Source organism: Aptenodytes patagonicus, chromosome 10 (genome assembly GCF_965638725.1).
Source record: "Aptenodytes patagonicus chromosome 10, bAptPat1.pri.cur, whole genome shotgun sequence".
In the NCBI taxonomy this organism is placed as follows: Eukaryota; Metazoa; Chordata; class Aves; order Sphenisciformes; family Spheniscidae; genus Aptenodytes; species Aptenodytes patagonicus.
The window spans coordinates 7,862,622-8,006,800 of record NC_134958.1 but is presented as its reverse complement, the minus strand read 5'-3'; the positions used below and the strand labels follow the sequence as shown (position 1 = coordinate 8,006,800).

At 44.5% G+C, this 144,179-nt stretch overlaps 1 protein-coding gene across 5 annotated transcripts; it reads right to left on the bottom strand.

Annotated features, from left to right (window-relative positions):
* Positions 1-55,523: 55,523 nt before the first annotated feature.
* On the bottom strand, positions 55,524-121,812 carry SV2B (synaptic vesicle glycoprotein 2B). 5 transcript variants are annotated; one of them, XM_076347963.1, is made up of 15 exons: positions 121,621-121,812; positions 115,833-116,005; positions 90,335-90,527; positions 84,127-85,012; positions 72,707-72,887; positions 71,922-72,073; positions 69,318-69,451; positions 68,465-68,554; positions 66,165-66,275; positions 64,943-65,031; positions 64,011-64,175; positions 61,269-61,402; positions 60,385-60,585; positions 57,916-58,075; positions 55,524-57,009 (listed from the first exon to the last, which is right to left on the bottom strand). In XM_076347963.1, the coding sequence occupies exons 4-15, from the start codon at positions 84,638-84,640 to the stop codon at positions 56,826-56,828; spliced, it is 2,115 nt and encodes a 704-aa protein (XP_076204078.1). In that variant the 5' UTR covers positions 84,641-85,012; positions 90,335-90,527; positions 115,833-116,005; positions 121,621-121,812; the 3' UTR covers positions 55,524-56,825. The 5 variants fall into 5 exon arrangements, with proteins under 5 accessions (XP_076204078.1, XP_076204079.1, XP_076204080.1 ...); XM_076347964.1 differs by having other exon boundaries at positions 90,335-90,503; XM_076347965.1 differs by lacking the exon at positions 115,833-116,005 and adding an exon at positions 95,744-95,848 and having other exon boundaries at positions 90,335-90,503.
* Between the last annotated feature and the right edge of the window lie 22,367 nt (positions 121,813-144,179).

The window sequence follows — 144,179 nt, the reverse complement described above, 5'->3', positions numbered from 1 at the left end:
GAGAGAAATCTCTGCTACCGGTAAAAAGAGGGAGTATGTTTTTAGCCGGCAGGATTGCACAGAAAAGCTTGAATTCAATGTTAGGGCTTAGGAAGCAGAAGGTGCATTAAAAATAAGTTAAAATATCATGCTTTCTTGGAATCTGACTCATGCTTTGGGGATTGAAAATTCTGGAAATGGTTAATTAGTAAAAACACTTGGGACATTCTCAGCTAGAACATCTTCTGTGCCAGGATCACAAAGGGCTAGGATATAATCTACATGCACAACAGCAATGGGAATTGCGCACCCTGCTGTATTTTAATATCCAGCAAGACATTGCTTTGGCATGTTTAGATACCTCCATAGCTCTGCACGTTTGCACCACAATGGAATTTACTTTCTTTCAAACCAAGCTAAACAGTACCTGTGGAAGGCACAACACATTCCAGTACAATTTGTTAATATATTATAGGTCATGATTTTTTTTTTTTTGAGCAAATGAGTACCCTCAATAATCAGTGCTATTGCATTTAGTTAGATTTGGTTCCTGCTTATAGAGGAATAACACAGAGGTGCTGAGCACTGGATCATCAGATCTCAGGTTTCCTGCACCAGAATGTACCTCCTCACCAGAGGACTGTCCGTCTGTTATTGAAAGTGAAGGTTAAAGATCCAAAGATGTACACCAAATCTTATTTCTATTTTCTTATAGAATCATAGAATCATTAAGGTTGGAAAAGACCTCTAAGATCATCAAGTCCAACCGTCAACCCAACACCACCATGCCCACTAAACCATGTCCCTAAGCGCCTCATCTACACGTCTTTTAAATACCTCCAGGGATGGGGACTCAACCACTTCCCTGGGCAGCCTCTTCCAATGTTTCACCACTCTTTCAGTAAAGAAATTTTTCCTCACGTCCAATCTAAACCTCCCCTGGCACAACTTGAGGCCATTTCCTCTCGTCCTGTCGCTTGTTACTTGGGAGAAGAGACTGACCCCCCCCCTCGCTACAACCTCCTTTCAGGGAGTTGTAGAGAGCGATGAGGTCTCCCCTCAGCCTCCTTTTCTCCAGGCTAAACAACCCCAGTTCCCTCAGCCGCTCCTCATCAGACTTGTTCTCCAGACCCCTCACCAGCCTCGTTGCCCTTCTCTGGACAGGCGAGGTCACACGATCTGTGTGAATAATTAAGAATCTGTAAATCCAAGAGACTCGTATAAGAGGCTGAGTAACTATCAAAGCTTTGGATCAATCCCAAATGTAACCAAACCAATAAAGAATGGGTAAAAGAATTCTACTCAATGCTATATAATATCAGTTTAAGACTTAACTGGATCAAGGGAAATAGGAAAAAAAATCCTTGACAGTTCATTCCAGAGCTACCCTTACAAAACATGAGTCCTGTCATTTATTTGCCTTGTCCTTGATAAATACACACAAAAAAAGGGAAGATTTTACAGCAGAAAATATCAGCAATGTCTTAAGGGAGTCAGGCAAAATTGGTTTGTCTATTTACAAATCAATACATAAAATCCTCCATGAAGCTGGTACTTATTTGACTTTGATGCCTGAGCATTACTGTGGGCGTAAAGAGTTGTTCTCTGTAATGTGTAATGGCATGGAGCAATGAAGCTGGCGTGCTGCATTGGCTTTCTGGGTTTCTATGTGTATGCTCATGTCAGCGCAAGCCACGCGGCTTCGTCAGGGTCATGGGCTGTGGAGGTGTGCTGAGCAGCACACCATGCAGGGAATCCCACATGGATGGGACGTCCCACTCAGGGACGTCCTGAGACCTTCCTCGCCTGTCCAAATGCTCCTGGCATTTAGTCCCCCTTTCCTATCAGACAAGTCCATTGCAATATTTCCATCAGAAATTCCCAGAGGGGAAGAGTTTTCCTCCGTATGTTTTCATTGCCTTGTACGAGGGCGTAATTAGACACAAAGCCCCATGTCAGAGCATGAGGTTAAAGTCCCGTCATGTGCCCTCTATGGGAAAGGCAGCCCTTCCTGCCCCTTCGTACTGCTCTGATCGCTGCGTTGAATGAAACAGAAGAGCTCAGGCCCTTGTGGCATCAGCATTCCCCGGAATATTGGCAGGCTTTTGTATGATGTTGTTTTCTCCACTGCTGGGAAGAGCCAGCATGTATTCCCTAGGGGCTGGGAATAAGCGGAAAAGGCTGTGCAGGCTCAACTGGGACAAATGAGGTGGTATCAAGAAGTTTCCACCAAAACACAGGGAAGATATATATATGTAAACTCTACTTCCACTTCCTTCAGGGAAGGCCAAGATCTGGTCCTGGGGAAAGGGAAGCTTTTATATCCGTGCAAGACTTTAACTGGGAAAAGGAGCCCAGAAAGCCCAAGGGCATTCCTTGTATAATTATCAGGAATCTGAAATGTTGCCCAGAAAAAGAGCGAGAGAAGGTGCAGAGGGAGAAACGATACCTTTCATTACATTAGCCAAGCAGACCAGTTGCAGTACAACAGAGGAACAGATAAAACACAGCTGGCTCTCAGGCACACGAGCCCTTCTGTAGGGCTGAGACAAAGATGGCAAACTAGATAAACACAGTCACTAAACACAGCCAAGACCCCAAGCATCAATTTGAATGCTACAATTATGAAAATATTGCCCTTAACAATTTGAAAATGTCACTTGCAGGACGTAGGATCAACCCTAAGAAATCAGTGAGAGAAAAACTGATTGGGTAGAAATTCCATAAAATGGGGGTCAACACCTTTTCTATTTTCTCCATCAGGATTTAAAGGACATAAAGTCTGGGATATAAAGGCCAACAGCAAGAAAGAAGATTTTTTTTTCCTCAGCCAGCGGTAAACAACACACATCTTTCAGAAAATGAGACATGTCCCAAGGAATTTGAGATGGATCATTGCCTTTTATGAAACATTAGAAGTGTCTGGAAGTTAACACTGAAAATTAGAATGCAGAGAATAGACAGACCACAGAAAAACATCATTATGTGCAACGTATTGACTTTCCTTTCACAGTGGGGATAACAACGTTATTGTTTAGGTAAGCAAATGGGAATTCAAATGGGAGACCAATCCACCTTGGATCTTCTTTTTTTTGAACAAGATGAAATTTGCTGCAATGTCCTGTATTACTGTATTATGCATTACTGCCTGGAGGAAAGTTTCTCCCTAAAAAAGCAGATGAAAATATTTTGAGAGAGATCACAAAGGAGCTTAGAGCAATGAGCAAACACCAAATAGGCAACGTAAGCATGATTAATTTGTTTCTGCCTGCTCCCCCATTCAGACAGGGATGAGCTGGGGAAAACATGGTTTATTTGCAAAAGAAACAGATTCCTATCATGAAGAGAACGGGGACAAAACTGCTTTGAATTCTTTGTTGCCTTTTGTGCAACAAATTCTCCCAACACAAAGATGAAAAACTTAAAACTCCCACATGCTAGAATGCTATCACATTACTGTTGCCAGCAACAGTGGTCTCTGTCCAGATGCCTTTGTTCTCTATATCTCCCTTCCCCTCTTCGTGTGCTCTTTATTTATGATCTTCTACCTGTTGGTTAACAAATTACTGTGTTACATGAATGGGGAAGACTGGATCTCTGATAAAGGACTTGCGATGAGCAGAGATGATGCTGGTGGTTTGTTCTGCAAGGTACCTCCTAGACAATTTGTGCCACAACATGTACAGCCCCAGGAGGACAGCCTTTTTGAGTCTTAGATGTTGCTGTTGCATGATGCCTGGGTTGGTGGCTACGTGAGACATAGTCTGAAGGTGAAGGCAGTTTAGGAGGCATGTCACCACTCTGCCCTGATGGCATAGTGGAGGGGGTGGTGAATGGTGGTGTGAGATCAGGAACCGACAGCCGTGGTACAACTTCTCAACCTGGTTTTGCTGCTGAATTGGAAGTGTGAATAACCAAGCCCTGAATCCAGGAGCGGGATCTCGGTGGTTTCAGGTCACCTACTTTCCGAGGCCGCCCACCCCTGTTCTCATGATGAAGAAGTTGTGGTGTCTAAGTTGGACACATCTTGTGTACAGTCTGACTGTTGCAGGAGTTGGCCTGAATCTGGCCCTCAGTTTTGCTGTGCTGCTGTTCCTGAGCGAGCCGTGGGGATGATGCTGCTTTTTCTGCCAGCCCTCACTGCCCAGCAGGGCCGTGGGCTTCTAGGGCAGCAGCAGCCCCGTCTCTCTGCTCCTCGTGGGGGACCTGACCTCAGGTGGCTCCCAGCACATGTCCTCCCTGCTGCCACCTCCCAGTCTCTCACTGTCTCCTTTGTGCTAATCTATCCCGGAGGTTTATCAGATGGTTTGCGGTAACCTGGCATTTGTACTGACAGTGAGCCCTGAAAATATGCAAGAGAGTGCCTTGGATTTCATAGGGATTCAGTGTCATTTTGTTCTCTTTTAGAGCTTTGTTACTTTTTTTGTGCCTGAGAATAAGTCCTGTTTGTTCTGGTGATATGTCCAGCAAGGGCAGCTCCCAGATAAGTGGGAAAATATGCAAACAACAAAGATTTGGAGGACAGCAAGAGATTTTTCTCAAGGTTTGTGTGCTCTTATGAAGTGCTGAAGACCAGTAAAAACTTTATTTTAAACTATAGTTAATCTGTATGATGTGAGATAAAAAGAGATCAAATGCACTAGCCACAGGACCCTAGGGCATAGTGACTTTTTTACTTCAAACCACAATATAACCAGCTTTAAAGAAAGCAGAAACACTGAAAACAGTTTTCTGGGGATGAAGTGCATTGCATACTGCTCAGCTGTGGTTTAGAGGTTTGCTCCCTTTTCCTTCCCCCATCCATTGCTAAGTTGTGTCTTCCCTCCTGGTAGTTAGCAATAAACTAACACCTCAGGGATGGAGAGAATGATTGAAAAACCATGAAAACCTTTGAAAGCCTTGACTCACTGCCAGCAAACCACCTTCCACTGCAGTTGAATATCTGCTTGCATTTGAATATTTGATGGAATCTGGTTGAACTCAAATGAAACTGTTGCTGGGAGAGGAATAATGCTACGGCGCTCTGTAGTAATGATCCGAAGTAGTGCCATTTGCAGTGATGGCACTGTGTTACTGCGTATCGCTGCCGCATTGTTAATGAGACCACTGAAACACACAGAGCCTATTAATGACAGGGGAAAAGCCTGCAGGGAGCTGAGCACCCGTGGTTTTCAGAGGCCCTCGACTCCCATCCTCTGTGCCAGCTGTAGAAGTTTCCACTCAGCCTCCAACATGCAGGGATTGCCACCCCCTCACATCTCCCAGCTGAAAAGCTCATGGGAGGCCTCCCTAACCCATTCCAGTGTGCAAAGACTGGGATTACAAAAAGCCTGGTACTTCTTCAAGGGGCGTACCAACGGGGAGGTGTAAAGGCAGGATCTCCTCTCTCATCTGACGGCTTCTGAAGTGACTTTGCCTGCAAGCCACTAATCCCTTTGCAGCTAAACAGTTTCATTCTCCTATACTGCAACAGTTTTCCCTCCTGCTCTCTCACTGTCATACAGCTAGCAAAGCCAAAGACAGATCAGTTATAGACTTCCTTGCAAAAAAAAAGCCCAAACAAAAAGAAAAACTCACCTGGCTGAGTGGAAGATGCTAAGATTAAACCTGGAGCTAAAACTCCAGGTCATCTCTGAACCCCTGTAATGGTTGAAGATGTGCATCGTTCATTTCTAAGCTGGGTGAGATGCTACAGAGGTCATGGAACCAGAGGAAAGCACAACTGGAAAGGTGACAAATGCTACCAAAATTCTTCCTCAAAGAAAGAGGAGCCAAAGGAGAAGGGTAATCACATCTTTTGAGCGGCTGGCTTCACGCCAAGTGAAAAAGAGATGTTAGGCTGTCACTGCTTCCTCCAGCACTGCTGAAGGGGTATTGGCAGGGAGAAGAGAGCAGACATCTCCTCAAAAGCTCACCTTGATCTTCTGAGTAATTGCATTTCCATTAAGTGGTGCTTCCTGCCCCCCCCCCCCCCAACTCACAGGTGTTCCCATCTGTGTTTGCTGTCTGAGCACTCCATACCACCTCAGAGCGGGTGCTTGTGGAGGCCCTTTCAAAGAGCTGTTGCCAGGCTGAACGGAAAATGTCTTGGTTTTCCCATTTCTCCTCCCCACCTCCATTCAGCGTTCGGTGCCACTAGTTAAACTGATGAGCAGCAGCTGGGATGGGGGGCTGTTTCCATTTGGTTTTCATTAATGGCACTGTAAATAGTTGTAGTGGGTTTTCCATTCTAGCTTTCCCCGGATGCAGGAGAGGATGAAACCACCACAGCAACAGCCCAGAGGGAGATGTTCTTCTCTCACATGGCGGAGAGCTTGTGCCGTACCTGCAGAAGGAAATGTGTCCGTGAGTAGGTCACTTATGGATCTACTCCTTTACAGGCTTCCCTGTGTCGTCTTCTGAGTTATCAGGCTCTGCCCCTCACCTGGCCCAGGGTCCGAGATGAGACAGGTCCTGGTCTGAGCCGGTCTGGCTATTTGGGCACTGATTTCCAACAGCTGAGACTCTGCCATCAGATCCGAAGAATGACATTTCTGCCAGCAGTGGCCATTTAAACCCAAATTATTTATTCAGGGGCTTTATTAATTTAAAGAAGAAATCATTAGTGGACCAGATTCTGAGAAATAGCATTCACTCTGGACTTGTAATACTGATTGCAGCCTCGTGCTGGCCCATGGGGCGTTCATTCAAGCTTGGCCCTCAAAAAGGGTCACCAAGCCCCTGTCCCAGGGTATTTCTATTTGCTTTCAATTGCAAATGAACGTTGTATAAGAACTTAATCTCCAGTTTTGCTTGTAGAAATTGATTTATCACTTAATAACACCCTTGCTGTGATGGGGCGAGAGGAGGCAGAGCCTGAGCAATAGCTCTATTGTGCTGTCAGTATAAATTAGAGTTAAAGATGTTACTCTTTAACCACAAGCTTTGGGGTTTCTGGGTTTTTAACAAGTGCAATTTTCAGCTGACAAAAGGCTTTTTGCACAACAGTCTTTCCTGTTTAGGGTTTCGTCCCACACAGTTTTTGCAGCCTTGCTGCCCTCTGAATCTCCTGCAGGCAGCAGCATGCAGGGGAGAGGGGATCAAACTACAGGAAATATAGAGTCTGCTTTCTGCTCTGTAAATTGCAGTGTTTGTCTATTGGTGATAATTATAGGGAAAAGGCTCATCGATTTACACTCCACTTTCTGAAAAACTGAGGTTTCATTAGACCCAGGGAAAGGAAAAAAATAAACTAAGAAATCTGTTCTACTTTATCTGTTATTAGAGAGGAGAGAGCTGACTTCAGGTGTCTGTGAGAGTCACATGAAGCTCCAAGACAGAGTTAAGTCTGAAGAAGGAGCTTTACTTCTAAAGTACAGACTGTCTTATTTTTACTAGGATCTCACCCCAAGCTGGGTAGCTGAAATCTGAATTAAGAGTGCATCAGCTCTGTAGAGGTGGATGGCCTTGTCCTGAAACAAGGATTCAGATGGAGCCAGGAGCAAGAGCAGGATGTGGGGACCATTCCTGGGTTTCATAATTTGGACGTAGCCTAAATGTGCTGTAGATTTCTTCCTCTATAAGTAGACTAAAAAGGTGATACAGTTAGTAATATTGAAATGCCAGATATGGATAGAAAGAATGGTATCAGATCTATCTAAAGCTGACAGCTCTTGATCTCCTGCCTGGCTGCAGATAGAAGAATCCTGCTGTAGCTATTGGTGCAGTTTGGTCATCCAAGGGAACAAGGAGTGCCACATTGGCAGACTGGTGTTTTTATGCAGAGGAGCTGAATTAATATGAGTGGCGGGCTACGAATAAAGGCGGCCAAGTCTAGCTCAGGGATTTTCCACAGCTGGAGACTCCTGTCTCTTCTTATCCTGCAGCTTGTTGTTAACTTCAGTTTTGTCTTTTACATTCAGCTTCTGAGAAGCTCACATGAACTGTAGACTCAATAATCCCTGATTTCACCCAGCCCAGGACTCGAGGGTAGCATCAACCAGCCTGTAATTTCCTTTGGCATAAACAGGAAAAAAACCCCCATACTCCATAAAGTAATATAAACCAGGGCTTATGGGGTTAACTTACTATGGCATAAAGACTCATAGAGGGAAGGAAGATTTATTTGTAAGTTATATAATACCTAATATATATTGCTAGAATGTATATTGGGAGCATTTAATACATTCTACAACAGCTGAGAAATTTCTGTTCAGCTCACGAATTCATCACCACAGTGAGTGATAATAAGCCTTTTGCTGTAGGATGCAGCTCCTGGTGAAGGAGGGACTAGAAATCCACACTCTTCCTGATATTAAGGTTAGACTGAGAATGGGAAGAATAAGTTAACCCTTGCCATTTTTGCTAAGTATGCCTATAATGAACAATACTAAAATTAGAAAGGTAAAAGCATTTTAAAAAGAAAACAAAACACAGAGCTGATGTACTTTATTACTATTAATCAAAGAAGAAGTAGTACAAAGCAAAACTTTTCCAACATTTTGTTAAACCTTTCGTGGTCACAGTCTCTTTGGTCTGGCAGAACAGAGCAACAAAATTTTTGGAAAATCTTCCAAAACAATTTCTTCTAGAAAACAAATGATTGAATTTACATATTCTTTTACAATTATTTCACAGTACTTTTGGGATACCTTATTTCAATAGTCAGCTAATTCATTTGTAGTAACATAATTTTTTATTCTTATTGTGATTCAAGTCACAGTGATCTTACAAATGTTTTCTCAAAACTTTTGCACTCAGTACACATTCTAATCAACAAATTAACATTTAACAAACATTCAAGGTCTTTTATACAAATAACAAATAAAAACACTTTTTCTGTGTCAAAAGCAAATGTTTTATATAGTGGGAGGTAGAAATAAAGTCCCCAGAGAGACAGTCTCTCAGCAGCACCATTTCTTGCTGTTATGACCACTAATTACCAAAATCCTTCATGTGGCCACACCTCTCTCTCCCTTCTCATTTTTCAAAGAAAATGAAAATCTGTTCTTTTAAAGATGGCTTTACTGGTCTCTATGATCTTCCCCCCCCTCTGTTTGTTCTTGAATGGAAAACACTATTTGTTAATAAAAAAGATTTTTTTATTTTATCAGAGGTACAGATTTGTATGTCGATGACCAATTTGGTCATTTCCTGAACAAGGAAACACTGATCATATTCAAATTTTTTTGCCTTATAAGTGAAAGAGATCTTTTCTTTTCTGAAGTTCTCCATTGCCTTAAAAACACTTTACAGAATAATGGAGTATTTCCCTCCTTGCACTAATAGGACAGTCATTTCAAATACATGAAGTTGAAGGAGAAGCTCTAATCTTTTATGAGCTGTGAAGAATGCACCAACTTCAAATATTCAGTCAAAAATATAGTTAAGCCATGTTCTAAGTAATAGTAATGATCTCTTACATTTTCCCAGATGCTTTCATCCTTGCAAATAATATATTTCAGAACTCACAAACCTCCTCCTCTCTCCCTTTCTTAAAAGGAAAAAAAAGCCCCCAAAACTTGCTTTGATGAGATAATTTGCTCATTATTTATTTATTTATCTATCTATTTATTAATTTTTATTTTAATTTAACTTACTAATTATTTACCAATGAGATAATTTTAGTAAAGAATGCATGGCTGGGTCGTGTATGTATACTCATGAACGTATGTCCGGGCTAGAGTTTCTTTCTCTGACTATTGAAGTGCATCAGTCTCTTAACTGCACTTGACAACTTTGCAGAACAGTTTTAGCCCAGCAACTGGAGGCCACTTTATCCAACTAAAATTCAAAATGTGTTTCTAACCCTCCACATTTTGCAAAAGTATGCAAACCCCCTCCAAACCAGCAACAATTTTTTCTACTCTCAGTGCAGGAGGCCTCCCTTTTTACTCCCTTTTTTTAAATTAACACATCTTTAGGGACAGGGTTGTGAGTGCTCGCTGAAGAAACTTGACTGGGCAGGACTTGCAAACAGAAGCCCTGAAAGGCGTAGGTGGGCAGCAAGGCGAGCGTCATTGCATCCGCACTTCGTGTTGGTAGCCAGCCCACACGCCGGTGGCATCTGTTCATCTCTTCATTTGAGCTTGTCTCTCCCTGCAGTCCCTGGGAGAATGATGCCTTAATGCAGGCAGACCAAGAAAATCAATATAAAGTATGCCCCCTTCTATTTTATTTATTTCTTTGCTTTTATCTTTTTTAAGGGAAGAAAAAAAAAATGTCTTGCTTGTTCATCCCTTATGAGGGATTTTAAGATAATCTTTCATCAGCTTTCCTTACCGCCACGAGAAAAAAAAATATCTCTCTCTCGCATTCTTACTTCAGGCAACTGAAGCATGAAATGGGAAATCTCATCCACAGTGGAGAGCAAATGTGTCACCTTATTTATTAATTTCATGATCAGCTGAAGACTTTGATTCATTGGACAAACCCAGAGTGCTTTTGAATAAAAGCAAGAATAAGGACTAGGTCTGGAGAAGGTTGCTGAGTATCTCCTTTTGATTATTTACACAGAGATGCAATGACAAATGTAGTTTAAAATCAAAAAGGAAAAAAAACCACTACAAAACCAGAAGCCCATATGTCCTTTTCCCTCCTGTGGGAAGTTTGAAGGGGTCTCCCTTTTTCTCTGTCAAGTCTTTCATTATGGCCTTGGTCACATCACGTGCCTCAACCTGCAGGTTGTGGAGTGCTGTGCCTCGGATTTGTGTAACCCTCTGTCTGATTTAGCTAAACTGGTCTCCTAGCACAGTGAGTTGAGAGCCTGGAGTCCTGGCTTCAAGGTGTCATTGAAGTAAAATGAGCAGAATTTAAAATATTTGTGAAGTGCTCACATAGTGCTTTGGGCTCTCAGGCACTGTGAAAATGTCTGGTATTTCCTTTGCAAATGGGGTTCGCATGTATTTGAACATTTAAAATCTTGCAAGAAAAGGAGAAGTCACCACAACCAGTTACAGGGGACAGACTAGCAACTGACTGCTGTGTCAGAACCAAATGTCTCTTACATTACCTTTAATAACTTTCACAAAAATATCCTTAGTCTTACTGGGATTTGAAAAGCCCTTTTTTACACAGTATCTACCTATCATGGCTAAAAAATAGCTGTGTACTACTGTTGTGACATATCACCCACCTAAGTAAATTCCCCATTTTCCTGGGAAACACTAGACTAAGAATTTTTGGCATCTAATTCTAAACTCTGTAGTTTGACACCATTATCACAGCACCTAATTGTACCTGATGGCTCCGGAAAAGATGTTGGTGGTCTAACTGGCAGTGGCAAAACGTACTGAGGTCCTGGTGAAACCACAGACCTGTGAGAAAGAAAAGAGAATTAGCAGGTAGAAGTTTGTGTAGATGTTGTGGTTTAACCCCAGCTGGCAACTAAGCCCCACACAGCCACTCGCTCAGTCCCCCTGGTGGGATGGGGGAGAGAATCGGAAGGGTAAAAGTGAGAAAACTCATGGGTTGAGGTAAAGACAGTTTAACAGGTAAAGCAAAAGCCGCACACGCAAGCAAAGCAAAACAAGGGATTCATTCACTCCTTCCCACGGGCAGGCAGGTGTTCAGCCATCCCCAGGAGAGCAGGGCTCCATCACACGTAACGGTGACTTGGGAAGACAAACGCCATCACTCCGAACGTCCCCCTCTTCCTTCTTCTTCCCCCAGCTTTATGTGCTGAGCATGACGCCATATGGTGTGGGATATCCCTTGGGTCAGTTGGGGTCAGCTGTCCTGGCTGTGTCCCCTCCCAACTCCTTGTGCCCCCCCAGCCTGCTCGCTGGTGGGGTGGGGTGAGGAGCAGAGAAGGCCTTGACTCTGTGTCAGCACTGCTCAGCAGTGACGGAAACATCCCTGGGTTATCAACACTGTTTCCAGCACAAATCCAAAATACAGCCCCATACTAGCTACTGTGAAGAAAATTAACTCCATCCCAGCCAAAACCAGCACAGTAGAATAGAAAGGATTACTGAAGCACAAAATTCAGATACCCTATTTTCATGAAGACATCTCCAGTGAGACCTCTGAGCAATAGCCAAAGGTGCCTGGTAACATATCTATTAGAAAGCTGACGTCATATTTATTTTGCTGTATTTGGGAAACAAAACATGTAAGCACTATCTTTCAAAAATCTACATTTTCCTCTTTTCTAGAGCAACCATAAGGCATCTTGCACACTGAACCAGCTTCATATAAATGACTCCAAATTTGCAAAAATAGTAATATGTGTGAGAGGATAGCGAAGGAGCTCCCTGTGCAACACTATAGCCTGAGGTCTCAAATATAAAATCGGGAGAATAGTAAAAGTAGAGAGACTGTATCAGGCATGGACATTGGCTCAGGTGGATGCCTTGTCCCAGTATGATGTTCCTGCTTCAAGAAGGACACTGAAAAATTAAAGAGGGTTTGGAAAAGATGTGAAGATTGAGCAAGCTGATAATTGTTTAAAAACAAAAGGCATCTAATCTGTTTAGCGTATTGTTGATGAGCCTAACAGGCAACACATCATCATCTCTAATAGCTGCAGATGGAAGAAAAACTCAGAATTGAGGGCTTTTCAGAGTTGCAGGCTAGAGGAGAACAAAATCCAACAGCTGAAGCTGGATCTGTCTGCCCTCTGACTAAGAGATGGTTGTTAAACAACGTGGCCACTAGCAACATTTCCCCAGGGTTGTTAGTGGATTATCCAGTGTTTGCTATGTTTTAATTAAGAGTGGACATGTTTTCCAAACCTCTGATCTTCATCCAGATGTTAATCCAGAGATGTTTTCTGGTCTGTTTTATACAGGGGAGTTGGCTGAGATGATCTCGGCAGTCCCTTCCGGCATTATAATCCATAAGCCTCGTCAATAATTCATGCCATCACTCCAGACTTCATGACGGAATCACGTAGGCAAAGGACGCAATGAAGAGGAACAAATCTAGCCCTGATCTTTGTTCAAAGCTCTCCTTTTAAGTGGAAATGCGTATAATGGTTGGCTCACCCAGCCCTCCCTCCTTGACCCACCATTTAATCAATTAGGGGGGAAACACAGGCTGACATTACAGATGTGCACATATGCAAATCAACCTGGTTTATGCCTATAAGGCAATTAGGCTCATAGGTATAAAACAATTATGTTTTAAAGTTTGCTTCTTTCCTGAAAGAGTAGCCTGAGGCATTTAAAAAAGCATGTTTAGAATCTGAAAGCCATTGTTTTTTGTGATGTTTAATGGATGTGGGGCCAGAGGGTTAACTGAGCTGTTAGTCGGCTTTTCAGTAGGCATCAAAAAGAGCATGAATGAGTCCCAGTTTGACAGCTTGTAGATAAACTGTAGATGGGAGACATAATTTATATGTATTTTAAAAATTCAGCAACAACAGCAAATAATTCAAGGGACTCTAGCCAGCTGGTCTTCCTTCTAAAACTGGATATGGAAAGCAGGGAGTCTTTGCACAGTGATGATGACATGCAGAAGCCTTCTATATAAATTCACACATTTATCAAGCCTTTGTGGAATAATAAGCTACAATCTAGCCAGCCTGGGGCAGCCTGCTGTAATTGTTATGATTTGTTTTCCAGATACAGTACAAATTCCTTGGTAATCTTTCCTGAATTTTAATAAGGGGAAGGGAAGACTTAATTAAAGAATCCTTTGTGCTGCTCTACAGCGACTGCCATCCGCGAGTGCTTCAGTTCTGGGTCTTATCTCCATTGTGCAGCCCACAGCTTTGCCTTTGTAGACGATGGTGGTAACTTAGGCTCAAGGAGTGAAATAACTGAGCAGTGTGGTTTTTGGGGAGCGTGTACCACTCTGGCATCTTCAGTGGCTGCTGCGGAGAGGCGAGGACCAGAGCCTTTTGATCTGCTCTGCTGCTTAATAGCATTTATTCCAAGATAAATTAGGGAATACCCAGTTTACATGCGAAAGAAGCATGAACCTTTATTTTTTTAAGGGGTAAGTACAACATAATTGACTTCCATCAAGTGTAATCTCTGGTGTCAATAGGTCCTTTTGTACATTGAGCTAAATGGGCTTTTATTTTTACAACAATGAAATAGGGAAATGTATCTTCCCAGGGACTCATTGGGCACACCCCAGAAGCTGGTAGAAAAGAAGCGAGCTTCTCAACTGCAGCTCTATACAGGCAAAGTTTGTGATTTATTTGGAAATAAATCCTCCCTTCCCACGGTTTTGGGAATAAGCAACTTTTATAACAGGAGTTTGTAATTAAGGCTGGCTGCCCCAGTTTACAAGACCCTGAAAAGCCAGATAAAATGATGGTTTTCTTCACAAATGTGACCTGGAAACTGGCTTGGGTTTCAGAGCAGATTGTGTCTGACAACTGGCAACAAGAACTCTAGAAACAAACTCTCCTTGACTTGATGGAGTGAGAGCACACCCCAGGGGCATCTTATCAAGCCCTTGCTCCCTCCTTTTCCCCTATTAGAGGTTCTCTGAGCTCATGACAGGTTTTTGGGCATCTTGGTGCACTGACATGAAAGTGTCTTAATGTGAGGTATGCAGGTAGCAGGCAATGATACATAAGGGTGAGATTTATTCCATTGCGTGTTGTACATCGCGTACACTCCGCTTCTGTTGCGGTAGGGGAGTCAGTTAAGTAGCTCTGACAATGTCATTGGTAATTTATAGACAACCCTATAGCTAGGTGCTTGGGATGGAGCTCTGTCTCAGAATACAGATAGATGTTGGGATCCAATTCTAATTTACGCCAGGAGTCTCCATCGGGGCAAGACCTGCCTGTCCACAACCACTCATGGGATCAGGTCTTTGGTCCTGAAAATAATCTTTACCAAAGGGTGTCCTTCAGCTTCTGAGATATTTCCCCTTAAGAGATAAAAAGTTTTACAGGTCTGTCCCACTCCGGCAGTTGAGTCCACGTTGTCATCTGCTGGTTAAAGACAAAATCTTCACTTTTCTGCCTGTGTTTACAGCTAGGATACTTCAGATTTTCCATGTATTCAGATCAGTCTTTTGAAGTACAGAGGGAGTAGAGTCAATAGCTACAAATAACTCCAGGGCAGGGCCGGTTGGTGCAGATAGCGCCACCTTTCCAATGAGATACAGGACAGATTTCAAACTTTCTTTTCTAAGGGAAAGAGCTAAACAAAGCTCAGCTAAGAGGGCTCTGCTGATTTCAGCAGCCTGGCGAGAAAGGGCACCCATCAGTCATATGTGCAAATCACAAGGCAGATGAGCTTTTACAGATAAAAATAAATAGCTGAAACTCCACCTAGTTACATACAGAAAACTGTGAAACGGTTTGCTTCGATCATCAACCTTAACATACATTGCTAAAGGTATTACTTTGCTTCCTTAAAATAATTTTACTGGGAAAAATGCAAGTATATGTATTTTTAGACACCTTTTGCTGTAAGAAATTAAAAGTTTGGCCAACATCTCATCCTCCCTGTTCTCTTTAAGGATGCCTCGTACAGTTTGGAAAACTTTGCTATTCTTCTCTCTTTGTTATCTCCCCTACACCTCTCTCTCCTATCCATCTACGCTACGTGCCTGATGGGCTGAGGAGCTGCTATTGCCCCCACTGCTGCTGTCTATATGCGAATCCTCAGCACTTAAACTGCACTTGCACTGTGAGGCCTTTCCTTCCATGTTGATTACCCCTAGGAGTAGCCAGGACACTAATTATTAATCAGTTAATTTGGTGACTGGAGAGCCAAAAATGTAATCTCTAGATAACATCTGTCCGACTTAAACCTGTCCTTAATACGTGCGTGTCGGAGAAGTGTCTTGGGACTTTCTGTCTTCTGTTACTCCTTGATACCACAGCACAGGGCTCCCCAAGGGAGTGGAGAAAAGCAACAGCAGACCTGATAGCCAGGGTTTCATTCTTTCCTTTCTGAACAGAGACTGCACATGTGGCGTGATGTTATTGCTTTAGCTGATGGATGGATGAAAGCCTGAACTGTGGACAGAGGGGTTAATTTGTTAAAAGAAAAAAGAATTTCCTTTCCCTTTTTTCTCTCCTCTTTTTATCCTTTTGCATCAAAACCTAATCAAGCAAACAATTTTTTTCTACACCTAGAAACATTCAGCTTGTATTTTATTTTTATTGTACATTTGTGTCCTTCCAGCTCTGTTAGGGTAGATCAAAACAATATGGGAGCATATGTTCCTGTCAGATTTAACGTGCAGACCTTCTTAAATCCCCCAAAAGCCTTTTCAGATGTAGACCTACATTTAAGTAAGCAATTAATTATTGCATAGCTCTTCCAATGAAAACACGATTTGTTTGCAATTTAAACTGCAATTTCAGCTCTTTTGAAGTTTCCTGTCTGTTCATTTCCAAGCTAAGGATTTTGCAAATTTGATCTCAGACAGTACCTGTCAAATCATTGAAAGGCATTGGGGAGCCTCCATGTATCAGGAAGAATCTCCACTTCTTTACTCAGCCCCGTGGAGTTCAGGGACCAGGCAAATTCAGTCACACATCTGTATATGCAAACCACTGAACTAAAACCTCTCTCTAAAAAACTTAAACCGCAGTATCTCACCTAAAAGGACACAGCCTTCCTATAAAACCAGGAGGAGAACATTTAATTAATCCTATGACACTATGAAATGTCAGGCAAGAAGGTGTGCTTGGGGAGGGAGAGGATTTGGGAGTGAAGTGTTGGTTGTCCTGGTTCACGAGTCAGGGACAAAACTCTGGAGTGATTTTCTAGACAGAGGAGGTATCTGCTATTCAGCTGTCATGTTGTCAACTGTTCCTGGAGACCCAGCACCCTGACAGGGCAGGGAAATACTATCCGCCAGAGCTGGGGGCGAAATATGTCTTTCTGCTGGAAAACTACAGGCGGTACGATAGCTTGTCATGTAGTAAATCGTCTTCACTGTGCAATGCATCACCTGCTCCTAACTCAGTGGAAGGCACTAAAGCCCAAGTGCAGAAAGCCCCATAAATACACAGAGAAAAATCAGAGGATTAACGCGGTGCTTGTTGTGTTGGTTTTTGAAGGAGGGCATATAATTCATCACTTGGGGACAATCATGAGAGGTATATTTAAATTACTCAGAGAGCACAGAGCATATAAATAATAATGAACAGAATAAAATGCAAATGGCCTGGAAGGAATCAATAGTCATGAATGAAATCAGCCCTCAGATCCTAATTGAAATGAAAATGAGATGCATATTTAATATGTGCTTAATAGAATATACATAATATGAGCATCCTGAGCTAATGAACAAGACCTTTCCATCACGCAGATACATACAGGCAGGCACCCCTCCTAGGAAGCAAATGCCAATAGATTTGCCCACCCTCACCATACTTTTATCTATAGCTATGTATGTATACATATACATCTAGTGTAATGGAAACAATGAACTTTTAACCTGTGCTAGATCTCAACCACACGCATTCATGAAAAGACCAGCTGTTGTTTCTGAATATCCATGAAGCTGTGAGAGGTATTTTGCATACTGCTCCAATATTAATCGGAAGCTTTTGTTTGCGTTGGAAATAGCATGTGCCAAGGCTTTATTCTGCTTCATATTTTAGGCCACTTTGCAGTAACTGATTGGGTGCTCACGTCCTAGTTGATCTGGCTGGTTTCTTGGCAGCCCTTCATTGGACATCACTGACCTATGCAGAGGAGTGGGAGCAGTTACCCTTTGAATCTAATTACAAAGAATTTAATTATTTCCTGACACAGGCCTGAGCTGTGGATCTCATGTTATCTCAGCAGAAAGTGGATGTGCACTTTTGTGGGTATGACTAGCCCTGACATGTTAAATACTGGCACACTTGCTTGAAGTAAGAAAAGATCTGCCGTTTTAAAACAGAATTCTGGTGTTCTGAGTCTTGGAAGAATGAGCAGCAGAGACAGGAACATCGCTGTCACGTGCAGGAGTGCCTTCGTTAGGGCTGCAGACATTGACAGCTGTTAACACAGTACTGGTGGGACAGGAGCACAAGATGCTCCGTGGCCCTGGGACCCAAGAAGTCACAGCAGCGGGGTAGGTGTGAGCCATCGTGGCTGGGAAGTCCTGCTCATACAGGACCACCACGCTGAGGTCCCACCACCCTCTTGTTGGAGAACACAAGTTCAACATGCCCAGCTTGCCGCTGAAATGCTGATTAGCCTTTATCATGCTGGTTACCTCACCCAGCAAAGCAGGATTAGACATATTCTGCTCCTGGGCTAAACCCCCAAAGCCCAAGAGTCCGAATTGCAATTCAGCCATGGCTCATCTTCGAGGTGTATCTCTCAGCTTCTCTGCCTCCGTTTCCTCATCTCCACCCCACATCTGTCCTAAGGGCTGACTGTTTAACATTGCTATGGGTTTTGAAAGTGTTCTGTGCTAAATCCTATCTTAAAGTACCTAACGGTTAAACAGATTGAGTTTATTTTATTGCTTTGCAAAGCAAATGTCATCTGTATTGAATTTATTGCCTCATCTGCTAACAAAATGCTCCTCTTTTTGATCCCCGCCCCCCCCATTTCTGTGGAGGCAGGGTCGTTGGGGAGGGAGCCAAACACAATAATTTAAGGGCTAAAATTCTCTTTCTTGCTTTGGTATCCAACAGTAATGCTACTGCCTCATCACTACTGAGCCAGGACCCCAACTGGATATCAGACTGATGAGGTCTTTATCCCAGACCCATTACTGGAAGGAGACACATTCTTCTGAATCTGCACCCATTTTACGACTGCATGGAGGCACTCACTGAAAGGGAAAAAAGAGAGAAGGTTTAATTATTTCTTACGTTGTGTGTATTATAAGCACAGAAAGCTGAAGTAAAATCATCCTTCCCTTAACACACCACAATGGCTCTTCTGACATAGTGGAAGGCTTTGTTAAGGGCCACTCAGAGTTAAGCTGTTATAGAAATCTCAGTGGGTTGTCCTCATGAGAAAAATGGGTCACAGTTGTCAGTGGTGTAAACGACATCATTGGTTTAGCCATTATCTTGAGGATCAGTGTAGCCAGAAATCTTCCCAAATCTGTTGACAAGTCAGGGTGCAGCTTGTGCTGTTACCCCTTGCTGACAGTTTAACACAGGAGAATAATTGCAGTGAGTGACCACAGTGGTCCTGGCTGTGCTGCCAGGGTGGGATTGCTCTTGTCCAACATGCTAAGTCACTTTTTCTGGTCTCAGTTGAGGCACCTCCATTCTCAGAAGCGAACACAGCCATTTGGGAGGAACTTTGGCCAAAAGCTATTCTTGCAGCCAGCTGAGTAATTTTTCCAGTTATATTCCTTTCTTTTCCAGCAGATGGTTGTTCGTAGCTGTTCCTTTGTAAATTTGCTCCTTATTTACTGACTCCAGGCAGCGGGAAGCCGAGAAAATGGGAACCACTGACCTGATGGATCTGTCCTCGTCACCTGGTCCGCATCCTGTCACCCTGCTTGCCCAGAACTGGTGTGCTGGGTTCCAGCCCATCCTCCCACGGACCCTATGGCCTCTGCATCTTCAGGAGGGTGGCTTTGAGTCATATGCACTAAGCTTGTAAGAACTTGAATCTGTTCTAGGCTACCACTGCCAGGTACAGCAGATGCTATCTATTAGATTTTACTTTCCCAGAAATTCCTCTCATTCATAAAACATTCAGGATTGTGGACCCCTATTTTGTCCAGTCCTCCTCCCCGGTTTTGGCAGTGAAAATGTGTATGAATGACTATAGAGCCGGTCTTCTTCTCTAATATCTTGTTTGGCCAGAGCAGTATTTGCTAATCCATGAGCCTCCAGTCCTGGGGAGTCTTCAAGGCATCGGGAAGTGATTTTCCAGATGAGAGGAAGAAAGAGAAAAGAAAAAAAGAGGTTTTCAGCTATATACACAAATTCCCATGGATGCAAACAAACGAAATGGTGAAGAATGAATCCAATTAAAGAGCATTCAAAGTGCAGCCTTATTTTAGGCTTTTATAAGTGAAAACGCATGTAGCTACACTGCATCAGAGTGTCCTTGGAATTTGTTTCTTTCTATTTCTTTTTCAAATCCTTCAGTTAAAAAGGTCAGGGCACCCTGAAATAAGAGCTGAAAAGAAATGCCTCTTGCTGTCCTCCTCAGGGAGCAGCACTCCATGGCGGGTGCCTGTCCCTGGGCAGATGAAGGCAGCAGCAAAGTGGCTCTTGGCACATCCCTTAGTACAGGGATGAGGCAGAGGAGAATGACATGGATTGGTCTGGAGCATGTGTTATTGCTACTGGCCCTGGCAGGGGCAAGCATGAGCACAGGCTGAGCACTGGCAGCTCGTAGTGTCACAGCTTGCAAGGAGGCTACATTCCTGACATCCTTGTCTGGTGGGGGGACACACGGTGACAAAGCTGAGACTGGGCCTGAAAACCTGAACCCACACCTCATCTACCAAACACCCACTGCTGCCAATGCTAGAAGATACCAAGAGTGGATTAAGGGATGTGAGAATGGCTTTGCATAAAATAAATTGACTATTTAGCTGATCTTTCCCTCCTTTTTAGAATATCAAATATTCATATGTGATATACATTAATAAGATATATCTATTTCTACATCTACTCATGCTATTTAGAGTAGGAGTCATTCACCTAGGACTCACAGGCTGATGGAAGGGGGATGCTGGGAGTTTTAGGGAAAACTCTTACAACAAAAACCGATCTGGAGTCAGTAAAACATTCAGGATCATTGTCACCCCCTTCCCCACCAAGTTGTCCTCATCTTCTACTACTAGACTTTGTAGGAGGATTATCAACTTCTCTCTTCCCTGCACCAGTGTCACCCTAATCTTTTGGAAGACTTTGTTGCATTGGTAGTATCAAGATCAGTTTAGCACTTGTTGTGTTGGTTTCGGATTTTTTCTAAGCAGAAAAGATATTATTTTAAAAAGTGAAATTAGCAGATGGGAAGCTAATTTAATAAGCTGATAATATCTGCTAATTTTAATTAGAAGACTGCACATAGAGCTGTCTACTTGAAATACAACCCAACACAACTGAAATATTTCAAAATTGCCAGCTCTGAGGTTTTTTTCCAAGTAGGAACTTGAGAGTACTTTGATTTCTTTAAAAATGCATTGGAGAAGATAATGTTTCATTTACAAAGACATTCTTTGAAGAAGACTGACTCAGGCACGCAGAGACATGGAAAATGACAAAGATAAAAACAACTGAGTTCATAAACAGTGAAGACCATCAAATGAAAGAAGCAAATAAAATCTGCAAAGAAACAGCCCGGTTTTGCCATCTAAACCTTTTTTACTTTTCTATAAGCCATGGGCAGAATGCTGCTGTAATTCACAATACAGAGCTTATTTTAATATTCTGTGCTCTCTACACAAATATTGCACGGCTGGGAGAACTCTGCTTTATCTCAATATTGTCAATGTGTTTCTATTATAAAAATAGCATACAGAAACCAGACTGACTGGAACTGAATACAGAATTAATGGAGAGAAAAAACCAAAGATCCACAAATGTCTGATAAAAATCAGGGTGTACCTTCCAGAGAGAAGATTATGTAGACCCCCAGAACATAAGAGAGTATTCTGGTTTTACATGTACCTACTTCCTAACTCTGTTTCCACTGGAGGAAATAATAAATTATTTTAAAAATTCCATTTTCATCCATGCAGCAGTCTCAGAGACTTAGTAATGGATAGGAAATGTTGGCTGATTGATAGTAATGTGGTTAAGAAGCACATTACTTTATAATCATTTTACCTGGGTTCAGATTAAGATTTTAAGTCCCAGAAGAAATGATTTCTCACTCTTTTCTTTGTCAGAGATGGAGTACTTAAAGCAATTCAGAGTGGAGATAATCTTCACTGTATTTTACATAGGGAAAAGGCTGAGGTAGGACATGTCATAGGGAAGCGTTGGATAAAGTTGCCTCTATTTTTTTGTGTATGTGGGGAAAGAGAAAGGAGCCCACCTCCAGATGTGTTTGAGTTACGGGGAAGACTGATTTTATCAAGAGGAAATGGGAAGAAGGGGAATTTTCCCTGTTTCTAAATAAAAACATCCAGATTTTTTTTCCTACCACCTAATACATGTGACGTAGTCGATGTGAAATGAGTTATTGTTCTTCAGCTGCTTCAGCGTGCACGTGTCTGCTCCACCAGCTCTTTCTTAGCTTGATTTCATTGCAAAGCCCGTGAAGACTGTATTTTCTCTCTCTGCTACAGCTGCTGTAACCAATGCAGGTTTCATGTAATACTTTGCTGTTTTCCCTCAAGAGTAAAAATTAGAGTTGGCTCCTTCTGTGAGCAGTAGCTGATCTTCACATGAGCTAGAGGCAAACCTCAGGGTTCATTCCACATATACTCTTCCGTGCGTGTGTCTAGTTCGACTGCAACATGCAAAAAAGTGTCATCTACACCTGTCATCACTACAGCACTATCACTTACCCAGGGAAAAAGGCTTGCAGATGAAAATGATCCTGGGAATAATTGCAAACCCAAGATGAAAAAGTCTGAGTGGCCTCCTTTTAAATACCACAGAAACATATTGGCAAACCTTTACAATTAGACTGTAAGATAAATATCCATCCACTCGTGGTTAAATTTCAAATGAACATGATCTAACTAATCAATTGTTGTTTGTTTAGCATGCTTTAACTACTCAAGTAAATCTAAATTAATGGCATGAGGAATTGGATTCATTTAAGACCTTGTATTTCCTTTCCTTGTGCTCTGCTGCTCACTGCTGCTTAAATGGGAGCAGCCAAAGCATTTTTTTCTGTGGGCCACACATATTATACACTGATCACCAGAATCTGGGTCCCAGCCACCCTTTTTAGCATTATTCCTCCACAAGCTCAACATCTTATATGTGGCATACCTCATGATTAAACCTGCCAGATAACTCTGAGCTCCAGGACGATCCAAATCTGAGAAGACTTCTAGCAAAGAAAAATCAGGTGTACTGAAGAGAAACTAGCCAGGGTTATTCCCACTAGTGGGAGAGGGAAGAGGACAGTTTGAAGTTAAGAACGACTCTGGAGGCCTTGGCATGTGGTATAAGTATCTTCTGGAATAAAAGCACACAGCTGAGCCTTCATGCTGTAGCTCAGTATGCGATGTCTCCTCCTGCCTCTGCTGTAATTTAGGGAGTGAGACATTGCTTATTGGGGATTGCACAGGAGCCCAGGTATGCATGGGATGGATCTTCTAGGTGTTGAAGTCAATGGTGCTTTGTACCTCAGGGCCTGCAATCCCTTCTTTAGTACTCAGTCAAGTCTGCTGTCTTGCAGGTCTCCTCCCTTCTGCCAACATATACTCTTCATCTCTGTCTTGTCCCACGTGCTGTGATGGGTCTACACATGCAGAGTGCCTATCTAGTACTCTGTCCTTTTCTGGGGTATGGTTCTGCAACATTCTTGACAACACAGCATGCCTATAGCACCTTTCTTTGCTGTGCAGCAGGTAATGTGTGCAAGTCCTTGTCTCAGGAACCTGGATTCCCATGGTCAAAGCAGGTTTGCATTGCAGGAATTTAAAACATTCTTTTAACTTCCCCCTTTCTGGAAAGCCAAGGCTTGGGGGAGTTTTTCCACTTACAGTTTGCTAAAGGATGGTTTTAGGAGAGAATCACTCCACTTTGGCGGCTCTTGTTTAAACTGAAGTGGTCTTACAGGTCAGCCCTTTCCTGTCAATCCTTGTCTGCCACTCTCATAGATAAGATCTTAAAGCCCTTCTTCCACCAGTGGACTCCTCTCTTTACTGACTCTGCAGTCCTTGACACGCTTCTCATCCGACAGCTTCTCCGAACAACAACAGGGAGCCCTCCACAATCTGCTTTGTACAGCTGCTCTGTCCCCTTTCTAAGCCAAAAGCACACAGACTCCAGGTATTTAGCTTTACTCCAGTCCACAGAGAAGGGGAACGCATCTCCTTGCTCATTTTTCTGCTGCTGCTCTAACTAACCTTGTGTAACACCGGTCTGGGCCAGCCAAGGGTGGCAATTCAGACCCAATACAAGATAGAAGAGGCGGATATTAGAAATAGGAAAGTCTTGAGTATTACTATCATTAGTATTATTTAAAGCTTTAAGTATCCCTAGAAAATCAGGAGTAAAGACATGCACAGCATTTATCTGAACCTTAATCAAACAGGTGTATAAGCTGTCCAGCTCTTTCCTGCTATTCCTCTCTTCTTGAAGCTCTCCAGCAGGTTTCAGCTGAGTCTGGAGTCATCTTCACTGCCACCCCTAGGAAAATCACTTGGTGCACTGACATGGCCAAGCCTAGCATGGCCCACAAACTGCATCCAACCTCTGCTGCAGGAGGGGAAACAGCTACCCAGAGAAGCCAACTCTTTAAATACTCAGCAGCGTCTCTTCCAGAGCCGCGACTGCAAAAATGAACTTCTCTCTCCCTTGACTCTTTGCTGCCTAATGCTTATGGACAGTAGCTGCTGGGAATTGGGCTCCTTTCTGTTCTCCTGGAGGTGAGGACAGAGAGGAGAGCTCCTCCACAACAAACAGCACCACCTGGCCATCATTTAAACCAGGTCTGGGGCTTCTGGTGAGCCTGTAATTCAGTTATTCAATTAGTAATCAAGAACGACTGCACTCTTCTTTCATCCTATCGTAAGGAAGGCTGGTGCCTCCTGTTGCAGATCTATTTATAGCTTCCCTACACCCCCCTGCTCTCTCTCACAGGCAAATGGAGGAACAGAAAGCTGGAGTTGGGGGCTGCTGCATGAAGAAAGGTAGTTATTTAGGTAGGGGCTGGGGTTTTGATAATACTGTGCCACTACTCATAGTATTTCTGAGAGCATCTCTGGAGGCTGTCTGTTTTCTCTCAACAGGGCTTTCTGATAGAATAGACCTTTTTATGGAAACAGAATAGTTTTCACCTAAAATATTGAGGTTTTTGCAAAGCAAAGTTGGATCCAAAAGGGAGGAGAAGTGTTACTTCCACCAGAATATTTCTGGGAGAGAACAATCACCTTCTGGACTCTCTCAATAGTTCTGTACACTCCAGGTTTTGGTTAAAATTGCTCAGCAATAATGCAAATTTTCTTTTTCCTTAGCCTAGCTGGGCATGTGAGGGGGCAAAGTGCATGAGGATGGACAGGCAGGAGAGCAGGGCAAGGTAAGGGTTTTCTGGGCCAGAAGCAAGCTATATTGTTAGAACAGCTGATTGTCTAACTCTGGCAGCACAACTGCTGACTCTGTTTTAGATTATTGTTCCTTACCTTCCACGAGCGCTAATCGGCTATAAATAAACCCACAAAACCTTACTGCCAGGGAAAGCTAATGCCTGTTGCATTTACTGCTGTTTAGGACTTTCTTTTCATGGCAGATGAAATCACTGGAGTGTTTGCTGTAATTTGGTGTATAGTAGCTTAAATCAGAGCGTTGCTTGAACGAACTCCCAGCACTCCCTTAGTTGTTGGATCAATGGATCCACTAGAGTGGATTCGCAAGAGGCCAAAGGAATTAGGTGCCCACACTGACTTTTTTGGCCATTGGGCTGCCTAGGTTTACTTTACAAATGCAAACCTTGAAAAAGTACACCCTGTTTTCAGCATTAAACCTATTGAACAGCCTTCTGAACTAGTGGAATTGTTTTTTCCTTGGATTCTTACTTGAAATCTTCCTTTGGCTTCTGGTCTGTGCTGCAGGCAAGAGGTGCCAGTGTTGAAAACACCTGAAAAGCAACTAAAGGCAGCAGCTGCTGAGGGCCTGTTTCTTTATTGCCCTCCACTGAAAAGGTTCATGGAAAACTATTCGCTTTTCCTGAGCTGCTAAAGAAAATGTTAGACGAACTATGGTTCTGTGCAGAGGTGTGTGCTTGCCCTAACCTATTGTATCCATTTGATATTTGCAAATTTATTGACAAATTATTTCTTATCTGCTTTTCACAGTTGCTAGATTCATGGGATGAGAGAGTCTTTATTTCTTCGCAGGGCAGAACTGTAGTCAACTAGAATAGAAAATGTTACTTTCTGATAGATTTTTATTTTCCCTTTTAGCTGTCCTATAGAATGTTATACTGAGGTGCACTGAAAAAAAAAAAAAAAATTCCACACCAGAGATATCATTTTTCTATTAACCTTCTCACCCCAAACTTTTTCAGAGACCTTGGTTTTTTTTTTTTCCTGTGGATTTCTATAGAATTCTTCCATAAGAGCTGAAGAAGTTAGCAGAGATCAGCCATTCTTGTAAGAATTTCCTAATACTCATATAACTGTTCATGACTTTTAAATATACTATCATGTTAGAGATGAGGTCTTGCGAGGCTCAGTGGATTACCTTACAGAGCCCTTTGTTACCAGGCTTTGGTTAGACTCCAGCCCTGTGCATTGCTGGTATAAGCTTCTAGAAAAGGCTCCCAGGAGCTGGGTATCGCACATGGTTCTCTATGGAAAGTTGGTGTTTAACAAGAACTGGAATGGTAAATGAAATAGAGCACTGGGGACTGGGTATTCACCGGCCCACACGGAGTGAGTCTGCAGCATTTCTCAGCCAGGTTCGTCAGCAAATGAGTCTGCCTGTAAAACGCTGTCGCTGGTACGAGCAGGGATGTGGAGACAGGCACTATTAATCAAACTTTCTGAAACCTGAAAAAAAATCCATTTCATATGCAGCAAGGGCTGAAGACGGCCCTGCGGAGGAGTTCGTCCCTGTTCCAAAGGGAGACTTCCCACATTTTGATTGCATGAATACTTAGAAGAACAATATGCGGAGCACTGCCATCAGAGTCTCATTTGCAATCAAACACAGCCTAATGCGACCCTGCTCCTTAGGTTTTTTGTGTTTTTCTTTTTTTCTTCCCTGATATTTTTTTCTCTCACTTTTCCTTTGTTGTTTATTGTGTCCTTTCAGGCATTAATTTCATCACTGCTAAATACAATTACCTACTGACTGAGATGCAATGGCAGTCAGGCCAGGATTTACACTTCCAGTTTAATAAAACCAGTGAGAATGATTTGTTAAACCAATGCAAGAAAAATGCAGGAGGGGAATTGCAAAGATCCCTGAATTCGTGGGCATGATTGCATAGGATGGAAGTAATAGCTTTGTGGGGTTTTTTTATATGAACAGTGTTCTCATGATCCTCACACAATGACAGTTGTCCTATAGTGCTGTTTTATAATGTCCTTTTTAGCATCAGTGCCTCTTACTCCCATTAGGATGACCTCATACCAGGAATGTCCTTCCTTCACTGCTCTCTCTGCCCAGTACATTTCACTAGCCTTTTTCTTTGTCAAGGCGTTTTCTTCTAAAATTTGGGGTTGATTCAAAGAAGGCTTTTATAGATATTCAGGTCAATGGGCAATTGTGTACAGTACAATTTAAAGTGATCTCATACAAGATATAAATTCAGGATTATAGGTTAAAGGCTTACTGTGCTTTTTTTTTTTTTCCTCCAGGTCTATCTCCTTTCTGCTTTTCTCTTGCAAAACTTTAAGGCCTCTGGTAGATTCTTGTGACAGGCAAGTAAAATTTGTTGCAGTAATCAGGTGTTTGGTGTTTAGTGTCTAGGATTTAGGATTTTATCCTGAAATCTGGAAAACTGCTTAATTTCAAGATAGCTCGTAGCTACATCTAAATCTAATGATGGAAGATGGCTTTTGGAAAAGGGCCAAGGTAGCAATGACTCCCTTGAACTCTGGCTATGAATGTGAGCAGCCTGACTTATTTCTGTTCAGAAGGTACCCAACAAAATTATTAATCTTACTGCAGTAGTTTAGGTATCAATGCTTGTATCACTGTTTTGTGTTAACTATTGTATTAGAAAATCAGGGATACAGAACTATCCCTAATTGTTAATGGTTGCTGTGGAGTAACAGGAATTTCTTACCATTTGGACTAGAGCATAATTTTACCAAAGTAGATATATTTGACTTCACACTGCTTTCCTTCTCCCTCGTGCATTATTACTGGTGCTCTGTTGTACTCATTCTTCAAGGGAAAAGGATTCACCAAAGAAAACAGTTTTCATTCTTGTCCACATGTTATTGTGTTGTAATGATGTTATTTTTCTCTAAAATTTATCCATCATTTGTCTAGTTCATGTGGGGCTTTGGGGACAAGCACAGGGGAAAAAAGGATGCTCTGAAGACTTTTCAGTCTTCCTTAGTCATAACAAAGAGCAGATCTGTATGCAGAGGTTGTAAGGAGATGTGTAAAAGCAATAAAGATTTGGCAGATAGAGGTCTTCCAGGTTTTCTTATGTCTATACTTTTTTTAACTTATTCTATTTAAGTATATGCCACACACAATCCCATGGCAACTCCGTATACACACATGTGCAGACATACACAGGCGCTGTTACCAAGGCATCAGCAACACACAGACATTCTGTTGCTATGGTGACAGCAAATGTTATATGCTTTTTAAATGTGGGTGTATATATATGCACATAGATATTTGTTTGTGTGTACACATCTGTTCTGGCTTTAGGCCTGAATTCAACATGGCAGTTGAACGCATACTGAAGTTGCAGTAACTTAAGACCACGGAGTTAAGCTGAATGCGGTGAAAGTTAAGCACATGCTGAAACTTGCTTTTTGATGGGAACCTTATTATCCTAGTAAATCTGGGAGCTCAAGGACAGTCAGAAAGCCAGGAGCAGCCAGGTAGGGCAAACTGGTGCAAATTGTCACCCTCCATCACCACTTCCCATGCACTGCTGGTGCTGTATGCAAATAGGGCCAAATCCTGCAGTCTTAGAGCTGAGTAGTTTTGCTGTGCCCTTCTTCGAGGAGTCTCACAAGTCAATGGGGTTTTCCTTGGCCATCTCTGAATGATACACAACAGACAGGGTAAACACTTTTGTATTTTGCCCACAATCCAGAAAGCTTGTTGAATTATCATAGAATTATTAAGGTTGGAAAAGACCTCCAAGATCATCGAGTCCAACTGTCAACCCAACACCACCACATCCACTAAACCATGTCCCTGAGTGCTGCATCTACATGTCTTCTAAATACCTCCAGGGATGGGGACTCCACCACTTCCCTGGGCAGCCTGTTCCAATGTTTATCCACTCTTTCAGTAAAGAAATTTTTCCTCACATCCAATCTAAACCTCCCCTGGCGCAACTTGAGGCCATTTCCTCTTGTCCTATCGCTTGTTACTTGGGAGAAGAGACCGACCCCCACCTTGCTACAACCTCCTTTCAGGCAGTTGTAGAGAGCGATGAGGTCTCCCCTCATCGCTTATTATTATGTTTTCATCCAAATAGATACAAACATTGCCCTTCATCCATAACCCCCAAAGCTTTTTTCAAATAATTAAGCCAGCTTACTGTTGGTAGCTGTCACATTTGCCTACACAAGGCCAAGTCTTTCCAAATTTATTAGGTGAACATAAAAAAATAGCTTTCATAACCAAAGGTACCATTAGCCCTCCATCTGTTTCCTCTCTTATCCCAGGTTGTTGTCCACACCAGATTCCTATGCGAGGCTGGTCTCCATTACAGCAAGAACCTCACTCTCACCAGAGGATGTCTACTCCCTCTCACCCCATGCAGATATAATGGTGACTGTAATGCAAAGAGTGCAGCAATTACCCATGCAAGTGTCAGAAGCCCTGTCCACAGATTTATTCACTCTCTCTGCTTTTAATTTTGTCCTTGTTCTGCATCCTATAAAGGTCCCTGTCATGCTGCCAGGCCTTCAGTGCCTGTTATTTTATTTACTGTTGAGAAATGCAAATATGTGTAAATGCATAAATAGCTAATGCAAGAAATAGTGCTTCTGTGACATAAATCTGAGTCTTTCATGGCCCTTGTATCAAATGAATGGTCCAATGGGCCAGGCAGCTCCATTCAAGCCTCCCAGGACCTGGTGACATTTAAATAAAACTTAGCTTTCAGGGTTAGAGGAGAAGAGGGGAGGGAGAACCAAAAGTGTTATGAAAATATAAACTACACTGCTATTGATTTACAACAGCCTGGGCCACATTAGACAGCTGACGTGTCTGTTCCAAGACCTTGTCTTGTTACTTTTGCATTTATGTAAACTTATTTCAGTTAAGAAGAGAGCAAGAAAGGAAAAATCAATTGAAACAGAGGACGGAGATTTAATTTAGCTGGGGGGAAATCAGATGAAGGAAGGAAAATGATGGAGATAAAAGTAACCCCTGTCCCAATGCAGAGAGAGAGGAGCTGACTGTCTGATGTTCATTAGAATTAATTAACAGTGTTCTGCTCCTCTGGGGCCCGGGGGGGCTGAGGAGGGTGGGATTTGCTGCTGTTTTAAGAATGAATTAGAAACACAGACCAAAGGAAAAGGGAGCCAGGGATTCTCGCTCTTTTCTTTCTAAAAAGACAATGGGTTAGAAGAACTGGATTCAGATGGACAGAAGCAAGGCTGTTTAACCACAGCCCTTCCTCACCACAGCAGCGGTGGAAAAGTCAGTGACTGATGGGGTTATTGTAATTCACAGGTAAGAGAGCAGAAGAGATCACCGAATGTAACAGGGATGACAAAGAACTCTTGCAGGCCTGGATGAATCTGCAGCCAGGCAAAGGAAGATGGCTTCTAGACAGTGTACCTGGGAAAGTGAGGTTTGTGTGATCCACGCTATGTATGCCTATGGCTCCCTAAAAACATGATGTCTGCTGGCTGATTTGAACCAGATATGTGAATACTCTGAAAGATGCTAAGTTCCCAGAAGGAAATAGGCCAGCAAGTAGAAAAGCATCTGTATTTATGTTCAGGCTGATACTAGGGCTGAACCCTCATTCCTTATTAGACACTAGAGAATCAACATAAAACAGAGCTATTATTAGCATCCCAGCAATGGGAAAAGCTGCAATCCAGACTCTCAAAACCAGGATAATCCAAACACCAGACACAAAAGGGAGGAAAGAGGTTTCATAAATTCATGTGGGTTTTTTTTTTTCTTCATCTATCACCAAGAAGTCCTGCTAGGAAGCCTGTTCGTGCCAGCCCTGAAAATACTGTTGCCTGCACTCACCGTGTGCTGGAGGAGGAAAGGCGGCCAGTCCGAGAGTCTGAGCTAACCAACGAACCTGCTTCCAAGAACGCGGTAGGCAGATGAGTACGGAAGGCCACAGACTTTGTTTGTTTGTTTTGGATTGAAAAAGAAGGTTCATTTTAAGCTTCATCAGGATTTTTTTGAGGGATGGAAGAAATCAGCCTTTACCAAATGCAGGGGAAAAGTGACTTTTCAAAACCTGGAGGGGATCAGGGCTTAAACAAACAAACAGTCACTGAAATTAAACCATGCAAATGTACTTGACAGATTCCCTGTTCAGAAAATGATGCCCAAGAACAAATAGTTCTTTGGTGGTTGAAATGTTACAGGATATTGGCAGCCTAAAGAAATGAAAATAACCCTCTGAATAAGACCTTCTGCATAGCCCGAGCTGCCATGCTCCTGCCCTGTGGTCAGGATGTGTGAGCGCTATCGAGATAGTGATGACTGAATGATTTACAAAGTCCCTTTTTCAAAGGATGCCTTCATAGGTACATCTGTAAAGCTGATCCCAACCAACCATGGCATCAGTCACTGAAGACTCTTCCCATGTGATGTGTTTTCATTACAGAAAAGCAGAGTGTGGGCCGCTGAAATCTTCATTTACTGACTCCCCCGTCTGTTAGAGAGGGGTCAAATGTGAACAAGATATGTGCAGTGTTCAATCCGGTGTTCAAGAAAACCTAAAAGCAGGTGAAGTATGGGAATGGGGACAAAGGAGAAGGTCATGTTGGTGCTTCAGTCTCTACCTAGAGCCATCCTTTCAAACCTGCTGCAACCTCAAGCCTGAATAGTTGCCTCTCCTGGGTGGGCAGGCTGATTTCAACAGTTTGGGAAGGTATGATGTTGTTGGGGAAAAAATACATTACCATTTTCTGAACAGGGAATCTGTCAAGTACGCTTGCATGGTTTAATTTCAGTGACTGTTTGTTTGTTTGTTTAAGCCCTGATCCCCTCCAGGTTTTGAAAAGTCACTTTTCCCCTGCATTTGGTAAAGGCTGATTTCTTCCATCCCTCAAAAAATCCTGATGAAGCTTAAAATGAACCTTCATTAGAATCATTTGCCCAATGGAACAGTATACACAAGAAACACCTTAGCTGGACTTGAGAAGTGGGGAAAGGAGCAAGAAGCCTCTTGGACTGCACTTTGACAATCTGAAAATTTGCCAGGCATTTCAACTATCAAGCTACCCCAAAACACAGAAGCAGGATGAAGCATGAATGTAGAGCAAGATCTGAACTTGATGGGTCAATCTCTCTTCACTGATTCTATCGCACTAAATTCAGTCTGTAGTTCAGAGAAGTGGCACAGAGCTGAAAATTGAAGCTCAGCTATGGAAATTGAGTCTCAGGAAGGCAAGAAAGCAGCCAGGCACAGAGGGAAAAGAAAATAATTTCTTAAATATCTTCCCCTTTGATTTCTCCAGCTAAAGCCAGTGTTTGCCAAGAGATAATCCATGCATAGCTTTCCTCCTGTGCTTAGGAAAGTAATCCCCTGGGGGCCAGATTTTGAAACCCCAGCACCCAGCAGCCAAGTATGAACTATATTGCTGAGCAATTTCTTTCATGACTAATCCTGCTGGCTGTTCTGGTAGCAGGGGGAGTCCTTCCCTCCTTGGAGGAAAGGAAACTCAGTCTGGGCCATGGTTTGCGCACATAAATGATCTTGAGGGCAGCAGTCAGTGCATGATCATTTGGCGCCACTGAGATGTCCACCTACCAGGATGAGATGCTCAGCTGTCAGTAGAGTTGAAGAGGGAATGGATAGAAGATAATTGCTCTCCCACCCCATGTGTTGCACAGAAAGCCCAGCCAAATTGCAGAGCTCTACAAAGGGCCTTTAACCTCCAGGGCTGCTACCTATCTTGGAACTGCTGTGGTTCTCCAGGAGCCAAGGCCGTAGCTCTGTGCGGTCCTTGGAGCCAGTTCAGGTCTCAGTGTGAGGAGTTCTGCTTTGTCCTATGAAGACATAAAAATTCGGTCATAAACTTTTCTGCATTTGAAAATATTCAGATGAGAAACTCTGAATTCCTCCTTTTGCAGGAGCATTGGGATTACCTCACTTCCCAGCCTGGGAAAGTTCTTGCAGGCATTCTAGAGATTATCAGTAGTAGTTAATACAGTGTCTATGCATTGTATTTTAAAACATCTTGCTTGAAGCGTTCTGCAAAGAACCGATATTACAATAATAAGCAACAATTTAGAAATGATCACCAAAGTGGAAAACCAACGTAGATAAAAACTAAAGAGCCAAAGGGCATCATTAGAAGGAGGGGGGAGGCTTCCTTTAGAATGCAGCCATGAGACAGAAAATGCCTATTCACAGCTAACTTTAACCTGATCCTTTGAGGAAAATGTACATTAGAATTTAACGTTACAGTTTCTGTGTTAGAATTCAAAAAAACAAACACAGCCATGAGCTTCTGGTGGTTTTGAGATCTCGTTCACCCTAGTTCTCTCCTCTTAGATCTTATACATGTTTAACAGGTTGTAAAGGAAAGCACAGCTACCTCAACTGCAGCAGAGGTCAAAAATGGTTTCTGCTCTTGCTTAAGTGAATGATTAGGATTTTCATGGACTTGGGACTACAGTAAAATTACTACCAGCCACAGTTTTACTGGGTATGACCACATAGCCCAATAGCAGTGACACAAGGAGAGAAGCAGGATAGCTTTAAAGTATGAGAGACACAATTTACCATGCTGCTTAGGTTACCGTGACTGTACAGATTCTTACAGCAATCAAGGTTTTCCATTAAAAACTGTTTTTTAAGAGAACATTTGTTTTCACTGCAGGGAAAAATGTTAAAGACATTTCTATGTTTTCCTTCCAAGTCTCGGCATGTTCTGAAAAAATAATTGGAGTCCCAAAAGAGAATATTTTGATCTTCAGCTGGAAAATACTGGCCATTGACTGCCAAAATTTCAGCTTAATACAGAACAGGAAAAAAGAATTAAAATATCTTTGCAAGAAAATCAACATCTAACTATTAAAAAATCTTTCTCACAAAAGAGACAAAAATGTTTTTTTTTTCCTCTTTGGTGAAGTCTTTTCCTCTTCCTCTGGGTTATCTTTACCAGGTCACTGGTACAAGCTGTGTTCCTTTTCTCCTATTCCTCGACTGCTCCAGAGCATCCCTTCCCAATGCTGCTGTTTCCCTAGAAATGCTCACCCCTGCAAGTTTAACTCCTGCGCACAGGAGCTGGAGCCCCTCGATGCAGCACGAGCCTGGCAAAGCCCTGGGCACCGCTGATCTGGAGTGGTGCTCTGTCATTCTGTCAGCTGAGCAATCCTCCCACCAGCACTGAATGCTTTCTAAGGCAGTTCTTACATCAGTTTCTACGTGAAAGGTGTCCTACACTACGCTATTTGCAGAGTTCAAGGACAAAAGAAATCATTAGATATTCTTGTCAGACTTCTGATGTCAGACATCTCTAAATTTCATCCAGTTAAGCTGAACTGAATGTGCAAACTGCTGTTCGGCTAACGCAAAACTTCTGATGGAGCATCCAGTCTTGTTTTAAAGACCATGGAAGATGGAACATCTGTGACACTAAGTTATTTGGCTGCTTAATGACTCTTCCTGTTTAAAAATTTGCATTTTGTGTTCAAATTGATTTTTTTTTTGGCATTTTGGCATTTGTTCTTTTTAATATTTTCTCCAGAACCACACACACACGAATCTAGTAGTTGTCTGCATTGTTAAACTTTCTTTCGGTCCTGATACATTTTAAAGTAATTCCTGAGCTCTGCCAGCTGTGGATTTTTCCCTGCTGTCTTTTCATTCTCGCATCAGTTCTCCACAGTTCTTGATGTGATAGTTGTCCAGATCTCTTAATTTCCATGTGTAACACATTGTGTGTATATATAATATATATATCTATTATATATGTTCAGTTTTTAGCAGCTGGTGCTGAAGCAGTATGCCAGTTAAACCAAGATGTCCTTAGCCCTTAGCCTAGGCTGTTGAGTGGTAGCTCTGGCCCCATCTATTTGAGACAGCAATTTTAGGACCCTATTTGCATCTACTGAGTTGTATCTGGTACTTCTGGGGATTAACGCTGGTTGTTTAGTAAATGCTGTAGAGAATTTCAAAGTCATTGCAAAGCCTTTTCTGGAGGTAACCAGGACTGATCCTCTGTGAGCCAGCAAAGGCATTTCTGAGTGCAGCGAGGACCGTCTCTCCTCCCTTCATCCAAATGGCTGAGCACATTTCTGCCTTTAACGGCTTGATGTGGGAGACAGACGGGCTGGCAGGCAGAGCCAGACCTGTCACGTGGCGCTGGAGAAGGCTGACCAACAAGCCACAGGTTCCCCAATGCCACATTGTCAAAAGCAATGTTCCCATTTAGTCACTCGCACTCAGTGTCTTTCAAGCCTCATTGAACTCCAACAGGGGTAAAAAAGTCTTTGCAACGAATGTTACCTTCATCTCCAGGACGGAGATGTTTAGAGGATGTCATTGCCATCACTCTGACTGGAGGTAAGGCTGAAATAACTGCTGTCAATCCTATGATGAAAACAGGACAAAGGAATGCTGTTAACAATGGGCGGCCGTCAACACTTCCAAAACTCTCCTCTGAAATAAGGCCACTGGGCTGTCTCTAAATCTTGCGCTGGGTGTGCATCTTGCTGTGAGCTGCGGGTCTCTTGGTGTTAGGGGCTGTCCAGAGCAGTGAGCGATACAGCAGCCGCCAGGACCCCAGCCGAGGGTGACAGCTGTAGAGGCATCATTGCTTCCTACCTCCCACTGCTCCACGCGAGCTACTGCTCCTAGCTACAGCCGGCTTTTTATTTTAGTTTAGTTTATATGTGACATAATTTCCCCATAAAGGAGGGCTGATTGTAAATCCAGATGGAAATGGAACAATTTGCATGAAATGCACTTTAATTAATTAGCTAAATGTTTGCAAAGTGCTTTGAAGATGTAAAACACCATACAAGTGTTAAACGGTAATAATAATAAAATAACAATAATTAATTTCCCCAGGAAGCATGTGTACAGCGCGTGCCCAGAATATTCCTATCCAAGAACATTAAAAAAAAAAAAAAAAATCCCACTTTACCTCTGACATTTTATTGAGGACTGAGCACTGCAATAAAATAAATTAATTCATTTATTCATCCATGGAGACTTGAGTTTGGATCTAGTTTAAAGTGAAAATAATGGCCACAGTGCCCATCAGTCAGTGTGACAGAACAGAAGTATAATTCAGAGCAGTTAAGCAAGACAGGGCTGTTTAACGATGAGGCATCTGATAAGGGGATCAAGTATCACTGCCTTACAGTTTCCTTTTCCCATAAAACCAGTATAGCCCAGCAATAAGGTGGCCTGCAGTGGCTCAAAGTCTGGGTGGTGTTCTGAGTATTAACTATGGAGAAGGCAGGCAAAAACCTGGGCTGTTATGTATGCTTTTACACATTGCTCCTGGCTGGAGTCTGGGAAACGCTGCTCCCTTCCCTTGGAAGAAGAAGTGTTTGTTTCGGTGCTTGCATTCCCTTAGATTTGATTTCTGCAAACTTTTAGACAGATTTCTGTATGCAAGAAGTTAGTGAGAAGAAAAAGCCATCGCAAAGGCTAATACAAATATGCATTTGCCAGAGGATTTGCTCTGGAAGTATTTCAAGGTTGCCCTGAAGGCTCTATGGGTCTTCAGAGCAAACCTTCAGCTCAAGAGCCAGCCTTTCTTGTGCTGTATCACCGGGATTGCATTTGCTGAAGGAAACTGGGCTAGATCGTCCTCACTTTGAACAAAGGAGTTGACAGTATGGTGTTCTTCCTTCAGCTTCATGACAAACTTTCACTTGAAATCTCTCAGACTTGTTAACTTACCCATGACATCCCACAAAGTACATCTGCTTGTGCAGGTCACCGCAGAGACTAAAGGGTAGGGTAGAGAAACTCTGTAGATGGTCTGATTTTTGCCTTGCATTTTTCATGCTTTATACAAGCGCATAGATGAATGGTGAAAGTTTATGTCATTGATCAGTAGCTTATACCCAGAGCACTAGGGATTTTAAAGCTGAGGAGATAATGTGACAAATGAAAAAAAATGATGTGAATTAGTGGAAAACTGACTTTTCCCCTTGGTGTTAATTCACTCCTATGGCAATGGTGCACTTTCAGAGCGCAATCAAATTCATTAAGAGGTTTTAATGGATATGGAGAGACAGGAAAGCACCATTTATCACTTGGAAAAGCTTCACAAGGCACAAGAAGGGCCCCTTTATGATGGCATAACTGCAGGAGGTGTCATCTGCCACGGAGCCTGCGTGATGGCTCTCCCTCCCCAAACTGGGGACTTGCAGATTGCAAGTGAGGCATTAAACTTCTCTCCTGAGTCTGGGTTCAGGAGTTTACTTTTAATCTATTTTAGAAATATAAATTGGAGAAGGAAAGCAGGAGGGCTGGGCTGCTTTCTGCAGAAGGACTCTGCCACCAAATTCAACAATGAAGAGCATAGGCGAGATTTACCTATCTCAGAGCAGAGTTTTATGTCAAAAAGCATCTGTTTTGTTCCAAGTACTGTTATGTATAGTACAGTATCATATAACAAGAGGCACTAAAATGAGACACACTAACAAAGCCAAACCTGGACTTTAGCTCCATGTTTAAAGCAAATGGAGTCACAGCAAATGGCTCTAGATGTATCTATAATCTTGTCACCAAAGCAGAGGACATTCATTCTCCACCAGAAGTAACAAGAAGCATTCGAAAGGATTTCTGAGGCCAGCCATTTTCCCTAAAGCAAATTCTTAGCTCTTTGCCAAAAAAATGGAAGAATATCTGACAGTTATCAGTGTGAATTTTCTTGAAGAGGATTCATGGAGTAAGAAGAAGGAGCTGAAGGTTTTGAGCATGCAAAAATAAGATAACTTTACCCTGATTCTGAATTCATTCTGCTTTTAGAGAGAAGCAATGGGGAATTTGAAGTCTCCACGCCAACCCCAACAGCACTGACTGAATAAAAAGAATAGGGTTGACCTGCTGAATTTGACCGTTATTTTACTGAAAAATTCCCACCTAAGGACTAAAGGATTTGGCCCTTGGAAATCCAACTTGTATTTGCAGAGCTGTTTTCTGACCTTTTCTGTAAGCCAATGTAGTCACGAGCAGTAAGATCAAAGGCCTGATGAATGTCTGATGTGAAGAGAAAAGAAAAGGCTTCAGGCTCTTTCCCTTAGAGACTGATGAACACTCATTTCCAGTTAATTTAATAGGATATATGCTGAAAAAGAGACTCCTGTATACAGTACATTGAACACAATCTCTTATATTTTCTCTGCCTAAGTAGCCAGTCTATTCTAGTCAGTCTCTGTGTTAGCAGATACCAAATATTATGTTTGTCAGATGAACGTACCTCTTCAGGGTCTCGGTTTGCAAGACACTGGATGCACTACACTTCAGACATCAGACGTCCGCAACACGCTGCCAGTTCAGGATGGATATAGAAACCCAGAGACTTGGCTGGTTTAGGACAAATGGAAGAGATGACCTAAACCTCCAGTGGGGTAAACCAGCAAAGTTTCATTGATTTTGGTGTAGCAGCAGTGATTATGGTCCCTGGTGGTCTGACTGCTGTTTCAGATCAGTTGACTGTAGAACAATTAAAGCAATGGCATGAAGAAAGAGCGTGTTTTAAGGCAGTAACACGAGCATCAGACTTAAAGCTGACAAGTGAAATTTAATAACACATTTCCTGACATGTGAGCATTTTACTTCTGAGCCATTGCTGAGAACTGTTTTTTGGCATAGGAACCTCGAAGGAGCAGCAGTGAGCCCAGAGGAAAGCAGCCCCCCTGCCTGTGGTACAGCTCAGTGGGACCAGCTCTCCTCGTGTGCCTCTCAGCAATGACTCCTGCACGTTTCATGGGAGAGAGGAACACACAAAAATGTTCCTGTGTGTGTACTCACTGATAGTTCCTAGCCCAAAGCCCTCTATGCAAAAGCAAAACTCAGTTAAATAAATTTGAAAAAGACAACATCTTCAAAAAGCTTTTTCTCTGGTTCCTACTTGCAAAATAATAATCCATCCCTATATATAATGACTTTGGGAGGGACATAATGAGAGGAAAAGGGGGAAAAGTTGGTATTATTCAATGAATGAATGAAATCCATTTAGCGAAGCTAAGCATGTCATCTAGCACTTCATTTTGCATGTGTCAAGTAAGTATAAGAAAATTGTATTTGCAGTAGGCAACAGCCCATGCTTGAGCCCAAGCTACATTAATGTGATCGACTGCTTTAGGATTTTCTCCACTGGGACATTCTTATGACCTAACCCTTTCAGCTGTTAATTTACTGTGCTTTGCAGGATGGTGAGGAAGGCACAATGAAGGCAGGAGGTAATTAGAGGGGAATTGGGCACTTAACTGTATTTTACTGCAGTAAGTAATTACAAAGTTGAGTATTTCATATACTCTCTGCTTTTGATGGTTACCATCAACATACAAATACTTTGTAACTGCACCATTTCTTAGGCAGCAGATAAGGAGCCAGACAACAATAGGAGTCTTCAGCTTTCAGGCATCTGTGTCCCTGCTTCTTTTGCTGAAGTCCTGTGTGGAGCTTGAGTTTGGGTGGATGTCTGCCCTAGATCTACTGAACAGTGTCAGGGCCACAAAGGAGGCTGTTCTCTGTTCTTTTAGGAGCTAACAAAGGCCAGAAAAGCATTGCTAATCTTTGTCAATGTAGCTGGGATGGTCAGGGCTGTAAAATGTTTCAGTGCTCGTCTGCACTTCTGAAACCTTCTACAGGAGACAGAGTAGTGCCAGAAAGCCTCTGCATTTACCTCCGCAGAGGATCTGAAAGGAGAGATGCTCCTGAAAGTGCAGTTTACCAGGGGAAGCTACAGCAGCTATATCTGTGCTAGCAAAGTGGATTAATTTTATGACATCCATAACCCAGGAATTCTGGATGTCACTCTTGCGCTCTCCCTTCTCAACCATGTTATCATCTGAATGTGTAAGAAAACAAAATCTACAATAAAATAAGCTTCAATCATAAGTCAGTGAAGCTGAGGTGGCAGCAGGTCCCTCAGTTTTGCCTCTCCAAGGGGAAGCTACAGCAGCTATATCTGTGCTAGCAAAGTGGATTAATTTTATGACATCCATAACCCAGGAATTCTGGATGTCACTCTTGCGCTCTCCCTTCTCAACCATGTTATCATCTGAATGTGTAAGAAAACAAAATCTACAATAAAATAAGCTTCAATCATAAGTCAGTGAAGCTGAGGTGGCAGCAGGTCCCTCAGTTTTGCCTCTCCAAGATGAATCAAAACCCAAAAAGACAAGGGAAGTTTAATTTCTTTCCAATAAAATGCCATTATTGTGTCTAACAATGACAGGTTTTGCATACAGACACACACATGCGTGCACATGCATACAAAGCTGTTCCATAATAACAGGTTTTCTGGCTTGGTCTCAAAGCTGACATAAATCAGAAGACCAGGAGCTTCTCCTCTGTTAGTTTATGGACCATGAATAAGATTGCACTTATCCTGATGATCCTTCTATTAGGCCATCATTCATAACCATAAAATAGACAGCCCCTCAGAAAGAAAGGACACATCCATACAAGGGGATCTGTCAAAAGGACTTAATGTGTCACTCCGAACATGCCCATGACCCAACCAACACCTGTTTGTCTTCCTTCCTTCTTTAATTTAATCTATTTTTTCTCTTTTCTGATTCCTTTCCCTTTTCACCTGTTCAGCGAATGGAAATTGCGCTGATAGGAAGGCAGAGATACCAGCTGCTCTGTAACTCTCTCCATTTATCTCTCTTAGGTCCTGAATCAGTCAGGTGCTTATGTGCATGCTTAATAATAAGCACCTGCTTGAATCCATCCTTATTCAGTGAAACATTTAAAACGCATTGTAAGCCCCGCTGATACGAAGGGGAGTTAAACACAGTTAATGTCACGCTTAAAATTCAGCCCAGATGAGCAGTGCTTTGTCAAATCTTTATATGGCACTGGATAGCAATGCAAACCTAAATGACCTCCAAAAAGCTGCTTATTACAGTTGTTCATAGTAGTTAGGGGCAAATACCTTAAGGTGCAGTTAAGGAAATGTACCCAACTTCAGATCTTTGCCACTCACAAGCAAAAGTTCAAGGAAGCTGAGAGGAGAAGGCTCAATTGGCACACTCTCTCTCTCTCAAAAAAAAAACCCAACAAACAAAAACCCCACAAATGCTCTGAGGAATAAGTGCAAAAAAATGCTGCTTTTAAAGTTTTCAGGATAGCAATTGCTCACAGCTGCCATAAAACTCAGATGGCTTCCATACATTTAATTTTATCTGCCTAAAAGCTAAATTTACACATTACAAAATCTGAAGGTAACCTAGGGATGCTGTTTTGTAGCTGCTTGCCTACAATTTCCAACACTTGAAAGTCATCATCTAATGAGACTATTTGAGTGGAAACCATTCAGTATCTCAGTTACTCTCTTGACTCGTCATGACCAACTGAGATAACTCATCACTAACACAAACAGTTCATTTCAATGGCAGAAATAACCTCTTGTAGATGTATAGTGGGCTGGCTATGAAAGGCCCTATGCCAGAGTACAGGGAGTGAGGACTCCAAAACTGTACCTGCAGTCTACATATCCTCAAGAACATAAAATAACTCAAACTGCCTGTTTCTGATCTGAAGAAGATTTGTCTGTGGTATTTGTAAGAGCCATCTGTTCTCCAAAAGTTCATTGACCATTGCACAAATGGAGTGGCAATGCCTAATGGGAGGTGTCTAATGGGCAGATGAAGAGAGCAAGCTGAACAGCTCGGTCTCTAACTATTAAAAACTGGCTTTGGTTGGGCTGCCTGGCTGAATTGCGCCAATGGCTTGGTTATTAGAGGGCTCAAGATATTTATCTATAGATAAGCTTAGGGCTCTTCATCAATTTTCAGCGCTCTGGCTCTTTCTAACCTGCTATAAACTCTGCCTGATCTTTGGATCTGCCTGGAGCTTTGTACAAGATCCAGCTAACACACCCAGAATGGGAGGTTTATGAGAGCCATAGAAAAGCAATAGATTTGGTGATGGGAAACATTTAAGTTTATATTGCCTTTTCTCTTAGATGCAGCCACTAGTACCCATATCACTGAAAACACCAGAAAGTCCTTTCAAAGTGCAAGGAGTCTCTCAGTTCAGGTATTATGTGGAAGCAGCAAGACCCCAGCGCTCACCGTGCCATCTGCAGGCAGCAGATGTCCCACTTCTTTCTGCTCCCGAAGAAGTCTTATACCTTGAAAGAGCTCCCATGGAGCACAATTCATCCGCCTAGCAATACACTCACCATGGGCTTGCCAGAGATTACTCTACTTTGCACCACTTCCCCTGTTCAAAATATCTGCCGAGATATTTATGTTTGGCTCTTCCTACATGTGAAACCTCTCCTCAGCCAGGGCCCCGTGAGAGAGCTTTGCTACGAGGCAACAGTGAAGCTCTGAACAGGTAAAACAAGCAGTGAGGCAGGAGGCACAACCTCCACGGGAGACAAATCATGACAACACAGCTTGCAAAGAATAGCAGACGTCACCATGCTCACCCAAAGCTTGCCAAAGAGCTCATTTGTTTGAATTCCCTTCGTCACCTCTTTACACGTACACAATTGCTCACGCACACAAAGCCGATGAATGACTACATGGAAATAAACACACATGCTAAAACCCAATCAAACTATGCTCCTTCTGCCAGGTGGAAAAGGAGGGTTGGAGTATTTCTTGTTTTCCCTATTCTTTACCCACACACCAAACACTGGGATACCAAATAAGAACCTGTATAAAAAAGACAGAGCGGTATAAAGAGGACATAAATACCTGAAACAAACTCAGCTGCTTTGCCCAGGAGGAGCTGCTATTTCACTTCAATGCCTGCTGAAGTTGTGGATTCCTCCCTTGGTCTCAGCAGTGATTCTCTTTCCTTAATTAATCAATTACACATGTAACTGTGGTCCATTAGCAAGGCAGATGACTGTCTTCAGACTCTGATTACTGGTTTTGGAAAAGCCCAAAAATATTTCAGTAGGATGAATAAATTTCCTCTATGAGGTTTTAATGAGACCATTTAGCATTTTTTTTTTAAAAAACCAAGAACTGAAATGGGCATAATAAGCCAACTCCACCTACATCATGCACTTGGGAAAAACAACAGGCCCCAGTTTTAGACCCTGTCTGCACTTAATTGTACTCGGAAGAGTACATAATGGAGGACTAATGGTACCTATGCGTTTAGTTCACTTAGCAGCGCAGAGGGGATGATTTCCTACATGCAGTATAGCACTTTGGCTGGCTGTTTTATAAGATAATGATCAGGACACATACATCAGTAATAGACTGCCAGGACTAGGGTGTCCTGGGTTATAAACCCCAGCTGGTCATGATCATAGTTATTAATAATAACAGTAATCTGCATTTCTAAATCACATCTGACCACAAGAGCTACCAGAGTTTGTTTATATAATATACATACTGCAGTAAGTCTAATTTCATCTGTCTATAAATATAGGGGCATTTTTCAGTGGGGGGGCATGTTTTCAAAAAACCAAAAGCTCAGTTCTTAGAGCAACTCAGTAGAATGTGCTGCACACAAAAATACAGCCAGGATTTCAGTACTTACTTTTCTGACATCTTCCCATAATATACACAGTGTGTCTATTTGTTTCATTAATCCATTATTGACAAGAAGAGCTCAGGACTTTGATTTTAAATCACATCTGAGATTCTGAAAGCCTCTAGTCTCCAGCAAGTGCTTGCCCCTGGGTCACTGCTACTATTATATGCTGATTTGCATTTACATATTTTGTTTGGAAGCTGCATTGTATTTGCTATCTAAATTTCTTTCTGACACTGAGGATGAAGACAGGAATCAACATGGGACATCAACAACAGCTCACAGCTGTCCTCATCCCTGTTACGTTCCCTCAGCCTTTCTTAATGTTTTACTGATTATTTTTCAAACTGAGAGGCTTAAAGCCAGGAAATCCCTGAAAAATTAGTTCTGAACTCAAGTGCTAAAAATATACATTTCTTATAATGCTGAAAAGAAGACAAAGTGATCCCCACTCTACATTTGCCAAAGCGTCTCTGAAATCCAAATAATTTAAACTTCTTATTCACTCGGCATTGCCAAGTGGATGGGTACAAGCATCTTGTTCTCCTCCAGTGGTGAGCATTGGATGACAAGTACATTGGCCATATTCTGGGACTTATTCTGATAACTGTTTTACCAATAAGGCAGGCACCAGGGCCTTTGATTCCTTGCTGGAGCAGTGTCCTACATCCCTGCTGGAACATCTCCAGAACTCCTGGTGCTGCCTCAAGCTATGGAGTCCACTGGGCTTTCACTCCTCTTTCCTCTAAGGATAATCAGACGTCATTGAGGAGTGAGATGTCAGGAATATATGGATTAAATGGCCCAAAAGCTGGGATAAAGGCGGCTCAGTAAGAAGCAATTTGCATTGTAAAGAAGTCTTATAAGTATGCAGTCTCTTAATAACTGCCTCCATTTGTGACAAATGTCACCAGGCTGATTTGAGCTGCTTTGGAGGCGGAATGGATAGCAATTATCTATCACCCCGGAAGATGCTCTCAACAAGTGATTCACGTTTGAAGGGGGGTGGTGTGGTGTTTTCTTTTGTTTTGTTTTCCCGATGAGTGATTTCAACACGAAAGTCCTGGTTTTCAAAGGCGTCAGGCTTCGAGTCACCTCTGCAGGCCATTTGCATCTCCCCAACCCATCAGCCCTATTGCACTTTGTGTTGCACAAACTTGAAAGCAAAACGGGAAAAGGATCAGAAAGCAATGGAGAAGATTAAGTCTTTGGGCATTTACATAGCTTCAGAGCTATGACAGCTGAAGAAAAGCTGGCTGCGGCACCTGCAGATGGGTACTGGCTTTTGGTTTGACATTAGCTCTGGAGTGGGAGAATGGCACATGTTACAGCTGAATCCTCAGAAAAGACCTGCTTAGGCATCCGTTCAGCTCTCTCCAGGCATGGGCATAGATAGCACCAGAGTGTTGAAAGAGGAATACCGGTATCAATATAGTCAACACAGATCTTGCAATGTGCTCTACTGAATTGACTCGAGTTTTCTGGAGTTGTGTCAACATGGTGTCTTAGAGACCTGACCCCTGAAGGATTCTGCTGCAAGCTTCAGAAACACAGATGAGCTCAAAAAAATTAGATTCAGCTCTGTCATATGAAAATTTGAGGAATTTGAACTCTGTGGTGCCAGAATGTCACCTTTTTAACCCTGATCACCTGCCAACTACATTTTACAGCCACTGTCTTGTCCTTCTGCCTCCAGCCCACTGCAGCCAGGTCTTCAATGAACCAAGTACCTCTTGCACATTGGTTGGGAATCACTTCTAAACCTGTGTCTTTCCACCCCTGTCTTTCTGACAGCTTTCTGTATTCCTTAGGACGCACAAACACTAGACAGGAAATTCCTGGGGTCTGCCTGGTCACAGAGTGCTGAGTTTAGGACACATTTTTTCTCTTCCAATTGCACACATACCATTAATAGGCAATAATCCTTGGATCCTGAGGTAGGGCACTTGGAGTTATGAGTGGAGATTCAGGATTCATTTGAATGTGCTCATCTAGCTTATTTATATTCGTGCTTAGTTTTGGGAATAAAATGTGAGTGTAATTGAGCATCTTGAATGCAGTGTGTAGCTTGTGTAATTTCAGATGTGTGTTTGTGAAAATCTTACAGAGTTGCCTCTGGGAGTCTTCTTCGGAGAAAAGTTTTGTAATTACCTGACCCTCATCGTAGTCTGACACTTTTAAGCAATTTTCCATAGAGGAAGTGCTCTTACTGAACCCAACGCATTCAGAGGAGGAAACAAACTCCCACAGAGGCAGAAAAATTGCTCTAATTCGCCTGGTGGACTCTCAGCAAAAAGCCCATGAAACAGATCCCATTATCCTGGCACTGAGTCGGGGACAAAAGGAACAGAATCAGTCACTTCCCCGGATGTGTCTGTAGATGGGAGCTGTCAGCCCTTGAGACACCACGAATCACTGAAGATAGACAGCAAAGTCAACTGCAAATATTTCAGCTTCCTCCATCTGTTCCTGCAGGTGCATCTTAAACGGTGTTGTTTGCAGGGAGAGCCCAATTTCATGCCACCTGCCAGTGGCTGAATCTCCAAATCCCCAGTCATATTCTGCAGCCAGCTGAGATCTTGCTGAAGTCAATGGACTTGGCTCTTTGCAGGACTGGGCTTTGTGCTAGCAGAAGTGATCACACGAGATGTTGTGACAAGCCAGCATCAGACCACATACCTATCCCAATCCAAGCAGGCACTGACTACAAGCTTGGGCTATGTGAATGGTTTTATATCCTATTATAAAGGTACCAGTTCCTCACTGTCATCCAGTTCTCACCATCTCTCAGGCAGTTTAAGAGACAGTAATGGCAAAGTTATCAACACCTTCACATTTTCTGTTTTGTTACCTCCAGTACAAATATCAATTACACAGTCTGACAAGGAGAAAATGAAATTGCAAAGTGTTAGGCTGGAGGTATTTAGTTCAATGGTTGGGGCTGTCTTTAAAACACTATAATGACACCATCCCAGCCAGATGACAGAGAGATGGGGTATTACGTGCATTCCTACACTTTGAATTTAAATTAAAATTTGCTGTGATTTAGGATGTTATCTCCTTTGAAGGTCTATACTTCGGTTGGAGAAAATAATTATTCTCAGCTAATAATGCTAGTTGCTAGGCTAGTGATTAGTATATTTGCAACAGGGTAAATTTGCTTCCTATTGCCAGGCTCAGGTGCATTATTTACTGCATGATAATCTCAATCTGGAATGAATCTTTGACTTGAAAGGACACCTATCCTTTAAAGCTCATCATTACCTTGTCCTGCTTTTGCTTATGCCTCAGTTTGGAAGGTGTATTTTCCTTTGTGATTTGCAGAAGTCATTACCAAATGCTGCAAAGTCCATCAGCCAGGTTACCTTGATAATTTCTTTTATGAATAGTAATAACAACGATGACAATAAATAAAGCTAAATTATATCCAAAGGAAAACAAAGTAGTCACTTGTGAGTTGTGATTGCGAAGATAGGTAGTAAGAAATACTCAAGGACATAATATCAGTACTGACAGCATCATCCCCCATGTCTCATTTTGCAACCCAATTAATCAGGCCCCCATCCAAGGACTTTACTCATAGGTGTAATGTCAGGCAACAGGTTCTTGTTACAGAGGGAAAAGGAAACACAAGAACTAATCGCTTAGGATTACAACTGCAGAGCAGCTCAGGACAGAAAAGTGTAATGCTTTATCCCTAAAACAGGTCAAGGGCAGACACTAAACTAGATTAGGATCCCTATGTGGCAAACAGAAAGATCTAGATTTTCCTCCACATTGGCTTTAATGCTTTGTGCAGTTGTATGAGAATGCCTGCTGTGCCCTTTGAAAAGCAGGGCCATTGCAGTGGAAATCTCTGTGATACAGACATTTCACCTTGTGCTGGTTCCTTGTCATGCACAAAGAAATCCTAGCTGAGATATGCCTGGTGCTTAGCTCAGCCCTTATTCCTTCCCTGCCACTATCTCACACACTGGATGTGTCAACAACCTTCTGTATTGGGTGTGGCATTCACCCCAAATTACTTCCCTTTTCTCCTTAACCAGCATTTCTCCTGTGCAAGTTTTATACTGAACCTTGACCTAGGGAGATAGGGAAACTGGTTACTTGGAGTTAAATTTGCACCACTTAAAAGAGAAAGCTGTTTTAACTGACCTGGGGGAGGGACATGCTGCAATACCAGAGATAAGTGCCAGCAAAGTAACAGAGCCTCAGGACATTGAATACTAACTGGCACCCCAAAACCTCTGAAAATCTCCCAAAGAAGGTCTCTCGGGCCCCTAATGCAAGGTTGACCACACACAGAGCCCAAGACAAAGGTGACACTATTCCTGCCCTCTTCCAGGTGGGATGTGAAAGGGGACGAAGTGACTTAGCAGGGTCCTACAGCTGGGCTGAGCCAGGGCTGCAAACTCTTTATGGTCTCTTTGGAGAAGGTCAAACAAGGGCTGTAAAAAAGTTGTTCTAAAATATTTATAGGCCTAAGGGCTCAGTACGTGGCTGGTTTCTGTGGAGCAGTTTGTTGTTCAGGGGTCTAAGGGAAGGAACAGGGCTGCTGGGAAGTTTTCAAAGCTCTTGTCCTTATCCTGAATAAGAAAGGATAAAAGTGCTGAATTTATCATTCAAAGATGTGTTTCAAGAGGCTGAGGACAATATTCTCTTCCCAGTCTGAAGCAGAAGATTTCAAGGCTAAGAAAGGGCTCCCTCTGGAGAAATATTATCAGCTCCTTCTGGAACTCTACAGCCGGCGCGGAGCCTGCTCCAGCTGCTGTCCTGCCTGAGGCACTCCACCGCAGAGAAGGGCTACAACCATGGGAAAATATGTTCTCCCTGGGGTAAGTCTCTTTACTTTGCTGGGGTTACCAAAGAGAGGAATGGAGCCACTTGAGATCTGGCTTTGGTCTCCTTGCAGTTAGGTTTGTTTGTATTTACTGGATAGCTCTTTTGTTTGTTTTCTATGGTGAATCAAAAGCTTTTCAGAGAAACCCAACCTCTTGATTCTCAGAGAGAAACCATCTATGTAAAATCCATGGTGGACAGCAGCTGCATCCAGCTGTGGTGGGAGCAAGCTCGCAAGGCTAGGGTAAAGCCCCGCTTAACTAGGTCACAAGTCTCAAGACGGGCTCCATGGTTTCTACAAGCTGTAACAAGGGCAACTGCAACATTTGTTGGTGTTATTTGGTTAATTTTCAGCAGACTCAGTCCTCTGATCTGAATCACCTACTACCCATATTGGGAAGGCATTAAGGATTTCTGGCCACAGGTTGTTTCAAGGTGATAAGCAAAGCACTTAGAAACACGTGTGGTGTCCCTTGTCTTACATTCATGATACAGGGATGCAGGAGGGATTCATGAAACCGCTCTGGGGAGAGACTTCTCATTTTAAGAGCTCAGATTTTAACTGCGGAAGGCTCTGCCTGTGCTTGAGGCTGGAGAAGGAGGAACGCGTTAGGCAATGGTGGTGACATCTTGCCATGATTAGCTGGGCCTTGTCTACAAAACCCATCCACTGCAGCATCTCAGCAGGCTGCCCCAGGAGTCACTGCTGGTGCTGACCTGTTCCTAGGTCTGTGGGTAAGGCACTGGCCAGCCCAGAGCTCTTCTCCTCTAACTGGAGTCTCACCACATTTTGACAAGGCATTTGCATCTCCACTGGAAAACACTTAGGAGCTGCAGGCCAAGAAAGCTTGAAAACCGTTGCACTAGTCTACTGAAGCAGAAACTCTCATATTTTCTCTCCCATAATTACATTTGCTTCGCTTCAGGTTTGCACAACTCCCATTTCAAAAGCTTTGGCACTAGACAGGGCCTTTCTTCTCTAAACTTTCTAATCATTGCTCTTTTATCCCCTTTTCCCTGACTTTCCTGGGGGTCAGACCCCTGTGACCTGTACCTGACGGCACTGCTGCAGCGCCCTGGCTGTGCCTCATGCAGGTCCTGGCCAAGACTCCTGGTCCTGGGTGCAGCCTCCTGCAGGCAGCACTGCAGTTCCTGAGGAGCAGGGACCAGCAGTCTATGTTGTGTGCAACTGCTGCCATCTTCTGGTCTTATTGAGACTAATTTCGGGCCCGAAAAAGCTGAGGCAGAACCGGTAAGGTCAGGCGTAATAATTTAGTTTTATATATAAATGCATATGCGTGCATATATATGTAGATACACAGATGTTTTTATAGGTGAAACAAGTGCTGAACGATAAATTTATATTTCACTTGTAATTTTTTCAAATAGTATTTTTGAGGGTTAGTGCAGTAATAACTGTATTACACTTAAAATGTTAAAAATTATATATAAACCCTAACTGTTTTTATTATCGTGGGCCAAGACGTCTGCAAGTTCTTCAGTCAATTCTCCTCACCCACTGAGAACAGTAAAAAGAAAAACCTGTGGCAACCTCTTTGGGTAGTTCTTTTTGTGTAATACACATTTGCTTGTGAGAAGCTTGTCTGAGAAACACAGACTCACTTGGTATTAGCTACAGTCATATCAGGGTTTGTGCATTGGCAGGGTGCTCAGTTTCCAGCAATTTCTGCCACAAGCTGGAAAAACAGGGCTCCATGTCCCAGCACCAACAACCAAGAGCTGTTGCTCTTCCCCTGACTTTTGAACCAATGTGAACTCAAATTGCCAAGTCTGATCTCTACTTTAAGAGTCCCAAAACCAGGGTCTGAGATATAGGAGCACTGATAAAATGGTGGGCCAGCTTACCATAATCTAACTCAAATCATATTCCCAATATCAAGTCACTTCACAATTCAGAAGCATCACTCAGACCTATTGCTGGATTTAGTGGCTGCTGGAAATGCCGTCATTTCCAGCCTTCTTCCTCTGCCGGGTAACCTTCTGTGACAGCTTGGGTAAACCTGCACGTCCAGGGAATCTGGGTCATTTATTGGTAGCTACGAGAATCTGTGCCAGAAACTCCACACAATGAGAAACATGAGATGGTCAAGGTAAAAATCATCAATATAGAAAAATAGAAACAGATTTGCAAAGGTTTTCTTATCATCCAGTCCATCCTATGCTATCTCAGGCGGCAATGTCACATAATCCTGCTTTTAAATTCCCTGCATCCTACTTTAGAATTAGTCAGGGCTTTTTTATGCACAGGTTTTATCATCAACCTTATCTGCACATTCAAATATGGGATTTTTCCTACTTACCAAGATTTCAGCCTTACGCAGAATGTCAACTAGCCTGGAGTAAGGACTACTCAAATGCACCTCCAAGGCTTTCACTGCAAATCTCTGACCTTTATTTAAAAGCCCACTTCTTCTTAGAAAACACTTTTTGACGGTGTTTGCTAATACACGCTTTCTTACATAAAGGCAGAACACACACAAGGGGCTTACGGACTGTTGACTGCATAGCTCTGTACTCCACAGTCGGACACGAGCATTGCAAAATTCACGCCTGGCAGCTCCCACCTGAGACCAGTTCTTTACCAGCTCCCCCAGCCTGCTGCTGGCTTTGGTTCACCCAGTGGGACCCCAGCTCAGATTGGTCCTGTGGGACATGGCTGAACCTGAGGTGAGGAAAAATACCTGATTTAGTCTCCTGATGACGGAGGTGCCTTCATGAATCCTCTATTATGTTTCAAATATCTTCTGGCTCTTTATCTCTCACTTGAATATTAGCTTTAGCATGTTGCTTATGCAGTGTACGTGAAGAGAGGACTAAACACTGATAGACCTGACAACCTTTCAGCACCTGAATGCCTTATCAACCAGCCAGAGTTGACTCAGAATCAAACCCCTGCTGACCTTCAGTGGGTCTGGGGGAAGAGGCATCGCTGCATTTTATAGAATACATAAAGTTGAAATTCATGCATAAACCCCATAGTCTGCCAACCAGCCTCCACTCCTTATGCCATGAGCTCTTTTCCCACTCAGTTGATGTTGTGCAGGTCTCTATCATCCTGCTCTGAAAGCATGGGGAGGATAGTTAGCTTTATACAAAGATCTGCAAATTTAAAAAAGCACAAACAACCTTAGAAATACGTCCAGAACAGTGTATGCTAGGGTTAAATGCTGTCCCTAGCTACAAGAAGAAACTTTTATTTTTAATATATTCTTGTTACAAAGCAGAGTTTAGCTTTCCAGTTTTGCATGGCACTTAAAAATATTTCATGCTTCCTCCACCAGAAAAATTTTCAGGATATAGATTTTCTCATGTAGTATGTTAGGAAGCACACAGTGTGATAAAATGGTGGTAAGAGGGAGATTTAATTGAGGTGGGATTGTTTGAGAGAGCAAGGATGTACACAGAGCAAACATCAGAGGAAGTCCCCTCATTGTCAGGGTACAAAGTCACCCGCGACCACCCTTGTAAAAGGACTCAAAGTGCCCATTAAATACAAGCACTACAAGAGTCATTCTTTTTCTTCCAGCTTTTTAATGTGACGGAGAGAACAAGAACAAAAACAAAGTCCATTGGAACAGCTGTAATTTCCAGTGACAACCAGACACAGATCAAATAAAAAACAAAAAAAAAAAAAGAAGAAAGGTTTCAAATGAAGAAAAGGAACCAAGGGACTGGAATTGGCTATTTCACACACAGAGCTGACAGAACATCTAAATGAACCATTTCATTAAATGCACAACACTGGGTGTTATTTACAGTGGAACTTGCAGCATGTGTACATTTATACAGCACTAGCATCACATACAGCAAAGAATTTCTTTCATTTTGTTTCCTTCACAGTTCCCAGGCTTGATTCTTCCTAAAAGCAGCATTTGCTAATACGAGGGTGAGAAACTGAAGGAGAAACTTGATGGAAATATAATGTATAGGGCTCAAATCTACATAAACCTAAAAATATACTCTCTGACTTTGGAAAAGTCAAAGGACACAAGCAGGGAACATAAATGGACCTAGTGCTTCCTTAACGGTACCAGAGTATACTCTGTTGTTGGAGGTCTCAAAACAGGACCTGGAAAAGACCTGCATGTCTGCAGAAAGCCCAGCTCCATGCAGCCTTGCTCTGTGCCCCTGTGTAAACCCAGCTCAGGGGTTGGGCCGCTCCCAGGCTCAGGGAATATTCCTTAGTGCACCTCTCCTGTATCACTGAAGGACATCGGGCTGCCTGGCCACTCCCCAGTGTGCAGAACATCTGGCTCTGGATATGGGTTTTCCAAGAGTGACCCTTTTCTTAGTCCAAAAGATCCATACACCACTGTTTATAAGTCACATAGCATTTCAAGGGGATGAGGATCATATGGAAGGGGATCACCCCACCCAGCCCAAGCTGCAGCCACCTCCAGTAGGATGTAGCAGAGCCAAAGGCAGTGGCAGGAGCTGTCCTGCACAACTGAAGTAAAGGAATAGGTATACGACAACCAGTTAAATCGACAGGGGATACAAGGAGGCTTACATAAGAACTTAATAAGAACTCTTATCGTAATACCACTGGTCTTTTGTAATAGTACCAACAGTGCTTTGTGTTCCTCTAAATGTCTGCTTCTGCATGCTCAGAAGCTCAGTAATGAACTCCTCCTGTGACCCCCATTACACTGCTGCACAGATAAAGACACTAAGTCACAGCAGGCCAGTTTTGGTTCCCTAGACTCACCTTCTCCCTGGCTAAGTGGCTGGACTGGTGTGCCAAGCATGCATGAAGAGGTCCAGCTGTCCTCTAGAAGACATCTTTGGGATTTAAGGCAAGTCCCCTGTCTTGGTCTTCTGTGCCCCTGTTGCAGTAAAGTTCATGAATCCGAGGAAATATTGCTCTGCAGGGATCGTCAGTGGTCAGCAGTTTTCCTCTTCTCTGTGGATGGTTCAGTGTATCAAAACTCGAAGACAAGGACTGTTCACTGTGGCAAACGTCGGCAGGGGGAGCCAGGGTAGGAGGCATGCTGGCCCTTGCACTGCAGGCGTAATGCTGATTTTGCAGTAGAAATAAAGCTGAGCCATCAGAGGAGGTGCCCTGTGAGAAATCTCCCCCTGCACGGTGCTCCGGGGCTCTGTGGCTCAGGCTCAGCCTAGCAGGTAGCCCACAGCTTGAAACTGAGACCCAAATCAAAACATAGTCAGTGCCGAGAGGGCTGCACCCATGAACCATTTTGCTCTGGAGAGCAGTAGTGTTAAGCCCACACTGATTTACACCATGACAAGGACAATAAACACATCAGGAGTATTGACTAAGCCTTGTTCACACTGAAGTTGGAAGGGAGATGTCAGCCCTTTGTCACAAAGGCAAATGCCTGAGCTGGAGCCGTTGCCCTGGATTTCTCTGTTACGGAAGGAGAGGAGCAGGGCTATCCAGAGCAACCCATCTTCTTCTCGGCATGGTGCCTGAGCGTGGTCACATATTTTGCCCATGCCTTTCAGTTGAGAATAATGGGAACCCAGGGTGATGAGTTCAGATCCAGACATCTAACTCGTAGGTGTCTAAGGCTAGGCGATAGGGTTTCTCCTTAGCTATTCCTTTCTTCTCTGTTCATTGTAGTCCTTTCCCAGGCCCTCGTGTACCATCTGCAGTGTGTGTTTGCCCTTTCCTATTAGGTCAAGTCAGGGATAGGAGCCTTGTCACAACACACATACTTTATCCCCTAGCCCTCAAGTGGATTTTAGGGGTCCAAAGAGTTTCTACAGTCATGTGGGTAGCCCCGGGTGACATTGACAAGAAGATCCTATTGCTCTTTACCTTGTCCCAGCTAATCTCTTGAAGGTGAGGTTTAGCAGCCTGTGAAAGAGCCATTCTGTAATGAAGAAAGGTTTCTAAGATTTGATAACATATCCTAATATTACCCTACCATTTCTATCTCCTTAAGACCTCAATTTCTTCCTTCTCATAAAATTAACAGAGAAGTTTTGCAAAATAAATGATGTCATTAGAGTCACTGTACAATGTCAATGGAGAACACAAATAGTCAGGTTTGCTGTCAGAGCATTGGACGATATGTAACTAAGAGTGCTTTGTAAAATAAATAAAGATAAGTTCTGGCTCCACAGAGAAGCACAACAGAATAGTCCAGAAAATGAAACAAACTTTTTTTCCCAAAACTGCAATGCAGTAATTGGTGTCCACAGCCCAACAAAATGGATGAAACATAAAGGCCATGTTGATCTTTTGTGTTGAAATACATATTTATCTGCTTCTCACCATGTGAAAGGACCAGACTTTCTTAGAGAAACAAACACATTCTGGGCTGTGATTCTCAACAGAAGCTGTGAACCGCTGCAAACGGACATAATTACATTCACTCCTACCTTAGAGAAGGAACCTTGCTGTTTTGAAGACAAATCAAAAGAAGGCCCTAAGCTACCTATAAAATGAAGAAATGAGGCATAATAAGCTCAGTTATTACAGCAGCTTGTGATTTTATCAATTTCATAAACCTCAGAATAAATCTCAAAAATCCCAAATAGCCCATTGTAGCCTAGCTGCTCTGTAAGTGTTTATCCCTGATTGACACAATGATAAAAGTGATGCTCATTAGAGGGTTTTGCCTCATTGGCAAGGATTTGCTTCTTGTGATCTAACCACGCTCTCTGTCCTCCATCTGTCCTCAGCAGCAGCACCGACACTGACTCCCACAGTTACGTGGGGCTGGCCCCTGCGTGAGCCGTTAGTGTAGGCTGCCTCTGCACAGCTGAAGGCAGAGGTGTTAGACTTCAGTCCTGCTGGATTTCAGCCTAGCCCTGCATGTTCTTCTTAAAAAAAAAAAAAAAAAGAAAAAAAAAAAAGAAAAAAAAAAAAGAGGGATCCAAAGAAAGGTAAATAGGAAGATCATTAGCAAAAGTACAAAAGAATTTTTAATGTCATAAAATATCCTGGTGAGACAAATTCCCTGCATTATGTGACAGTTTCTGATCAATTCCGGTCTATTGCTGAGCTTGTTGAAAGGGTTTAATTAGCGCTATCTAGTCAATTGTGAGCATTGGTGTGTTATTCAACAGTATGCCTTTCATTCTTGCTTCCCAAGAAAGTATATCCAAAAATACACGACTCACTTTGCTTCTAGGTGCAACAGGACTTAAGTCTTATGATCAAAAGGGCATATGAATTTCAAAAAGGGTCTTTACAGGATATCAAAATTAACTGTGCCACTTAGTGGAGAATTTAATGTTCTGTACAGTGAAAGCTTGCTGCGTGCATTCCCTGTGTAACAACTTAAATGGCTTTAAGTAACTGTGATTACAGTGTTTCAATGAGACCCAAGTATATAAGAAAATCAAGCATCATATTCTTTAAATAATATGGCTAAAATGCTGGTAAATTCACTCTTATCATACTCTAGGTATTAGACAAAAAGTCCCCTATTTACACTGGATAATATGTACACATTTGGTTTGTGGAATGCTCCAACATCATATCAATTTCTCCTCTGTGAAAGTTGTAGGAAAACAATTCTTAATCATCATAGAAATATATATTCCCAGCCATCAATACATTTAAATATTCAGTGTCTGGATATAAAGAATGAAGTGTCACTAAGTTGGTCGTGACTCCACATAATCTTGAATTAGTGGGATTAGTTTTTGGTGTCTCTCTTAAGATCTTCTTAAGGGTGCAGAAATTAAAAATTATAAATTTCAATAGCTGATCACTTCAATCTGTGTATATATGTTTGCAAGTGTGTGTAAATACATATATATATATATATAAAATTATGTATATATTTCTCTCCCAGACCAAGAAGGTGCCTAGCAATTCTCTATGTCCAAGTGAAGACAGTATAGGGCTTTGAAACCCTGATTCTTCTGAGAGTGCCGAGCACCCACCCTCATATCCTCCAGAAATCAGGAGACTCTCACTCTTTCAGGCAGTTCAGGCGTGACCCCAAAATCAAGACAGCTAGGGTCACTCCCACATTTGTAGCTCTTGTCCCTGTTGCTGGAGCTCACCTGCAGTAGGTTTGTTACCTGCCTCCCCTTCAGATGCCCTCGTGTCTGAGCACAGCTGATAGGAATTGCCGAGGAGTGCTGGGCAAGGCAGGCAGTATCTCACAGCTCAGCAAAGGCATAAGGGGGTCAGGATCTGTTCTCCCATCGGACACGCTCGCACCCACGCAGGCACCCACATGCACGAAGCCACTGTTCGCGTCCTGTGCCATTACACTGGGATGGAGAGGGACAGGGTAGACTCCCAGCGTAGGCAAGGTTAAACCCAAGCTCTGCAAGGGGTGTGTGGTAGCTGCATGCACCAGTTGTGGCTGTAAAAGGGTCAGAAACTAGGGGTTTTGTTTTTATCCCTTTGGGCTCTTCTTTCCCTCCGCCCTCTCTCTTTGAGGTATCGACAGAACAGTATAGAAATGGATATTTCGATTTTTCCAAACATGGCTCTTTTTTTTTCTTCTTCTACATCTGCCCGCCCCTGTTCCCCCTGGCCTCAGTTGCTCACATCAGGACCTGTTCTCGAGTCTCTGGCAGGCGCAAAGCGAGCAGGCCACCTCCAACCAGAGCAGAGGAAGCCAGAAGGATGGGAACCACTTTGGTTATCCCTACGAAGGAGGCAAAGATTGAGTTCCCCAGGATGGCACCAAACTTGCAAAGCCCATTGAGGATGCCAAAGGCCGTTGCCCTGCGGGGAAGCAAAGCAGAAAGCAATGGTTAGGAGGGAGGTTCTCGGCATAACTACAGAAGATGTGGATGGGTAATTTTGTGAATGCTCTTATGTTGCCCAGGCTACGCTTCTAGCAAGTAAAGCCAGGCAGAATAAATAAATAGATAAATAGATGTCGCTGTTTTGCATATCTGTGTGAATGAGGAGAGTGTCTGTGTGTACTCATTTCTCCTTGTCATCTCAGCTTCTTCCTAGCCCTAGAGGACAGCCTTTGCCCTCCCCAAAGACAGCAGGACACAACCTGCTCTAGAGCTTGTCAAAGCCCTTCCAAGCACTGGCTGGAGTGGGTTGTCACCAGAGAAACAAGCCGGGCTCTCCTCCAAATCCTGCTTCGCACAGCAGCTAAAAGCACACTGCCTTCAAAACACAGTCCTTCTCCTTCCCTTCTGGCTTCACCCAACAGCCTGAAAAAGGCAAAAAAGGCCTATAATGATGTCGTAAGGAAAGATTTCACCTGCAGCACATTCTCCCAAAGTTTCCTGTGCACGTGGTTGTCTCCAGCTTGGGGAGGAGAAGGCTGTCACAGTGATGAGCTATGGCAAGAGGCTGGGGGATACAGTCTGAAAGGCCAGACCTCCATGCACATCCATGGAAATGACAGACTCCGTATTTCATCTCCCTGTAATTTCCATACACCCACGCGACTCCCTGAGTACAAGCCACTGTGCATGCAGAATTATGCTTGCAAATGTCTCTGCTGATCCAGTATAGCTGCAGGACTACCCAGCCCTTAAGGACTGGTGAAAATAAAAAAAAATACACCTCCCCCATCTACATGTATCTAGAGTGAGCATTGACTTTTTCCATCAGGAACTGAGGCCAAAGTCAGAGGGTGGAGACTAAAAGGAGAAATATTCTGAGCACCTTTTGTCAGTGGGGTAGAGCTCCACGGTGATCACATCCAGGGCATTCCAGGCGGCAATGCTGGCCCCGCAGAAAAGGCACTGCCAGCCAATCATTGCCGACTCGCTGTTGCCGAAAAAGAGAAAGAAGCAGCACACTGCCGAGATCAACATTGAGCCACCTATGGGGGTAAACCAAGAGAAAAATGTTGGCACCAGTTTCCCCTGTCCACAGCTGAGCAAACAGATTTGTTGATAAAGATGACTTTCAAGTGATGGTGTTTCACCCCAAAACGAATTAAATCTGCAACAATTCAAAAATACCTTGATGCTGCCTATCTGTCATTCTCTGATGATGGAAACCAGCCTGAAAATGTTCTCAATGACCATCTGATCTTCCTGATAGTCCTGCTCTACAGAGACTCTGAAGACAGGCTTTTCCAGGCAGGTTTCCAGCATCTCAGTCATCCAGATGGACCCAGGAAGAGCAGAGGCAAGTAAACATGAAAGTCAATGAGGAGGAAGAATCGTTGTGAAGGTTTTTCAACTTGAGTTTTGAGTGAAGAGCTGGTGCATTTCATATCATATTGAAATCACTTGACACGTTTCTAGTCTCAATTAGGATAATGTACAGTCAATTGTATGAAGCACTTGAGGTCTCTTTTAATTATAAGAACATCATTAGATTTCATGGCACATTTGCACAGGAGCCATAATTTTATGAACACCACTGAGGGAGAAAGTGAGAGCATTCATGCTCAGTTAGGCACAGTTCAGATTCAGAAATATTAATGGCTACATCACTGCCTTCTCCCCCATTGGGAATTTTCACCTGAAAGATGCAATTTTTCCCAAATCAAAGTATCTTTCACTGGAAAGTTCTGTTGTTGCTGAAATATCTCCATTTACTACCATGAAACCAAACTATATTTTTGTTTGTTTGGGGTTTTTTGAATCAATTTGACACCATCCAAAATAATTTGGATGCTGATCTGGAACTAAAATCCTTTATTTTGGATGTTATATTGCATTTGCCACTGCGGTACCCTGCCTATTAAAAGCTGCCGTGCAGGACTCCATATCCACTTCTCCTCCAAGGTACCTGGCCAAACTACATCCTCCACTGTGCAGTATGGATATTCCCTCTGCTGAAGAGGTACAGTGCAGCATTAGGGTCACCGTGTGTGCACCAGGAGATCTGACACTTGGCACAGGAGGGGGTTTAGTGGCACGTGATAAAACTGAACTGAAGTCCCAGCGAGGCACATAACGCAAAAGCGAAATTCAGATTTCATGTTAAGCTGACCAGAAATAATATGTTCAACAGAGTGATACGGGTGGGATGCCAGAAGGCTGTTTCAATTGAAAATTCCACAGTGAAATGTTTCAACATGTTGTTACTAATTTTTGTCCTGTACTTTTCATTCTGCAGAAGAAATAAGCCTTTAGGATTCCAGCTGTCATCTCAATTCCAGATGAAAATGCTGAAATGCTGACATGTTTGCAGGGTGGACAATCTGACTCTCATTCAGCTTTATTTAATTTCTTTCCCGCAGACCCTCTGGTTTGTTTGGGTCTTTTCCAAATTCACTACATGAACGCTCATTTTCCCCCCCAGCATTCATTCCTGACACACCGGTGGGGGTTATCTTGCTTACCTTGACCTGCCTGACGGTGAGGCTATGCTAATTAAACTTCCCTCTGTTCTCAGAAGAGACAGATAGGTGAGCTCAAGAGAGTAAGTCATCCCTTACCCCTGAGCCACATCCCTGATTTTATTAAACTCACTTGGCTGTCCCTCGAGGCATGATTCTCATAGTACCTGGACAGCAAGGGCTGAACCCTGGAGGAAACAACACCAGAAATTCGCGGAGTGATCATAAAGCTGATAAGGTGATAACTTATTCCCATAACGCTAAAGGGTAGCATCTTGCTTGGCTGTGACATAGTCAGTTAATCTACCATATGCTCTCTGAATCTGTTTGTAAAATCATTTGAAAATCAGAAAACCAAAAGAGGGAACTCCTCGGCTGTCAAGCAGCCACATCAAACAATCTTGTGAATATTCATTGCTACAGGCAAAGTGTTTATTTATTTATACAGAGCGCTATGGACATCAGCATCAACTCAACAGCATCAAGAGGTCTTTGCTTCAGCTCCGACCCTGTTGTGCTGAGAGCTGGATAAACATACAGGCTTTGACATAAAAGCCAAAATAAAAAAGGTGGATGTCACAGATACACAGAAAAGCAGGGTGAGGAGGCGGGGAGCAGGTAACTTGCCCACTGCCACAGAGCAGGTCACTTGCCTCACCCTGGAGTCTTTTTACCCTTCTGCTCCATTTGATATGAGAAAGACTCATCCCCACCTGAGCCATCTCGGCTTGCGTTAGTGTGTGCAGATGCAGCAAGACCTTCACACTGACCTTGGCTCTTTGCAGAGTTGATCTCCCACCCACGACCTGTGTCATGCACCCATCATCCCCACTCACCGATCATCTTTATCCTCCCTATTTTGTCCATGAGTAATGCAGAGATGATGTTGCCTGGCAGCACAGACAGGCTGCCCAGAAAGCTGACCAGGTAGATCAGGAAATCATTTTCCTCCTCGAAGTCCAGGTGACAGCCTTCCTTCTCCTTCAGAAATGTGCTGTTTATGAGCCTGCAGTTGATGAATATGTGTTCGTAGAGATCTACGAGGGAAAGAGGCAAAGTCTTGATCCTGCTTGGCTAATCTCCCTCCATACATCAGCAACAGGAGTCAGGTTCAAAACCAAATCAAAGATCTGAGAGGAACTCCTCATCGAATGGAAATGGCCAGGATGTTTTTATTTCAGTGGCAGACTCCAGCTGCATGCTTGGCACCTGGTGGGTGTAAGCTCATGCACTCCTTTTACTTGTGGCATCACCTGGACCAGTATCCCCGTGCCACAAGGATGGGCAATGCAGGCTCTTGCTTTCATGGCATTATGGTTTGTTCTCTAATAGAGTAGGAATGAAAAGCTTTTTCGGGATAAATGAATTAACATTTTACCGCTTAATCAACCATAGGTCGGTTAAAATTGTATTTTAAGCCAAATTTTTTCAATCGAGCTGTTAAAGTGCTAGGTATTTTGCCATTACTTTAACCTGCCAAGGTCTGAGCACAGACTTTTGCATTTCCCATGCAGCAGCCAATGACACCAGAAGCCATGTGGTTAAAAATGCTGATGGAGCAACCTGAAGCCTCCTTCCAAATGCATCACCCTATTTTTTTCCACCATCACTCTCATTACCCAGCACACACACAAACACACAGATCCCTATCATCCTTTCTCCCAGAATCTGAGAATAGTTTCTAATTACAGAGATGAAACCATAGCAGGAATCCCATTACCAGTGTTGTGAAAGACAGTGGAGATGATGGTGCAGTTTTCGAAGAAGGTCTCGCTGAATGTCACATCTTCAAAGTAGCATTCCTCAAATAATGAATCCTCAAATCTCACTTCCTTGAATTTCATGCCGATAAATCTGTGGGGCAGGAAACAGAACTTCACTCTGTGCTTTAAGGTATTTTCTACACCATATAGCATGTAATGGCTCTTTCAAGAGGCAGAGCACTAATGGCAATTTCTAGGGTCATTTACAGAAAAGGTGTTGCTTGAATGCATAACCGTCTTTCCAACTCCATGCTTACATATTTTGTATTTTAGTAGGAGAGATGGATTTGAAGAGGGTTTTTTTAAGAGAGATGGACCTTTTAGGATTTCTGGCAGTTTTTCTAGTCCTCAAAATAGTCACATCTAAGAAAGTGTGCTTCTAAGGCTGAGTGGACACAAATCCTCTCACTTTCAGTACTAGTCCATCTGAAGAAGACATAATTTCACCCAGTGCATGGCATTTTCTTTGTGAGCTGACCTTGCTGCCTGCCTTATTCTGCCCCTTCCTCCAGCATAAATACAAACAGACATTATCGGGAGCCCATTCAGCCATTTAGTGAAAGGCTTCTGACAGTTGTTTAAACTCAAAGTGATTTTTTTTTAAGCAAAAATGCAGTAGAGTTTCTAGAGAGAGTGGGGAGATTATCTCAGTTCTGCTTGTAACCATCTCTGTTCGAGGACTATTGCTTATCATGTAATGAAAACAGATTACGCTAAAAATAATCAACTGTGTCAGGTGATTGATTCCTCCTCTGATGGGAAGCTTGGCATGTCTGACCTGCCTGCCTGAAGGATGACACAATATTGATTTACCTGTGAAATTTTGCAGGGACACTGAGAAGATGTATTAGTTAATGCATAGGCATGTTTGGAAGATGCAAGGAGCTATTAAGAGCAAGCATTATTGCTCTAGTTAAGGAGGCCACAACCGTCACCACATAAAAAGCCTTCTAACATATACCCAGAAATTTAATTGAATGGAGCACTTACAACACAGTCGCGCATGATAGCTGTTTACACCATTAAATGAGCACTGCAGGGCTTCTTAGCCAAAGCTACTAACAGATATTATTAATGCTCAAAATACCACAAGAAGACTATTCAAGTCTTTTGCTCCATGTAGAAGGTCTCACAGGTTACAGCAAAACTTAAGCTGTTCTGCATTTGCTCAGTAATAGCCTGTGATGTATTTACTCCCAAAGGCTGTTAGAAGCCCTTTTCCTACAGTTTGCTTTCTTAACATCCATCTTTAAAAGTCATATAGCAATGTGCTGGTGTTCAATGGAGTTTTAACTCACAGCCAAGGGCTGGCGGGAAAATGCAGCTATCAATCATATTGAGATATGCTCTGAGTATTACTGAGTACTACTGGAATGTAGCTTGATCAGTTTTGAGTTATTGAATTGGAGAGGACCAAGGCAGGAGAATAGTGATGTACATCACAGTTTTATGTCTTCATCCTGCAAGGTGCTGAGCATCCTCAGTTCTCAATGAAGTTAGTGAAAACTGAGTGTCTCCTCTGGGCATAAGAAAAGGGTCCCCAATCCCTACATTTGACCACCATCCACTTTTCACCAGACTTTGGCTGCTCGACAGGCAGGGCAATAGGAATTATGGGGCTAGGTTTGCACCACCAAGCACAGCTCCTTACTGCAGGGGAGGTCTGTGGAAGGACATGGGGACACATACTGGGGTCCCCAACCAATGTCTATCAGATATACGCCAAGGAAATGGAGACAAATAGTTTCTGAGGGGAGAGGAACAACCTGGCTGGGCAATGAGGTATAGTTTCACCCGTGAAGATTAAAACAATGAGTGTTTTGTGTAACATTGAACGTCCAGTGGGACCTCCCCACATAGTGCGAGGTAGCTGGAGCAACACCCTGTCTAGTCTATCTGGGGCAACGGGATCTCCACAGAATTTACATAGGGGTATTTTTCCACCCATTTTATTGGGATTTAGAAAAGTAGTAACGGCCTGCTACAAATCACTAGGATTTATATTGCTGTGGAACATAGAGTGATTGGGGTCCAGGCTGGATGCAGAAGAAAAACCACCAGGCCCAGCCTGAATAGGGGAGGAAAGGGAGGAAAGCAATGATATTCTGCTAGAGTAACTTCACTGACTTCAAAGCACTAAAAGAGAAGGTGACACACTCATTTTGTGGGGAGATGCCAGCTGGTGTGGCAGAAGCACACCAGTACAGCTGGCCATGACACAGCTCGCACTAACAGGCTGCAGGACGGAGTAAGTCATAGCGAGGACTTCAAGGGAAAATAGTTTTTTATTTTGGAAATGCAGGAGCAGAGCAGTTTCATTACAAGTGATGGTCTCTGCTGCCCAAGACCAGTAGATGTCAGCGTGTGCTAAGGAAAGAGAAGCCACCTCTGCATCCAGAGCTGCCCAGCGCAGTGGGTGGGCGCCCACCGCCCTGCTCCCAGCAAGGGGCTGCTGGAAGCAGGGCTCCTCACATGCATCCCCTTGGGTCTGGAGACGTGAGTGGCTGAGGCAGAGTGTGTGAAAAGCAGGAGAAAAAGGATATTTGGTCTGTGGAAAACTGCTTTTGGGATTTGAGAGACTGAGTGTCCCAAAGAACAACAGAGATTTTCAAGTTGGTGGAAAAAGAAAGAAAGAAAGAAAGAGATTTCTAGGAATGTATTTCAGTTCACATGCATCGAACCAAGTTCTGTTCACTTACTTATCATTCCTGTATTCCCCATTTCTATGGATCTGGTTTTCCAGGGTGAAATTAAAGGTGAAGTGTGACACTTCTTCCTCATCAAAGATCTTCACTCGGGATTCATATGCCTCTTCTTGGAGATACCGGATCATATCAGGGAACCAGACAATAAGGCCATAGTAACTATAGCAGGATGGGAGAAATACATTAGGGATGCAAGATCCTGGCACTGCAAATATCACAGTGCTTTTCCAATGATCTGCTTCATAACTTGTAAACTTGTTCAATTCCTAATGCAAATGCAAATACATTTCTAATACAAATTCTTGCTCAGCTCTGACACAGGACTGAGCAAAATGCCTCCCTACTCTAAACACTCAGCTCCTCTCAGAAGCATGTTGATCCATTTTTGTTCACTTAAAGCACAACAATTCGTTTAAGTTTTAGTGACATTGACTCCTTGGCTGGGAAATACACCAATGCGCTATCCTTGCTGCCCAAGAGACCAGCAGAGTAGCAAGAAATTTGGAAACTCCCCCAGAAGGCAGATTTCTGTGAGAGGTTTAAGTGAGAGTTAGACAAAACTTCCCTGTAGTTTAGATTTAGGCTCACCTGAATAGTTTTTATCTAGACTAAGGAACAGCTGAGAATCAGGTAGGGTTGTGGGGTTTTTTGTGTGGACAAGGTCAAATGAAATATCTAGAGGTGAGAAAGTCGATATACTGCTGCCCTGCTGACCACTTCTCAAGTCCTGATTTGTTCAAAGCACTTGCACTCTCATATAAGCAATCAGATTGATCAACAGTTTGTAGGAGAGCAAGGCTTAATACACAAAGACTTGTTAAAATAAGACCAGGATTAATTTTGTAATAGTTTATTTAAATGTGTAAATAATTATTCAAACTCTGAGGGCCCTCTGGTTTCCTGAAAAAGTCAAAGAAGTACCGTACCTTAAGGCCATTGTAAACCAAACCACAGCCAGCATCAGTGTGTTCATCCTGTACTGGGCTGTTAAACAATATAGCACATTGTCCCAGACCTACAAATTCACAAGAAGAAATTAGCTGCAAGGAAACCCTAGCAAACACTTGACAGATTAATTTCTGAGTGCATCATAAATTTAATGTCAGTAAAAAGGGCTCATTGGGGGAAGGTCAGATGTGTGGCTTATATTGAGCGTTTGTTGAAAATTATATTTATTGAGATAAATGGCTTACAAAAAGATCACTTATTCAGCTATGTGCCAGGGTACTTGATCTGAACTCTCTGTAATGAGCTGGAGTGCATGACAAGGACTGGGCTGGGATGATGCAGTGTCTCTCAGGTTATATCAGTAAGTGTGGATATGAGCCTGTTCTCAGACCCCCTGACAATTTTGTCTTTTCAAATATATGTATGGTCTCAGGGGTGCTTTCAAACCGAGCTCCAAAGCTCACTGAAGAGCAAAAACCCAAACACAGCTGGCATTTTAGGAGGGCTAAGATGAACTCAGGTAGGGATGAAGCCAAGCAGAGCAGGAGGGAGACCAAGATCTGCTCTTCTTGACCTGCTGCAGGAAATACTGCCAGGAACATGAGGGGACGTAACTCTTCACGCTTTTAACTCGCCACATAAATACAGTAATAGTATATAGCACCTGCATTGCTATTAATTAATAAAGACTCTCCTTTACTTTAAGCTCACCCTCCTAGTCTAGAAGATCCAGCAAGATTTTCCACAAAGTTCTGCATGGGCATAGGTAAGCAGCATGGCATGTGCGAAAGGTTAAATTAGCTGAAGAGACAATATAACATTGTTAGAAACTCAGTCTCAGCAGGAGCAAGGAGCAAACACTCTTCTGAATCCACTGTGGGTGATAAATTCACTTAGGCTTGGGGGAGAGGGGATCAATATTTATCTGCCCAGAAGGAGAGTCGAGTGCTTGGGGCTGTAGCTCATCCTGGAAGCTCTGCCATTAGCACAGCTGGACTACCAGCTCACAGGGGCATTTGGGGGCCGGGCAGTTTGCGGATGCACACATTTGCGTAGAAAATGCAATCAGATTACAGCCCTTCGCAAACACCAGCAGATTTTTTTTGAGTGAGAGTCAGGTTTTCAAGACACGATGACCTGAAGCAATGAGGCACTAGAGCCCAAAGCTCAAAAGCCCCTGGTATTTTTTCTTCTCTTTACCTGTTTGAAAGTGGTAGTGATTCTGACCAGCCACCGCTGATACCAGGTCCCTGTTGAGCTCTGGATTTCAATAAATTCATCTACTTGCTTTGGAGTTTTGATATAAGAAACCTGGAAAAGAAAAAAAAAGGAGAAAAAAAATACTGGACTGAAGTTTCCAGAATTGATCTTGGGTGGATTTTAAATTCCACTGTCTTCTGGGCAATGTTTCCACCTGATATCCCTTACTATCTTTTCCTTGAATGTTATCACTAGCAATTGAGCTAACTGATTTAATTACAGCAAGTTATTTTATTACAGAAAGAAGCCTGCACTCCTTCCTTCCTTTCCTCCATCCCTCCATCCTTTCTCTCTCTCTCTCTCTCTCTCCCCCCTCTTCCCCGAAAATTTTAAGTGCATCAAATCCACTTCAATCTTTCATTTATTGGCTAATGTGCCTGTGCACTACCTTATTTCTCTATCCCTTAGATTCCCGCTAGAAATCAGGACTAGGCAATTATCGTAAAAAGTATCTCCATGGTCAGCCACTTGTATCCGCATCAAACTGTGCCCTCAGGATCTGTTTCTTCAAAGACAACTGGCACGAATATTTCTCATTCAGCACCTTTTAAGTACCACTGGCAGAACTTCTATGACAAATGAACATGTAGATGGGAATCTTTGAATCTGAAAATGCATCCTGTCATCAAGTGAGCCCACACCATGCAATCAATTTGCTCCACCGAAGCACGCTGATTTTTCAACACCACACACCTGAACCAGACTGCTCAAGAAACCTTAAAAATAGGTCCCAGAAAATATTTGCTCAGTACCTTTAAATAAAGGACATATTCAAGGAAACCACGATCTGTTTGTAAACACGAGAAGGAGGTGAAAATTTACTGAATAAATTTCTGAGTATGAATGAGCGCCTCGGCTCAGCTGTGGAGTCTCTGTGTTCCTCTTGCTGGCACCGTTTAAATGTCAGATCTGGGAACTGTCCCGGTACCAGCTGACTCACCGCAAACTGACAAGTTCTGGCCTATCAGAAAAACACAAAATCTGACAGTTTGTGCTACACCAGCCGCACTGATCGTCCGCCCGTGCCAACGGATGTCAGTAAATCTTGATTCAGCCAGCGCGCCGTACCTCGAGGTGCGATACTGAGATCAGCTCATGCTGTAGCAGTCATGACACTGTTAGATGGAGTAATGAGCACTAACGGGTGCTGTACAGCTACTCCTTCATTCTCCTACTCAGCTCAGACTCTCACAGTGCCCTACTTTGAGGTCTTTTTTTTTTTTTTTTTTTTTGAGTTTCAGTCCTCTTTTCCCCCCACCACACAGCGGGACTGGCCAGCCCAGCTCGGCATTACAGCAAAGCCAGGTAGGGATTTAGAGAGACAGTCCCTCTTGCCTTTGCTATTAAGGTTCACAATAGTCAAAAGGTCGGTAGCCTAAAAATAACGTATGCTCCTTAAGTTCCTACCTGAACCTGCACACAATTGTCATGCACTGATACTAATCTTTAATTTTCTTGAAGGTTCATTCCTGAGGGGCCCTGTTTCGTGACAACCCTTCTGAACATGAAGCCTTGCTCTCCTTCTTGTTCAAAAAGACATGTTTTACACACAACTTTATCTCCTTTTCTCCATCCTTTAAGAGTGCGTGTCCTTTCATCTTTAAAAGCATAAATCAAGAGCTATTCCCTGGCTGGCTCACTGGGAGTTTACAACTGAATTATAATAATTTGCAACTAACCCCAGCATACACCTTTTACCTGATTTTACTATTAATGAAGTCCACTGGTGTGACCTTTTTCACAACAAGCAGCAGACTAATGAGTAATAGCCACTCATCCCACTTTCCCTTGGAGAGATTAAAGATTGGGTATGAGGCAGGTGGAGTTTGGGAAGCTCATTAGAAGGTACATGAAGTTTAATCAGAGTTTGATTAGAAGCCAGAATGGAGAAAGGAGTGACTCAGATCTCCCACATGACTAATATCTCTCTTACTTGGTTTTAGTCTCTTACAGCAGACCAATTAAATGTGTATGTAATTGGAAAATCACTGGTCTATAAACTGTAGAGTAACACCAGGAATGAAGAGTACTCACTGCAATTCACAGGATTGACTAATTCTTGGAAAAACAGACTGGCATCTTACATTAAATGCACAAAACGTATCTCAGAGTCCTTTTTCCGATTGCTGGAGGAGGTCACGTTGAAAGAGTCTCAAGGAGGAATAAACTAGTGCTGTGCTGCACCAAGGAAGGTATGTCCAACCTTTCTTTTTACATGCTGGTGGCTTTGTTAAACTCACCGTAAACACCCTCTCTGGCTCACCCTTGGCCCGCATGTTGGTGTCATGAACTTGCTTGAGGATCATCCAGGCTTCATCATGTTTACCTATCTGAAAACACCAAAGAAAAGGAAAACAAATGTTGGAGTTCCCAGCTCTGTAATTTACCAAAGCATAGAGAAACCAATTCTAGGGGTCCAATATAGTGGAGAAGCACAGATACAGCACTGGCTGCATTAAACGCAAAGAGCTGAAAGCACGGCTTGTATTCACAGAGGGCAGCATCTCTGTGCTGAAGAAAGGAGTTACCCTAAAACTGTCTGAGGCAGGAGCAGAGTCAGGAACAGAGCTTTAAAATCAGACAAAAGAAGAGGAGATAGATAAGGAGACCTGGGCTCTAATCCCACCTCTGCTAAGGACTTGCAGGGTTAACTTGAGCTAGGTATTGCCACATTTCACATCTGTGAAATGGGAATAAAGAATACTTGCTTAAGATTTCTGAGGTTTATGTATTTTACTCAGTAAAATGTACTCCATCCTTTGCTCTTCCACCAGGATTCAGTAGTGACATGCCCAAACTCTGTGAGATGTTTTCAAAATGCCTTTGCTGTACTTATACAATTCCCAGCACTCACCACCTTCTTTCTGTACCACGTTTGGCAGTGAAAGACTAACCATCGTTGATTGACCCCGTAGTCTGTAGTCTTTGGGGTTTAAGCGATCTGTGGAGCTAGGGTAGACATGTGGGAGTGGTTTTGCCTCTGAGTTTCTGCTATACGTGTTTGATGGGACAAAGAAAGACAAACGGTGACACATTAGGGACCAGCTATCCTCTGCTAATATCAGACTGCAACATTCAGATGAATCGTCTTACCTCCAGCAAAAAACGCGGGCTTTCAGGCATGAATTTCAGTGCCACCAGGGAGGCGATACAGGGCAGAGAGCAGACAAGTACAAAGACTCTCCAGCTGTGGAAGTGGTACTTGGTTCCCATACTGAACCCCCAGCCTGGAAACAGCAAGAGCCACAAAGTAAAAAAAACTGACCAGGCATTCTGAGTTCTTCTCTCCTAAAGCAGCTCTGAACTTTACAGCTCTGTATGACACGGGACAGGTTGAAAGTTTGCTATTCTTAGTAATGACGGCTCTTAGAGGCTCAATAGCATGCTCAGTAGATAACAGCAAGTGAGCTCATGTTCATTACAGAAAATGGAACATTCTTGCTCGAGCTCTGCCTTTTAAAAACCTCCTTTTATCTTTGAGTTTAGAAATCACCTAGTGATAAGAATAGCTCCATGCAGCTGTAGGCAAGTAAGGCTGGGAAAGGGTAGAGGAATCAGGGCCATAATTTATTGCAGCTCAGTGATGTTGCAAAAAGTTTACAAAGGCTAAATTGTCTCTGATCTGAGAGGCACGTTAGAGACGGCTCCTTTCCACCTCGTACCTCACACATGTATTTCACTTCTTATGGAAGCGAGCTAGGAAAGCAAGTTTATTCTTTTCCAGACCTACAAAATCTGAGCTGGGATTCAAACTTAGAAGAATCAAGATCCTAATCCTGCATTTGAGATTCCCGCTCTCCTGCTTTTTTCCTGATGTCTGACCAGGTCAGGTATTCCCCTGCTAAGGACTAGAAAGTACAGCATCGTTCTTACATTGCTCCATTTACTTTCCCTAGACTCAAATCTCAGAAAGAATGTTTAATTAATTTTTTTTCTATAAACACTTTTATTCACATAATAAGGAAATCATAAAGCAATGGCTTTTGCAGAGGTCTCATCTGAGTCAGTCACGGCGTTCTACTCATTTCCCGAAGTTCCAAAATAGTAGGGCAACATGGGAAATCAAAAAGAGAAACTATAAAAACACAACATCAAAAAGTCATCTGAAAAATAAATGTAATGTAAATACATAAGTGCTTTTTAAAGCAAATGTAGTTGCAGACAATAGAATTATTTCAGCCTGACACCGCTATGCAGTAAGGTTGCCTATTTGTTCCAACAGTCTCTATCATATCAATCAAAAGCGTGAACATTTCTTTATACTGAGTGTACTTTAAACATGGTAAAAATGAATTGATAGATAGGTAAATGTCAGTGTTTTTCTTCATGGTCTTTGTGGCCTGTCCTACTTTCCTCCAACAGGATTTTGCAAACAGCTGGTGTGCTGGTTTTGGCTGGGATGGAGTTAATTTCCTTCACAGAAGCTAGTATGGGGCTGTGTTTTGGATTTGTGCTGGAAACAGTGTTGATAACCCAGGGATGTTTCCGTCACTGCTGAGCAGTGCTGACACAGAGTCAAGGCCTTCTCTGCTCCTCACCCCACCCCACCAGCGAGCAGGCTGGGGGGGCACAAGAAGCTGGGAGGGGACACAGCCAGGACAGCTGACCCCAACTGACCCAAGGGATATCCCACACCATATGGCGTCATGCTCAGCACATAAAGCTGGGGGAAGAAGAAGGAAGGGGGGGACGTTCGGAGCGATGGCGTTTGTCTTCCCAAGTCACCGTTAGGCGTGATGGAGCCCTGCTTTCCTGGGGATGGCTGAACACCTGCCTGCCCGTGGGAAGGAGTGAATGAATCCCTTGTTTTGCTTTGCTTGCGTGTGCGGCTTTTGCTTTCCCTATTAAACTGTCTTTATCTCAACCCATGAGTTTTCTCACTTTTACTCTTCCGATTCTCTCCCCCATCCCACCGGGGGGGACTGAGCGAGCGGCTGGGTGGGGCTCAGTTGCCAGCTGGGATTAAACCACGACAGCTGGTGTCACTGGATACTGAGGGAATTAATCTTTTCCAGCAGATACTTGTTTCTGATGTTTTCCTAAGATATACACATAAGTTACGAGGAATACCATGTGACATGCAGATTTTTGCTCCTCAGAGCACGAATATGTTTCAGAGTCCACCCACCTACTTTTTCTCTTCCACTTCCAGCGCTGGGCAGGGAACCCATGCCATTCCTCAACCCAATTAGGTGAAGTCAGATGTGACTCCAGCCTCACATGCTGGGGAGATGTGTCACCAGATACACAGCCCCCAGAGTGTTGACACTTGGCTAAGGAAAAGAGTGTGTGCTGTGCTTACTGCTATCATTCATAGCACCCAGTAATTCCCTGATTAAAGTTACTTTTTTTTGATAACTGGATCAATTTTTGCAATATAATCTCAGTCCAGTTTTCCCTGAATGCTCTGACATTTAGATTAAGAGCTCAGGCTCTGGCAGTGTAATTCAAGGGGTGTATTTGAAGCTTTTATGCAAAGCAGCCCTCATCTGTCCTATTTACAGCCTTAGTATCAGTCAATCAACCATGCAGTCAGTTTATAGACCTTCTGCGTGCACTTCAGGTATCTATTATTTATCAGTGTTGTTTATGCTGGGATGTGTAAGGACTGACTAATGTTACCTGTGTGGGCTTTTGGGGTAGTGTAGTGATGCAGGAATGTGGTGTTGTCAAAAGTCAATAGCACAAAACAGTTACCGTAATGTGGGATGATGCTCCAAGCCATTGCTGAAGCAAAAATGCCACCGATCATCCAGAACATGCAAAGCCAGCTCAGGTGTTCCCCCCTCTTCTCACGAGATAGGAATTCAGAGAAATAGGCAAACACGATGGGGAGGGATCCCCCAATACTGAGGAGAAAAAACAGCACATGGGAAGAATAAGAGTCTTTTTCAATGTCTTTGTAGTTAGAATTGCACATATGAAGAGGGAAGGTCACACTCACAGACGCGCTGCACAAAAGTGAGACTTGTAGGGGAAATGCAAATCTCTCTTTGGCTGGACTGGTCTTAGACATCAAAGATAGACAAGATACTTCTCATGCTCTGAAAGCTGAATTTCCTCTACAGTTTATATAAAGCCAGTGTAGTGCCCTGCTCTTCACCTAGACATCTTCTCTGTTGTTATTTTGTGATCACTCATTTTAGGGAGGCAAAATACAGGCAGGTGATGGGAACTGCTGAAGGTCTCATTGGAGGCCCTGGCAGTAAGGATTGTAAAATGAGGTGGACGTTCATCAGTTTCATTTGCCTTTCTGCACAATTTGGGCAGTACCAGAAGAATGTCAATGACCAAACTTTCTTACTGCTAACACTTTAAGAGTGAGGTAACGCAACCACACATGGCTAAACAGCAGTGCTGTCCTGCCTCGGTGCCAGAGGTGCATCTCCAGAGCAGCCTTCCTTCTCCCACCCTGCACACCCAAACTGCCGAGCTGTGACAGGACTCCTCCAGGACATGGGACGAATTCACCAGTTACCCACCCAAGGCCCGAGATAAGGCGGCAGAAGAGGAAAAATCCATATCCCTGGACGAAGGAGGAGAGGAATGCGAAGGCAGCATTGATTGCAAGTGATATGATGAGACATTTCTTTCTTCCCAGTTTATCAGCGAGGCCGCCCAGCATGACAGCCCCCACCATCATTCCTAAGTAGACTATCAAGCCTAGAATAGAGACAGAGAGACAATGAGTTTGGTAACTGGGTAGAAATAGTATGCAACGTAGAAGCAGATTTTAAAGTGCCCGTATGGCAGCTGATGTTGACCTGGTATTCTATGCAATAGAGATACCCCCATCCCCCATATTAGCTGTCTCAGGTGCCACAAACTATCCATTGGTGAAACCTAATTTTCCCATCTTCTGCCCATGAGCTTGCATCGCTCCCTACTGCATTGCTTCCTGCAATATAGTCATACTCTCATTTGACCAGACCCACATCTTTCTTTCCCAACCTCACTGCTCACATATCCCCTGCACGTAAGCAATGGCCAGGCATAAGCAGCTTAGGATACACGTGTCCTAGCTATGTGCCACCAACGATACAACAGTATTCTGATGTCTTAACTCCGCTAACCCTCCTGAGTGCAATGGGACTGAGGATGTGTAGGGAGGAGGCTCTCTCCAGGTACTGTTTATACTCAGAAAGCTGTGAGAGCAGAGGGACTGCTAAAGCATGGCTACAATCTCTTTGCAGGTTACCTATCCTACCCATGCTTCCTTTGCAGAATATCATCTCTTTCACTCTCTGCTTTTCCAAGCGTTATCTGAAAGGATCAGCCTGTTACCGAGACTCACCTTGTGTAGCACAGCTACTTCCTTCGTTACTGGGTCAAGATCTGGCATCTAACTAAAGGATAACTTACAGAAAAGAGTGCAGTCTTGATCTGAAAATTTCAGAAGGGAGAACCTACTGCTTGTCTTCACAGTTTGCTCTAGAGAGTTACCACTCTGACATTGTTAAGAAAAATGGGTTCTTCCTTTTAACTTGACTTCATTAGATCTTCTACTATGGGGTCCTCAAAAGACAGTTTCAGTGACTATGTTTAGTGCTGGGCTGAATAGGAGAGAACGGTTTTCTTCTCCCTGTACCCAGCTCACTATATGCTTGCAAATCTGGCCTAGAAAACACATCAGTTGTTCTTGGCTCTACTGATATTGCCACCAGAAGGGCCAACTATTATATTGCCTTTTCCTTTATCTGGGTGCCAGTGTAAATAGCAATAATTAATAATGCTCACAGGTCCAGGATTTTTTTTTTTTCACTTATTTTATCTACTTTCCAGATGTAGAGACTTCAGTGAGCAAGAATATTCCCAGGAACAACCACAGGCTATGGTCCTTTTGCTGGCAAAATTCTTGTTGAGGCCTAAAGGAGTTACGATATGAAAGGACAGCAGGATCAGATATTAAGCATTTAAAATCTAATAGCAATCAGTGCTGAAGGGTTGGAAACATTGATCAGCTAGAGTGAAATGATTTTCACTGCTGTTAAGGAATAACATCTGAGAATTAATCAGTCCAGCAGCTGGCAGCACGTGGACCAGGTCTTTGAAGGCTGTATTGGCCTCTGGGCTTCAGATTTTTGTTTTAGGCTTGTCCGTGAACAGATCTCTGTTCATTTCTTTGAGTCAGGAAAGATTTAAGGATGGAAGGGATCAGGAAGGAGCATAAGTCTCCAGGGCACCTCTGAAAAAGCCCAGATGAGGCAAGACCACAAGGAGACAGACTATCAGCAGGTAGATCTATACTAAAGATATACTGAAGTTATTCTGAGTTTCACAGTGCAAAGGACAAAGCCCTTCATGCTTTGTCCCCTTGCTGTGTGTGGTTGCGGCTGCCTCTGCCTTAGCACTGCAGGACCAAAACACTTGGTGACCAGGTGACTTTACAGCATGCTCTGATGGCTCTGCCAGCTGGTGACGTGGAAGGGTTTGGGGCAGCACATCCAAGCACATTGTTACTGCATTGGCAGCTCCTTGGCTAACAAGCTGCGTGTGTCTCAGAGCTGTCTACTGCAAGCTAGTGGTCCACAGAGTAGGAGCAGTGTCACCATCACCACATTTCAGAAGAAAGTGGTGGCAACCGCTGTGTTTCCTGGGGAGCACAGAGGTGCAAGAGGCTGTTCCCAGGTCACCTATATCATCTCAGACACCATAGGCAGGATTGTAGTCTATGCCTATAGGCTGCACAGTCCTGCTGTGGAGATCCTGATGGCCCTGATCATGGCTGGATATGATCCAGAGGAGCTGAACTATGTCAGGGTGGAGGAATATCTGCTTGTCAAAAAGCAGAACTTGCAGTGCAGGGGGTTCCTGAAGGAAAAAATGGTGCTTGGAGGTGCTTGGAGGTGCTTGGAGACTGGGGCCATGTCAGGTTCAAGACCCACCTGAGCAGTGGTTGAAGGAAACACTATAACTCAAGAAAATCAGCAGTGTTCCCTGCATCCCTGGCCCCCACTGAAGGCAACGGATGCTGAGCAAGTAAATACGCTGCCTTGATAACAAACATTCCTATTCGCTGACTGAAGAAATGCAGCTAAAATAAACATTTTTCAGGCATGGTTGAAGAACATTCCTTTGGAGGGTCAATCCTCACCTTGAACCAAGTGTTGACTTCTCCTGAGAACCAACACCTTCCCCAGGACCTGTTCTGGCAAACACATCACCTGGGAAACAAGGTGATGATGAATTTTTTTGCAATTCGTTAATGTTTAAACAAGACGATCAGTCTGATGGCTGAAGGCTGTTCTATGCCATCCAGCAAAGCTGGCTGAGGACTAATGCAGAGAGTTATTTGGCAGCTGATTGTCTTTCTTTTGATTGTGAATGCTTGCACTTGATTTGAAATGCGTTACTAAATTAAAAACTATGCAGCAGAGAGCCACTGCAGCATTTGACGGCTGCTTGTCTCACATTGATCATAAGTGGAAAAGTGGAAAAGTTTGGACTTCTGAAATCTCCCCTGTTCCATAGCAGGGCAGTGGGGTCACCTCTCTGTGAATGGTTCTGCTTCCTTTTCTATCCACGTGGTGTCTAATGGGCAATCAGGATTTTGTGTGTCAAAGGCAAAAACACCGTTCTTGCCTCTTAACAGCCTTTGTACCAGAACCATGGCACAGGATTTTGCCAGCACAATTGTACCTCCACCGTAAGCGTGTGGCTCTGTGCGATCAATACCCACACTCCCTGTCCTACCCTCCTCACCCCAGCTGTCCTGGTGAGGTGATCTGAAGCTGGATAAAGGTTTCAGATACTGATCCTGCAGCAGTCAGAGAAGATACGTACGCAGCTGGGAATCTGGGATCTCTTTCTCTATTAACTTTGGTCTCCAGCTTGTTCACTGAAGTGCAAATTACAAAGGAGAGCTGAGGCAAAAAAACTGGTTCAGACCAAAATCTTTCTGAAGGAAGAATCTTAATGCAGTGCTGTAAGGCTTAATGCTTTTACCCTGGCTCCTGAGCTACATTTAATGGAGCAGCTCTGATTGCAGCCAGCAAATGGAAGTGATGGTGCACCCTGAATCTACTCACTGGTGCATTGCAGCCACCCATCTGACAGTGAGCCCTGCCAGCACTGTGTGAGCAGCTCACAGCACAGCTCAGCCCACACCGCCAGACCCCGATGAGGAAGAAAAAATGATCTGCCAGAGTTAATTTCTTTTTTTTTTCCGGAGAAAATCCCTGGATGGCAGATGTTCATCCAAATCCTCTTAACAACAGAAAATGTCCCAGGTCAGGAGGAGGTGGAGGAGGTTGTTACTGTCTTCTAGCTGGTGATTTACTGCAGCCAAGTACCCTGGCTGGTGGCAGCGCAGCCAGCTCTCTGGCCAGGGGAAGAGTGGGCTTAGCATGGGATGTGGCAGTGTTTGAAACTGGGCATCGAGAAGTGGAGTGGAGCTGCTTTTGTGGGCAAACCCCTGCGGATTCTGACTGAGGAGCCCAAATTTATGATGGGCATCCATCAAACAGTGAGCAACATAAAACACAGCAGAGCTGTTAATATCACAAACTCAGAGGATGTGTCTTTAATTGGTTATCGTATGTGATAAACCAATGGATGCATTGTCCCTTAGAAATTTAAAACAATGAAAATCTGTAATAAAGGAAACCTCGGGGATGACCAGAAGACAGTCCGCTTGGCCAGTTTCTGAGGGGAAGGATCCCAGTTACAGAAATGTTTGCTTCAGGACTGAAACAAAATCAGCAGGACACTTCATTATGATGGAGAGGTCTCTTTTGGGAAGACTGCATGTTCTGGCTAATATAATTAAACATTTTGGGGCAGCTGCTATAAAACACTCTGTCAGCTGACAGATCTTGGGACCCAAGGTGCAGAACAACATCAGGCTTTGCAGATTGCTGTGTCCTGGATTAACAATAAGGTGGCAGGGACCCAGGGACCCAGGCAGGAGTGGAATAGTTGCTCATAAAGTCTCCAAGCAGGAGAGACAGTCTTCTGGAGAACACAGCGATGGTTGTTACCTCTGAAAGAGATCCAGCTCATATCAAGGAAACTAAAATTTTAAGGAGAATTAGACCAAGAAAAGTGATCACTAAATGGTATTTCTTCTGCTGCGTTACTTCTGTCCACCAAATATTCTAGGGAACAACATCACAATGGTCTGTACCAGAAACCTGACTTCAAACCTCAGCTTCAAACCACTCAGACCTAGACTGTGCTAGGAGGGCTCAGCTTCCCAGTTAACACAGGCAGTGGTTAGATGAAATGTTAAGGGCAACTCTGAATAAGCCATTATTTGCAGACTATTCCACGAGTAATGGAGTATAATGAATGCCTGTGGGAAGGTCTGTAATAGCATCCCATAAAATCTGTGGAAAACCAAAGAGCAGAAATTCTAAGAATAAATTTCGGGTTATGACTCATCCAATGTTGAAGTTATAAGGAAAATATGTGACCACTGACTGGGCTTATTCCCACTAGAAAAGAGGTAACAAATACATCACTCTCACTAAGAAAAGCCTTTATTGAAGTTGTGTGCTCCATGTTAGACAGGAATTGTGGACTTAAAAGCTGAACTTCTAGGAATAAAGAAAGGTGGATACTGTAGATGACTACGTGTGTGCTAAACTCTCTTTTTACTATTTCAATATATTTAGAAGTAAGGGTTTCAGAAAGAAAACAAAAAATTCAAGGTTTACCTAAATCTCCATCACAAGCATGAATTTCTTTCATTGACAGTTAATGGGATTAAAGTTCTTAAAAATAAGGCACATCTGAAAATAATCCCTGTCAAGTCAGAACAACAACTCAGGGAATAAATGGAAAATTTGAGCAGAAAAAAACCCAGCTCAATGGGAAGAATTAGTCTCAGAGTCCTTGGGGCTGTCGGGAAGGTGAGGAGGCTGCCTGGATCCAGGTGCAGGGTTGTCTCACCTCTGCTAACAGGTCTGCACAGAGTCAGTAACCACAGGAACGTGGAAGCTCCTACCTGCCTTCAAAGCCCAGGCCACTACAGTACAGCCCTATGGTTAAAGAGAAGGCTTTTGAAGGGGGAAAGCATTTGGACAATGCAAAAGGATTAGGACCTTATGTACCTTGCAATTCAAACTGTAATAAAAACAAAATCCAAACGCTCTTACCACTGTAGCATCTGTTATACATGGGTGCACTTTATGGACACAAACAAAATTTTGTGAGTCAGGTCTGGATGATTTGGGAGATGGAAGAGGCAAGGCACGGGATCCAATTGTGCATAAGTAATTTAGAGAGGAATAAACCAGTGGTAGTCCTGACTGACTTGTGCGCTGGCGATGGCCAGCATGTCCCCGAACAGGGGATGGTCTCAGCAGAGGATGAACCGAGGGCTGAGTGGCCTTTGTTCCTTTTCTTCCGAAATTTCTTATCTGCTTTTCCTTGTAGGCTTATTAGTGCTTTCCCCCTGAATCTCCTTGACCTTGTAAATGGAAATCAAATGAAAGGGTAGTCTCGTTGCACTTGCCTTGTTGATTAAGTACAAGCAGAGAGACTTCATCTACAGCTAATGGCTCTGCCACTGAGAAACGGATCACCCATGTGAAAGGCGGCTTTCCATTTTCAGAGATCTGGGGGCGGATATCGGGTGAATCTGGCTACTGAGATCAAGGAGATTCTGCACATTAAAGCCAAAGGTGGATGCACGGATCCACGAGCGCTTTGACGCAGCACTGGCAAGGCAACGCAGACCAAACACTTCAGCGAGCGCTGCCAGCACGGTGTGGGTGGCTGTTTACACTCAGCCAGCTTCACAGTCCCCCCACGGGACTTGTCCATCACTACAATATTCATGGGACCATCTGGTTCCCCCCACCCAACCCCTCTGCTAAAGCAAAGTTTTCAACAGAGGAAGCCAAACAAATCCTTTGCTGTTAAACGAAAACCTGTTCGTGCTGGCTCTCGTCAGATGAAATTCCCGCAGTGTTTATAAATAGGGATGCAGCCATCCCTGTATCAGACCGGCACAAGGTGCGGGGTGTTCCCAAAACTAAAAAGCCCCTTTTTTCCTCTAGCATGTCCCTACCGCTCGGGGTGATGCTGCTCCTTGGGCTGCGGGAGTGTTTCTGCCCAAGAGCAAATCTGCAGCTAGGAATTTGTGCCCGATGCTCAGGACATGGACGCAGGCAGGTCTCAGCAGGGTTTAGCCGGCTGCCATGTTGTGGGTCCATGGCCATGGAGGTGCAAAACAGGCAGCCGTGGGTCACGGCAGAGCAAGGGAGCCATGGTTGGGTTTGTCTGCCCTTATCCAGAAAAAAAAAAAGAAGTGAAGAAAAGCCACTGAGCTCTGCCGAGGGGATTAGGATTTACTGTCATATCAGGTGAATTCAGGTCAATGAGAAGCTGAGGCCAGATTCTATCTCAGCTGATAATAAAACATCCTCTTCACACAACAAAAAGCAGGGATATTGTTACACATCCTATTTAACCTGACTCACACAGCCAAGCCTGAATTGCTACATAACTGCATAATTACTAATAGGATCTTTTTTCTATTTTTTTTAGTCTAACACTGCTAGGCTAAGAGTCTGTAAGATGATATCCTCCTTAAAATATTATTATTAAATCATAAAAAGAAAAAGAGAGCTGTGTGCCTGAAAGACAGATTTTATTCTCTGCATTGGTGTGGCTGTTTTGCAGTTATGGGCAAAGCCCTTAAAAATTTCCTTGTCTCAGTTTACTGAACTGTGAAATGTGAAATGCTTTAACTGTGCCTTGCGTTTTTTATGTGCAGGATGTGAAAAAGTTTAAAACATTACTATGACACCATCTTTCATACTTGCTGTGTATTTACTGCTCTACACTTGCAAATATAATATTTAGTCCTCTGAGAGGTGATTAAAAGCACTTGAAGATATACATTTATATCATATTTCTCCAAATAATGACAATGATGTGTGCCTTTCAGCAAATAAGTGAATACAAATTTTACGACTCTTCAAATGATTATCCTTAGCAAATAAAAAAATTCTGTTTCTGACAGGATGTATTATACTGAAAAGGAATATTCTGTTTCAGTAAATTTAAGAAATGAATTATTATTATTATGACTACTGGTGGTGAAAGCTCAGCAAAGCAGATTTATCAAATGAATACGTAAAAATAATGTTGTTACAAGTTACCAAACTTAACAACCACTGTTAAAAACTGATGAAATTAAACTAAAATGCTAAAATACATACAGTTGTTGTTTCTTTTTTTTCTGTAATACCCCACAATCATCTTCAAAATAGCATTTCGCATAACAGAAAAACTCCAGATATATGTTTTGTCCCACTAGGGATATTTAAGGCTAAAATAGCTGTTAATTTGCATCTGATGGTGAGATGTTTATTTTCAGCACAAAATGTAAACGTTTTCTAAGATGTGTCATATTCATTTCACACATTTCATGAAACACTGTGGGCATCTGTTTATTTGTAATTTTTGCATAATTTGGCCATAATTTGCTTGATATTTTTCCATGCTTGCTTTCTGAGGGAGGAAAAATATTCAATATACAGAGTATTTAATGTCCTTTTAGCAGAAGCTGAACTTCACTAAATTGGTCTTTAGGGAGCATCTACTTTAGCTCTCTTATTTGTCCCTTCCTACTTCTGCGAGAGTTTGATTACTTAACTGATTTATTTCCCTTTTTTTTTTTTCCATCCTGGCCTCTTTTGTTATGGCTGAGACCTTCTCGTGTGTTTAAATGTTAGCAGCTGCCTGGAAGCAACCTTAACTCCACCTGGGATAACCTGATTATGTTTCCTTAGCAAAAACGTGTTGAGACGAATGGTCGCCTGGGAATAAACACCAGCTCGTCTGTAGACATCTGTTGGGACATGGGGATAAGGTAAGGGGCAGTAACTCATGTGTGGATGATGACCCTGCATCCCCAAAACCTCATGATAATTTGAGGGAAAGCTGTGCCTTCTCTAACCAACCCTCCGTTCGTTCTGTGCAGACACACTCTTACAAGATCGTCCCTGCACATTAGGCAGAAATTGAGGTGAAAAGCTCTTTGATTGCCACCCATTATTGTGCCAAGTCAACCTATAAGTATCATTGAACCCTGAGTATTAGCAAGATCAATTTGCAATAGCACAACCCATAGACCATTGAGGGAATGGAAACCCCGAGGGAAATGAGCATGTGTTGGAGGCTCTGAGCCTTGTTAGGAGACATCTTTTTCCAGTTGCTGCTGGATGGGTGCTAAAGCTAATCCAGGAAAGGTTTTGAGGAAGATTATGTTCTTGTTTCCATCAATAGCACTTCCCCAGCCTTTCCCTTCAGGAGCTGATATCTGGCTGTCCTTTATCACACCGTGTACCCACAGCTGCTCAGAAAAGGGATAAAACCCTCTTGCAGGGGCAGTACTTGGGACACCAGGCTGTGCTGGAGGCAGGTCTGCACCCAAACCTCGTAACCTCGTGTCTCTGCACTGCCCTGCTGCCCGCCAAACCTCCAACATCCTCCTCTCCCTGCTGCTGCCCTTAGTTTGGGAGAAAGCTCTCCTCCTCCTCTCCAGACCCAGAGATCTACACTCTTCCCCTCTTACGCCCTCCAGCAGCCCTGTACCCACGCCAGCCTCCTCACACCCTCACTTCTTGATGCCCTTGGGTATTCATTACTCGTATCAGTGCACCGCTCTGCAATCTAAAGCTTTCTAAGCCAAGCTTAATTCATTTTCACAAAGGATCATCTCACAAACCTCAGATCCAAGAGGAAAACTGCAGCAGAGAAATATCCAGCAGACGCAAAAGCGTGTTTAACAAATAAGATGGACTGAATCAGAGACCTGCCTCCTGTACAATGCCCATCAGTAACAATTGAGTGCTACCATAAATACCCACTTTCCTCTCTGCCTCAAACTAAGATGAATCAACTTTTCTTGTTTTTAGGAAAATTCTTTTTTTTCCTCATATTTAAGCCACAAAATATTGTGAATACAAGCTTTGAGAGAAGATCCCCCAAACAAACAAGCTAAGGACAGAGAAAATTGCTCTGCAAAACCAGGTTCTCAAAAGTTGTCTTTAAAAGCGGGCAGGAAAGGCAGCAAGAACAGTGCTCTTCCCCTAATCAGCAATTCCAGATTAGGATGGTTAATGTGCAGGAGGCTGGAGCTGGGGTTGGATACAGACCCAAATGTCTCCTTGCTTATTCAGAGCTTATCAGAACACTCTGAACTTTCAGCCTTGCAAATGCTGAGCTGGAAAAAGCAGAACAAGCTCTCTTGGGAGATTTCTTGTTCATTTTCACCTGTGGCTGGGCCAGAAATACTTCAAAGATAGATTTTCTTGTGACATTTGAAGTTTTCTGACTCAGGTGCCTGCCAGAGCTTGAGCTCTATGGAGATAGATATTTATGGGGTCAGAGTTTCAGAAGATTTCAGCTTTCATGTAATCACCAAAATAAATGACCTGCTTTTCATAAAAGGTCTCATCACTGGAAAGGCACCCAGCCTGGTGAATTCAGAAGTCCCTTTGAAATCAGGATCCAATTGTGAGCAATTTGCTTTTAGATACCTGACCTGAGATCTTTCGAGCTAGAATTTTTAAGTGGTTTGTGAAGCAAAAAAAGTTAGCAAACTCTTTAAGACACAAAACTAAGTACAAAACTAACTAATTATGGAAATAAACACCTTCAAGTTCAGAGAAGAAAAAAGAAGAAACAGAAGAGAAAAGTGTCCAGGATATCAGTACACCAAGATGAGAGGTCTATATAAGGATAACTATCTATCGCATTTGTCACATGAAAATAATGCAAATAGAATGGAGTCAAGGGCTGGGATCTAACCCAAAATCTGCATTTACCTTGCATCAGGCAGGGCTTCTGGGCCAGAATGTATGAACTGATGGTTCATACCATCAGGCCCTGATGATTCCCCTACAACCCTGGTACATGTCTCTCCAGATACACTATCCCCCTCCTAAAGCAGTTCTTCCAAGAGCTACTTTATTTTCCTTCCAGATGTGCTGTACTATTGCACGGCTGGTTCTCACTACGGGCCATGTTGGATGCTTTCCTGATTCTTGCAGATCTGGGAGACTTTGCCATCTTTGACTTATAATGTGCAAGGGAAAAAATTGTTCATCCAAACCTTTCCACCCAGTCTCACTCACAATAACTAAGGCTTTGTATTTTCACCACAGGGAGGTGTCAATGGTGATGCAAAAGGGATGTTGCCAGTAGCCTCAGCCTTTAATCCCCATGCAGCACATCAATTGCATTCCACAGACCTAAGAAGAAACCTCCATAGGCTACTTCTGACCCAGGACGTATTAGCAAACTGCTCTGACCAAGAAGTTAGTGTGCAGAAGGAACCGACTGCAGAACCCAACCGATCTGCCAGTTGGGACTTTGGGCTGAAGAAAAGGGGAATCTGGCCAAAGTGGAAAACTTTGGAGAGCAGGGCAGCATCAGCAGCCACAATGTAACAGCAAAGTGATCCAGATCAAACAGACACCCATCTTTTATAACTATCATACATACAAAGCAGTACTGCTTTGTGGACTTCTCATTACAATTCAGTTTCTAAAAGGATTGAAATCTGAGTCACTAGGTCCTCAAGCAGGAAAAGCTGCCTTTAACCTTTCACTTATTTGTCCCTGAACATCCCTATGGGTTTTGCCCTGTGGACCTGCTGACTGCGAGCTGCCTTGTTCAGATCCAGCCTGCAGTGACCAGTACTGGGGCCACAGCACATTCATAAGGTGGGCTTAGATGTGGTGCAATTCTGCTGCTCTTGAGTAGCCGCCTTCTCAGCACCATGCAAACCCCTCTTGAGTCAGATCCACCCAGCCATCACTATGCATGACATACAATACAAAAGGAGAGTCACCAGAAGATCCTGAAATCAGCTGGTCACTAGAAAAAGATGTTCTAGCTACTGTCTGCTGCGTTAGAAGAGCTGTTTGCAAGTGGCACTTACCTAGCATCCCTTTGTTCGAACTGGATAAGCACATATCCTTCTCAGCACTGGGAAGAACAAATCCAACCACAAACACCTCCACCCCATCTGCCATCAGTGCCAACCCTAAAACAAAGAAGAGGGTCCACTGGAAGCGTCCGTGGCCACACTCCTCAATGATGTTCTCGTACTGGTGGGCAAGTTGCTCCTCGTCCTCCATCCTCTCTGCCATAAGGTCAGCATGGTCTCTGTACTCATCAGCCACGGCAGGAGCTCGCTTCTGCTTTTCTTTAATGTCATCTGGGTGCGGGATCCCTTGGTACTCCCCCTCATAGACCTCATCGTCTTCATCATGGCCTTCTGTAACATCACTCTGGGCATCTTCTTCAGGAGCGGGCTCATCCCCGCCACGATAGTAGCCGTCATTGGGTGCATACCCTTCATAGTTACCATCCTGGTACCTGTAGTCATCTGAGACTTGGTTTGCCTCCCTGCCCCCTTGATAGAGGTTTGTGTTTCTATATCCATCATCCATTCTGAATGGAGATTTCTAAATGCTGTAGATCACTCTGTGTAGATACTGTAATATAGGTATTGATTTGTACAATTTCTGGTATTGGTTACTTGAACATATCTTCTCTCTGTTCTTTGGAACTGAAGGGATACACAGCTTCCCAGGCTCAGAAGGAGGATTCCTATCTAAAGTTTCTCTCTGACAGAGTCTCACACAGCTTTTGATAACGCTTCACTTTTCAGCTGTCATTTGTGACTTGCTGGCTTCTTCTGTGCTTTGGGTGGGAAGAGCTGCTGCCTGGTGAACAGCAAGGGAACAGCAAATTGCACAGCCAGGGAGCTAGGAGGATTTGACAGGTTTTTCCTGATTCATTGTGGTGGTGAAGGTCATGTCCTGAGAAAGAGGAAACAATAGCAATGAGACAGCAGTAAGCTTGCAAGCACACATGCATTGAGTTTAATGCCCCACATTTTGAATACAGGTTTTTCCATTGCAAAAAAATGGCAACAGAGTGTTGGAGGAATGTTTTTGCATCATCAAAACCCAAAGCTTCAGAACAAAAAAGAGCATTAAAATTTACCAAGTTAAGTGGGAGCCTAAAGCAGAATGTAAAGCAATGTGTGGTCCCAATTTCTGTCGTTCCCAGAAGTCCTGCCACCCACATGTGGTGCTGGTTGCTACAGGGAGCAGAACAGTACTGAGCTGGGTTGCTGGAACAGAGCTCTCAGGTTGATAAATATGTTTCTGTCCATCTACCCAGAGCACACTCATCCCTGGTACCTACAACTGGCTAACATCATAATGACACAAAATAGGAACTTGGTTGTCTTTTTCATCCAGATCCCAAACTTAATTTTATTTAACGGCTTCTTTTTTTCCCTAGTGTCTCTCCGTCTGTATGACAGATGTACAACTAAAATGCAGTGTCTGCCAAGATAAAGTCACCAAAAGTCACACCAAGCTCTGTTCTTCCCATATCTAACCATCAACGGAGGATGATTTTCACAGAGAGCAAAAAACAAAGCTAATACGGAATCACTGTTCTCTGCAGGGAAAACCAAGGGAAGCCAAGTCACATCTAAACACATTCTCATTTTGGACACCTGATTTCCATTATTTTTCAAGCAGTTTTCAGCCAGCTGGCTCTCCAGTGTTCTCCTGCATTTGTTGCCGCACACAGCTGTAGACACGGAGTTTGAAAGGAGACTCACGTGGGAAACTGAGTAGAGTCACGCTAGAGGAGCCAGCACAGCGTAGGCATGCACAAAATGTGGACTTCACTTTAAGCTTTGAGCTACTTGCCTAAATAAAGTGTAAATGAGCTATGAAATGACGTGGGCAGGCACATGTGTGTGTATATGTGGGCGTTGGTACCTACACAGTCAGTTGACCTATAGAAGTGTACACAAATGCACACACTGTAAGTGGCAGTGCTACCTCTGCACTTCAGGATCTTATTGGCAGACAGTATGGGTTTAAACAGCATGCAGCTAAAATGACTTCAGAGGAGAAATTCAGTAGAAGCACTCTCACAAAATGCTCAGAAGGGCATCATTCGTTCTGCAAATGCTGTGATTTTTTGGCAGCCCAAATGTTCAGGATAAGGAAAGAGCAGAGGCTTGACTTGTCTGCGTGGAGTCATGGCCGTGCCTTGCCTATGCCGTTCATGGGAGCTGCTCCAAGAAACTTCATAAAAGCTTCCCCTGCATTTCTGTTTAGCTAGCTATATATTTATGGCACATAATTACAACACGGCCCCTGTGGGCCCTGCCAGAGCTTCCTCCTTTTCTCTGAGCCCTCTGCCATTTGTCGCTGCATTCAACGTGTTTCCTCTTCCCTTTCTTTATGCTGAATCACACAATACATTTTGCATGAAGTTAAAAAGGCAGGAGGGCATTCTTCCAGGGCTGAAAAAGAGCAATCAATAAAGTAAAAAAAAAAAATAATTAAAAAAATCCCAAAGGCATCCTGATCAGGTTAGAAGGATCAGGAGACTACAGTGCAGGTAGCAGTAAAGAGAAGTATTTGCATCCGCAATGGAGGTGTTATTGTGCAGGGGAGTTAATACCTCTGACAGCCACCAGAAGCACTTAGGTGGGTTTTACAGCTCCTGTTTCAATGCTGGAGTGTCACCGCTGATGGTTAAAAAATCCAAGAGTACTTTTGAGTCTCAGCACCCCCCAGTCTTGAAGTAATGTTCTTGATTACACAAAGATTTGTGTCATGACTGAACATCATGTTCTCCCAGGCAGTAAAAATGTAGTTCCACGGAGACAAATTTTCTTTTGAAAAGCAGGGAAAAGGGCCTTTTTTAAAAAAAAAGAAAAAAGAACAATATGTGCTAAGGAACATTAGTCCTTGCTTTCGAAGTCTTTAAATATCATGTGTTGGCAGGTTATGTTTCAAAGTGACATCAAACGTCGGAGCAGGAACCACAGTGACTTCACTGTTTTTGTCCCTTTCTGGTTGCTACAAAAGTGGATTGAAAACTCATCTTAGGAAACGAAGTAATAATAATACTAATGATCAATAACAGAACTGATCAGATTCTGGGCCTCCACAGATCTTACCCCTGGCCTTACACCTACTTTTTCAAAAGGTGAAAGTATGTTCTTGAAGACCAAGCACTGGAAATCTTTTCATTCTCTATTAAAGAGCTGCCAAGGCTGGAACCTGGGCTCTTTGCCTCCTACAATAACAGGACCAAAGAAGATCACAAGCTGAGAAAAGACCTACTGAAGCATCCGTGCTCTTTCACTGATACACAAAGATCGTTATTTACCGTATGGGATCACTTACATCTTGGACAGCATAGGAAATAATGGCATGAGCTGACGAGTCTCATAGATGAGTGACAGCCACCTGTATCAGGACGAATGTGTAATTCAGAAAAAAGGTCGTGGTAAATAATAGTCACTGGGTTCCCATTCAGTTTGTAGGATGGATATTTTCTGGGATCACCGGAGGAGAAGGAGCAGTGCCCAGAGGCAGGCTGTAACTTAGGACTCTTGAGTGCTTTACTTTGATACTTCAAACTACTTGTTTCCTTTTGTTGCCACATATGCACAGGCTGATTCACTCTAGACTTGATTCTTTAACACCCTTTCACTCAAGCTGAGCTGCACTTACTCATATTAGCAGCCCCATTTCGCATTTAGATGCGAAATCATGACTTCTCATAAAGATTGCAGGCTTGGATTGCTATAATTACCCTTCACAGTGATGCATGAGAGCTTGAGACAAATATACACATCACATCGAGCCTGTTACAACCTTGGGCCCTTTTAAACTGACAGCTACCTTTCTGAGACGTGCAAGCGAGGTTTAAACACACGACAAATGCAAGACTCCATAAGGCAGAGTCTGCAGGTAGGGAGGGGCAGAGGCAGGAAAGTCTCATTCTGGGTCTCCCCAAAGTAGCCTGTTAAACTGAGCTGTGGACACAAAACCCTAAAGTGCCTGGGAATACAGTTCCTTTCCTCCCTTGTAATTCTCCATAGCACAGTACTTATTTCTCAGTACATTACCTTGCTTTTTCTTCCCCTCTAAGTAATTTTTGCACTAGAGCTTTTCCTCTATATTCTGCTTGATATTTACCATAATCTTATTTCCACACCAGTCTATCTCATCAGTTATCCTAATGCTAGCAAGCATCCTTCACTTAGTCCTGCATCTTGCACGCTCTAATTTATTTAACAGCAACTGTTTAATATACACTATTCACTTTGCAGTTTTCTTGCACTCCTTAGCTCTTTAGTCAGCTCAGATGTTGCATGCTTAGCCAGGAATTCAGTCGTTTGAGCTCTGCAAATTAAAATAATAACCTAAAGTCTTGGATATACTCATAATAGAAAAGGTATCTACTCTAGGAAAAGGAACCTTTAAGAAGAGCAGCTTAACACCTGCGTTTGCCCCTGTGAAAGAGCATATAAGGGAGGTGCCTGGCATGCTCAGATGATAAACTGTGGGCTGAAGGGAAGCAGAGCTTGGAGGGGATGCAGGTAAGGGTGAGTTCCTTGTACCTGGCACCAAATGAAGAAAGTACAGGAGTCCAGGGCTTGTTAGAGCTGAGCTCTATCAGAAAGCAGACCTTATAGCAAATTAGTGAGCAGGGCAGTTATGGAGAGGTGATTTCTTATGAAATATATTGAATTTTGGGGCATGAGGGAGTTTCTGGAAAAGTAAAGAGAGCAAGGTTGTTGCTTTGTGGGAGCCAGAGCTGAAGGGAGCTGTGGGTGCACATATGTATGCAGCAGGGAGAGAGCCAAGGCTAGGAGCTGAAATCCAGATCCTTCTCTTTGCATGCTCAGAAAGGGAAAGCTCTCAGAGTCAACAGCTGAAGGGAGAGGTTATATGAATGCTAAGGAGAAGGAGCAGTACAGGGACACTATAAAAATGCTTTCAAGGGATCTTTAGCATTCACCAGAATAATCCCTGTAAAACAGATGGCAGAGCAGTTTAATGTTCTGCCTGAAGGACAACTCCTCTAGCAAAACATCCTCACTCCCAGACCTGCTTTCTGCTGGCAGCAACGGGAAGATGCCCAGATCCTACAGTGACCATAAGGACACTCTGCAGTCACAAAGCTGACTGTAAAAAAAATCCTGAGAGGAAATTTTCCTCACTGAAAGGAGAAAGGAAATGATGCAGATAGGTTTTTGTGAAGTTCCAATCTCAGACTCTTAATAAGCATGCAATTAACGGATCCATTTGTATGCATGAAGGACCAGATTTTTGAGATGCTTAACTCACAGCTCCCAGGGGAGCAGTATCCTGGATTTCAGGCAGCCAACAATTGCACAAATATTATTAGACAGACTGAAGACTGTAGCAAGGTCTGATCACCGTGTTGCTAGGTGGAGGTGAAGTCTTGCAGTGCCTGAGACACAGCTCTCTGCTGCAGGCTGAGCACCCTTGGGTCTGTCACTTGGCTTCTTGGCATTTTTGTGTCCCTCTCAACTGCACATGGGAACAGCACAGCCTTCCTCTGTTGTGACTTGCAGATTGGTTGCTCAAACCCCTTGCAGCTGCGGTTATATGAATAGATGGCAACTTGTGCCCCCAAAAGCCTAAATAAACCAGAAATTGGAGAAAAGAGGTCCCTGTGCTCCCTGCTTCACAGCTGAGGTCCCGGAAAAGTAAGTGGTTTGCCCAGAGTCCTTGTCAAGTTTTCACTGAACCCTTGCAGTCTAGCCTTTTTTTTTAACCAAGAAAACTGCTATTTTCCCTCAGGAGAACTTTGAAACTTTCCCTCTTTCCAACGAGTATAAATAATAATAATTAAAAAAAAAATTAGTCTGCAACCCTATAATTCACAAAAATAATACTTTCAGATCAGGTCCATTAAAAATGTTTTGTCTTATACTGCAAAAGGTTGCCCATTTCATTGGCACCAAAAAAAAAGCAAGTGCATGGAGAGTTGTTTCAAAATGAAAAACAAACATTTAATTTAAGAAATGCCAGCGTGTCAGCTGCTTGATCCATTTTTTATTAGAAACATTTGTTGAAATTGATTTTTCCCCCCCCCCCCCTAAAAAATTCAGGTTTTGAAAAACTGGCATTTTTTTGTCAACAAAAATTGCATCAGAAACTCTCCAATTTACTCTTGTGGATATAATACTATCTCAGGTGCATCTTTAAGAAGGCAATATAAAGAAATATAATATAGGAAAAGTAATCGTGCTAGTTATACACACATGACTAAAAGTATCTGACCTCTGTGCTGTGAGGCAGAAAAGGGCTTTTCTTCCACAGGGCTCTGATTATTCTTTTTTTGCTAACATTAACATTGCTGCTGCAGCCACACGATTCAACATCCAGAGAGAGCTGAGCAGTATCATCATTTTCCTGGACAGATGGCAAGGCTGGGTTCTTGGCAAGGATCCTGCAGAGGGAAAAGCGGCAAGATCTGGAGAGAATATATATGTGAGTGAAGTTAGAAAAAGGAAACAAGGGGGCTTCTAATGCAGAGAGGTAGAAACCAAGTGAAATCAGAAGTCAAGGAGCAAGGATGGGGATTAATGGTCCAAATTGTGCTCAGAATAAAGGGGGAAATGGACAGGGAAGGATGGAAGCCCTGAGATGATATTGATCCACAAACTGTAGGGAAAAAAAGATGACACCTACTGCTTAGTAATAACAGCAGCTCTCGCCTTCATATCTAAGGATTATAAACCCATCTCAGGCCGCCTCTGTTAGAGCTCAGCCCTAATCCTTACTAATTCTTGCTTGACTTTTTGCAATTCTATTTCACTGCCAAAATAATAACCAGACAGGGAGAAAAGTCTCAGAGCACAGGACTCCGAAACACTTTTGGAAGAAGTTGGCTGTGGGGAACATCACTCAGTCAAAAAAAAAAAAAAAAAAAAAAAAAAATTAAAATTGACTGCTATTTAAAGGGGTGATTGTATCAAAATAGGTCACATCTCTTGCAGGTCTTCAGCAGTCACTTTCCTTACTTTGCCTTTCTATCAAATAGCATAACCAGATGGTGGTGATGAGAAACGAGTCCCTGGGGAATTTCCAGTAGGATGTTCTCAGATCTGAACACTGGCCAATGAATCAGTGTGATTTAATCAGCTGAAGACCTGGTCTCTTTTTTGGAAATACAGGTCAGTCCTTGGAATGCAAGTTTATATATGATTGTAGACAGGTAAGGGAGCTCTATATACACCACTAGGAAAAAAATTCCTTCAGATTCCTCCTATTCCCTCTCTGTTCTCACAAGATTGGAGGTAAAATTTGTCCTTGCAATTAATGTCCAAAAGAAACCATGGTCATTAAGTGTTCTTGAGGGAGGACTATATCACAGTCCCAGGTTGGAAACCCCTTGCATCTGGAGGAATGTCAGCTCCAGATGTAATTTCTTAGGTCTTTTTTCTGCTCTTGTTCAGAAAAACCAAGGTGGGTATGTGAGTTTTCTAATTTTCTTAATCAGTGACATGGTAGCTGGAAGCAAAAAGGAGCTACTTTGCTACCAAAGACACCGTGATTATGTGTGTGGGCATGTCAATATATGGTTTTCAGGTGTAAAGTTATGTGTTAATGGCTACAACAATCAACTGTGGCTGCAAATACTTACAGGAGGCTAACTGGGTCTGGACGACAAGAGATTTAAAAATTAAAGTCTGTAGCAGGGCCCACCTTAAAAAGAGTTTGCTTTGAACTCTGGATAAAGAGGTGTCTTTTGTTGTGGCTTCAGAGGAGAGCGCTGCATTAAGTGAAAACTCAGGATAAAAACAAGTTTCTCCTAAGACGACTTTTTTATTATTAAGAAATTATTTGATAGATATGTAACACAGGTTCAAAAACTCTCCATGGAGCTTATTAAGCAAGCTATCTGTGCCACAGATTCTGTATTAGTAGCTGTGAGTGAAAAGAAGAGCAAGATATTTGAAAGTCATTGACTTGAAATCATCTGGTTCAAAGAATGGCTTTCAGCAGTACAGATGGTACCTAATGATTGCTCCCCTGCAGCATAGGTAGGATACACAGGGTAAAAGTCCTCTGTTCGGTATAAAAATCATTGAATCGCTCTAAGATGCTGCTGGGGTCTCTGGGACAGGACTCATTTATTCACTTTGCCTACGCTGTAGATTGGAAGATCGGTGTTAATGCAGCCCTGGTATATTGAGAAATGCAGGGAAAACAGAACTGAAGCAATTTAGGGTGCTACCAGCAGATCATACTAATTATTTAACAGAGAAAGCATTTTAGTTCAAAATTCTCTGTTACAGAGTCTATTGAACTTAAGTCGTTTTACAGTTTCTGGATAATCTCTACTGATCTGTGGTGGTTTTTACACATTTCTGTATATGCGCATACTGTGTACATTTTGTCCCACCACGGCAAAATACCTCCTGTGTAATGTGGTCCTGGAGCCCTGCATTACTTTGCTACAGCAATACATTTTTCTGTGAAGAGATGCTATAATGTTTGAAGATGAGGCATTTACAATAGCTCATGAATTTGGAGGCAGAGCTGGACGTGGTATGAACATGAATAGTTCAGTTGTGTTTAATTGAACTATCCTGATTTACGTTAAGTAAGAATCTGGCTGTACTGCTCTAATGCCATTACACTTTTTCATACTAACCCATCCCGAGAGCACTGGGGGAGATTTCTGGTTTCCAGCACATCGGGCGCTAAAATGCCGTTGCCTTATGTGGTGGTGACTCTCACAGCAAAGTGGCTGTGGGCTGAACTTAACTTGTAATCCACCATGTTATGTTATGAACTAAGGGACAGAAAGTCCCCCAGATTATTAAAGGGAGATTATATCTTAAAGCCTGATATTCTGTTGGTGCAGATGCTTTAAAGGTCATATCTAAGACAGTATGTGCTGCAGCAAGCTGGCACAGTGAATGTGTAGCAGATGAAGCAAGGAACAAGCATCAGTCAAGCAGAATAAACAGCTTTTCTGAAGTTAAGGACACAGACTAGCAAGTTGGGTGTTCGTGAGATATAGAGAGGAATGTTTAACAGTAGGAGTTGGAAAGCATGGTTTAGCAGCATGAAGCTATATAAGGAGGGACAGACTACACATTAGGATTCCAGAGAAAGGCCATAAAAGGTCAATTTGACAAACTGAATATGGGTAATGAGTTGAGACAGATGGTATAAGAGTATGGTAGCTAATAAATAATGAACAGACTTGCTTCAAGGAGCAAAAGCAGGGAGAAATCACAGACGAGAGCTCAGTCGGAAGGGAGGTGGTGAAGGGGAAAAGAACAAAACCATGGAGGGTGGGGGAGAATCACAGCAGGAGGACTAGTGGGAGAGGCATGTCTGGTTTCAAGTGCCAGAGTTCTGTGGAGATGATAATTTACCCAAAGAAAACTTAGAAATGCATATGCCTGAACTGGAATTTGGCCATCTTATTGAGATTAACAATCTTTTAGCTGAGAAAATACTCATGGTCTCTAAACTTTTCCTAGATACCTATTCCCTCTTCTCATCCTCTCCCATTATCGTAGTACCTAAGCAGCCTACAGTGTTTATAGCTCCCATGCAAGGCTGGGAAAAGTTCTTAGGTTTGTTTTGCACATCATGACCTGAGGCAGAGAGAGACTAAAGCTTCACCTGACTGTTGAAACAGAAATGCTGTGCACTGTCCCCCAGACTCCGGCCCCTGTAGACCAGCAAGCTAAGGCCTCCTTCCAACCTTCACACCCAGCTATCTTTGACATGATGACCAAGGTAAAGGTGAGCATTGCTGCCCCACAAATCTGTTCCTAATGTGGAGCTGAGGCACAAACCCTGACCTGGATACCAAGGAATACTCTGAGATGTCCCAGTGTAGATGTAAATCAAGAAGCTTTCCCAAGATCACCTGGGGAAGCCATATCAATGCCAAACACCCAGTCCATGTTTCTGTTATGTCCTTGTCTTTTTAAATATCACAGAAAGCTGGAGTCTCCAAGGCTTTACTGCTTATTAATAAGCCAACCTCTCTATCAGCATTGCACCTGGCAGCATAAACCAATAGGTAATTCAGTGTTGATTCAGAAACAATGGTGCCCTGGTGCCTGTTAATGAGTCTGAGCATTTCTACATGTGTTTGCCCTTGGACAGCTTATTAGGTCTAACCTTACTGGGCTTGGAGGCCCTGACAAGCTCCCAGAGATGAGTGTAAGCAATAACCTTGGAAATAAACTGCCTGCAATTCAGCAAATTCTGCCTGTGTCAGACAGCAAACACACCCAATTAACTATGAACTGCTTAGCTTATTGGCAAAGATGTGCCTCTAGCTACAAAGGGGACTTTTATTTCATCACACTTGCAATCTGTGTTATTAAATAATGGGCCACTTAATTAACTAATTCATTAATACATGGCTGTGATGAATAGATTTACCCCAGTGACAAAGTCATGAAAGCAGATGCAACCCTGAGTGATTTCTAAATACTGCTTTCTTTCAGAAGGGATTTTATTTGAGCGAGTATCTTTATTAAATACCTCATTCTTTCTCCTGCCTCTAGCTAATAGAGCGGCGCCAATGTCTGCTGTGTCTGTTCCCCTCCCCAGTGCTCCCTGCTCTTGTCCTTCCCACCTTTCTGCCTTGACAAAGCCTGCTTTGGCTCCACACAGTCAACGTGTCTTCAGTGTGTTGTGCCACAAAATCACTCTTTGCTCAGAGTTACCACACTGCTGTGGCCAGGGTGCAATGTCTCATCGTCTCCTATCTCAAATGGGAAATGACTGCAGCGTTTCAGATACTGAAAAGCATCTTCAGTTACTGTCCGGGGTCACCTTCCCATTGCTGGGGGACAAACAAACCTCCCCACAAACTGGAGGCAGAAGGACAAACCATTTAATGCACCTCACAGCAGCCCTTTCAGGGTTGTTTTTTCCTGTTTTCCACCATGGTATTGGAGCGCGTTAAGAAAGGGCTCTAGCAGAGATATTTCCACAGGCTGAGAGATCTCCCTGCAGGGACCCGTTCCTGTTATGGGGAGCAGCTCTTTCCCAGCCCAGGATGCTCAGGCATCAGTCTCTAGAGACAGTTGCTTGCCAGCTCCAGTGAAGTGTACCAAGGCACTGGCCTTGCCAGAATTCAGGCTCATTCCAAGAAATCCCCTGTGCCGCAGCCTGTCGCAGTCACAGCCAACCTTATGCTTCCATCATGCTTTTTAATAGGTTTGTTACTTACGTTTCCCTTCGGGGCTGCTCGACGATCAGGTCTGAGGAGCACAGTTATTACAATGCTAAGACTGAGATCAAATAGGAGAGGTGGTTCTCAAACTAAATTCAGCCCCTTTCTTTTTTGCGTAAGCCCTCCAATAAAATTGTTTTGTGGCCACAACAGCTTTCAAAATTGCAAATGCACTGTTCGTTATGCACCTTGCCTGAGGAGAAATACAAGTGCAAGCAGCAGCAGATTTAAAGAGATGTTCACTCTGAGACTCTCTTCAAGGTTATTTAGCAGGGAAAATACTGGAGCAACTGCTTTTGCTCCATCCATTTTCATAGCATTTTGATTAGTTTGACCATTTTTTGGATATGAAACGCTACTGAGGAGACCTGAACTTTGTAGCATCCAGGATCATTCAACAGATTCTGTTATCTGGTTATCAGTTTCACTATGTGCATCACATACATCACTGCAGCACAAAAAAAACATACCCACAAAGCGATGTTTTCTTCTGTAAGGCGGGAATTTGCAAAGCTTGTCTTAGCTGGGAGACTGTACCATGAATATCTCAGATTCCCAGATCTTTGAAGAACCTGCTTTTGAAACAAGCATCTTGCAGAAAATCACAAAAATAGATTTTTTTTTTTCATTGACTAGATGCACAAACTAAAATTGCCATAGGGCCTGGAATATATTGGCACTGACTTAACAAGTAATATAAAACCTCACATATAGCCACACTACATTTATACTCATGTTTTAGACCCATATGGAGGCTTTCAACTCAAAAGAGCCCCCAGCAGTTTTTTGTGCACTATACAGCAGAAGAGGAGTATGGCTAATTTGAGCACAAATAGTGGGCTCCCTAATGTTATGGAAAGGTGGATTGCTTGGCAGTACTTTTTCCCAAGCATCCCATATTCCCTTCTTGTTCCTGCAGGAGTTTTTAGGATAGCTCTTTGCAAGAACAGCTCATTTACACAGAGCCTTAAGCTTGGGCAGTATCTTGACAGCCCAAAGGCATGTGGTTCTCAGCTGTGCCATGGGTCATCTACTGTCTCACAGTCTTCTGAAATGATGTTCGTGCCTCTGTTGAATAGGAGAGGAAGAGGAGGAAACTACTGAAACAAGGAGCAGATACTGCAGGAGCCAAAGAACGAGAGAAAGCAACAGCAGAGCATGAGGGAGAGCAAAGAAGGTAGGACAAGGCAGGGGGTGGGAGGATGAAGGTCAGAAAGGAAGGGAGAGGAGAAGGCATAACAGCAGCTGGAGTACCCAGTCTTGGAAACTAATGTTGCCTTGAGCCAGTAAAAGAAAAAAAAAAACCCAAACCAACAAAAAAAGCAATTAAGCATACCACTTCATAGCGGTGAGAAGGCTGTGCATTTGCCTCCCAAACAGCCTAATAAATTCCTGTGTTCAGGTTGGACATTAATGATGAGAAAGCTTGATCTCCCAAAATTAATAGCTACAATACATCATCAGGCTATAGCACCATATCTCGTGTACGCAGAGAGAAAATTCTCAAAATCACCTGTCAAGGCAGAAGAAGGATTTAGCTATTATTTATTGCTTAGTGTGACTCATGCTTGTGGGTAGGGGCGCGACAGTACAGACGGGAGTTAAAGTCAAATTGCCGTCCGTGTAATTTATGCCAGAAGAGTTGAATTCAGGCTACTTCTGCTTCTGTTTTACCTGTGATTCCTCTGTAAAATATGAAAAGGGTAAGAAAACAGTTTGAAAAACACATGCCGGTGCAGCCGTTTGTCAGGATTCATACTCAGGTTTGGTTAGAGGGAAGATGGCTTGGGCAGCATCAAGAACTTCGTACAGTTTTCTGTAATGCCACAAATGGCTAAATTAACCTTAGAGAAGACATTTAGTTACTCTTAGGCTTGGTTCCTTGTCTGCAAAATAGCTGTAATAACTTACTTTCTCTACCTGTCAGAGATTGTGTAGGGAAAAAGACATGCATAACTGAAAAGTGAATCTTGTAACCACTGATGGAGAGCTCAAAAGTTCAACTTTCTGGACTCAGATTGTCCTCGCTAAAACCACTGTGATCTTGAAATTTTTCTCACGAGGGCACAGTCTCCTGCAAATGACCTCCAACATGCTGTTTCTAACCAGAATTAATAATACTTCCAGCTTGTCCTTCCATTCCTCTTATTTCAGCTCTACCCAAAGAAGACATGTTAAAGACACTTATATTCATCAGGCTCCCTAAAAATGGAAAAGCAATGGAAAGAGATCCTGAAACTCTGCAGTCCCCATGCAAAGGAGCTGCTTTGGCAGTTGGGGATGGCAAGGATCCTGTGACCTGGGGACTGGTCCTCACCATCCCCGGTCTGAACATGCTTCTTCCTGCAGATACTGAAATGAAGGGAATCGCTCTCCCCCCTCCCAAAGCCCCTCTTTGACCCAGCTCAAGCCTGCCAAGGGGCTGTAGAGCAGAAATTCCTGCTGCAATCTCCCTGGAAGTGACATTAATGGAGAAATATGGCTTTTAGCAAGATTGAAGCATTGAGGAACTCAGCATCTTCCTCCCTGCCGGGAGACAGGGATATAGTGTATCCCACCGCTGCTGTCACCATGTGCCCTGGTGCATGTCACCAACAGACAGGGCTCAAGGCTGTGCCTCTCTGCTGGCTGTCTGCTCCCGCACAGTCGGCTGGCCTCACTTCTCGTTAGCCTGCCTGCAAAAACGTTATTTGGCACCGGGACACCCTCTCCCCTTCGTGACTCTCTAAACCTCAGCTGGAGCACAGCTCTTCTTGTCAGCAGGAGTATTGTGGGATTGTGGTGGGCAGCTGCACTTGGCCCCTTCTGAGGATTTAATCTGTCAGTGTGTTATTATCCAGCTTCCAGTCCACGTCCTGATGCACTGAGATCAAACCTCACCAGGATCCTCAGGGCCGTTTTCACTGCCCATCCTTTTGACTGTCATTTTGATAGTCCTGAGATTTAAGAGAGCTGGCCATGCTCTGTGTGCTGCAGAGCCAGGCACAACGGGCCTTAAAAAGCATGGAAAGCTACTCTTGAAAAGCGTGCTAGGGACTGCTTGCTAGGATTTGGGCTTCGGGTACACGTATTGCCAACCCTCCCCGCAGCAGTGTCCCTCCACCTGGCTTCTGATGAGCAGACGAGTGGGATCAGAGAGCATGGTCTTTTCTCTAGCTCCTACTTTTCCCAGTACTCATAGGGGAACTCCTGAATTTGACAGTGTGCAGCCCAGTGCAGCCTGAAATGTGTTGATCACACTTACTCCTACTGTTGATACTATCCATCCCCACCTAGCTTTAGAGATCACGTCCTGCCCCACTGTGCAGAGCTCTATTTTTGTTCCTTCCTTCAACCCCAAGTCAGTTGGCAACGCTTCTGCAAGATGCCTTCTCGGGACTGGGTGAAGTCACCCACTGGCAGATGGCACTGGCGGCCAAGCGGCTGCCAGATCAGCATGAACCCGAGCCCTGTGTTGGGTGGAAGGGAAGGCATGATGAGGCAGCAGGCTTGGTGAAGGGTCTGCATGTAGTATCTGCCTTCCTTACCCCTTGTGTGGGCTCTGTTTCCAAGCAATAGGGAAGAAAAGGAAAAAAATCAGTCTCTTTGTCCTAAAACAGTAAATGAGATGGACTTACTTGCAGTCTCATAAGAGCAGACAAAAGGACATTCAGGAAATGTGAAAGGCAAGAGATTGAAATCCTGCACAAGGAAATCCCTACCTACACACTAACTTGTGGGGCACCTGGGAATAAAAGGCAAGGCCTTGGCAGCATTGAAAGCGGGAACTGGATGTATTTAAGGGAAAGGAGGACATGAGTTTCATTTGAGTTTCTACAACCTTTTTTCCTACTGGGAGAAATAAGTTCTTCTTCAAGACATCAGGCAAACATCAAGAGAACTTCACTCTGATGTAGGCTATTCTGTAACTGTCCACCGAGGAGCTTCTTGGATGGATTTGCTGGTGCCCACTGTCAGAGAGGACATCCCAGACTAGAGGGTTCCCTGAGTGGTCGATCCTGGGTAGCAGTTACAGAAAAGCTGTGAAATGGCTTCCCTTGACCAGCTAAACTGGGACTATTCAGACAGAAATGACACCAGAAGATAGTGCTATCACAGCAAATGACTTGTCCTCCTGAGGGGGAGGAGAGAAGTACAGTCTGTCACACCCTGAGTAAACCTAAGATAAAATAAATTCAAGGCTTCTGCTAGAAGCAGGAATCCTGGATGATATACAGGAGAAGGCAGGCAAGAAATGGAGTGTGAGACCAGGTGTCCTCCAGATGACGAGCCTGGGGGGATTAGCTGGCAAATTTCAAGGGGATAACAAATACTTCAAGGCAGATCATGCTAGTGCCTCTTCAGGGGAAAGAGGATAGAATATCCCAGGTGAAGAAAGTGGCAAGAAGGAGATGACGATCAAAAGTTATTTGTCAAAGTGTAACATCAGACTTACTTGACAGGGAGCCAGGGAATGGCCCGCAGACGGCGAGTGGATATCAAGCCTTTCATCTAACCCAGACTGGCTAGGGAAAAAGACTGCTTTCTCATGGCACTTTAGTGAAGAATGCAAAATCTGCTGGTGGCTGCAAAATCTTTCTGGTTACCCAGGAATAAGCAGCCAGAGCACTGAAGCCCACAGTGCCAAGCCTGCAGTAACAGATCCTCTCACTGCAGGCTAAGCAGAAGGGGCAAGTTCTGACCATGAGATCCCTGGAGGGAAGTGATGGTAGGAAGAGGAGTATGGACCCGTGATTAACGTATCAGTTTTGGACATGTTATATACAAAGTCCTTTCTCTGCAACAGGATTTCTGTAAGTCACACAATTCTGTATGACTGCTGTCTCTGCCTCTATTTCCCATTTTGGGAATGGGATTGAGTGCTTTCTACCTCCCGAATATGCTGTGAGGTGCTTGGGAACAGAGGCAGACAATGTTGTATCTCAGCTGGACAAGGGCAGCCAGAGGCTGTTGCTTGGGAAAACTGGTATGCTTGTGCTGTAGAGGAGGTTGGTTTTCAGGGCTGTAAAGTTGGTGCTTTACCTGAACGCTAAATTCATCCATTAGCTTTCTCCTGCGAGGTGCAGATATGAGAAATCCGGGTAATGAATATGGAACGAGGACAGCTCCGAGTCTCTGCAGTTCCTGCACGCGTGAGAATCACAAATGGATCTAGTGATGGGCACAGAGCTGTGAGCAAAAGGCATTGACGTGCCTGTTGTCTTTTAAGCTCGGTGCTGGAAAAGGGCCAAGCGCTGCCTGTCTCTATTCAACAGTAAATGGGTTTGCTGCTGTGATTGGGATGAGATGGGGTTTAAAACTGGTCTGTGGAAGGATCTTTTATTTCCAAATAAAACATGTTTCTTGCTTCCCTGTAGAGAAGTTGAGGGTCAGACATGCCTCGGATAGTGGAGGCTTCCATAGTTACTAATAAACCATGACTGGGGCTGGGTCCTGCCCAGACCTCCACGCTTTGCAGTGCTGGTGCCCAGACTTTCCTCCAGGCCTGGCCCGTGGCCCTTAGTGGAGGTGCTCATGGGCCACATGCCACAGCTGCCCCAACACGACACATGGATACTCACAGCTCACTGCTTTCCATTGCCATGCACTGCTGTGCAAGTCTGTTCACCACCACGTAGGATCCAGATACAATATTTTTTTCCACAGGGCTAGAGAGCAAAAACCAGGCCAACCCACACTACACCTCCAAACTAACCCGAGCCAGATACAACATCCTCCAGGTGAGGCATTTGGCCCATCGTGGTTTTTGGGTTTTAGTAAGGCCATACCTCTTGTAAAAGTTCGTGGCTAAAAGCGTAGTCCATCCTCTACAGAGTGCAGGTGACAGCTTTACCTGCTTCTTCAGTGTCACCTGCCCAGCTGTCCTTATCAGGACTCTCCTTCCAAGGCTGGTGGAGATCCAGGCTCTGCAGGAGGTCTCTGTTCAACACCAGCTGCACAATGCCTGAATTTAGGGTACCAGAGTTCGATGCAGGGTTGAGAAGATTGCAGACATTTCCTGTTTGCAAGCGATGTACCTTGAAATTTTACTGTGAGATGAGCAGGATTTTCTCTGGGAAATAACTCCACCTGCTCTCTTAGAAATGAGTCTCCTCACTTGTTGGAAGCTGAGAAAAAAATTCTCTCTGAGGGTCCCCAGTCTGCTGCTATGTGTCTGACTGTTACAAAGTCTCAGGGAACACCCCTGTGGTCAGACATGAGTGGCCAGCACAAGTGTGCTACTCCGTACAGTGGATTGCAAAACATAGTGGGGCTTCGTGAACCCAAATTCATCCCTGATGTTTGCCCAAGGGTGCCTCAGTGCTGTTTCTCCAGATCGACAGCCACTTCTGCCCAGCTCATTCGGGGTACCCACCTCTCCTTGAAAGCCAGTCCAAGGTCGCACAGCCCCACAGTACAGGCAGGGAAATTTTGCCTGACTTTTCTTTCTGCTTCTCCCATCTTGTGTGCTTTGCAGGAGGGAAGTGCTGCCCGTGGTCTCTGCAGCAAGGGGTTCCCCTGCGGCATGACATCATGCAGAGAGCTCCCTTGGCTCATGGACAGCGCTGATTTCTTCTGGTAGAGTAACCCTGGCTGCCAAGTGAAGGCAAAACTGCTGATCCTTCTGTACAGCACCCTCAGCACTTGCCCCCAGCAACAGATTAGATCCTTCTCAGAGTTGTTTTAACACCAACCTGACAAATCGCCTGCTGCGCTGCTACAGATGGTTGAGACGCTGCTGACTTCCTCTGCTGGAAGGTGGCAAAGCATTCCTGCCCTTCCTGGCTCCTCTCTAGCTCAGTCATACTCTGTGATTTATTTTTTTTAAACACATTCAATATACTTTGTGGGAACTTACTAACCACATCGGCTCATGCTGCTGGTCTGTTCATCCCTGAGCTCCGGGATGCTGATGAGCAGTATCTAATACTTCAAAGGACGCTAAAAATCATCTGTGCTTTACTTGCTGTATGAGACTGTGTGAAGAGAGAGATGGAGAATCCAAATCAGCCCCCTGAGCTGATCCACTCTGAGAAGGGTAAGATCAGAGGATATTTAATTAGGTTCCTAATTACAGCAGTTATTAGCTGCCATAAAATCACCTGGGTTTGGATCCCAGAGCAATGTGAACTGCAGATTTGAGAGAGATGCATTGCATAGACAAACATGATTATTCCTTTGGCTTGATCCCAACTGGAAGAATAGCAAGCTGCACTATCAACGACTGAAGATTTAACTCTGATGTGTCATTTGTTCTTTCCACAATAAAAGCAATAGAATGAAATCACATAGGCACAGCTGGGTTCAAATAGCAGTCAAGACCCACAGTATTTCAATTCTAGAGTAAATTCAAAATAAGAAAAAAAGGGGAGCACCATTGGAAAGCCCACATATTACTTGAAGAAATATAACCTTACCTCTATTTTCTGCATCCCTTCTAAAAATACAACTCTGCTGAAAGGAACAGACATTGTTTCTTCCACATGATTCTGACTAAGAGAGCCCAGCAAATGGGGAATCTACTAGAAACTAGTGGAATAACCTTGAATATTAAAAAAATCGGTCTGAAGTGTTTTCTGCTTCTTGCTTGTCTGTTTCATTCAGGCAGATAAAGCAGGGAGAAAGGGTCAAAAAATAGTCTAGTTTTCTATGAAAAAAGAGATGCTAATAAACTTTTTCTTCATATCAGTCAATATTTTTCTTCAAAATTTGGCAGGTTTTCCCCAAGGATTCAGAATTCTGCAGTGGTTTCAGTCATTTTCAGTGAAAATGAATAAAAGGAAACATTTGCTTCTCAAACATTTCCAATTTGTCCAGAACAGATCTTGTTTCTTTTGAGAATAAAATGTTTGGATGAACATTCTTTAAGCATGTACTCCAAAGAAAGATGGGGAGCTTCTTTTTTACATTAACCCATTGGCTTCATTGGATAGTGTAAATGGACTGTCCATACTGTCCAGCTGGACCCAGCTGTGCTGAGAGCAGTGGAAGAGAAAACAGACAAAAAAAAGCTCTTAATCGAACGTGAATGCAAGAAAAAGGAGAGTGTGGACTGGCTGGAAAGACATTTCAACTGGGAATAAAAAGAAAGTTTCTAAGCAATCAACGAGTCAAAAAACCCCACCCTGTCTACTTCTCAAACAGAGCTGGCTACGTTTGCATGGGGAGTATACCAGGGGAGTGAGCTGGAGTGCTGCATTCCTACTCATCTATTCCCAGTCACGCTGAATGAGAGATCGGCTTGGCCAGGAGCTGGGGCATTTGCAGCAGATGTGAAAGCCTGAAATTCAAATTGATGCTGAAGTTTAGACAAAGCTTCCCGACAGCAATATTTCTGGGGCTGAAGGACAGGACCTCAAGGGGAAAGACAGAAACTTCATCACTGGGGTTGCTGAAAATCAAAGACAAACTGCTGGGAAGTATCCTGTAAGTGTGAGCCCTGCGCTGGCTGTACAGCTGAACCAGAAGATGTAAGAGACCTTGCTTTAACCCTTCTATGAATTAAAGATGGAAAAGACACCAGAGCATGGCAGGAGGGGGTTAGTACTGTTATTGGCTACCAACTTGCATAGGGTGTGAGGAGCAGCTTGTTTTCTACGTCAGCCCAATGGCAGGTAGATTGAGCACCAGCCAGTGGCTACCACGTGTGCCTGACTGCTGGCAGGCTCTGAAAGAGCATCCAAATGCCACCCAGCGTTAAGGGGATAAGGCCAAGGCTGCTGGGGGAGGTAAATCCAGAGAGCTTCATCTGTTTGTGCATTTTCTTGAGTCATTATTGCTTTTGCAGTTGAGGAGCACTTCACTGCAGGCAGAGCAGAGTGCGGCAAGCCTCGGGGAGTGTCGAGACTCATGAAATATAGATAGGAGCTAGGCAGGCTCCTAGAGCTGGGTAAATACATGCACAGTAATTGTCTCCGTCTTCAAGCAAGAAATGTTTTGCATAAGGGTGCAGAAAGGGCTTGTTCAGTAAAACTTTGATATGCACACTTTGACACAGCAATTGCTGGGAAAAAAGAAAGAAAAACCCTCCTCCGTGCTCAGTAACTGAGCAGTAACTGAACAAGCAACTCCATTTTACAACCTTTCTCCCTTTTCACTCCACCTTTTTTCCATCACCCACTCAGAAGACTGTTGTCTCCGATGTCCTTTAGAAAGAGCATCTGATGAAAGCAGACACAGCACAGACACAATATCCTGATCCAAACCCTTTACAGTCTCCATAACACCCGCCAAAGAAAACATCTGTATACCTGGAACTGGCAGGAAACAAAGAGTCGCTGATGCACAGATCTTAGCATGGAGACAAGCTAATGGCTAAATGGTTACTATTGTAATGAACATTTGTTAACGGCTCTTTTCCAGCTGCAGGGCATGCTCACTGGGATGCTCTGAGTGCGTACAAACCTGAGTGGTTGCTCCCTGTGAAATTACTAAAGGCTTCGTGTATCCCGTCTGTCCTTTGCATGTGAGCTGGATCCTGAGAGGTCTCTGCCTTTATGTGCTTTAACCATGCATGGCTGGTCAGGGCAAGCCTCTGCTTCTGCAACCACAGTAAATGAATTATTTCTAGACACCTCGCAGGAGCCTCTCATGCTTAACCTGATCTCCCTCGCTTGGAGCAAGCAAGATTCCCCCTCTGTGGGAAGATGAAACCTGAATCAGCACCCCTGGCAAAGGCAAGGCAGTCCAGACGTGAGCAAACAGGGCCAGACGGATGCAAAATGAAGCCATGTAGGAAGACTCTGCACTGAAATCTCACGTAGATTGAATCTCACGATGGAATTTCACAGTGGAAACAGCCGTGGCATCTCCTGCTCAAACACTCATTTTGAAACAGATCTTGAAAATTATTTTCGCTAGTGGTGGGGATGAAATTCACTCCAAACCCTCCCAGCTCCAAGCTGCATTCGTGGACAAATTAGTAATACCGTTTTGCCAGCACCCTAGATTTGACCACTAATTAACTCAGCAGCTGCTGCCAGAGTTAATCAAGGAAGCAGCTCCGTTATCCCCTGTACCCCCACGGGGTAGGGATCCACCAGCTGCCGCTGCCCAGCCTGCTGTAAAGGCAGAGTGAGGAGCTGCTCATTTTGCTGCTGTTGAAAGGCCACTGAAGCACCCACCGCCTCCCCGGCGGGGAGGTGGATGTCTGTGGGTGGATGGCCCCGAGCCCTGTGCTATCGCTCCCGCAGCCGTCCCTCCGCAATAGCCTTTCCCATTCAGGAGAGATCCCTCCATGGTGGGTCCCTTCCATGCACTTTAAACGGAAAGAAAGGAGAAATGAAAGCAAGGAAGAAGCTGGACAACAACTAGACTTGCTAAACTCAAAGAATACAAAGGTTGCCTCTTATAAATCAGGTGCCACGTCCTCCACCAGTTAAAGAGCTCCTTTCGGTGAGAGCAGTAGGCTGCGCACAGCAGGGCTCAGCTTCTGCCCTCAGCCCCCATCCCACAGCCCCTGGGCTGCTGCCTTCACAGAGCATCAAAAGGGGAAAATCCTCTCGTTCAGCTAGTCCTGGGCAAGGAAGATGCACAGGAGACCAAGACTCCTGTGAAATGTCTGAACCGTTGGCATGGGGAGCTTTTTTGCAACTTTTTGGGGTTGGCAGACCCTACGTTATTTCCCACTTGAGGGAAAAGCTGTGTAGCACAGATGTAATAGACGGCACTTTCTTTCTTACATGTCACACTCTTCCGCTGAGCCACACGGTCTCAGATGTTGTAAGCCTGCCAAAACCATAGTATTATTTCATAGCAGGTATGAGGAAAAAAACAACAACAATAGTTAATTCAATAATTGCTATCAGGTCCTGCATTTTACAGTATACTGCTTGGAGATGGAAATTCTGGATGGTTTTTAATCAAAGGGCTTATCTAAATCTAGTAGGAATAAAAATCTGTTTCAGAATTTGATTTTTAAATGTCAAAGGAAATATTTTGTTTTGGAAGACTTCCAGATGGAATACTTCCCAGTGCAAAGACAACTTTTTTATAACAATTAGGAAAAAATAATTGAAACTGAACAGCTACACTAGATGCTCTGAAAGAACAAAAAAGATGCCAAAATTATATCATATGACTTTCACCATGAACACACATCCCATTCTAATAACACTGGATTTTTAATTTGATTTCAAATATGTTATGGATCAGAACCTCAGGGCTGTAGATGAATCCAGATTTGCTCGGCTGAGAATCCAACCATCAGCCTTGTTGTGATTATGTTCTTCTAATCAAGTACAATTAACAATTGTCACGTAACACCATTAAAAAACACTTAGGAACTGATCAATGGCTACTATAAGCTGAGCTGATTAATATAATTTTTTAAATCAAGTTTCAATTAGCTCTAAAGAATAATAAAAATGTGAACAGCAAATTCTGCTGCAGATGTACCATCTTAGTCTGAACAAGAAAGATAAATATCCTCCCTTTTTCATGACTACTGAAAAAAAATAGCTGCTAAATTCCTTGTTGGGTTTAGCAGATAGTGTCCAGTTCACTCAGGCTGCGAGCAAGCAAAGCTTTGCTTGTATGTTTACTCACAGGCGTTTCTACAGGACTCCTTACCATAGGATGCTACCATCAAACTCCAGAAATATTTAGTAAAATTACGGCAGATTTGACTGAATTTATAGGTGAAAACAACCAGAAACCAATTTTCAGTGATGATTATATATTAAAACAAATGCAGTCCAATGGAAGGACCAAATTCCCCTTGCAGGGGGGGTGGAAATGCTGCCTCTCCTTTCTCTGCCCGAACCTCTACGTGACCCAGTGGGACCAGCAGCTATTTACCCAGCTTGCCCTTTTCCCCCAGGCTGGATGGCCTGTCTGCCTGCTGGGTGACCTGGTACTTCGGTCGCAGACTACCCTGCATCTGTGCAGGTTACAGCAACGTTAAAATCAAGTGGATAACCATTCTCTGGATATATTTATACTTAACCAGATCAGAGAGATTTTACCAAAGTTTTCCCTGGTGACAGGAGAGAAGATTTGAACATCTATTTTGGACACTCAGACAATGAAGGGAACCTTCTTTTCCAGCTCAGATGTGTCTTCTCTGACTACTCAAAGTGACTAAATGTCTCAGGCCAAGCCCTGCTGCTCTCCTGCTGTGATGTTCCCTGCAGTACACAGCCCACTGAGAGCTCGAAATCGCTGCATCCTCACTGGGGCGGGATGCAGAAAAGAACCAATTTTGTACAAACCCATGGAAGCATGAATGGGTGTTACTAGTGATTTTGGGACCTCCATAGGTGGATACTCAGGTTATCCAAAAGCTCAGGGGGTGATGGGAAATCTCTAGTACCCACTGATGGGGACCATGAAGGCTTGACCCTTCGGTGCTCTGTCAGGAAGGCACCAAGCGATAAAGTTTAGGAAGCCCCTGACTGTGCACAGCTAACAAGCTGGAAAATGCCCTTCATGTCTTCTCAGAAGATGAGAGTGCAATAGTGGGCCTGGCTGGGGAGCAGAAAAGTAGTCAGTTATTCTACTTCCACCTGAAAGCAACATTTCCTCTATCTTTGAGATTTGGCTGTGCCACTAGTTGGTAAAGGACCTTCTTCCTCCACCTTTGGCTTCCCTTTTCCACCGCTTAGTTTCGTCGAGGTCTCTGGTGGCCGATCCTCCACAAAGTGCTCCCATTGTTTATAAGCAGCCTCCCAGAAACGTCAACCCTTTTCGTCTCTCCCTCCGTCCACTTTTGGCCCCTATCTGTAATCCCAACTCTCCTCCTGCCTCTTCCTAATCCTATAACTCATAACAAATCCCTTCTCCCTCCCCTCTCTCTGCCTGCATCTCCACCCATCACCGTCTCTCCCAGGGTGCCGGGGGTGTGTGGGACGTGAGCCTGGAGCAAGGCTGCTGTGTGAACACACAAACCTCAGGCATTAGCTCCCGTCACAACCAGCCTTTGAGCACCCGTAATAGCCTCTGAATGCCACAGGGTCTCTCTGATAACTCAGCCTGACCCCCATCTGCAGTACCCCCCTCCCTGAGCTCTCCCACACCTTGGCTCCAAAAAGGAGTAACCCAAACCCACGTCCTAACGCTGCCTTTACGTTAAAACCCACAAAGCTATTTTTGGACGGTTTATGGTCAGCCATATTTAAACAGAGACTAATTGCACCAGCACAAACTTGTCCTCACATTAACTTCATTTTCATCCAGAGAGAAGCTTTCAAGCAACAGCAACCAAAACCTTTCAATATTTAATCAGCTGCATGGCCTGAAACAGCGGGGACTGGCAGCAGCTGCCTGGCGCAGAGCGGGCGAGGGGGGGTGAGCGCTCCCGTCCTCACCGAGCCTCTCTCCGGCCTGAGCACTCGCCTCCTTTGCACACTTGCTGCGGTAGAAAGCCAAACGGGAGCCCCGCTTCAGCCTGCTGCTTTAGCCCTGGCAGCTTTCAAACAGCATGGCTTTGAAGCACCTTGTTTTTCATTCCTCTCTTCCAACTTCTCAACTGCCTTCCAGGTGTAAATCTTACTTTCTTTCCTACTGATGGCCGGGAAATTGCTGTGCTCAGCGCCCTGTAATTGTAAGTCAGCAGGACTTGAGCTCTCTCCCACTTCTTTCTGGTTTTAAAGCAGGCAGGGTGTAAGTCTTGGCTACAGACAAGGCTTTGCAGTGTGTGTGGGCAAATTCAGGCTTTTCTTAATCTTTCCTCATTCCCTTAGTGCCTGTCCTGTGTGTGTTAGGGGGATGAGAGGGTTTGAAAGGACATCATCCTTCAGTGGGTTGGCTCTGCAGCCTCTGCTTTTAGCCCCAACGCTAAAGAAGCGTTGCTTTAAAATAAAGCCATAAGAAGGAGCCCCTGAAGTGTCCTGCTTTAGTCAGTCGTCATGGCTGGCTTTTCAAAAACATAAGTATCAAAATACCAAATGCCTTCTGGTCAGAAATGGTCCAGGAGCGTTTCCTACCAGAGCCTCTGAGTCCTGCACCTTCCCCAGCCCCTTGCAGCCCCCTCAGGCTCTGCCTTCTCCCGCCCCTGCTGCTGGACACCCTGGGCTGGAGGTGCCCGTGCTGCCCGGCACCCATGGGCAGGCCGCAGCAAAGGCAGCATCTCTGATGATTTGCAGTGCCTGAGCTCCTAAGAACAAAGGACCCTATCTTACTAGCATTATAAAACAGATACTAATAACCAACCCTAAACACCCTTATCTAAAAGAAGAAAAAAAAGCACTGAAAGCACATTCAATTAGTGATAAATAATAAATACAAGATTAATTAAAATTACTCCACTTTGATTTGCCATTCTCTGGCTCTGAGAATGCAAAAGGCATTCCCCATGCTCCCAAGGGTGGCGCGACGTCAGAGCATCGCCGCAGTCCCCAGAAGGGCTAATAAGCAGCAGCAGTGACGGCAGGATTCATCATGCATGCACCCACCCTGCTGGAAATGAGCTCCATGCTCCTTTCATGTTGGTCACAACTAGCCTTGGCTCACTGAAGAGGTTCAGCTTCCACCAAGCCCGGCAATGCTGGGTCTGTATCACAAGCAAAAAGGCTCCTCAGCTCCTCCTGAATGCCAGGAAAGCTTGACTAATTGCCAACAGCAGCTACATATCAGGAGAAGAAACCACTGGGATTTCTCAATCTGGGTCTGTGTATAAATCATTTAACACCTCATCTACACATGCTCATAATTAATGCACACTAGATCCCTGCAATGAGACAGCCCTGCTAAAATATCTGTGAATTTGGTCTGCGAGTATGTACAAAGGTACCCCCCCAAGAAGCAGCTGATCTTGCTGCTGCCCACTCTGAGCTTCAGTGGAAGTAGGTGAGAGGAATTAGGGTCAGATTTCCTCCCTTGCAGTGGGCTGAAAGCATTTGAGAACCAGTTCCCAGTTGTTGCAGGGCTTTGGAAAAAGCCCACACCTCCTGTGGCCCCAAGCAGCCATGAGCCCAAACCACCCCCTCTTCTCCTTCCCATCTATCAGGGCAGAGAGAGCCCTGGACCCCATGTACGGAGAGCAGAATGATCACGTTTTGTGTTTATTACACTATGAGGTGCCACATCCCTCATAATAGCCCATGTATCTGTTATTCTGGTATAAGTCCAGAGGAATTTTGCTTATTTTACTGGATTTACAGCCCTGAGACTAAACCCAGGATCTACCCACCCAGGGATAGCTTGTAAATCTAAAGGAGCTTTTATCCATCAGTATGAGTACCCAGTGCAATAGATTCTCTGTGCCAAGTACAGCTGGAGAAGTATTTTTGCATACTTCCATTCTTGTCCCCTAAACCTCACCAATCCCTCAATCATCATCATGGAGGCATCCAATTCAATTTGCCTCTAACCTCATATTCTGGCTGTGCTAATCCCTCTGGGAACGTGCCTCAGGGGAGGTTGGTAGCTGCAAAACTAGATGTCACCAGGCTTGTTTGAGGACCATCACTACTTGTAGGGCTGCTACATAAATAAGATTCCTCAAAGAAGCCACCACCACCACGTCTACAGGGGTTTCCTTTGAGTGCCAAGGCAGAGGGGAGACACCAGGAGCATCGCGCATGCCCAAGAAGGGCATGGGTATGAGCTCAGGAGGTCAGGAACCTGTAAGCTGCAATAATTAGAGCAGTTAAAGCTGGCAAATCTGCAGCAGCCTGACCACGTGCCATAAGGACAAGAGAAATGTCCCACAGGGAAGGTTTTCCCCTGCTGCCTGGAGAGATGTGGTGGAAGCAGTCCCTGGCTGTTACCACTTGTGTCTTGGCAGAGGACCTGCCTTCAGCCCACCACTGCAGTACTGGAGCTCAGTCCCTGAGAGTAGGAGGGGTGTAAAACACACATATCACATGCAGGAGCAGGCTGGCTCTCTTAGCACTTTAGCTATGGTCAAAAAATCTCCTGCAGGGATTTTACTCACCCTCTTACATTTTACAAAACACCCCACAGGGATTGTCTTCAGGACAGGACTGGGAAACTCTCCATGTTGCAATGGTGCCCAGGGCCCTGCTGTGTGGAAATACCAGGGCTGCCTTGTCCTGAGGATACCTGCTCTTCTCCCTTGCTGTCGGCTTGGGAGGACGGGAGGCCAGGGAGGCAGCTGCTGTGCTGGCAACACGGTGGGAACCAGATCTTGAATAAATCCATCCATCACCCAGCTGGGAGCAGATGAATTCCAGCTTCCTCCAAACCCATCTCCCACAAAAGCTGATGTGAATCACAGCAAAACACCAAGTTTAACTGGAAACACCAAATCATTGAGAACCAGCTGCCACACAGTCTTGCAGCATCTCCTGTAGGAGCCTGCCCAGCATCAGGCCTGCCGCAGTCCTCATGCAAAAGCGCTGGGTCTCTCTCCTGGGCAGGACAACAGCGACCACGAAGCAGGAGAAGGGAGAGGGCATCTCGCAGATGGCTGTGTCCATGCATGGGCCATCATGAGCAATTTCTTCAGTCAAAAGTACTGCTTTAGGGCTCACATACTGGTTTTGATTCTTTCCCAGCATCTCCAGCGTTGAATATAACATATTCTGCTCTCCTGGCTGCACTGCTCCACCTAAGAAACGGCTGCTTTCAGCCATGAGTGGGTGATCCCACTCATTATAATGATCCTTCTCATTGTAGAAAATGAACACCAGGCATGAATGACTGCCATATAAGCTGAGCTAAGCCAAGTCATGACACCCCAAATCTCTGGCACACAGTCCATGGGACCCTCACGGCTGTGGGGTCTGGGAGCTATCCTGCTCCCACCCTCCCATAAGAGTCAGGATAAGAAAACACAGCTGAGTACATCTCAGCACGTCCAGCTTTTCTTTTCTCTGGGGCATGTTACAAAGCACTGTCAGTATCTGTATCTTATCAATTGTCCTGGTTTCAGCAGGGATAGAGTTAATTTCCTTCCTAGTAGCTGGTACAGTGCTGTGTTTTGGATTTAGGATGAGAACAAAGCTGATAACACACCGATGTTTTAGTTGTTGCTAGGTAATGCTTACACTAGTCAAGGACTTTTTAGTTTTCCATGCTCTACCGACTGAGAAGGCTGAAGGTGCACAAGAAGCTGGGAAGGGGCACAGCCAAACTGGCCAAAGGGACATTCCACACCATGGGACGTCATGCTCAGTACATAAACTGGGGAAAGCTGGCCGGGGGGGCCGCTGCTTGGGGACTGGCTGGGCATTGGTCGGTGGGTGGTGAGCAATTGCACTGTGCACCACTTGTTTTGTGTATTATTATTATTATTATTATTATCATATTATTATTATTATCACTTTATTTCAATTATTAAACTGTTTTTATCTCAACCCACGAGTTTTTCTAACTTGTGCTCTTCCAATTCTCTCCCCCATCCCACCCGGGGGCAGGGGGGGAGTGAGCGAGCGGCTGTGTGGTGCTGTTACCGACTGAGGTTAAACCACGACATCGATATAAAGGGTACAGATAGATTCAAGCTGGTTGGACATAGGGCATTTCTGGTCTGGAAGCCATGTTGGCCATAGTAGTGCTTATTATTTGGAGGCGGTAATTTAGATTATGTGCCAGGACTGCCTCACATTTGAACGGTTAGGTAGAGGTATCTTGGATCTGTACCTGGCTTTTATTAGCTGGTTCTGATGTTGCCTGTGTCTTGGACTTGAAGAGATAGTCAACAGTCCTACTCACTGTCTCCATGTCACTCACAACTTTGTAGACCTCTATCATATCTCTCTATATCTATAGTCATATCCCCAGGTTTGTCACACCAAAGTGAGCAGAAAACACCTCTGAAAACCTGTAGCCCCTCCACTTTTTTGAGGCAGATTAAAATACCATAAAGTGTTCTCACATTTCAGCCACCTCCAAGCAAGAAAAGCCTTGATTTCTTCTTCCTCCCTAGCATTAAGGCAGTCAAGAACATGTCCAGGTGAGCTGTCACCTCAGACGTGGGAGAGTCTATGATGTCTAATCGTAAGGATCCACCAGGATAGTACTAGAGAAAGAGAAGATTTGTCCTCAAAGTGTCCTGAAATTCTTGGCTCCCTTTCCCTAGCTTAATTCTCTTTCATATGAGGTTCTTCCCCCTTTTTTAACCCAACTCCTCTTTTGAATTTAACCCAGCCAAGGGAATCTGCAAGGCCACCTTGTCCCCCTCTTCCTTCTCCCCCCAGCACCGGTGCGTTTTTACTGACATAAACATGATCACAAAGTCGTGACTGCACGGGAAGAACAAACAGGCTGAGCAGATGGGTTGTGCGGGAGGAAGCTCTCATTTAAAACGCAAATAGCTGGTGGTAATTTAGCAGATGTGGCAAGAAAAATCTGGAGAGACAAGCATGAGGTGACTGGATTCCAATTTCAATCAAATAATGTGGAAGTTTCCCTGGCAAGGAAAGGTTTCATCTTCCATCTCCTTGATTGTCTTGTCTTGAAGAAATAATGACACTGACAACAAGTATCTTCACAGGAATGATCTGGAGTATTCTTCATTTAGGATGTCATATGACTCCCTGCCCTTACCAAATGGATTTTTTCACAAGGGAAATCCATCCTTTATAGCCCAAATGTCCGTGAGAAAAGACTAAAATTCACTTAGAAGTCATAACATTCATTAATTCTGTGGCACATTCAATTCTGTTTCCATCCAGAGACAATGACTTTAGGATCTGTCCTTCACTTCCCCAACATCAAATCAGCATCTCTCAGGAAATATCTTTGGGATGCTATAAAAATCTGTACATCTAGCATATTGTAATATTCATTTGGCCCTAGAATTTCGTCTTGGCAGATGTACCAAAATTACCACAGATGGGTATGAGGATTTTCTCTTTATAAATATTACAGAGCCATTAATTACACAGGGTAAATTAACCCTTCCAGGCAGCACTGCAGCAGGGACCAGGAACGCAAGTCACCACTGGCCAGCATCTCAGACTGAACGTGGGAGAAAAGTCAAGTGCACACAAACACAAACCTGACAGCAAAGATACTCTGTCATCAACATTCCTGCAGGTTTTAGAAGACAATTCAACAAGAAAAACAATTTTCCTGTAGGTGCTCAGAAGTGTTTTGCCAGGAAACACGGAATGAAGGATTTTCAATGTTTTGAAACAAACCATGGTGTTGCGGTTAGAGGAAGCAAAAGCTGTCCTCTCTAAGAGGATTTCCGCACAGATACAATCATCAACCCCCCAAAGACAAATCTGGCAATTCCTGCACTCTCTCCTTCTTGCACAGTGCTGGGATTGAGAGTCACACAAAGCCCCTTCCACCTCCCTGTGTTCACTTCACCCACTGTTTGCCAGACAGAGATTTGGTACAAAAGATTGTCACCCTGAAACACACGTGAAACAAAAATCCAAACTTGCTGCTTAGGAGAGGGAGGGGATCTTTTTCTTTAAATTTAATGTAACTGGTGCTTGAAACTTCAAGGTTGCTCTAGAATAAGCACAATAACCAGAGCGCCCCACTCTAAGTGTCACAGTATCTAACATCAAAGAGTAGGAAATGCATGAGTTTTTAGCAAGTGGCGGTTTCTGTATGAATACATCATGAGAGGAATATTTTTATAAACAAATCATCTCTGCAATGTCCTCCAGGAGTAGCTTTTGACTCTGCCTGTCATAAATAAATCCAGAAAGAATTTGTTTTGGTATCCCCAAACCAAATTTTGCACCAGTTTTTGGGTGGAACACAGGTCTGTCAAGAAGGTCATAGCTTTGTACCTGTCAGCAAAATCGCCAAAGCTTCACCACTGTATTTTTCCTTTGTTTTTTGTCAACAGAGGTATGTTATGTACAGACCTTTGCAGATTCAACACAGCCAGATTGCAAAGATTGCTCTTAGGTTTATTATTCCCTGATCCTCTTTAAACAAGGGCCCTAAATTCATCCCTAGTGTAAGAGCTCTGCTGTCACTCAACTTAGAAGCAGGACGCCCATTTTGAGAGTCCTGTGAGATAAACCTCTCATTTAGAGTAAGCCAATGTCCAGGACATCAGATAGCTCACAGTCCCAGCAGTGTGTAGTCCAGCTAGATCCTCTGCCTTCCAAACATCTTATCTGCACCTCTCTATATATCAGCTCTTCGCAGCACCTAGGGGACTTGTTTCAGGGGAAAAATGCAGTTAGACTTCATGATGGAGATAGTTTATCAGCTGGAAAAGTTGAAGGGTTTTATGCATCAACTTAGGGGCAAGAATTCATGATCGACCTTCCAAAACTCCTGCGGTAAAGAGCATAAGGCAGAAAAAGCAGCATTCAGGTAGCGGCTCACGTAGGACTGCCCCATGGAGAGCACCACTGGTGCTTGGCCATGAGCTCCTAATGTGCCCCAGACCAAGCTGGAAATCACGGAGGAAAAAAGATACAGAGTGGGCGATGAAACTGCATGCGAGTGAAAGCTGCTCCGACTGCCTAGGCACACACATTGTTTGATCTGCTCGGCTCCCAGCCTCTCATTAATAGTAATTAAATTGCTTTGATGAGCACTGACCCCTGGAAAAGCTTCAGTACAAACCGAACGGGCTTCATTGTTTTTTTCTGTCTCTTTTTCAGCTGCCCTCTCTTTGCCTTTTACCCCATTAAGCCTTATTACTTTTGCATCCAGACTGTCCAGAAAGGGACCAAAGAGAAAAATATTGCTTACCAGAACTAGGAAATATTTCATCACAGCCGTTCACCAGCCATGTCTCCTCTTTCTAGCCCGTGGAGCTGCTCCTGAAAGGGTCTCCCCTTTCCACTAGGATGTCACAAGCCGGAGATTAGAAGTAAATGCTCTGCAAGCCAAGCCGATCATCCCGCTGTGACCGCATCCAGGTACTGAAGCACAAGCAATGGAAAAGTCCATCAGCCAGCAGAAAACACAGGCGCATGCACACACCCCCCCCCCAGCCACAAAGCAATAGGAGCGGAGGGAGGCTGGAGGCAGGAGGGAGAGCAGATGGGAGGGGGGTGGCTTGGGGGAACCAGGCAGTGGGAGATGCTATCGTGACAGATGTGTTGACTTTAAGTTAAACAGGAAATTGAGGATATTCGACACAGGGAGGAAAGACACTAGCTCACGTTAAAGGCAAAGACTTTCCCTGGTCTTTCCCTTCTTTGCTTTCCCTCTTCCATCCAGGCTTTCTCCAGTGATTTCTAGCTCTAACTTCACATGCAGAAACAAGCCAGGTTTTGCACTGACTCTGCCTATGTCTCCGGGCAAGGCAGGAGCTGCAGGGCCAGCCAAGGTATTTCCCTTCCTAACAGTGAGTGGGGAGACCAGTCATTTATTCCCTGTTCAACTCAAACTCCCCTGAAGTTATTTAAATGGCATCCTCTAGATGATGTGAGTAAAAGTGGGAATGCTGAACAGTGGGACGAGGCTTTCAATTTGTCCCAGTTCTGGGCAGGGGAAAATACAATAGGGTCGAAATCCTGATTTAAGTTATGTAGGATAAGCAGCAGAGAGTAGAATAAATTTATTTAAATACAGGAAAAATAAAGTGCCTTGGTGCACTTAACTTCCCCATGAATAAACCCGACTTTTCATCAGTTTGGAAGAGGGTGGCCAGGGAGAGTCTGGGGGATCTCAGCTGTACGGTGGGGGTCCACAGGGTTAGCATCCACGGGACAAGGTGACAAGACTTTGAGGGAGCAGTAAAATGCGAAGAGAATTGGAGAAATCAAAACCTTGCACTGATTTCTTAGTTAGAGCCTGGAAAGCTGAGTGAAGGAAGGCAAACCATACTAGTTTTGAGATCGATCCCAGCTTCTAGAGATTAGGGGAGGAAAAAGAGTGGCCCCACCACAAACTTAGATAGAGAAAATCAGTGGTGCCAGCTGCCTCAGTCTCCCAGACAAGGACTTTGCTCCTGCTTCACAAGTAGATCCCTCCCTTTTTCCACTGCCTTCGGCACCGGGAGGAAGAGCCCCTTTGGCATCCCTGCAGAACTGGGTGTCAGCCATGCCTGGCGTGGCACAGCTGAGCCTTTCTCATTTTTCTCCCCACCAAAGCTTTGTCCCAAGACCCACATGTAGGGGTGACAAGAACGTCTCCTCTATGGCATGTACAAGTCCCCAGGGTGAGATTAGTGACAGGACTCCTTTTTTCTAGCAGCTGTGCACTAGGTAAAGGACAGAAATCTGTCTTCTCTACGCACAGGGCATTTGCCCCATGACTGTGAGTGAAATATTCAGGTTTTAGTGCAATCCAGCCTGCCTCCCTCCTCACATCCCATTCCCTCCCACACCCTCACTGTCCCTGAGCTGTGTTATTGGCCTCCCTTCAACATTTTAATGGAGTATTGACAGCGATCCATTCGCACTCCAAATAGATGAACCTGACTTGCATCCCCAGAATCGCATTTGCAGAGCCAGCCCAAGCAGGTGGGTTGGGAGCATCTTCTCAGATGTATCGGCTGCAGTTCAAAAAGCATCCCTTTTTCTGGTTAGAGAAACAGCTTGAAAAAGTCTAGCGAGGATATTACACTTTGGAAAACTGCTGCTTTGGGTCTCTTGTCCCTCCTCCTACCTGCTGCCACACTCCCTCGTCTCCACAATTATTTATAAAGCTCCATGTTCTTTCCTAATCAGGATGCCACAATGTTCCCTTTCGCCTTGCACGTCACTCGCGTGTCACTGCATCTGGGCCTGCGGTAACCTCTCGGAGCTCTTGGCAAGGCTGGCAGCAGCCAAATGAGTCATCAACAACCTGCCCGCACCTCCCTCCCTCCACCCATTGCTCCCCCAGCTCCCTCCGAGCCCGGCTGCCGCAGGGGAGGCCTGGGGGGAGTTTAAAGCAGTTTAATCCCCAGGCTGGATAATTCACGGAAAGAGGATTACCCATTCTGTGCAGAGCCCTTACTTAAATATAGACCAGCCTTCCCCTTGCGTCGCACCTCGTGTGTCATGGAGATGTTTTCCCTGCACTGCTTCCCAGTCCTGTGTTAGGGGGTTAACTCTGCTCTCGCTCAAATCCAGGACAACCCGGTTGTAACCCATGGAGTTACGGTCCAATAAAACTGGGGTTAGTAAAGCAGAGGCGAGACTGTGGCTCTGTGAAAGCCATCAGGATTGTGGCAGACTCATCCCCAGAAGCATGTTTTCTCCCTAATAAATGCCAGACTCCTTCGGTGGGGTCAGGGCATGTACTGTCCTACTGTATATTTGGAAACCAGTGTCACGGTCCTGAGCTACAGAGCCTGACAGCAACGCATCTGGAGGGTAGAAGGGTAAGTGCTGAATTTGGATAATCCCGCAGCAGGTTGCAGAGCCTGCCCCCCGGGAGCCGGGGATGGCGACCTGACTCTGCCGCCCAGCCTCGGGGCTCTCCTGGCAGGTCACCAGGAGCTGAGTTGTCCCCACTGCTGGAGGGGACGGGTATTTGCCAGAGAGCTGCTGAAAAGGAAAAGCAATAGGTAAGGTGTTACCTTCCCTGCTCGCCCTCGCAGAAAGAGGGATCAAGTTGGGAGCTGCAGAAGGTATCCCTGATGGATTTGGCAGCTTCCTGGCAGACCACATGTCTCTCCTCGCCCTTCTGTCGTTTTCCAACTCCAGTTATCTTCCCCCTCCCCTCTGCCCCAGATGGTGAAGTAAGGTCTGACACAGCCAACACAGGCTCCCCTTTCCTACAGCGTCTTTTTTTTGGCTGTTAAAGTCCTTATGGGACTTTCAGTCACTGTAACATTAAAGCGTTCATTAGCACGGGAGTAATTCCATAATCTTGTCAGAAAATAACAATTTCAGAGGTTCAGCTCGTGATCTGGAAAATCAATTTGCCGACTTGACGGTGCAGGAAGAGGATTTTCGAGGCCGGCTTTGGCTTCCCCAACAGGACTGTTAGCAACCCCAGGACTTTGTGACGGGGCGAGGAAGAAGCCACCCACAACAGCTCCGAGCAGAGGAGGGAGGACCCGGGGGCTGGCACTCAGCGCAGGCAAGGAAGGGAGCTGGGCTCATGCTGCATCAAGTACAGGCTGAGCCTCAAAACCCAGACCTGCCTCACCAGGTTTTGTCCCGCAGTGTGCTGTACAGGCAGGACAGTATCATCACGGATCATGGGGGATTTTTCTGTCTTCTTCATCTTTCCCACTTCATTTCCCCAAAAGCAATGCTCCCAGCTCAGAGGTTATTACAAGCAAGAAAGGGATGCATCTTCAGCATCCTGCCTTTTCCCTGCAGGTACAGGCTGGATCAATTCCTGGTTTGAAACTAAACTCATGTACCCCCTGTACCAAATACTGGGTCATGTGCTCTTACTCTCATCATGGGATTTTTCACATTCACTTTGAACTGCACTTCCAAAAGCTGGTGCCCACACCCTACCTGCAGACAAGCAGCCAGATTTGCAGAGATCACCTGTGTGCACAAGGCTGACTTTTGGGGAGCACCCAGCTGTGCACCTGCAGGTCAGGGGGCTGCATCACAGCCTGGCACAAGGAGGCATGACAGCTGGGCTTCCACCTCCAGCTCAGCTCCCTCAATCAATAGTTGTCACGTGCCGGTGACTTTCATTCAGAGATGTTCCAGAACATAGATGGGTGCAAATAGCATAGGGACAGACCTCTCATAACCGGGCAAGCTGAGCAGAAAGGCTGTCTTCTGTCGGCTGCTTTCTGTGTCTGGCTTTGATGCTCCAGGAGGGTTCCCCCCGCACTCACATTACGTGTTTGCAAAATCATGTCAGGAAAACCAAAGGTGTCATTGCAGATCTGATCTCCAGCTGAGTTCATCTAATACTGGTGGACGTGCCTTTCACAGCAAGGCCCTGAAGAGGGGAGACATCAGGAGCTAACTAGGACCTTGCGGAGCTCTTGAGACCCAGGGTGCCCATGTAGGTGACTGCTGCCTGTGGCAGATCTCCTGCAGGGGAGGGAGATGTTCCCCTCTGCTTTCTGCTGGAGGGTGGAAGAGGGCTCTTCCATCGGGAAGAAGAATCGGAAGCAGCCCTGGATGCTGACTCTGCTCCCACTTCTTCCTCCAGGTTATCCTGTAGGACAGGGCAGTCTGACCAAGGGCATCCCACTGCCTGAAGTGATAGGGCTGCATGTCATTTAGGGCAGAGGCACTAAGGTGTGTTTCCAAATAAGCAGCAGACATCTGGCTCAGTGCTTTCAGCCTGGGATGATCAGTGCAGCATTATTGTATATTCAATACCTGGCTAAGCAAGCCAGAGAATTAAGGCTTTTCCTCTCTCTTCCCCCAAATGATAATACTAAGGATCCAGAGGAGTCATGAAACAGCAGTTTTCATGCCATGTCAGACACATGACTTACTCTCATCCTACCTGTAATTTCTGCCATGACTCCCCATGGCAGGACACCAATAAGCTCGAGTATGTGCTTACCAGCACCCGATCTAAACAGAGTGAGGGTTCCCCTCAGCACACACGGAGCACTGCGCTGCTCCTCACCTACACATTATAATCACCGGTTTGTTACTCTTTTTCTTTTTTTCCTGAGATGAGGTCATCTGTGGCAAGTAACCTCCTTGTGGAGCCAGGTCCTACCCATGATTTTTAATGGGATCTTGGCGTTACGGATCATATTACTGCAGTTTGCAATGTGTAATGAAAACCTCCCTCGAACAACACTTGTCCTCTAAAGGAAAAATAGTCTCTGCAGAGATGTATGTCTGGATGTGTTATAGGATATGCTATAGGCATGCACATGTGCACAGGAACTTGTCACCAGAGAACCCGTGTCCCACAACAGCCGCCGTTCAGAGAGCCAGCCCCGCCAGCTCCCAAAATCATCACTTTCTCTCTGTGGCTTCATTTAATCCTTCCTGACAGAGGTGACTAACTGCAGTTTTTATCTTTAGCTGCATTTAAGCTCTCCTGGAGACTGGGGAGGATAATGAGGGGAGGACAATTAAAATGGGTGCTGGCAGTGAGGTAACCAGCGGGGTAAATGGGGCCGGTGTGTGCGCGGGTACCGGCACATCCACACACAGTCACACACAGCTCCCGTGCGGACACGACAGCCCCTTCCCCCATGCAAACACCTTTTCCTTCTCCCCCCCGCAGCCCACCGCAACCTGGACACACACCAGGAGCACTCTTTAGAAATTGCTTCAGCCCGAGTTAAAACTCTAAAGCACAGCAGCTCCTCCGCTCTCTGTAGAGAGCAAGGGCAGCGAGGCAGTGTAATGGGGCTAGTTTAAATTGCTACTTCCCTCGCAACTCCTCTGACCCCTCCAATCGCATTAAGCTAACGGAGTCCCTGACGGTTCCCACCAATTCATCCCAACTCAGACAGCGACTCCCTGCCCTTGAGCATCCTCGTTTTCAGTGGCATCTTTTGTTTTAGTTTTTTGCAGAGAGCTTTTCCCTGCCCTTTGAGCTGCCTCCACGGCTGCCCAGCGCTCGGCACCGAGACCCCACCGGCTGCCAGCTTTCCGGCAGCTGCCTCTCACCCCTTTTCAGTGAAGCAGAGGGAGCGACCCGCTCTTACCTTGAGCACCCCAAGTTGTCGACGGTGCTGCTGCCTGCACGGTGCAGCGCGGCGTGTGGCGCAGCGAGGCTCTGTGCTGGCATCTCCTCTAGCACTGATGCAGTCCTGCGGGGCGCTGCATGCCAATGATGCAGCCCAGGGGATCCCCGCCGAGGGAGCCCAGGGCTGGGAGGGAGCCCAGAGCTGCCTGTCCTACCTGCATCCCTGTCTCCCCCACCTCAGCTGCAAAGTGAGCAGGGAGGCAGTGTGCGGAGGCAGGCAAAGAGAAGGGGAGAGAGCGAGAAGCTGCACAGCAGGCAAAGAGGGGGAGAGGCGAAGCTTGTGTAATTTCATCACGGTAATAAAATCCAACCCAGTGCCTAACAGTTGCAGCTCTCTCGCAGAGTTCTTCATTACATGGGGGATTTTTTTTTAATTGCTCTCATACAGGCATGTTTCTAGCTGTAAGCAGAAGGGAATCCCAGCATGACTGGGTATTACGCGGACATCCTTCATCTCTCCACTTTACATATTAGACCATTGCTACATTGGAGACCCCTCTCCCTGGGATGGCTAGAGGGCAAGGCTGGGGAAGGTGCCATGTCTCAGGGATAATCCTACTGCGGGATAAGCCTGTTCTGTTTGAAATCCCCTTGTGTTTATAATTTGGGAGTCCACTGCCAGAAGAGCAGCAGCAGGAAAAATCCTACTGTCCATGCAATAGTGGGCTTACAAGAGACTATGTGGACACAAGTGTGGAACATAGTCTGCCATGGAAATCCATCCACAATCATTTTGTATTATTAAAAGAGATAACCAGGTAACATGAGGAGTTGTCTTACTGAGGAATAAAGAATGCAGCTCCTAACTACGAAAAAAGCATTGCCAGTGCACACAGGAGGGGATGTCCACACCCTGCAACACCTCTCCATGCAGAGATGCCCAAAGTAGTCTAGATCATGGAAGCATTAAACATTTTCACTGCTAGATTTCCATTGCTGCTTCTGGTAACCTAACACTGAAGAGGAGCATGGAGCTAAAGGCTTCTCAGAAAGGAAACAAGGATGGATTTACAAGGCAGCATGAATCCCTTGTACTTGCCAAAGGGATAGAGCAAAGAAGTGGAACTGAAAGTCCAGCCACTCATCCTGGCTCTGTCAGCAGGTGACATCTAGAAATCTACCTTCCCAATCCGTGCCTCAGTTTCCCCACCTGTAAGAAAGTCCTGGCACTACTGGCCTCTCCAGGCTATATAAGCACTAGGAGTTATCACTCCTCTGGCTGTTTCCAGGGCCCCTCCAGACACACACTCCACCTTTCTTCTCTGTCCTGTATTTTACAGCCTGCTATCCCCCCTCAGCTCACCCGATTTGAATCTCCAGCTCAGGTGTGTTTGTAGTTGTTGACAGCATTACAAATTGGGCCTGAAAATTCTTCCTTCATCTGATTATTTGCTGGTATGGTTCCTGTGACTGTACTGGTGGCACCACTTCCATATGCAAAATGCAGGAGGTGATTAATTTAGGGTTTTTCACACCCACTCGTTTAAAAATTGGAACTCAAATCTGAAGTTCAGCTTTATTCTCCCTAGCGCAATACATTAGTTTAATTGCATTTTGTGTTTGGTACAGTGCACTGATTGCTTTGATGTGGGAGCACTTCAGAAGTCAAATTGTTATCAGCCCTCCTATACGCTATAGGCCAAGTATCAAGGCCTTGGCAAAACTAAAAAGCAAGCCAGTCTATCACAGTTCTACTGAGTGCCACTTTGCTTGCCTGTCACCGTTCCTCTGAGTTCTCCAGCTCATTAATACTTCAGGTTCTTCAAATCACAGTAACTCTATTTGCATGTGTCAGATCCACTGCACCACTGAGCGTGGGTCACGCTCAGAAAATGAGAAGCAATATGCCCTGTTCACTGATGGGTCCTGTCGTCTTGTGGGAAAGCATCAGAGGTGGAAAGCTGCTGTATGGAGTCCTATACGACAAGTTGTAGAAACTGCTGAAGGAGAAGGTGAATCGAGCCAATTTGCAGAAGTAAAGGCCTCCAGCACAGCTAATTCTCTCAGAAACTGGATACCCTTCTCCATGGTGGTCCACTTGCTTGGGCGACATATGACATCTCTGAAAAAGAAATATTAGCAGCATATGAAGGGGTTCGAGCTGCTTTGGAAGTGATCGGCACTGAAGCACAGCTCCTCCTGGCACCCCGACTGCCTCGGTGCAACTGCTCACCACCCGCCGACCGATGCCCAGCCAGTCCCCGAGCAGCAGCCGCCTCTCCTCCTCCCGTTCTCGTGATGGCCCTTCTCCAGGGTATTCATACAGTTCTTCCTCCGCTTCCCTTTTAGAAGAAGCTTCTTCCTCCCTTACTAAACGAACCAACTTTCGCTTCCAAGATTTCTTCTTGTGTACAGGGGCGACTGATACCGGCACAGGCTGGTTCTTTGGTTCAGCCACAGGGCGTGTTGCCCGGGTCTGAGTGACCACAGGGCGTGTCGTTTTACTGTCAGAGCCAGAGACCTTACTTTGTTTTATGGCAAAACCAGCCTTCAGCAGGATTTGGACTATTTCCTTTAATAATTAAATTATTCAATCTTCCAGGGCAGGAAAAATGGAGATGGTATGTGGTGAGCGTGGGTCACGCTCAGAAAGTGCAGCACTGTTCATTACTGCATTTCCCCAGAGAGGGCTTTGGGGCAGTCCCAGAGATGCTCTCCAAGCTCTATCACAGCTGACCTCAGAAGAAGGCTGCTCTGCCCCATGTCACCTTCCACTTGCAGGTGGGATCACAAGCGAGGGAAGATGTGGCAGACTGGCCCTGCTGGGCTTTTCTCAACTCCCAGCAAAGCCCCTGCATCTACTTTGCTTACTGTTTCCTATGCAGGATAGATCTAGCTTGGGTAAATTAGTATTAAATCTCATTGCAGGATCAACAGGGAGGGAGGCAATAAATCTGGGAGACGTTCTTTACCATTGCACTGTGATTATCAGTGTTTCTAATTACCTCTGCACCCTAGGCACAACTGCGAATCTCTCTGTTAATCACTGCTGGCCGTATCCAGGTATCTCAGACAGAGAAGAACCATTTTCCATAGCACCATATGGTGCCGGTGGGGAACCTGAGCCTCACAGGCTGCCTGTTATCGAAGGCAGCAGGATGGGGAGGCCTAACAGCTTTCTATTTAAAAGAGCACATTGATGAAATCCGAAGCAATCCAACTGTTTCAGAGCTGCAAGAAGTAAATGGAAAACAAAGCTGAGCTGCAACAAATAAGGACCTGGCATGGAGATGGACAAAATGATATAAGCTCTTCTATCAAGGGGGAAATAGGTGTCTGTGTAAGGCTTGATCATGCAGGTACATGTGTCAGCATGGTTACATGGGCAAAGGGGGCTTGATCTGGCCCTATAGCTCACCGAGCAGCTCCAGACCTCCTGGGAAGGGGGTGGGATGGGAGGTCTGGCCCAGCTCTGCAAATGGAGCAGAGCCCCACAGTCGTAATCATGCCATTATCCCCCTCCTTATCTCACCTACAGCAGCAGGGGTTTCTCTTCTGATCCCGTGCACAAACAAGACACCGGGGACCCTTGCACTGTGTTGCGGAGCCGGATAAACCGGGGTACCCCTCTTCAGCAGTGCTCAGGTGCTGTTGGGAAGGCATACAGGGGAAACTGAAGCAAAGCAAGAAGTTAAGTAGTGATGGAGCAGCCTCTCCGATAGCTGGTGGACTGTCAAGTGAAAGGAAGATAATTAGAGGAAAAGTATGACTCCAAAACCACACAAACAATCCATATTTCATGGCTCTGCTGGAGCCATCGCTTACACACCAGGGCGCTTTCTGTGAGAGGCACTCGATATCACAGGGTGTTAAGAGACAAGAAGATGTTCAGGGCACGGCTTTTTGGCTTAGTTTTCGGGGTCCCCTCCACACACGGGCACTCACACGTGTGCATGGGTGCACACACTCACATGCACACTTGCGTGTCCCTCTTTCCTGCCCTGAGCCCTCTCATACGGTCTGCACGAGGAGCCCCAGCAGAGTAGAGACAAGGGCCCCCAAAAAAGTACTGAGCTGTGACAGCATACACTCCCGCACCCTAGCCCCAGAGATGTCCTTGTCCAAAGAGGAGCCAGGAGAAGCCAGCTTTAACGTCTAGGAGGGGTTAAACAAATCTGAGGGATGTCATGGCAAATCCTTGAGCCGACAGGGCTTGAGGCTGGGGGCTGCAGGGTGGTGGCAGCAGGAGCTGGACATTGCCATCTCTCTGAGGTGTGTAGTGGCAGCAGGCTGGTGGCTGCTGCTCTCCGCTGGTGACAGCCATCCATCCAGAAACAGCCCTTTTACCTCCCCCTCCCTCCACCACTTCTGCTAATGAAACTTTGCTTACGAAAGCCAGAATCCAGCCTTAATAGAAGGGAGAGTCCCAGGCAATGTTTGATTGCATCTGCTATTATACCTGATAAGTGGCATTAGTAATACAAATAATGAATACAATGTAAAAAACTATACAAGCGTTAAGTCTAATTATTGGTATTGCTGCCTGCTTGCTGGCAGACGTAGGTAAAACGCATATGGAAGAAATCTGGATATCAAAAAAATAGCTGTCAGTCCTCTGCACTGCAGGTCTTGCTGCAAAGGGATTACCTTGCGAAGACCCACCAACAAATTAGGAGGACACAGCAACCAGCAAAGGGAGGGAGCCGAGCCGCATTGCCTCCCGCCAGAAAGGGACAGAGCCGCTGCCTGGTTCGGGAAAATGGCAGCTTCAACGTGGGCAAAAAGGGTTTTACATTAAATACACCGCAGTGTGAAATCATGCTGAAGTCAGGGTTTGGATCTGTGAAAGCCTTCCATGCCCATAGTTCCGATGGGGTACGTGGAGATATACATACACACATATACCTACTGGATGGGGCATGTTGTTCAGTGCTGGTCAGGAGCAGAAAAAGACCCTCACTGGATGCTGTAACACCTGCAGCATGAGACTTGACACCCACATTACTAACCTGCTGCCTAGAAATGTTAAAAGGAGAGGTGAATGGCTGAAATTAGGAGAAATGGGGAAAAAAATCTTAATGCATTTTACATTTTCCACTGAAATTCCGAGCTCGTCTGACTAAGGCTCTGTTTTCACAAAGCATAATACTACTTTTTTTCCTTACGTTAGCCTGTCACTTTCTGCTTGACACAAGTTCCTGATTATTGCAGCAACCCAAATGACTGCACAGTCAGCAGCTCACGGAGAACCGGGGAATCCCAGCACAACCTGCGCTCCCGAACGTCAGCCCCATCGCCTCCTCAGAGAGTCGATTCACAAGAGTACGGGCTGCAAAATGTGATCTGCATTTGTGCCCTGCGAACCAAAGGGGTTCCCAAACTAAAACCTGCATGGCACCACTGATGCTGAGATTTCAGGGCAAAAGTGCAGCCACTGAGGCAATATCAATTTACCTGAGCTGGAAATGTGAGCTGGAGAGGCTGTACCACACTAGAAAAATAGAGAATGAGCATAATAGTAAGCACTTAGCTGGAAACTATTTGTGACATAGAAACTTCATTTTTTTCAAAGAGCCACTGCTCTTAAAAGGTGCCACTGATGCATGCTGTGACAGGCCAGGGAGATGCAATGTCAGATGACGTCCATCAGTAGCATCACTGCCTGTAAATGGTTGAATGTAAAGGGATGAGGGTGCTTAAATTTCTCTAATCCAGCAGAAACCATTCTGTAAGACAGGCCTGAACGGAAAAACACGGTTACGTTGGCAGGTCTTGGTGCAAAGGCCAAGCTAATGAGTGCGGTAGAACCTGTGCTGGCAATGTCGGACCCACTCAAGTGTAGCGCTGTCGCTGTCTCATGCGAGGCTCTGCTAAAGGCAGTGCACCACCTAATAGCTCCATCCTCCAGGATCACCTTAAACATTATCTTTTTTCTCTTTTTTTTTCCTTCTTTTTTTTCTCTTTTTCTAATGGTCCTGTTAGTCTAGGTTTAAAATCCCAAGTACAAGTGCAGTGAACCATTAAAGAGCGGTTCACACATCTCTTTCTTCTCCTTTTTTTCATCTTTCGAAATGGAGGAATATATTGTCACGTTATATGCTCTGACTTTGCAGAGCTCTAATGCATTAGGCAGAGTTTATTTATGTGGAAAGGATGAATGGTTCCCTACATGTTAATAGCACAATCAGCGACAAAATCCTCGGCATTAATATTTAACATCCTTTGTTATGTACATGCCTGACTGTTATTCAGAGAGGGCTGAGTCAGGAGATCAGAAGCTGCTGGGAATTGAATGAGCATTATTTGTGGGATTTCTCTGAGTGGAAACTGGAAAGTAGAAAAGACATTGTTTTTATATGTAGCAGTCCAATTGTCAAGAGACTGTACATTTATGGATAGTGTATAATTATGCAAGAAATTACTGCAATGGCACTCTGTGGCTTTTTTCACCACACGATTTCTTTAAAGTTACTGCCTTCTTACTCTCACCCTGTACAGGTACATAGGTATTAATTTTATGAGAAATTAAGGAGAAAATCTAACAGACTAATACCAGCATACATCCCCTGCAAATTCATGATTATTCGTGTAACGGTAGGACATAGAAATCTCAGAGAAAGAGCAGGCCCTGAGGAGCAGGCATTTTATAATGCATAGCACAGTCACTTCTATCTCACATCTTTTATCCAGATTTCCTATGAGTTAGACAACTAAGTACATTAAGAATGTGAATCCTACACCATTAGCATTTCTTCTTCTCTTTTATGTGTATATATACAGATAAACATATTTATTCTATATGTTACATTAAATAAACATTAATCTTAAATGTGTTCTTCCTCTGTACCCATGGTGATAGAGCTGATAGTTATAGATGGTTCCATCTCGCTCCCCTGTACAGAATAGATCTCAGCATTGTCAGTAGCTTTCCAGATGTCAGAGCGACAGCTGTTTTTCAATTTAAATAGCCCATAAATGCTACACTTGCAAAGCCTTCCCATATTTCCACGATTACTCTGTAACTATAGTAAATTGTCTAAGCCTGGTGTACAGCACTCATTTCATCGGAGTAATTTTCAGGAACACTCTGTTAGATGTGGGCATCTAAGGGTGTAAGAAAATGTGCTATATTACAGTAGAGAGAAATTAAATACGAACCTGTAATTCCAGATGCAAAGAGACAGAGGAAGGTGGGGTTCAGGTTTCATTTTTTTCTTACTTGTTTGGAAGAGCCTTTTTTCTTGAAGCTATGCTTTCTGAGGAATTTCCTTGAGGGAAGCAGAGGGGCCTCCCCCTCCTTCAATAAAAGGTAGAGAAAAAAAGGAGCTTTGGGATTTTCAAACAAAAATCACCTTAGCTGTTTACTCATGTCTTTGCCTCACATCCTATACACAAGGCTGCTCTAAGCCGTATCAGAAGGGACTTCAATGAGTTTAATGTGCACTGGGCTTCATCTGCATCCTGGCCATCCCGACGGACAGAAACCTCGCCGGGCAGAAAGCACTACAGCCAGGCTGCTTTCCAGTAATGCAGCTGGAGGGGGAAAGGGACGGGGAGATATTTTCATAGGATGCAACTGGAAATTGCGTGAAGAAAGACTTGCTGACGATCCTAGAAATGTTTCGGGTATTGGAACCATTGGCTCATAACTTTGTGAAATTATCTACCACCATTGAGGCTTGACGCGAGCTGGTTGTGTTTGCACTTGGGCAGAGACTAGGTATAAAAATGGAGAGAAAGGAGAAAAAGTCGAAGTGAAGAGGAGGCGGAGGAAAGCAGAGGAATAGCATCGCTATGAAACCGCAGGCAGTGGTGCGAAGAGCCAGCGCCCGCCCGGGCCGCTGCAGTGGGGACCCGCCTTCAGCAGGTGGCAGCAAGTGAGCTGGGGATGGACGGAGGAGCTGCTGCTGCTGCTGCTGCTGCTCCTGCTGCTCCTCCTGCTGCTCCTGCTCCTGCTGCTCCTCCTGCTGCTGCTGCTGCTGCTGCTGCTCCTGCTCCTGCGCCTGCTCCTGCTGCTCCTGCTGTTGCTGCTCCTGCTCCTGCTCCTGCTCCTGCTGCTCCTGCTGCAGGGCCGGGGCATGCAGGACACGTCACGGGCCGCGGGGACTTTGTCAGCCTCCTCGTAACTTCTGGCCGCCAGCAAAAAGGTAAAAAGAAAAGAAAACAAAGCAAGCCACAAAATCTACAGCTCACTCAGCACAAAAAAGGGAGATAGCAGCTAGCTGATGTGCTAGAAGCCTTACAATATTTAGGCAGCAGATAGGAACTAGCCTTTATTTTTTAGTTTATAGTTATCTGTATATTGGCTATTATATAGCCAATATAGTTATCTATAGCTCTGTCCTACTGCCCAGGTATCACAGTCCCCTGGGGCTCACCCCTGAGGAGCTGTGTTTTCCTCCAGGAAGGCCTCTAGCTGAGCTCTGGGAAGGTACAGGTGGGGGGCTGTGCTGGGAAGGTCAGCCCCCGCCCCAGATTTGCTCATATTTTGAATGCAATGTTTCTGTTTGGACCAGACTCATCAGTGCAGATGGGAACGCAGGTGTTCGGCTGCAATCCTGAGCCAGCACATGAGCTACTTTTCAGAAGAACAGGGAGGGGATTTGCTTTCCTACTTTCAGCCTGACTTTGGTATAATATTAATATTATATAATATTACTGTTTCATATAAACAAACATAATGAGGAGCCATCCATATTCATGACTGCTGTTCCTGTTACCTGGAAGTTCTTCAGGGAGCCGCTCAGATGCAACACGGCATTCACTGCTCTCCAAAGGCCCAAGATTAACTGACCGTTCCCCAAACCGTGTTCCCCCTCCCCTCGGGATCCAGCTGGATGCCAGTTGCACGCACATGTATGCCTTGCAGCAGGAATTTCATTAGTAGTTTTCTTCATTACAGATCCAAAAGACATTCAAAGCAGCACACTTTTCATGTGGACGCATGCAAGCGAGCCAGGGAGGGATCTGAGTTCCTGACACCAGCAGAGCCTTCCCTGTCCTGCCAGACAGCTTTTCCTAAGGTTTTGGAGACTGAATGAGGAAAATGAGTGCGGTGGGATTGCCAGGGCACTGCAAATTCAATTCCTGGCCTTCTTTCCAGCACTTGCTTGCAGCCTCATCTCTGCCCAGTCTCTCTAACAGGCTGGGAAGCAGATCATGCACCAAACCCACCTCCTTTACCCCCACTCCCTTAATCGTCTCCCTCCCCCATATGTGTGCATCTGCCCAGACGTGTACTTGCTGTCTAGAAGTTTTACTTCCAATACACACAATTTCCCAGTGCTGCAAACAATCAACTACGATGTTGCTCTGTAGGCACACCGCTTCCTTATGCAAAGAGGAGAGGGGAGGCGAAGGAGGCGGTGTCCACTCCCACTGCTTGAAATCACTGCCTTGTTGTTTGCTGGCAATCCTGGCAGTATGTCATATCCACATGTAAAACATCTTCCTGGGTTCTTTTTCTACCAATGTCTTGGCTGCCTGAAGTTGCTGCAAAAGAGCTGGAAAAGCCAGCCCTGAGCAAATGTTGAACATGTTTTCACTGCTTTCTTTTTTGTTTAAGAAAAAAAAAAGGAGTTCTGACTCCAAAATGCCCTCGTGAAAACACAACCTTTGGTTGGACCAACACACCAGGTCACAAATAGGTCTGTGGTGTCTTTTAACAACCTCTCAGCCCAAGACACAAGCACAGAGCCGGAGCTGGCTGCGATGGCAACACTGAGCAGGATCCATCTGCTTGCTCGGAGACTCGCACACCTCCGGGGTGACCTGCAGTCTTCGGTGTGATCAATCCAGCAGCAATTCAGTGCATGAATGATCAGAGAGGTGGAAATTGTGCCGCAGAGTGGAACAGGGGACGCAAGAAGCGATGGCTGATGCTTCCCACAGAGGGCAGTGCCCAGTGGCCCTGCTGCTGCTGTGTGTGTATAGCAGGAGAGAAGAGAGAAGTGAAGCAAATGTAAACTCAACTTCTTTTTGCCTTTCTTTCCCTCTGCAAGCATCTAAGCACCAGTTACCTTCCCAGGACTGCTGGGTCCCTGGATCTGGAGATGCTTGCTCTCACTGGAGCAGCTGCCTGCCAAGAGCTGAGACACTTTGATGCTGCATAGCCCCAGCCCTCATCAGAAAGAAGCATCTCATCACCGTCTCTAGCAGGGATGCGGTGCCAGCCAGTCAGCAGCCTCATTTGTTTGGAGTCCAGCCTTGTCCCTGCTTTGTTTGCTTGATCTCATGGCAACAGACAAGCTGCGGAGAAGGTTTTTCACCCACACGCTTTACCTGATAACAGCCTTGAACCAGCATCTGTTTGCCTGGAGGCACAACTCCTCACTGCTAGTTGGGACCTATTTCTTAGGAATTGTTGCTAAATGATGTCACTTTGGAATGAGCTCCCGTCAGGCTGTGTCTGCGCTACCTAAACTCCAAAACTGCCAAAACTTGCTTCCGCCGGTGTCCAAAGGGGTACAGGGACAACCAGAGATGTCGAACATGTGGGATTCATCCCTAACTCTGCTCAGATGCCACTAGGCGAGTCTTTCCTGTTTGAAAATTGCCCTCTCCTGGGGGAGAAGGGATGCGGGTGCAGGGGTCTGCTCGCTGCTCACCCAGGTATCCCTGTGCCTGCCCTTCTCCTGCCCAGGGGAAAGGTCCTGCTCTGCTCTCTGCCGTCACTGCGTGTGCTCCCGGGCAGGCAACGCCTCTTCTCCTCCACGGTACGTGCCGTGCCTGGCACAGCTGGGCTGTGAGCTCAGCCGCTCAGCGCTGAAGAAACAGCAAAATAATAACAACGGCCGTCAATGGCTGGGTAATCACAGCGTTATCTGGCTCATCTCAGCCAGCGTCTGCAGCTGGGGCTGCTCTCTCTAGGCCAGCATCGCTTCTGCGCACCCGCTCACTCTGCCTCTGCTGCTCTGCTTGGGGCTGGTAAAGCAGCACAGCACCGGCTGCAGGGCTGACGTGCGGTGGGAAGATGTGCTCAGCTCCTTCCTCAGCCTTCAGGTCTTTAGCGGCATTTGACTTAGAAACGTGGCTATTTCAAAACCTTGCACGGAGCTAGTTCAGGCACAGGGACCCCCTGTGGCTTCCAGGTTGGGGTTAGCTCTTGCAGAACACTTGGAGCATCTTTTAGACTTCATCTTCTCTGGCTGCTGGTCAGATGTTAATGGGTACCAAAGAGCAGCTCAAACATGACTGTGGCAAAATGGGCTCGGTGGATAACAGGATTAAAGTGGGGCTGGGTCAGAGTAGTAGCTTGATCACCGCACAGACAGGGCTGCGCTGCAGGTCTGGGGCTGCCTGCCCCTGGCAGGGGGGATGCTCGCCCACAGAAATGTCACACGGATGTTGCCAGGGATTGGCAAGGAGACTTGGTCCTGTCTGGGGGCAGTGGGCTGTAGCAGGGGAAATCTTAAGGCCCTTCACAGTGTGAATTTTTAAGATTGGACCAGAGACCAATCAGACACCACAGTCACTCTTTGGACAACTGCGTTGTGGCCAGATGTGGTTCAGCACAGGTACAAAACACCGAGGGTCCCTGGTCTGGTCAGACTTGCCTATCTCCAATTTTCATCACTGCACAGCATCATGTTTTAACTCTTGGTTGGACAGTCAGGCTGTTACCGCATCCCCCCACGTTGCTGTTATTGTAGCAGAGGTAGAGTGATCTAAGCTACAATACCATTTTTAAACTCTTCTCTAATACGTTTTGGCCCTGACCATGTTGGGTGTGGGACCAAAGACAAACATGCAGTCACGCATAGACACACACTCCTACGTGTAGACATCCTTCGCAGCCTCATGTTTCTTGCTGGCTGATGAACAAGGGAGCAAACTATCTGAGGGAATGTAATTTAGCACCAGGACCCAGCAAAGCGCAAAATCCCACCCGGTGCCAAGGACTTGTGATTTACGCTTTTGTTCCTGCAACAACAGACAGAGGCAGAAAAAAAAAAAAAAAGAGCTTTGCCGGATTTTCCATCCCCTGCCGAGACGTGAATGCCTAACGCCGAATGGCAGCCAGTATTCACAGCAACACCCATGGTTAAGCACCAGCACTGTTGCCAACTCCTGCAATGTTATCACAAGCCTCACAGCGTTCGCTTTCCTTTCTTAAAGCCCCAGCTCCTGGAGTCATGGGATTAAGCAGACATCTCAGCTTTTTATTTTAATAGCAGTTTCTATCCCTCACTGTTAAGAAGAAAAGCTTGTGAGTGGGACAGGTTCAAACCTACAAAGAAAATAAACCAGTGTACCTACTGCAAATCTGGTATTTTTTAAGCCAATTTTTTTTTGGAGAAAGGGTGTTGAACATTTTGGAAAGCAGAACTTTTTAGCAGCTGAAGGAGACCCTTAAAGAGCTAAAAAAAAGTCTCAGCTGAGAAGATGCTGCAGGAGGAAAATAAACTTCCAAGTAGACTGGGTTTTCATCACTTTATCCTGGCAGAAAGAACAGCGAAGGGAGAACATCTGGGTTCAGTAGCTAAGGTAAAGCACTTTTTGTGTCAAGAGCAAACATTAAAATTCAAAATGTGAAGACTGAGACTCCCTAGAAAGAGAATTAAGCTCAGTAGCTAGCCCTGCCTCTGTCCCAAGGTTAGACCGTGTGGATGATATTGATATATCAGTCCTCTAGAATAAGGAGGTGGAGGAACTGCACATAAAACAGCATCTTCCATTTTGCAATGCTTGCTGTAGGAAGCCTTGTGTTGGAGTCCTACAAAGCAGTCAGAGGGATGGACAGATGTCCCCAGTGCTCACAGCTCCCAGACCCGTACGCATTACCTGCTCTGGCTCTCCTATTTCAATTGCAACTTATTTAGATCTGGATCTGCTTCAATTTTTTGTCCCATTGAGCGCTAAAAGCAATTTCATTGCAAAGCAAGTAATTAAGAGCAATAATTATGCAGATGTCCTCAGAGTGGAGCCATCCCCTGTTTTGCTGCAATTTTTAATCATTTTAAGTTGAAAAAGCTTGTATGATCCTTGAACCCATGTACAGCTTCAAAATACAAAATGGAACGCTTTAAAAGACCATGGTGATAAATTGTTCCCATAAATGATGAGAAATGTTTAAATCAATAAAACGTTTGTTTAGATGTCCATATGGAGGAAAGATACAGTCTGTTGCTCTTCATATTGGATTGATCCCACTGTGTTAAATTACAGCTGGCTACAGCCCTTCATCGTTTACTGCACAGCTTGACAAGCATGTAAAATATTCACACTGAGCACAAAAATTTTGAGTGTCTGATCTCTGCATTGTCCTTGTCACTTCCTCCCAGCCAGGGCCAAATTAAAGGCTGCTTAATATGGGGGAAGCTTGCCGCAGCTCTCCCACAAGCCTTTAGCTGCCTTACCCAATATCCTCTTGGATGGCCCGGGGGAGCGAGCAGCTGGGGAGCAGATGCAGGCAGCCTTCGACATGTGACCGCGTCTCTGCCTATAGCCCTAGCATTTAGGGTTTATCAGCTGCTCTGGGCTATTGATCGTAACGACATAAATACAACAGTAATGTGGTCTTAAAGGAGTAGCGGCTGTTGGAAGGCGCCCGGTCTGTGCTCTTGAGAGGGTCACAGCAGCAATGGTGGGTGGTGGGAGGAGCAGCCAAGACACTAAAGGGGGAGCTGGGAGCTCTGGGTGCTGCTCCCACCCAGGCTGGGTGATGCTGGCCATGGCGCTCGCCTGCCCACGGCTCTTCTCGAAACACAGTGCGGGATGTTCCCTGTGGGGATCACAGAAGGAGGCCAGGAAGGTCAGTAATAGCAGCTTTTAAAGCCATCTGAAATTCAGTGGCCAAAGGACGCATGATTCAGAGTAATAATTCTGGGTTGAAATGGATCTTGAAACTAAAGATGTGCATGGGAAAGCAGCTGCCTGCGCATCCCACTGCTCTGTGAAACCAGACGGGCCTGTCACTCCTGCCTGCAGGCAGCATGGGCAGAAACGTAGCGTGAGGCAGGGAGGTCCTGCAGAGGAAAAGGCGGCTCCTGAAAGCCCCATCCCTCACAGATGTGCTGGTGGAAGGAGGGCAGCCCTTGTACTCTCCTCCGCTTGAGTCCCTACCGAAGACAAGCAGGGGAAGCGTTAGGGAAGGAGCTGGGTTGGCACCCATAGTCCTGCCTTGCGGTGCGGTGCCTGGTCCGGGGCTGACTGGCAAACTCGGAGGAGAGCTCAGGTTGGGCACAGATATTAGGAAAGCCGCACAGCAAAGGTCCCGGCTGCTCAGCCCCAAGAGGCAGCACATTGCAGGGTCGCTTCAGGTAGCTATTCAGGAACTTGGACCAAGCTTCGTCAAACCTCCTCAGTCACAGTTTGGATGTGCCAAAATAGCCCTGTTAGTTTAGGGGTCCTGATGAGTGCTGTCGTGCATCCTGCGAGCTCACTTCTTCCTGGCTCTTGCTTTTCCCTTGGGAAATGGGGACCTGTTGCCCTGCAAAGCCTGGTCACTGCTGCAGGCAGCCCCATCAGAGCAGGGAGAAAAACAGCAAAAAGAAACAAAACTGATGTCCTGATCAGAGCCGGTAGAGGCCACTGCTGTACGCTTTCAAAATAACTCCAGGGCTGAGGTGCCTGGCGTGGTCTTCACTCCCAAGCATGCTCCTCGTTCCGGCGTGTGTTTTTCTCTCTTCTCCGTAGTGTCATGTCTTGGCTCCAGGATCCCCAAGCGTGTTGCAAACTGTTAGGTCAGAGCCACGCTTTCTGCTCTCTGCAAAGGGGTGATGTAAGTGGCTGCGTCCCTCCCTTCCTCGCCTCCAAACTCACCATCATCACCAGACGAACCGTCAGTAACCAGCACTAGTAAATGCAGGCCCCCAAGGGGCTACTGCACTCCAATCCAGATATCTTTAAGACTGTGTGATATAAAGAGTTTTTATAAGAAAGCAAGCAAAATGAAATCTGGAGTCTCTCAGACACGGTAACCTCAAAAACACGGCCACCTTTCACCAGGGCATGGTCTGCTCTCCTGCCCCAAATACTCCGCCTTTGCCCCCTCTGCAGTCCGTGGCACCTACCCTTCCAACTGGGACGATGTTGCTTTGGGCTGACCCTTGTCAAAGCTTTTAACCTTCTGTGTCTTTACTAAGGTGATATAAAAAAGATATAAAGTGGACTGAACATTGAAACCCATAAAAATATTGCTGCCCTGCTGCAGTTTCACAGCTCAGGTCTGTTTGTACGTACCCAGCGATGGAGCAATATGTGAAGTGCCTTTGATGTTTGAAATGGCTTGGATCTGTGAAAATGAAGCCGAGCTGTGCCTTTACTTCAGTGAAATAAACAGAGGTGTGACTATAAATGCCAGTTGCTGCTCTTAGAAAAGGCACCAGTGTGGAAAAATAAGTAGGGCACCATCAGTAAAGTCAACAGTTCTTTTTAAAATAACTTAATTGCTTTAAATAGCTTTCAATATATTTTAGAATAGCTTAAAATATTTTTTTAAGAGACAGAGGGCCTTTTTCATTAGATGATGAAAGAGGGTGTTAATTTTTCAGAAATCTGGCATTTTTTCAATGTCTGTCTTTTAGATTTATGAAGACAAACTTGCTCCTTGTGCCTGTGTTTTATCATCTCATTACTCCCAGTACCAGGGGGAACATAGTGCTCTCACTGTGTACTCGGATGGAGATGTGCCCCAGTCTGTCTTGGTCATAATGAAATGTGGCTGAGCACATTCAGCTTGTTCCAGCTGTTGTTACACCTCTTTCGGCTCTCCAAGTGGAAATGCAGTCATCAGAGGGTGTGTATGTGTGGGGGAGATGCCTTCCCAACAGGCCCTCTGGGATCCAGACACTGAATTAGCAGTGTTGCCTAACAAAGCTGCTAGATGTGGCTGCAGATTCAGTCCAGCCTGCAGTACTCTCAATTTTGCCATCAATCTTGTAGGACGCTTAGGGCCAGAACCTAAATGAGGCTAAGGTTTACTACTCTCTGTCTCAGTTTACCCATCTGTTCAGTAATTCCTGCTTCTTTGATTAGCTATTCCAACATTTCTGAATGTCAATGTTAATTAATTGCTATTATTAATATATAGGTGGGTCACTGTTCATTTCCCACCTATCTCCTTGCATAATCTCATTCCCAGTTCAACAACTCAAAGCGTGACTTCACAACCCGCTGGCAAGGTGGTGCCAAGCACAGAAGCTAATCGTCCTCAGTTATCACTTTCCTTACAACCCTAAATAGAAAGGACCTGTGCAGCAGCACAAGTATTATCTTCTCAGTTGTTTCATGTAAGCAGCTCATTTCTGGAAGAGATCAGTAGCTCGCTTATCCACAGCATGTTGTGCTGCAAATAAGAAGTCCAAACTTTCAGTCCCCTACCACAGAAAATTAGGCCCAGAGGGGACTATCAACACTTTTATTCCTTGGGGATATTTGTAGATTTGCAGTCACTCCTTTTCCAGTTTGAGCCAGGGAGCGGCATGGGTGTATTGAGTGAAGAACTAACGTTAATCAACTGATGCTACACCATCAGAGCTGGCACCTGAATAATTTACACAATTTGAAAATGTTACTTCTAACCCATAAAACTGAACTCAGTATGGGTCCAGATGTTGCTCCTATTGCATCAGAGCACCAGAGGTGATAGTCCTTCTGCCTCTGCAGACTCAGCCAGAGTGTGTATCTTCTCGTAACATTTTTTTTTCCTGAGGGCACCCCTGAACAGCACTGCTAAAAGCACAGCACAAGCGCAGGGTGTAAGCCTGGCTTAGAGACTGTCTAGAGCAAGAGGCAAGGAGAGACAGTGGCTGGTTGGACGGGAGTCCAGGGGTCAAGAAGTAATTGATGGGAAAAGTGCAGAAGACATTGGGCTCCTTATGACAGCAGGAGCAGAAGAAAGCAACAGCAGCAAGACCTGCTCTAAAAGCTTTAGGAAATAGTGCTTTAGGAGGCAGCAAATTCCCTGGGGGGTAATAATGCTTCCTGCTACCCTATTTTTTTAATTCATTATACTTGTTTCAGCCATTGAGCTAAGCAGCTGATGCTGAGTTACGGTGGAAATTGCCCAGAGAAGGCATGCGGTGTGCACGTGCACGGAGGTCATGGCTTTACTGTGACCAGTAAAGCTCGGAGCCAAGCGAGAGCTGAATGACGGATGCAAAGAAAATGAAGTGCTGCTCTCCATCTAGTGAGTGTGGATCACATGCAAATGGCTACATGGTTTTCAAAGAAAAAGGTTTCAGGCAGAAGAGCCAGACACGGCTCTGCAAGGTGTTAGATCGCACAAATCTCTGACAGAAAAAGAAGATGGTTATTTCATTGCTTGAGACACTTAAAGTTCAACTGATAAAACACTAAAAATGGATTCCAGGGAACTAACCGAACTAGCAGAAGTAGTGTGAGGGTGTGGGGAAGCCTGATACATGATCTAATAGATGTTAACTTCTGTGATCCTACAAAGCCATAGTAACGAGACACATCATGCGCATCTTCCCTGCCAAACACAACCAGCTCCCTTCTTCATTCAGTCTTTCAGCACACACTCCAGTTGGCCGTATTACACAAGCCATACATACAGTAAAACGTTGAAAACAACCAACACCCTTCATAGATGAGGGAAGGTGATTAGTCTACATCTTCATTCTCACTTTTATAATAATCATCGCGCTGCTTTGTTCCAATGGACAGCAAAGCAGTATTGCACAAACTTCTAAACCCTCCATAGCCCATTAAGTTTCTGGAGCTGTCTCTTGTCCTCTCTTTTAGACTTAGGATAAATTATACCAGGGTGGGGAGTTAGATGTTCGCTGTTTCTAGGAAAACCTCTCAGAGGCTTGTAGGGCACTGAATTTCCAGGTTCTTGCTGCCTGTGCTAGAAGAGATGGGTGACGAAAGTGGCGTGCTCAGGTCCGAGGGGCAGGGAATGCCAGATACCCCGTCGGTGCAGACCGAGGGTGACAGCTGAAAGGGTGCCATAGCTGTAGCTGAGAAGAGGGGACTGCCACGATTCATCTGAAGGTAATGAAAGACAGGAAAAATTGCTGCCATGCAGAGATTGTAGATATCAGCTGAGGTCCAGATATTGAGAAGGGATTGCTTTTCCATCATTAGTAATCACATCTTGCGCAGTTAAATTCTGTGTGAGAGTAAACAGCTCAATATCTAAACAATCATTTGCAGAAGCAATTATCAGATGGTGTATAGAGTCACAGTAAATGAGCAGGCAAATTCTGCCCATGGATTCTTAGTTATAAAATTATTTTTAAAGTACAAATCATTTCAAAATAGCCTTATATATGCACGGCAAGATGTCTTCATCTTTTGCATGTTCTTTACATGCACAGCTGTAAACTCCTGGCCCAAAACTATTTTCTTCACCCAGAGGTTTCAGCATAAGCTGCAATGCCTGTTTTATTCTTCTGGTTGCCACAACAGCTGAGAGAATAACTCAGTTCCTCTTTTCATTTTAAAGATGCTCGAAAAAGGAACCGAATGTGATTACAGGAGTAACCTGATATGGCCATACGTTGGCACAGAGAGATGAGCCTCCTGGTTTCACTTTCAGAATCAGATACTTAGTGTGGCAGGAGTGTCTGTGGTTTTAATAATTACACAGATGTAAAGGAATTACAAATAGTTTTATTGATATTTGGATTAGTGTGTAAATCAGACTAATGATAGAGGGAGAGACCTGTTTGTCTATGTACATACAGGCTTTCAACAGCTTTTCATAAGCCAATCACATAAACAGTGTTCCCAATTTGTAAAAAGTGTAATTTTACGGTCTTCAATGAGAAACAGCGATGTTAACGCCATCCCAAGATGTCTAATGCTTTGCAAAGTTTGTTACAGGCACCTTTATTCCCATCTTGATGGAATAAATGGGAGATGGTTTCAGGGATGTTTACTTGATTCTCTCCCTGTGTAACACTAAATCCTGGGATGTGGTTTGGAGTTGAATATATACATGCACCAACGCTCTTGGCTTGTGACGAACATGAGAAGATGGATGCCAACATTTGGAAACATACTACAAAGGAGAGAGAATCAAAATCAAAGCAAAGGATTTTGAAAGGCATGATTGTGCAAGAAAAATACCACCAAATCCTATGTCTATCTGTGCAGCATCAACTTTTTTAATATATTTGAGATGTTTATTATGTGAGGCATTTAAATTACTGTTCTGTCAAGTGATCTTGCTTGATGAGGTGCCTCTCAACTTTCCGATCTGTTACTGTAAGCACATAAGTTACTTTAAGCTCTTGGCTAACCCAGGCAGACAGCGGGAGGAGGGAGAAGTTAATAAAAAGGGAAATACAGCTTTTGCTGAAGTTCTCAGATGACACGGCTATTTAATCAGTCACAAACAAATTCTTCAGGCTGGCAGGTTACCCAAGATAGCCGCTGCCACGGCCCCTGCCCGCCTCACTTCCCAGGGCAGGTATGCGGTAATATACTGAATCAGCTTCACTAAGAACGAAGCTCAAATATGTCTAAGCATGGTGTAACTGCTCTGTGTTGGCAAAAAATTAAAAAAAAGAGTTGTGAAGACAAAGACTTCATTAGTTGAGTCGTCTGTCAACTGTAATGACATCCTGGACACCTGTCAATACAGAGCTGCAGGGACGGAGGAGGCTGTTTGATCCTAATCTCTTTCTTGCCAGTCTGGATCAGTTCTGTCTCTGTTTGATCTATCGGAGGTTTAAATGGCCAGCGCGGTGGCCCACTCTGCAGCCTGCAAGGCTGGAGATAAGTCCGCAGAAATACCCAGCTGACCTTGGAATGAGCTTTGCTTGGATTTGCTTACAGGTGGTGATCAAAAATACCATATGACGGCTGCTTAATGTGAAATAGATCCTTTCCACACAAAAGCACGTCAGTGTGTGTTGCAAAACACGACTTGCCCAGCCTGGGATGCCAGAGATGCCGTATCCCATTCTTGACACAGCCGATGTAATGGGCTTCTTAGCCCAAGCTGCTAAGAAATGATTGAGCAGCAGTCTAGCGTTACAGGAGTGAGGGGAGACCCTGACAAGCCAGAATGCCAACCCTGCAATGTGTCCACCTCGCAGCACGCCCCACGTGCCTGCTGCTGCAAGTAGCCAGCCAAGCTCAGGCTGCCCCCAGCAGCCAGAGCTATTGCAACCGAAGGCAGAGCGGGGAAGGGAGAAATGATGCTGTTACGATGGCTCTCCTGGTCTGGGGAATGTGGAGAAAAGAGAGTCCGTGAGACTGGTTCCTCCTTGAGAACCTCTTTTGGTGGTGGGGACAACCACCCTACCAAAGCTATGTGCTATTCATATATATTCAGAATTAACTCTTCAGAGGAAGGACAGAGGGAAGCAGTGTGGTAATAAAAGTCGATGACTAGTGGCACCTCATGCGTCATGACATTATGCTTGCCGTGCTGAACCATACTGCATCGCTGCATGCATGCACAGCACCCAGTGAATGCCCAAGTCCCCGTTGTCCCTCCTGGCACTGGGATTTGTGGCAATGTATCTTTGATTTCCTAGGACCCCCATGGCATTGGTTTACAGTGCATGGTGAAGCAGCTTTCTTTTCCCCTCTTGATAACCGATGTTATTTTAACTCACTGCCACAAGAGATCTGCACTTGTTAACAGGCCAACTGTTTGTGCTGCTGAACAGAGATGTTCAACGGCCTTGTGTACTTTTCTGTGATTTGGAAGTGTGTTAAGCCGAGGAAAAGCACAGTGCATTTTTGCTGACCCCTGTGCACATCAGCAATTCTGGTGCAGAAGTACTAGGACCATCTGGTGGGTGTATGTCATCTTGCGGAGCTGGGCTGACTGGCAACGGGTACAGAACTTGTGTGCGGGAAAATGGGGCTTCATGACACAAGGAGAGGAACTTGCTGGCTTTCTGGCACTGGAAATCTCAATAAAGGGACTTTGTTCTCAAGATATGAAGCCAACCACCACAGTCTGCTACAGGTACATGTTGTAACACACAGGTGTTGGCAAAACAGCTGGTGGGTGGCTGATGATGGAAATTCAGAGCAGTTTTAAAGCAGTTCATATTCAGCCCATAGTTTTGTGAATATGCCTGAATTTGATAGTCCGAGATGCAAGTTCCTGGGCTGCATTTGGATCTCTGTGAAACACACATACTCTCTGTTTGCCTTCCCGAGGAAGGCATCTCTTTTGATATTTCTTTTTCATTTGGCAGGTTCATGAACATCAATAGAAAAAGTTTGGGCGGGAATTTAATGCGAGGATATGAACGGGAGATGGTGTTTACATGTTTGGATAAGCTGGAAATATTGGCCATCACCTATGGGCTATTGGTTCCCAACACCTGGAGGACTCTCCTCTCTCACGTTCTGTAGCTTGGGAGGTCTCATCCAGCCCATATACACCTACAGAGAAAACCTGAATAGTGGAAATCAGAGATGGAGCACTCATGTCCTAGACAGAGAAAAAGATACCGTTGTACATCCACACTATAGATACAATTTTGGCATGTTTCACCCTTCGTAATATTTGCAAGATTCAAGCAAATATTTCCAAGCACCCTAGACATTGACAGTTCCTCTTACTGCCTCACACAAAAAGCAAATACACCCATCAGCTCTGGCATCGGTTCAAGAGAAGGCGGGGATGCCATATGCGTTCACATCCTGGCCACACGTGGTGATGGTAATAAATAATTGGTTGCAAATGCATGTGTTGCTTTCTTGATTAGTTACTTTACTGTGGGATCTGCTGTATTGATTCATTTTAATCTACTTTGTATGTTATTTAGATCTGAAATTGAGTAGAGTGCAGGGTATGAGGAAACTGCTCTAATTTTTAGGGAGTATACTGCATTTGATTAATTTTATAGCCTGCATTGACTAAAAGCTTTTATCCTGGTCTGCTATCAATTTAACTCTCTGTGTTTGTCATTTTTTACTCCTGGGGTCCCACATAATTCAGTTTCGTAAATTGATTTGATGGATGTTTTCTGATACTTCAATAAAGCCTTTTGGCATAGATTTGCCTATCCCTTGCTTTGCACGTAACTGGACAACAGTCCTTGCTGAAGACAGAAATAGAATAGTATTAAATTAAAAGGTGTATTGAAAAGAACAGGATGGCCAGAGCAGACGTCTGTTAACAGTGTCCTTTGAAAAGGCATGAAGTGTAAATCCAAAGTGCAAGAGAAAACCCTCCCAGGAGGCTTAATGGTAACAGTGTTTGCAGCCTGCAAGTCTCCTTTCATCCCTCCCTTTCTGCTCTATCTAGCACCTATCCTACAGGGCTGAACGGAGGGCGAGCCCGCAGGTACAGCTCGAGTCTCTCTGCAAACACTGTCAGATCTCCAAAGGTCTGGCAGAGGCAGTCAGAGGCTGTGCGAGTTATTATTGTTATAGTATCTATTATTTCTGAGCCCAGGCAGGCAGGAGGAGGGCAAAGGGGAGGAAACGTCACCTTCTTTGCAACACACCTGCACACGCCTTATCCCTGCGGGACGGCAAAGCCGATTGTGAAGCTCTTCTCGTTCTTTGGTTGCTTTTATTTCTTGTTTCCGTGTTAACTGCTTAGAAGTTGTTGATACAGACCTAGCGAGGCAGCAGGTGCAGGTACAACATGGAGCTCACCAGGCGATTTCTTTGGTCCTGAGAATATTT

What these genes read in the sequence shown, in the direction of transcription:
- SV2B (XM_076347963.1), bottom strand. Translation starts at nt 84,640, where the DNA reads ATGGATGATGGATATAGAAACACAAACCTCTATCAAGGGGGCAGGGAG. An exon ending in CGCCTTATCTCGGGCCTTGG is followed by an intron (nt 72,074 to 72,706) that starts GTGGGTAACTGG and finishes TTTTCTCCTCAG; the next exon opens with TATTGGGGGATCCCTCCCCA. An exon ending in GCCCGCGTTTTTTGCTGGAG is followed by an intron (nt 68,555 to 69,317) that starts GTAAGACGATTC and finishes TGGTGTTTTCAG; the next exon opens with ATAGGTAAACATGATGAAGC.